This window comes from Schistocerca piceifrons, chromosome 7 (genome assembly GCF_021461385.2).
Source record: "Schistocerca piceifrons isolate TAMUIC-IGC-003096 chromosome 7, iqSchPice1.1, whole genome shotgun sequence".
In the NCBI taxonomy this organism is placed as follows: domain Eukaryota; kingdom Metazoa; phylum Arthropoda; class Insecta; order Orthoptera; family Acrididae; genus Schistocerca; species Schistocerca piceifrons.
The window spans coordinates 447,443,543-447,587,721 of NC_060144.1; the positions used below are offsets into that span (position 1 = coordinate 447,443,543).

The following is a 144,179-nucleotide window of genomic DNA, read 5'->3' on the forward strand; positions in this document are numbered from 1 at the left end:
GGATTTTAAAGACTGAAATGCTGAAACTATGGAACGTGGAATGTGATGCACCATTCGTCCGTTGCCTACTCTTCGCTTGGCTGTGAAAATTCGGGTGAATGCTCAATGTGTAATTTGTAAGAAGTCGTCTTTTCGCCTTGTTCATACATTTCACCAAACCGTATCCAGTGTTGTCATATGATGAAATGCATCCTCTTTGTGTGCAGCCATTTGCAAAAAACCTCTTTTCGCTATCTTGAACCGTTTATAAAATATGACGGTTTTTACGACCACGTGATTCCCGATCTGCAGCAAAGGCACTGGACGCGCTGGTACATCCTGTCCACTTAATATAAAAATCAGTATCTCGAGCATGAAAAGAGATATCATTCTGCTCTCAGTTTGTAAGTATAATTTCGGTTTGTTGGCTCAGTTTCATACATAATTATGTGTAGCCAAGAATGAACTGTACAAAAAGTATAGAAAAAGCGTTTTTATCTCTGCAAATTCTTAAAAATTTCGTGCAGTCATTTACTTAGCTTCATGCAGCACAGTAACTTTGGTGAATAACAAAAAGAAATTAAAACCTTTAGTGAGCAAACATAAGAAGTTTTAAAATGTGGAAGAATAATTTTTTTTCACTGTGTAGTTTTCTTAAAATCGGATGATAAGTTTCCAGAATGAGATTTTCACTCTGCAGTGGAGTGTGCGCTGCTATGAAACTTCCTGGCAGATTAAACCTGTGTGGCGGACCGAGACTCGAACTAGGGACCTCTGCCTTTCGCGGGGAAGAGCTCGAGTCTCGGTTCGGCACACAGGTTTAACCTGCCAGGAAGTTTCATATCAGCGCACACACAGCTGCAGAGTGTAAATCTCATTCTGGAAACATCCCTCAGGCTGTGGCTAAGCCATGTCTCTGCAATATCCTTTCTTTCAGGAGTGCCAGTTCTGCAACGTTCGCAGGACAGCTTCTGCAAAGTTTGGAAGTAGGAGACGAGGTACTGGCAGAAGTAAAGCTGTGATGATGGGGCGCGAGTCCTGCTTGGGTAGCTCAGATGGTAGAGCACTTGCCAGCGAAAGGCAAAGGTTCCGAGTTCGAGTCTCGGACCGGCACATAGTTTTAATCTGCCAGGAAGTTTCGGATGATAAGTATTTTGTAACACACTGTGTCCGCTCCAGCACTCGAAATCAAACGACGTCAGTAGGAGGCGTACAACAGTGGCACAGACGTTGTCAGCCAAGGACATTGTTGTAGCCATAAACGCTGTTGTGTTTTTTCACCTGAGGCTATCACCTCTGTCGCTCACGTAGGATGTAGCCAAAACGGTTCGTCCATTACGAATGCTCTGAAACCTGCAGATGACAGTTTTCTCTATATCTATTCGTGAATTCACTTGCGGAAGTAAGGTACTGTTATCAGATTCCGTCCGCTGCTAGTGTTGTCGATGATGCGGCACGCGCGTATGGCGCAATAATTGCGGGCGGCGTCCGCCCTGCAGCGGCCACGCGCGACGCATTCGGACGCCGTGGCGGGGCGTGCCGGCGCCGTTTGAACGCCGGGCCGCCGCGCGTCTCGACGCTGCGCGCCGGGCCGGGACGTGCGCCCAATAACGGGCGCCGGGCGCCGCGGCGCCGGCTGCGGCTAGTGGCCGCCGTCCGGCCGTAACGCGCACCTGCCGGCGGCGCCGATATTTCCTAAGGGCCCGCCCGGGCGACTCCGGCTGCCAACTCGCCGAGCCATCGATCGCCGCCCTGCACGCTGATGTGGCCGATGATAATGACGGCGGAATTCGCGTCCGCAGCCCGCCACTTCTACTGGCCCCGTTACCTGCTGCTCAACTGGGCAGACCGTGACGAGCTTCACGAACGACTTCGACCTATTTTCATCCGCTGCGAGAGACTTGATTTTTTCGTTTTTATTTTTAATTTCATGTTGGGGCTAGGCGTGTGCGGAGCGAACACAAACAGAGTATCAAGAATGAGCTTTATATTTGGTGCAAACGGTAGGCGATTGAGAGCCTACAGTATATAGTCTGGTTCGCAGAGGAGATTTAGCCATACACCATACGTTACGGAAAAAGTTGTGCGCATTATAAAATAAACTTTTTGGAAATATCTTGTAAACTACAAATCAGATTAAGAAAAGGACTGTAATAAAAGTTCTTTATCTCGAAGGGGGACACCAGTGACACAAAACTCAACCCCCCCCCCCCCCCCCCTCTTCCTCATCCTCAGGGGTTGGGATGGGGCTCATCTTTGAACTCTTATATATGAACCCCATTTTTATTGCTGATTTGGGAAAAATATGCAACCTTCGTATTTAACAGTTTTTCGTTGCTTGATGGATGGCACTGTAATGGACAAAAAAACGAAATGGGTTAAAAATGTTTGAAAAAAGACGTTTTTCTCAAGAAGTACACAGTTATCCTAAAATCTGTAAAGGAGCAACAGTTCCTTTTATAGTAAACGAACTTGATTTTCCATAACATAATATATTATTTTGTTCACATTATTAGCGGAATTTCTTTCACAGATGCCGCTGAAATGCAATGAAATTGGAACCATTGTTTGGTTCCTTTATGACTGAATTAAAACTAATTTTAGCTTTAACTAGGAACTGTAAGAGAAATTACATAAACATCTGTCAGTCAATGAAAAAATTTTGTATGAAAGAGTTTCTAACATTCTGCGTGGTGTCTGTTTGTTCTATATCGCGTCTCCCTACCACTTTCGCGCAACGACGCTCTGAGCGTGTTTTTTAGAGAATTGACTAGTTTGAACCTGGGACCTGTTGCTGGTAAGGAGACGACAGACCTCACATGACATGTACAGTTCAGAAGAGTTCAGTGAGACTAGCGATGGTATAACCAAATACTGTAAACTGTTGTTCAAAGTAACATATTATTCATTGGTGTCATGTGAGGCCACAATTTTCTTCAAGTTGCAGAGAGACCATAATCTTATTTCCCCACAGTTTTTAGATGCCTAATGCCCAAACACGTAGGTGGAATGCAGTTATCAACCTCGAAACACAAAGACTTGGAACTAATCAATGAAACTTGAAACACGTAGATTTATCAAAACTACTACATGTTGTGCCTGAAGTGGACAGACAGCGTTATCTGAACCTTAAACCAGACAATATGCTTGATGTAAACGATGATACTGAAATACTGGGATAGGTTACTGTGCGTGCGGTACATTTAGTATGTGTTCTTTTTGTTTCGATTCTAATTTCATATTAATTATAAACTACACAACAGACAGAAAGACACTATAACCATAAACCTATATATGAAAATTTTGTTTATTACCATTAATAATTATAATCCTAAATACTATTAATGTTTCATAGCGTGAAGTGGGTACATTATCTTTAAAGAAATATAGGATGCTGAGACTTGTGTAAAAAGCAAATCAGGCCTTTGAGACTGGAGGTTTGCCTATATTTTTGATTTTCACTAAAACAAATATTTAACGATCAAATACTTTGGCAAGACCAAAAGATATACGTTCAGATGCAATGTAGAGAGTATATTATCTTATATTAACTTGGTATAGCTATAGCTGTAGTTGAGTGAGTTGGAATATAAGAAGTAATTGTGTCCGTACCCAGGACCCACGACAGTTCAGATTACGCTCCAAAGACGTTACTCCACACCACAGACGCCTCGAGGAGGAGAAGGGGCAGGGAGGTCACTACGTTTTCATATTTACATTAGGTACTCACTCTTCCGAACTTATTGATTGTTGAAAGTTTGGGGTCACATGATAAACACTTGACTTTAATTCATCGATGAAATAGTTAAACACATCTCTACTTCTCTGCGTATATGCGAACAGTTAGTATGTTGATCTTCGTAGTTCGTTAAATAAATTACGAAACTCTCCATGAAGATCCCTCCCTTTGGAAACTTCCTCCACAGCTCTCATTTGTCGCCTTATATTCCTAAGTAAAGATATTTTTATTGCCTTGCTCTCAACCTATCATAGCCCCTGGCTTATGGGCGAAGTTTTATAAAAACAGCGTCTCGGATCTAGTATCCATTTCGTTTCGTGAGTCTATCGCTTACACGCAGTACACCGGCGCAGGTCACACGTTGCTGCTGCTTGTAGCTCGAATGTCGCTAACGTAGGATCCAGCCTTAACACCTTTCAGCAAAGATATTCATTTTGTCTGTCATTGCCCGCACGTTGCAGTCATTTTGGTTTGTGATTTGGGGAGTCACTTTTTTGGAAACTAACTCAATAGATACTATGAGTGGCTCTATAAACGGATCTATTACGCACCCATAACCTGGTTCCTCGAATTCACATGCTATCATTCTCACTTACGGCCTTTGAGAGCTATACTCGTATTATGAAAGTGGCAGTACATTTAGGCGAATTGACTTTCTGTGCGAGTAGTATGTAATTTATTATTGCTGTAAATAACTTTCATTTTCAAAGAACTTAAGGGCGACGTCGTCGTCAACCACCGATATTTCGACAGAACATGCCCTGCCATTTTCAAGGCAAAACTCCAGCAAGTAAGCACTGTACAAGCGAATATAAAACTTCGATTTTCAGAGGAACTCCAGAAAGATAATATATACACACACAGACACAGATACTGTAAACACTAGCGCCATCACAAACCAACGACGTTAGGAATTATCGATAGTGAAATCAATAATCAACGGGTGAGGTAAAATAAACATCGTCCTGTTTTTTGACAAGTGAGAGAGCAGGATTCCATCTAGAATTTAAACAAAAACCACCATCTCTATTCATAAGGTTACTTGCTAATTTAGTTTCAACAGCTTCCTTAATAACACTATCCCAATAGCTGAAAGTGCATGCCAGAATCTCCGTGTTGCTATATTCCATAGAATAACCGCTCCCAAGACAGTGCTCTGCAATGGAGGATTCGCTGGGGTATTGTAAGCTTGTGTGCTGCTTATGCTCTGTACATAGGTCCTCCACAATCCAGACAGTCTGACCAATATATGACATGCCACAACTGCAATGAATACGGTAGACATCCACCTTACACAAACCAAGATCATGCTTTACCGGACCTAAAAAAACCCTGATTTTAGATGGTGATCGAAAAACACACTTAATATCATATTTCCGCAAAATGCGACCAATCCTCTTCGAAATTCTCCCTGCATAAAGCAAAAAGGCCGTAGATTTTGGTGTCACTTCGGTTTTATCATCACTCATCCGGTGAGCAGTTTGTCCATAATGCAACGCATGTCTAATCTGTCTTTCACTATAACCATTCTGACGAAAGGTGACTTCGAGCTGACAAACTCTCATGGTCCGAGATGACACGGGCCCTGCGAAGCAAACTATGAAGTACCCCTTCACGCTGAGCCTGACGGTGACAACTATCAGCCTGCAGATACAAGTCAGTGTGAGTAAGCCTCCTATAAACGATATGAGCCAACGTACCATCCACACTCCTGCTGACCAGCGTATCAAGGAAGGGAAGACAGCTACCTACATCGTAAACCGAATCTCAGGTGGATTTAATTCATGTATTCGAAAAAGTCGTCCAAATTCTCACTGGCATGAGGCCAAACAACAAAAGTGTACGTAAACAAATCGGCAATAATAGCTTACAACAAGCCTCTCATCACAGCTCTATCTGTCTCCTCGTAGTACTGGTCATTGAATAAAAAGTAAGGGGAAGTCAACACATGTCGAAATACTTTCGTTAATTCAGCACCAAACCTAACCTCAAATAAACGAATCAGACCGAAGATTACGAGTGAAGAGAGAGACCACATCGAAACTTAACTAGAATACGAGGTGCGGCTAGAAAAAAACCGGACTGATGCTGGAAAAAACATTTATTTACAATTATTTACAATTTCATGTTATCTCCTTCAATGTACTCTCCTCCTCGGTCTCTACACCGCTCCATACGAATTTTCCACTGTTCATAGCAATGCTGCAGATCATTTTCGGTAAGTCCATACATTACTTCCGTCGCTTTTTCTTTTACTGCTTCAACAGTCTCAAATCTAGTTCCTTTCAAAGCTGACTTGACTTTAAGGGAAAAGAAAAAAGTCACAGGGGGCCAAATCAGGTGAGTAGGGTGGATGATCTAAGATGGGAATGTTGTGTTTTGCCAAAAACGTCTTCACTGACAACGCACTGTGAGCTGGGGCATTGTCTTGGTGAAGGATCCATGACTTTTTTCTCCACAAATCGTTACGATTTCTCCGTACTCGCTCACGTAGGGTAGCCAGGACGCTAATGTAGTAATGCTGATTCACTGTTTGTCCCTCTGGTACCCAATCAATGTGCACAATCCCTTTGATGTCAAAAAAAACAATCATCATTGCCTTGAATTTCGATTTTGACATTCGTGCTTTTTTTTGTCGTGGAGAACCAGGAGTTTTCCAATGCATCGATTGGCGTTTAGTTTCGGGATCGTAAGTAAAAAACCACGATTCATCGCAAGTAATAACATTTTGTAAGAAGGTGGGGTCACTTTCAGTGTTTTCCAGGATGTCAGAACAAATCATTCTTCGGCGTTCCTTCTGTTCAATTGTGAGACACTTTGGAACCATTTTTGAACACACTTTGTTCATGTTGAAACTTTCATGAAGAATCTGCCTAACACTTTCCTTGTCAACTCCTGTTAACTCAGACACTGCTCTGATTGTTAAACGGCGATCTTGTCGAACAAGTTTACCGATTTTTTCAATGTTTGCATCAGTTTTTGCTGACAATGGTCTGCCAGTGCGAGTGTCATCACTGGTGTCTTCGCGGCCATCTTTAAATCGTTTAAACCACTCAAACACTTGTGTTCGCGATAAACAATCATCGCCGTACACTTGTTGTAACATTACAAACGTTTCACTTGCAGATTTTCCTAGTTTGAAACAAAATTTGATGTTAACACAAGCGTCAACTACTTAAAACAGACGCCACGGGCAGACTGAGTGCAGGAGGCAGATGAAACTCGAGCAGTAGGCGGAGCGAGAGTCACGTGACAGGCCACGCGACTTTCAGCCTTATTGCATTCGTTTTATTGTTTCACCAGTACTAGTCCGATTTTTTTCTAGCCACACCTCGTATCATAGTCATTCAAACGCGTTCCTTCCAATCGACGTAAGAAATCGCCTAGTTCTTAATGTTGTGCTCACACCGACCTGCTATTGGGCTCAACGGAGCAGCATGGTATTTTGCCACTCGATATGTCGGAGCACCAATGTTACAATAGGACGAAGAAAATACACCTCCCTGTGGACAAAAGGGGGGTCATATAACTTAGGGAGAATAGCAGAACTGAGGCTCTTGATAGCCTGCTGAGATGAGAAACTTTTCTTCATGAGGCTGTTCGTCTTTCTCTCAACAGTTTTTGTGAGCTCAGCACCGATCCTCGGATACACCGAATCAGACTGTAAACACTGAATCTTCTGAAGTAATTCTGCTTGTCCAAATAACAATAGCAATGCCCTTCTATACAGGTAAAACACCAATATTCGTATCCTCTCTAAGTGAATGTAAATCAGCACTCTCACCCTCTCACCTGCTGTGATATTATTCTTTGGTTGACGCGTTCCAGTCCCTTGAAAATGGCAGTGTATGTTCCCGTCGAAATATCAGCGGTTGTCGATAACCTCACCCTGCTGCACTTCCGTGTTATTTGGACATTTTATAAGTCGGGAAAAACTAAGTTATAACTTTAATTTATTTCAGTTTCTAGACCAGAAACTATTGCAATGCTGTAATTCCTTTTGGCAGAGCGGCGACGGGCTCCAACTGGATTGTAGTTAGTTACCTTTGTTATCGTCATGCTGAAAAAAATCTATATAGTGCCTCCACAGGTCTTAGAATCTTTTATTTGATTATTATTGTACGTCACACATTTGTAGGTAACAAAGAATGGTGACGTAGTCACTGCGAAATTCAGTATCCAGGAAAGGATTTATTTATATTTATTCCACTTATGGACCACAGCATGTACCGCCAGGTAATTAACTTCGGACTATGGCGACCATCTTCAAGACCTGATTACAAACAATTTTTTATTCGCAACGAGCAAACATGTAAATACGGCGTGGTCGCAGAGTAGCAAGCCAAACAGATTATTCCTCCATGACGGTTCTAAATTTACATATCTTGGCTCGATGTGAATGAAAAATTATTTTTCTCAGGTCTTGAAGAAGATCATTTTGAACAGATATCGATCACCTGGTGTAGGATATTGTGCTCCGTGTATGGAAGACATACCAAAAAGCAAGAACTATCAAATCTGTGAAGTTGGAAAGAGAGTATATGAAAAACAAGTGGATTTAGGAAACCATAAAACCGAACAAATGTGTCTCGTTAACTGTCAATAAAATAATAAAATGAAGTTATTTCTCAGTACATTTCAGAGCGTTTGTCCTGGATGGAAAATCAATTCTACTTTAATTTTTGTAAGTGAGCCGCTAAATACAGTTGCTTGTGTTGTTGTTATCTTCAGTCCGAATCTTGGTTTTTGATGCAACTCTCCACACCAGCGTATCCTGTGCAAGCCTTTTCATTTGTGGCTATCTACAGTAACCTACATAAGTTTGAATTTGAAATGTAAGTATTGCTTGCTGTATTGAAGTAGTCTCTCTCAAGTATTCCCCTCTCTCCACACTTCTTTCCATTACAAAATTGAAAACACCTTGATGTCTCACGGTAAGTGCTACCATTTCCTTCTTTTAATCACGCTGTGCCACAGTTTTTCCCCCGGTTCGATTCAGAACCTCCTCAGTAGTTATTCGATCAACCCATCCAATATTCATTCCTCTCCTGTTGAATTATTTCGGTCTTAGCTTCTCCCTCCCTGTACTCTTCTGGTTGATATCTGATTCTTTCACTATTATTAGTGGTTAAGACAGTTTTACAAATGTATGTGGAGCTTGCAGTTACTTTACGATAGCTTTGACTAAAATTAACAACTACGTATGAAATCAGTATTCTCCCCATACTGAATATTATACAGTACAACTAGATTTCACTACAACGTCACAAATGTTCATTACTTCAGTATAAGATTTGGTCACCACAACAATAATTCGAAAGCCAAAATTAACATGAAACACATTGCCCTTTCTGACAGCTTCGACTTGACACAAGAAGTTTCAAATCCTGCTGCGTAGAATTCTGCAATTGCTTAGTGACTGACTTTCCTTATATGTCCGACTGAGACACGCAAGGTAACACATTCAGTCATTAGGATTCAGTCTTACAGAACACTGAACACAATTAAATATAAAAATAGATATGAATTCACAAATACTGTAAGATCCAATGTAGAACTGAGTATAGTGCAGCTAATGTTTAGTTATTGTAAGTGAATTTATAGACAAGCACTTCAGTTATGTTTTATGTGACTGTTATGCATTGAGAGAGTAAGCAGAGATGCTTTGGTGATGTTAACACGTTGGAGTAGCAAAAATTAGATGGAGTGTAGTAACAAAATCTTATATATTATTTCTCAACGGTGTTTTTTGTAGATAAGTCATATCTCCCACGTTTCTTAATCAAAATTAGTGATTGAGACATCATTTTCTAGATTTCATTCACCGCTTTACAGCATTTGCAACGTTACTTTACGCTTCTCCTAACCTCAGTACCATAAATCTGCATCAAAATTCCTAAACACTACTACTGTAATTACCACCAAATTCAGTGGTGCATAAATCAATGAACAAAGTATTTCGCGGCATATCTGTTCTGTTAAATAAGAAGAGACAGGAATATTAAGTTTTCAATGCTATCGTCAGCTGTAATTTCATATTCAACTGCTATTCTGTGTCCAAAAACTGACCACTGTGCAACAGTTAGTGAATGTGTCATCTCCAATATGTTACGTGGAGAGGCAATGGCTTACCCCTGTTCTGATTCTGTCCAACTTGAAGTAAACATCGTTAAGTTATAACCCGGAGAATTTTTGAACTCCTTAAATCCACATGGTTGCCATCTAATTAGTTGTTTTAAAAACGCTCTTATTATGTTGATTTGAAATCTTTACGCTAATCTGGCATTAATTAATGTTGTAAGATTGGTGGTAATTCACTTAGGCGAGTACACCATCACTGTTAAATCCTTTGATACCGATAAAACTGGGGTCGTACGCCGCATTAACCCGACACATTCCGATTCAACCACGACTTACCAAATGAGAAGACAACAATTCCCAATAAAAATGGCTCTGAGCACTATGGGACTCAACATCTGAGGTCATCAGTCCCCTAGAACTTAGAACTACTTAAACCTAACTAACCTAAGGACATAACACACATTCATGCCCGAGGCAGGATTCGAACCTGCGACCGTAGCGGTCACGCGGTTCCAGACTGTAGCGCCTAGAACCGTTCGGCCACTCCGGCCGGCACGCTCTAAGGACAAGTTTGTATTAGCTGAACCTGTTTTTTCACACAGACAGTTACACAGGTCTTTCTCACGAGTTCGCACATTCAGTGACATTTATGTTTGTGATCAAGACACATACAGCCAAAAATTAAACGATAATCACGTTATAACTGCCAAAAGTCTTTTCAAATAAGATTTGTAAAATAAAGAAGTTAAAAATAAAATAAATCTGACAAAGACACTATCTGATTTTTATTTTACAGTATGCCGGCCGAAGTGGCCGTGCGGTTAAAGGCGCTGCAGTCTGGAACCGCAAGACCGCTACGGCCGCAGGTTCGAATCCTGCCTCGGGCATGGATGTTTGTGATGTCCTTAGGTTAGTTAGGTTTAACTAGTTCTAAGTTCTAGGGGACTACTGACCTCAGAAGTTGAGTCCCATAGTGCTCAGAGCCATTTGAACCATTTTTTACAGTTAACCTTATTCTGTATAATGGTGTTGATTTTTAAAGTGACGCTATAATTTGCTACTGCTAATCAAAATATAACATCTTTTATTAACAAATATTTGCAATTACTTATTTCTCCAATACCATCTTACCTGACGTGAATGATCGGGATAGTGTGTGAATTATTTCCGTGGGTCAACAAGTACCAATTATCGTATGGGTTAGCAGTGTGTGACGGTATGAACACTATCTAGCATTACATTAATTATAATATTGACAAACGCTAGAATGCAATGAATGTTAACAGCACTACTGTATGAAGCCCCTGTGTAATGCCACTAGCAGGTAAATGCAAGCTTCTCTTATGTTTCACAATAAACTCTAATTTTAATCTTTTACATGTGAGCAAAATTGCTATCGTATTTAATTCCATTAGCTTTTCCTTCGGAAGTATGTATGAAAATTAATGAAGTAATTAGTTACCCAGTATGTTTACACAGTTGTCATAAAATGTACGATAGCTGTTATAGCAGCGAGAGACATTGCTATTGCCGTCACTGTAATTAATAGTACTTCAAAAAAATGGCTCTTAGCACTATGGGACTTAACATCGATGGTCATCAGTCCCCTAGAACTTAGAACTACTCAAACCTAACTAACCTAAGGACAGCACACAACACCCAGCCATCATGAGGCAGAGAAAATCCCTGACCCCACCGGGAATCGAACCCGGGAACCCGGGCGTGGGAAGCGAGAACGCTACCGCACGACCACGAGATGCGAGCAATTAATAGTACTGTTGGACATTGTAGTGACACATTCCGACGCAGAGACATACAATACCTTAAAGGCTGAGCCAAAGATTAAATTGAGAGGCATGTAGATTATAATCTTTGTAATGTTCACATTGGATTCTCTTTTGTTTCACACTCCAAGAAGGAGCTAAGGGACACTTTCGATTGTTGCTTCGTGGAGGATGGACGTAAATTTTGGTGTGTGCGGAAAGGTAGCCATATTGTTAGTAATTATGGTTTGTGCGACGAGCAGAGCAAGTCTTATTGTCTTTTGAATAAAAAATAGTGAGAAGTATCGAAGTGTTACGAACATTATTTAAAGCGACGTAGCATTGTATTCCTTGGTTTCCACCGTCTTCGTGAAGTGAACCGGTGCCGACTTAGGAAGATACACACGGTCAACAAAGAGAAGAACATCGATGGCGACTAATGAATTAATATTGTGGCAGAAGGACTAATTCTACGTCTAAGGTGAGAACTCTGATTAAATCAACAATGATGTAGAATTCTAAATGTAATTAATCGGAATGGTAAATTATATTACAGGCATATTTCACGCAGCACTGAATTTGTCCGCATTCAAGCCGGTCAATATAGTCTGTAAAAAAGCCCTTCAAAAAATTCTAAAGTTACAGTTCCATGTCCGTAATTTTTCCTCTTTTCAAAAAATCAATAAATTTAATTTTTTTTATTTATTTCGCCACACTGGCGACCGCTGACAGGGACAGTGCTCGTGGAACAAAGAGTAAGTACTTGATTGTTGTACTACAAATGTACTAATTACTGTTTCTCTGTTAGATGACGCTGTATAAACGGATGGCACAATAACCAGAAGGAACAAGGACAAGGATTTACAAAACTAACGTAATTGTGGGTGACGCAGCTCAGCCGGAATTAAGGTAGGAAAGCGCAAACGCATGCAGCGGCTGCACCTTGGCTTAGCTCCACTTAAAGCAGAACCTTTTCCTTTCCATATTAAAATCCTGGTAGTGTTTGTGGCAACACACAATTACACTTTGATAATTACTTTTTTATGTTCAACAATCGCAGAATTAGAAGACTTAGTGCGCCATCTTGTAAATTTCCGACGCGCAACAAATAACAATCGCGAGATATTTTTATTAATTCAACTGCGAGAGAATTTAAAGATTTAGATTAGCAGTAAAGTACAGATAAAAATAATATCTCCACAATGGAATCGGAGAATTTTAATTTGACAAATGTTCATGGACGCGTCACCGATTCTGACAATAGCGACGTAAATGATGACGCAATTAGTTTTTCAGCACAACATAATGTAGAAGTAAATACAATTCAATTGCTCTCCACAGGGATTAGCAATAACGAACCACTTGCAAATGAAACCTGGTACACAGTCGATGAAGCATCGATTACCAGATCAGATGAAAATATTTCACGTGAAATCAGTGAACATAGCCCAGTTTCGATTCAATCAGACCGTGGTAGAGAAACAATGGCTACAAATAATGGCATAAATACAAACACACAAGCTTCGTCAGTTACGCTTGAGGCATTATATAGTCTGATGTCAAACGTGAGCGAGCAATTATCTGATTTAAAGATCAGTCACAACACAACGAACACAAAACTGGCGAATTTAGAAATCAGCCACAACGTGACAAACACAAAATTATCAAACATGGAAATTGGGTTCCAACAGCAGTTTTCAAGTGTAAACACGCAATTTGAAAATATGCACAAACATTTCGATCAACGATTAAATAAACTCACAAATGAAGTCGATCAAAAGATAGAAGACAAAGTCATCAAAACAGTCAATAGCGTATACAATGTATTGGCCAATGATTTAGAAAAGGAATTGTCAGATCTTACAAACAAACAGGAACAGGAACTGTCAGAAATCGTAGAAACACATAATCAAACACATACGGTACAAAAAGAAATACACGAAAACGTACAGGCTATTCAATTAAATTTAACTAGAGTACAGTTCGCATGTGAAGAAATACCTGACCAAGTTAATAAAGTTAACGAAGAAGTCGGTCTTCTGAAACAGGAGACTGGACGTATCAAGGCGGACATTATCAAAATAAATGAAACTTTAGAAACCGTTAATGTAAATGAATCAATAACTGACTGGGAAACAAAACTTTTTGAAAAATTAGGTAATGAAATCAAAGTAGCCGAGGACAGAATACGTAAAGGAATTGCGGGTAGACTGAATGTTTCAAATGATTTGCCTACGTCAAGCAACAGGCAGCCTGACACTTATTCGCCCGCACCAGATTACGATGTCAATAACGCAGAATATCACGCGCCCAGTCCGGCGTATGTGCACGCACCGGCGCAGGCAAACAATGGCTATTCGCCAAACGCGGTGCTGCAACAGGCAGTAGGCGTGTCGCCTTGCATCTCGACGATTCTAGTCGATGAGAGCCTGTTGGAACATAGACAGTTTCCAGTTTTCTCCACAGAATCCAGAAAAACTCATCCAGTCGTATTCGTAAGAGCATTAAAAAATGTCTTACCAAGAAACTGAACTGAGGCACAGAAGATTAGATTTGTAGTAGGCTTCACACAAGGCGACGCACTTTTGTGGGCCACAGACATGGCTGAACAGTGCGTCACCTACGAACAATTTGAACGGGCTTTCTTGGAGAAATATTGGTCAACTGCGGTCCAAGAAAGACTGCGGCGTGAGGTATTCAACACAACCGTTCAACCTAACAAACGGCGGGTTGAGAAAGTATTTCGAAAAGTATTTGAATAAGACGCGCTATTGGAACAATCCAATACCGCATGTAGATGTTCTCAAAATACTGAAAAACAGACTACCCGCGAACTTACGCGAAAAATTGGTAACCATACCGGAGAACGACCTTGAATACTTTCTTTCCGTGCTTGACTCAATTGATCTAATATATGAAGAAGAGCCGAGCACAAGTAATCGGAATAAACACGCAGTAACCAATCAAAACAACGGTAACGCTAATCATTGTAATGGCAGTGGACAAAACCAACACAGTTGGCATCCGTATGCGACAAGGCCAAATAATGGAAATGGGAATTACGGAAATCGAAGGAATTCGGCGCCACAGAGACGTGAAGACCGAAGCTATAATACAGATTACGGTCCACGCCGGCATGGGAATGATAGAAATGACGTGAATGATTGGTCAGGTCCGCGTTATGAACGGCGGCACACAAATGAAAATTACAATAGTTATAGGAATGACCGACCAAGGAGAAATAGCGACGGCCGGCCGCAAGAAAATGTTGCACGCAGCGGTCCGGAAACTAACTGGCGACGAAATAACCAGTCAGTACACATCGTAGAGGTAACGGACAGTAATGAAGCAACGCCGTTGTCTCCCCCGGTCAACAACAATCGGTCGCAATGAGCCCCCACCGGCCGACCGATTTGACAACAGGGGGCACAAACAAGCACACATTACATGTTAAACAATTAAGATATGATCAGGATGCTACCGTAGAAGATGATCTATGTGAAGAAGAGATGAAAGCACCGGACAAGGTAAGTGACCTCGTGCAGGCTGTAATAACAGCAAAGATAGGAACTATAATTACCAACGTAATTTTAGATACAGGCGCATCTACGAATATTATTTCTAATTGTTTATTTAAAGAACTTTCGAAAGAATTAAAAGTACCAGTGTTGCCAACGGAAAATTGTAAAATCTGGACAGCTGTAGGTAACAAGTCAAAAAGTATTAAGTGGCAGACGCAAATACCTGTTACCATTAGCGATGTCACGATAAACTGTACATTCTTAATCGTTGACAAATTAATCGTCAATTGTATTTTAGGTATGGAAGTTTTCCGGCAGTATAAAGTAAACATCGACATAGGCAGTGGACTATGCTATTTCCGAGTGGGCAGTCGTAGTGTGAAGGTCAAACTTGGAAAGTCAACAATAGAGCGTAATGGTCAATTACAGAAACAAGCTGAAGTAAAATTAGTTTACCCACAAGTGTTATTGATAGATATTCCTTTCCCCGGACAATTAGACACGGAAATAATTAACGAACAGGCCGCCCACGAGAAGGTAGGAAAATCCACTTGTCTTTCAGAAACTCAACAAAATGAACTAGCAGATCTTATTTATGAATACCGAGACATTTTTAGAAAACATAACTGAAATTTCAATTAACATCGAAACTAGTAACCAACTGGGGGCATATGCCAGCTAAAAAACGCATAGTTAACCACACCTAATGAAACATGTGTTACTGTGAGTCTTAACACTATAAAATAAACCGTACGGTACTTTTGTAGTCTAACTCAGTTATTTAAGAGAGAGGAACAAAGACAAATTAGCGCGAAGGTCCGAGTTTGTTCGCCTGAGACGAGCAACAAACCACACGTCAAAGTTGCAATAAAACGCTCAGCTGATGAGCACGCGGTAGCGTCATGGCAAGACGAGGTCATTGGCCGCGCTGTAGGCAGCGAGCCGGGGAGACATCTTCCCCCTTCCCTGTCCGATCAGCTGAGTGTATACGAAGCGCGAAGGCGCATGCGCGGTCGAGTCCAGACGACACGTGACTTATTACACGATGGCCGCTATCACGAATAATGTTGACCAACAATGCAGAGATTACCCCGCGCCTGCAGTCGGGCTATGGTACATAAGCGCGCAGGTGCGGAATGTTTAAAAGTTTTGAGACCACGCTTACTATGAGACACAGTGACGAGAGCCATTCAAAAACAAGAAAGAAAAGGGTACACAAGTCTTGTAAATAGTAGCTTGGAAAATTTAATTATAAGCTGGTATTACGTAATAAAAGCGAACATACAAGTACATACTGGTCATGGACGGTATTGTAATATTATATTGAGTAAAATCTTAGCTTGTACGGAAGGAGAAAGAAAATAGAACAAAAAAATAAATAAATAATGCAGATATATAACCGGAAGAAAGGCTACGTACACGAGAACAACACACAATTACATATAGGGAAAAAGCAGCAAAGAGGAAAGCAAAGAGATAACGCATTCTAGCGACTTTCAGAATGAACAACAAGGTAAACGCTTGAATTTTTGTGATTGAGGAAAAGAATGACATAAGCTTTAAAATAGGAAAATAATAAACAGATCTATGCAGCGTGAGTAATGAACCGAATCGCTCTCAAAACAAATACCTAGGATTTATAGAGAGAGAAACACATTAACGTTAGGAAACACCTAAAGCACTCAGCAAACAACTTTGTAGAATATATAAGCTATACACGAGGTTACATGTACGAAAGCTGAAGTGCAAAGGTGGAAAATATGGAATGATTGCGTATCAATGGACCGTAAGGCAGCTATGTATGTAAGAAGAAATATTTAGTTGTAAGTATTATTAGTATGAGGGGATGATGCTCAGCACACCCTGAATTATTTTGGAATATTGAGGGAATGGTGCAGGATACTGAAAAAGGGCCCCACCAGCAAAGTGTATATTATAGTGGTAGATATTTTTTGTGTGTATAAACGTATGTATGAATGTGTGAAAGGCGAAAGAAGCTCTGTACATGTACAGAACCTAAACAACATAGAAGTGTATAAGGAAAATTAAACTCTAAGACAACCTCTTATAAACAGGTATACCTAACGTCAAGAAACAACTTAATTAAAACCGTAAGACTCTACGAGTTTACGAGAAAATACGAAAAACCTGATACAAAGTGCAACATTAGCGATGCTTCACTCATGTATGTAGAAGGAAGGTATGAATTACTTTACACACTTGAAAAATGAAATGATAAATCATGTCAAAATTATATCTTTCATACATATAACGATTTACAGTCACAAAGAATGAAAATGATATCGCCGCTATACGAGAAACAGGTAAGTAGTGTGATCGACGACCTGTAAGCAAAGGAATCGTCTATAAAATAAACTAAAAAAAAAGTCATACAGATTTCATGCTGCATTGAAGCTATGAAAGTCTGATTATTCGTGTACACAGATTTTCATGACAACCGATGCATTAAAATGTCTGTATTTTTTCTCTCATGATAACACAAGACGCCTATAAGCGCACTTTAATTGAAGATGATACACGCACACAAGGGCGTGCCGCTATTATGAAACACTGTACATATTAATAGTAGCTACACCCTGAACTTCAAGATTTTATGCTTATATGTCGATGTTAATGTAGGAAATTTTATTAGAGGTAATGATTTACAAGCACACCAGAACGTGCTTAAGTACAAAACACTGTACATATTAGGGTTATGCTACATATAAATTATTATTTCAGATTTTATACGTAAAAACCGTAGCATACACGTAGTCGTTGCCATTACCCTAAGTAGAAGGCAGAAAATTCCCTTCCCAAGCTGCAGTGGAGCGGCTACAGGTGTGTTTCTCTGCATGCTGAGGCATGTCGTTGCGTATGAAGAATACGTACGGAGGTAAACCTTAACTTACACTCGAGTTCAAGAAGGAAAACAAAGGACTTGTTCCTTCTAACAGATTAGAAGCCACTATGAGAGGTCAAAAATTTTTCAAATTTCGTCGATAGTTTTTTCCTGTAATTAATGTAACCAATGTATTGTATGTGTTATATGTTATTCCATTGTATATGATGTATTTTGTATTTCATGCCAAGTCCCGTGACTTACAAATTTGTGAATACTTATGTACATTGACCAGAAGTATTGAGGGAAATGAATCTCGGTACAATAGGTAAAAGGGGTTAATGCGAAGAAATAAGTGTAGTGAAAAGAAAGTTTCGATCGCAATACTCGCGGTTAAAGTGGTGTGTGTAGAAATTAAAATTGTGCAAGGTAGTGCTACGTTGCAAGTGTCAGCGAGCCTAAACAAGTGACAACGAAAATTGAAGCTTGTATCGTCAAACGACCCATGGCGTCACAATAGGAAAGGACAATGCCAAACAAGTTTGACATGGTACGCTTCTTACCTGGAGCTGCATCGACGGGATCGTCCTCCCCCTCCCACATAATGTGGTGTGTTCTTCTGGGCACATATCCCAATGTACCTCGTCGTATCCAGTCCAAGTACTGGAAGGAACTACAAAAAGCATATGCATACTGAGGTTCGGAAGTCTCGACGGTACCCGCACGTCAGTGTATACTCAGTGCACTGGCGCGCGCATTCAACCAACGTCGCCCGCTAACGGACGAACAAACAATCAGGCGTGCGTATCACCCGCCCATAATCAACACTGGGGCTATCGAACAAAGCTCGTCGCCACAGAATAAATACAGAAAGAAATACAAGGACTTAATTTTCGCCTCTGATGAGGAAAGAAACATTTGTAAGTAACGTTGTATTCATTGTATATTTTATTGTACAAACTTTACTACATGATGTCGTTTTCTCAGTATTAACCAGAACTTTGTACATTAGGATTAAGGTTTGTAAATATTAGCATAAGTATACCAAGAAACTGACACACACTCAGTAATACCAAAAAATTCACAGTGCCATGAAAATGAGACAATAAAAATGAAGTTTGTAAATAAAAGACCCCCAAACCTATCAATTGCAAGGTCGACTACTGTATCCTGTCAACCAAATAAAATTTTCTAGTGACAGTATACAGTAGGGGGGCAGTGTAATGACACATTCCGATGCAGAGATATACAATACCTTAAAGGCTGAGCCAAAGATTAAATTGAGAGGCATGTAGATTATAATCTTTGTAATGTTCACATTGGATTCTCTTTTGTTTCACACTCCAAGAAGGAGCTAAGGGACACTTTCGATTGTTGCTTCGTGGAGGATGGACGTAAATTTTGGTGTGTGCGGAAAGGTAGCCATATTGTTAGTAATTATGGTTTGTGCGACGAGCAGAGCAAGTCTTATTGTCTTGTGAATAAAAAATAGTGAGAAGTATCGAAGTGTTACGAAAATTATTTAAAGCGACGTAGCATTGTATTCCTTGGTTTCCACCGTCTTCGTGAAGTGAACCGATGCCGACTTAGGAAGATACACACGGTCAATAAAGAGAAGAACATCGATGGCGACTAATGAATTAATATTGTAGCAGAAGGGCTAATTCTACGTCTAAGGTGAGAACTCTGATTAAATCAACTATGACGTAGAATTCAAAATGTACTTAATCGGAACGGTAAATTATATTACAGGCATATTTCACGCAGCACTGAATTTGTCCGCATTCAAGCCGGTCAATACAGTCCGTAAAAAAGCCCTTCAAAAAATTCTAAAGTTCCAGTTCCATGTCCCTAATTTTTCCTCTTTTCAAAAAATCAATAAATTTAATTTTTTTTATTTATTTCGCCACAATATTGACTTAATGAAAATGCTTTCACTGTTTATTTAAGCCAGTAGATTTTAGTGTAATATTCGGTCGGGATTTAGTTTTTGTAGGACACAGATATAAATATGGCGGCTAACAGTTGACCGCTGAATCATCGGCATTGCGTACCTCTCGATCAACTGCTGAGTGCTAGACTCTTTGCTGCCGTCCCTGGCAACCCGTTGCATCTCTGTAAGATGGCGGTATTGACCTCGTTGATTAAATAAACAAGAAGTTTAAACAAAGCTTCGAGGCCGCTCCTGCGAACCGTAATATGTATAAACACACCGTAAATAAATTTTAACTGTTTCCAAAAGGTGGAAGATGGGACAAGTTGGATGAATATACATCGCAAAAATTGGCTCTGAGCACTATGGGACTTAACTTCTGTGGTCATCAGTCCCCTGTAACTTAGAACTACTTAAACCTAACTAACCTAAGGACATCACACACATCCATGCCCGAGGCAGGATTCGAACCTGCGACTGTAGCGGTCACGCGGTTCCAAACTGAAGCGCTTAGAACCGCACGGCCACACTGGCCGGCATATACATGGCAGACCCAATCTTTACGTGACAACAATGACCTCTGCTTGACTGAACTGAAATGGTAGATCGGCCGTAATGTAGCTCAAAATAAACGATCGGAAGAGTGGCTCTTAACTCCTAAAGCACGGTTTTCAATAAAATAATTCACAGTCCGATACACAGAACACTATCGGTCGACATCCATTATTATTCCCGTAGAACGGTAATATCTCACCGTTTATTTGCTGTCGAAATAACACTACAAGAGTCCAGTTTGTTGTTCGAATAGGTCGCGGTTGATTTGCGTCCAATAACTATAACTATTGACTGTTGGACGTGTGTCGGCTTCTTCTTTGCCGTCATACTCTGCGCCATCCCCTAAGAACTTCCTGATTGTTGTTTCGTCATTTTTCACCGACATCTTCAATACCTGTGATTCCTCTTCTCCATAGCTTTCCGGAAAAAAAAATCTTTTTCCTCATGTATTAGTGATTGCTGGCAACAATGGTGCCGCAAACGTTTTCTCGAATGTTCCGATTCTTCTCTCCGAGTAAAGTAGGCGTCAAGATTTTTAAACATGGCTGAAACAGCAACTGTTGAAATTCTTCACTGTAAATGATGACAGCCAAAACAGTTGCAGGCTAAAAATCTTGAAATATGTACCTGTCCGGGTTTCAAAGGCTGTTTCGATATACACCGAGTACCGAAGCACGTCTGTGTGTTGACTTCATTGTTCAATTGAAGCAGAGATCCCCGCAGCTTGTCTTTAACACTGCCAGGTGTATTTTACTTCTGATGAAGGTATATTTAGATATACTGAAACCGTGGTCAAGAATTTTAATAAATCTTTATCCTGAAACTGTTTTAGCTGTCATCATTTACCGCGTAAAGTAAGTGTTTTAATTTCACGACACTGTCTCAGATTTCTTCCAAAATTCACCTTTCATCACTACAACAGCGGGTACTTCTTCCGCAAATTAAGTGAATTTCTCGCAAAATTACTTCGCGCTCATATCCCAACCGTCTTGATACGACCGAGTTTCTTCTCCAGCTGCGTCGCCCACTGGCTTTAACTTCTCTCTTTCACATTTTTGTTACACGGATAAAAATATTCTCTGTTGGGCCAGAGCTTTCAGAACTACACAGAAAATATACATAGGTGCATTGAATATAATACCGCAACTCAAGTAATATTATTGACATATGAATTTCTCATTACGAGTTAACACACACAAAAACCAGAAAATGTACGTTCAGGGTGGGCCAGAAATGAAGTCCCCGTACCCCTGTAAAACCTGTTTAGTATCAAATGTTGTTATGAAGGTTGGTAGCTATTTTACTTCTTATCAATTGCTGGAATTCGTGTTTACATGTTTTAGCAGTCGCTGTCGAGTTTTAATTTGTAGCCATGATAGATGTGAGTGGTCCGAGTTACACTATCGAGAAGCGCTTAGTGATAAGCGCGAGCGCGCACAGGGCAGACAATGGGACAGATCATGGGAGCATTCCAGAGAAGACTTAATAAGGCTCCACCGCGAAAGGCAACGCTTCTGGGTTGGGAAAGACGTGCGTTTTGCTTTTGGCAGTGTTAAAAACAAGCTGCGGGGATCTCTGCTTCAATTGAACAATGAAGTCAACACATAGACGTGCTTCGGTAATCGGTGTACCGAGGACAACAATGCGAGATCACATGAAGAAAGGCCTTAAGGTCAGACCTTTGCGACAGATTTTGGCAAACGAGTAATCAGGTACAGACGGGAATGTGAGCGTTTTAGCAAGCCGTGCTTTGTTAACTCAGTATCCAAACGCAGCGAACAGTGCAAAGGGTATGTTTCCAGATGAATGTGCCATTTATCGCAGCTCACTTGCTAGAAATATTGTCGTTTTGGCCAAAGAAAATCCTCATTACACGAGCGAGATAGAAAGGAACGCGCCTCACGTAATGATATGGGCAACAATGACATCACAACACCTGCTTGCTTAACACCTCAAGGAGCCTCACGGAACGCACATGGCTTCAGCCAGACGGAGCGCCTCCTCTCTACGCTCTTTCAGTGCGCGAATTCCTAAATGAATACTTTCCAAGATTGTGGATACGTAGTGATTCATCAGCAACACCAGCTCCCTTGAAATGGCCACCAAAAAGTCCTGACCTCACCACGCCTGACGACTCGTTATGGGGTGTCATTAAGGTGCATGTATCTGCACAACGTTATAGTACAAGCGAAGAACTGCGCAGCGCTGTTGAAGATGCATTTCGCACTGTAACGCTACACATGTTCAAAAATATGTCAAGAACAACATGGAGGCGTATGGAAACGTGTTAACAGCATGACGGCGAACATACCGATCCCGACTGGACACTTAATACGTAAGAAAATACTTGTGCTAAAACTAATCAAATCAATTAGCATTCGATACTAGGTGTGTACGGGCTCTTCTCTCCCACCCTGTATATACACAAGAAAGAAAATATGCATCCCTAAAAAATATTAAGTTGGTTCGGAGGTTGTTGCTTGTTCGTCAAAACAACCAAAATATGTTCTTTACAGCACCGCATTTGAAGAACTTCTTATCTGAACCACTCGTCGTTCACTTTTCACTTTCATACAGACAAGTACCCCAGAAAATACCTCCAAACACTTACATCTATATTCGAAATAAATAATGCTTTATCTTCGCCAGAACGTTTTCTTTGCCATCAACAGTGTGCATTTTCTATCTTTCTTTTTCGGCCATCATTAGTTATTCTGCTACCCAAACACCAAAATTCGTTTACTACTTTTAATGTCTCATTTCCTTATCTCATTCCGACAACAATAACTGATGAGATTCGACTAGATTCTATGATCTTTTTTTAACTTTATTGTTTTTCACCTTATAAGCTCTTTCCAAGACACTATCCATTCCGCGTATGTCGGGAAAAGGCTAACACCCTCTCTCGCTCCCTTCTCATTGTCAATTACTACTTCTCTTTCATGTCATTAAAGTGTTATAATAGTAATCCTGTTTCAGTAGAAGTTGCAGATACTTTACAGCTCCCTGTATTTTACCCCTGCTTTTACACAGCACAGAGTTTCTACATCTACATACATACGCCGCAAGCCACCATACGGTGCGTGGCGGAGGGTACCTCGTACCACAACTAGCATCTTCTCTCCCTGTTCCACTCCCAAACAGAACGAGGCAAAAATGACGGCCTATAAGCCTCTGTACGAGCCCTAATTTATCTTATCTTATCTTTGTGGTCTTTCCGCGAAATATAAGTTGGCGGCAGTAAAATTGTACTGCAGTCAGCCTCAAGTGGTTCCCTAAATTACCTCAGTAGCGATTCACGAAAAGAACGCCTCCTTTCCTCCAGAGACTCCCACCCGAGTTCCTGAAGCATCTCTGTAACACTAGCGTCATGATAAAAACTACCAGTAACAAATCTAGCAGCCCGCCTCTGAATTGCTTCTACGTCCTCCCTCAATCCAACCTGTTAGGGATCCCAAATGCTCGAGCAGTACTCAAGAATAGGTCGTATTAGTGTTTTATAAGCGGTCTCCTTTGCAGATGAACCACATCTTCCCAAAATTCTACCAATAAACCGAAGACGACCATCCGCCTTCCCCACAACTGCCTTTACATGCTTGTCCCACTTCATATCTCTCTGCAATGTTACGCCCAAATATTTAATCGACGTGACTGTGTCAAGCGCTACACTACTAATGGAGTATTCAAACATTACGGGATTCTTTTTCCTATTCATCTGCATTAATTTACATTTATCTATATTTAGAGTTAGCTGCCATTCTTAACACCAATCACAAATCCTGTCCAAGTCATCTTGTATCCTCCTGCAGTCACTCAACGACGACACCTTCCCGTACACCACAGCATCATCAGCAAAGAGCCGCACATTGCTATCCACCCTATCCAAAAGATCATTTATGTAGATAGAAAACAACAGCGGACCTACCACACTTCCCTGGTGCACTCCAGATGATACCCTCACTTCCGATGAACACTCACCATCGAGGACAACGTACTGGGTTCTATTACTTAAGAAGTCTTCGAGCCACTCACATATTTGGGAACCAATCCCATATGTTCGTACCTTAGTTAAGAGCAGTGGGGCACCGAGTAAAACACTTTCCGGAAGTCAAGGAATATGGCATCCGTCTGACACCCTTCATCTATGGTTCGCAAGATATCATGTGAAAAAAGGGCGAGTTGCGTTTCGCAGGAGCGATGCTTTCTAAAGCCGTGCTGATGCATGGACAGCAACTTCTCTGTCTCAAGGAAATTCATTATATTAGAACTGAGAATATGTAGGAGAATCCTGCAACAAACCGATGTTAAGGATATTGGTCTGTAATTTTGAGGGTCCGTCCTTCTACCCTTCTTATATACAGGCGTCACCCGCGCTTTTTTCCAGTAGCTCGGGACTTGACGTTGGGCAAGAGATTCGCGATAAATGCAAGCTAAGCAAGGAGCCAATGCAGTAGAGTACTGTCCGTAAAACCGAATTGTAATCCCATCAGGACCTGGGGATTTATTTATTTTCAACCCATTCAGCTGCTTCACAACCCCAGGGATGTCTATCACTATGTCCTCCATACGGGAATCTGTACGAGACTCAAACGGCGGTATGTTTGTACGATCCTCCTGCGTGAAAGATTTCTCAAATGCTAAATTTAAGATTTCAGCTTTTGTTTTGCTATCTTCCGTTGCCGGGCCAGACTGATCAGTGAGTGACGGGATGGAAGCCTTCGACCCGCTTACTGATTTTACGTAAGACCAGAATTTCCTTGGGTTTTCAGCAAGATCTTTTGCTAAGGTATGACGGTGGTAGTGGTTGTATGCTTCGCGCATCGCTCTTTTTACAGCAGCACGAATCTCTACTAAATTTTGCCTGTCCTAATTCTTCCACGTCCATCGTACCGGAAGTAAATGAAGTCGATTCATTTACTAAGTGGGATGCTAACAGCTGCTTATCTGCTCTTTCTAGTAAGAATACTCTCCTAGCCTTCTTGACCGACTTTTTAACTTCCGTAACCATAGGCCTAATGACAACATCATGATCACTAATCCCTGTCTCAACACTGACACCGTCGATGAGGTCTGGTCTGTTCGTGGCTACCAGATCTAAAATATTTCCACTACGCGTTGGCTGTCGATTTAGCTGCTCAAGACAGTTTTCGGATGATGTGTTCAAAATTAATTCACACGACGGGTTGTCTGTACCACCTTTAATGAATCCATTCACACCTCAGTCTATACTAGGTAGGTTGAAGTCGCCTCCGACAAATGTAGCATGATCCGGGTACTTCTGCGATACAGAGTGTAGATTCCCTTTGAATGATTCTAGAGCAGTCACGCTGGAACCTGGTGGCCGGTAATAACACCCAACAATTAACTTTATTTCTCCTTGTCCTGTTAAACGTGTCCAGATAACTTCACAATCGCTCTACTTCGACCTCAGTAGACAAAATATTTTTATCAACTGCAATGAAGACACCACCCGTTATGGTGTCTAATCTGTCTTTCCGATACACGTTCCAACCCTCACTAAATATTTCATAACTTCCTATCTCAGGGTTCAGCCAGGTCTCAGTCCCGAGAAGAATTTGCGCGCCACACGCTTCCTGGAGGCCAGTAAATTCAGGAACTTTATTCCGAACACTGAAAATTTACTGTTAATATCTTGATAGCTGAAGTGTTTTTACACTGAGCGCGTCCTGATTTCCCCGCCTGCACGTCGACTGGTGAGTGTTCATCAGGACACCTCGCACTACGGCCTAGCGTAAAAAAAAACCTATGTGCGCGCCACAAGTACTCTGCTACCCGAGTAAACGTTAACTTTGCGTAGCGCATCCCTGACCTATCTAGGGGCGTCCTACAATTCCCCAACCAATAGCGCAAGTCTAGAAATCTGCATCCAGGATCGTCACAGAGTCGACGACGTCTCTGATTGAGACCCTCCACTAGGCTCCAAACAAAAGGACGCCAATCCACTCTGGGAACGATGCTGCAAATAGAGAACTCTGCTTGCACCCCGCGTGCGAGGCCAGCAGTCTTCACCAAATCCGCCAGCCGCCTGTACGAACTGAGGATCGCCTCAGAACCCAAGCGACAGGCATCATTGGTACCGACGTGAGCAACTACTTGCAGACGACTGCACCCCGTACGCTCGACAGCCGCAGGCAAGGCCGCCTCCACATCTTGGATGAGGTCCCCCGGCAGACAAACCGAGTGCACGTTGGAATTCTTTCCAGCCCTGTTCGCTATTTCCCTAAGGGGCTCCATCACCTGCCTAACGTTGGAGCTCCCAATAACCAACAAGCCTCTGCCCCCGTGTGCCTGCTCGGGCCCTGCTGAAGGAGCGGCCACCTGCCCACTGACAGCCGGCCAGCCTCCACATTGTCCCTCCGCCTCGAGCGACGCGAACGCGTTGCAGTCCGCCACTCACCTTGGGGTGAGGGCGGCCCCATCGCGCCGGGTACACTAGAAGGTGCCTCGGCGGCTGAGTCAGCGGACGCAGCAAGCGACACCTGGGGTGTCTCAAGCGACGCGCCAGACCCTCCGGCGTCGCTGCATCTCGAGGCAGCAGCCTGAAGGCGGCTGACCGTGGCCAACAGCACGCTCAGCTGCTCGCCAACCGCGGCCAGTTCCTCCTGCGCCCGCACACGGCACGCACACACCCTATCCATCCTACTGCTAATATCTGGACGTATAGAGTTGCGACAAATAAAACAGCAACATGCGACTGCACAGTTGCGTCACCAGCGCCAGATTGAGCTGCGATATATGAACAACTACTTACGAACTAAGCAATCAAATGGCCACGACTACGCCACTATACAGATACTACAGTGCGATCCTACCCCTGTCTTAGTACAAATGACAACCGCGTACTCGATTTACACTCTACCGTTATTAAAATGTGATATTACCCCTTCCTAATTCGAAAATACGCAAAGATCCGAAAAATTTTTCCACGCAGGCACACAAACACACAAAGCAATTTGAATTAAACCTGCGGAACTAATACGAAAAACTGAATATACGACTAGTTTCTGCTACTGATTCTCGCACACGTCACTCTGCAAGCACAGATGAAACTGCACTGGCCTCTGTGTGCTGCTGACTCTACGAAATAAACAGAATGCACTGGCTGTCCAAAACAAACAACTGAATAACGACTCCGCGAATTTATACTTTACAGCTATCAATAAGCAATATAACTCCTCTCAAATACGAAAATACGCAAGGATTTTATGTAATTAAATATGCAAGCGCACAAACACTCGGAAAGGAATTAAGAATCAAACTGCAAAACAAATATCAAAGCTAAACATGAAACTCGCTACTGTACTGCTGCTGCACTGATACTTCACCAGCGGCTGCTCAAGGCTCACTTGAGGCTAGTTTGAGATCTGCTTAACCACGGTATTTCTTAATCATCTTGTGATGCTGCAGGACATACTCGTTTTCGTTCGGAAATTCGTAATAAAAAATAAATAAAAATTACATTTTGCTGTTTGCAGATGCCTTGTTGTAGATCGTGCAGCAGACTCACAGCTACCAACATAACCATTGCGTACATTCATGTAAGTTACGTAAACTAATGCATACCTCCACCTCTTTTCGAAATACGCTATAAAACCAGAACTTTAGGCATATTGTAATAAACAACATAAAGTGTATCAGCCCTGTAATACATATCTCAACTGTGAACTGTAAACAAACCATGTATGATATTTGACAACAATCACTTCATTCACAAATGTAAATATTCGTTACCAAACGTTTCCTTAAACGTTCATATGTACGAGGGTTGGAACTTTTAATAGTGGCAACAACTCGTACAAAATAGATACGTGTTTCAAAGTTTTACTGACCTTCAAAGTAGTCACCAGCATTATGTATAACCCGTTATCAGTGATGTGGAAGTCGTAGGATACTCTTAGCAGTGCCAGTTGTGTTGACAGTTCGAGCGGCGCGGTCTATTGGCTGACGATTTGTAGCAGTTCTGAAGCGAATGCCGTGACGTGTTTCCTTCAGTTTAGAAATCGATTTGAGCTCACGAGGGCTTAAGTCAAGGGACTGCAGTAGGTGGTACAGCACTTAGGAGCCCCATCAGTCAAACATATCAGTAACAGCTTGCACTGTACGTGCTTGAGCATTGACCTGCAAAATGATGGTCAGGTCCTGCAGAGAGTGTCTAGCCTTCTGTCTCTAAGCTGGTCGTAGGTTGTGTTCCAAAAATGAACAGCATAGAGACAGAAGTGATGACACTTTCTGCAGGACCTGACCGTCATGTTTCAGGACAATGCTCAAGCACGTACAGTCCAAGCTGTTACTGATTTGTTTGACTGATGGGGTTGGTGCTATACCACCTACTGCACTCCCCTGACTTAAGCCCTCGTGAGTTGAACTCGATTTCTAAACTGAAGGAAACACTTCACGGCATTCGCTTCAGAACCGCTACAAATTCGTCGGGCAATAGAGCGCGCCGCTCGAATTGTCAACACAACTGGCACTGCTAAGAGTATCCTACGACTTCCACATCGCTTTCAACGGGTTATACACAATGCTGCTGACGACTTAGAAGCTCAGTAAAACTTTGAAACACGTATCTCTCTTTTACGAGCTGTAAATAAATAGTTGCCACTATTAAAGTTCCAACCCTCGTAATAACAATTTTACAGAAAGGAAATAAAGTAACCCACTGAAGATGGCACAAAGAGTGCTGAAACAAGTCTGAGTAAAATAAAACTCCAAAGGTGCCTTGCATAAGGCGGAATTCCTCATCCTAACACAGTATTTCTGCTGTGTTCCACTTGGCAATCGCTAACAGCTGGAGCTGCTGCATCGGATTATATAGGGTGTACCACGTATAGCCAGTACGCCTCAAGACCGAGATTCAAGTAACAGTGAACTGACAAAAAAGAATAGATAACGGTATTGTTAAAAAAAACATGTAGATACTTATTTGTAAGATATGATGGGAGTGGTGGCTACGGGCATCCAGGAATCGTTGACTTCGTGTAATGGCATTACAAGCAACACGCTGTAATTCTGCAGGCGTGATGTTAATTTTTCTAGTAATGTTCCGTTTAAGATCGCCTTTTATGCGAGGGTTGTCAGCATACACTTTGCTTTTTACTGTGTCTCATAAATAAAAATAACATGATGGTAAGTCCAGGGACCTCTGTCTTCAGGGAATGCGTTGATTATGTGGGCCACACTTTGGTTGGATATGGGAACGGTTGCTCCGTACTGTTGTAATACTGCACATAGCTTCTCTGCATCTGTTAATTGGGCTTAGAAAGAGTCAAAGTATAAAAAAGTATTTTTATCAGTCAAAGGCGCCGATGACGATGTTTAAAAAAAGTTTCCAATTCTTCGTCAAGCAGCTTTGTGACAAGTCACGTCATTCCGCCTCTGTGGTACGGGCAGCAAGTATTCCATGGTTGTCCACTACACAGCATCGCGATATGCTATTGAAGATGACGGTAATAGTCGTGGGTGATTGAGCGATGAAAGAGGTCTATGGCGCTGAAGATCTTGTGCGTGCAGCCCTCTTTAACTGCTCAGTTGCCCCTCTGCTCTATCTTCTGAGACACCAGCGCATATTTTTTCTCTGCCGAAGGAAGTCGGCTGTGCCCTTTCGAAGGGAGCATCATGGCATTTACCTTAAGAGATCTAGAGAAATGACGGAGAAAATGAGAATTACCTGATGCGGATTTGGACCGTCGTCCTACCGAATGCGCGTCCCGTGTGCTAACCCCTGCATTACCTCGCTCGGTCGAACAAATAACTAACCACGTCGAGTGCAAGTGCTGCTATGTCATGAAGAATCTGGCGCGAGAGAGAAGATCGATGTGGGCCGAATCTAACAATTCGGAAGACTGATAACTCGAAAACACAATAAATAAAGAAGAAGTCTCCCGCCTTGAGACTAAGGCCACCCAATCCTTTGTTTCAGCTGGTACGTTGAAGGCTCCGCTGGTGAAGTGTGTATTGTTCGTTACCACAGTCTAACGTCTGTGTCAGTAATATCCCTCGAAAATCAGCTGCGTGGCGCTCAGAGTACAATTTCTGTTTTAGTGACGAAGTTTTTAGTGACGAAGTATCAAAAAGTGTTGTTAGTCCTATCGGAACGGACGTCTTTTAACACTTCGTGTTTGTTGTTGTTTGATGTTATTTCCTTCAGTGCCAAAGCTGTTGTTGCTTCATAGAACGTAACTTGGTCTCTGTCATATTGATAACTTGTGTTGCAGGGTTCGCAAATTCTCTTATCCTTAAGCTGATATGCGTTGTCCAATCACATTAATGTGACCACTTGTCAAATAGCTGAATAAACACTTTTCGCAGTGGGGTCCGTTGCAAGACGTGCAGGAAGAGAGGCAACGACGTTCCGAAATATGAGGCCACGCAGAGTCCAGTACCGTGGACCGCTGCGCCATGTTTCTCTGTTGAGGATCCATGGCGCGAATAGCACGATCGTAGTGCCCCACAGATTCTCGATAGAACTTAAATCCGGGGAATTTGTCGGCCAGGGGGCTGCGGTAAACTCACCCTTGTGCTCTTGGAACCACACACGTACACTGCAAGCCGTGTGACACGTTTCATTGTTCTGCTGCTAGATAGCATCGTTCCGAAGGAAAACAAACTGCATGTAGGCGTGTTCATGGTCCCCAAGGATAGATGCGCACTTGGGTTGATCCTTCAGAATGACGAGATCACCCAAGGAATGTCACGAAAACATTCTCCAGACCATAGCGCTCCCTCCTCCTGCACGGACCCTTCCGACGAGTGTTGCAGCGTGTATGTTTTCGGGCGTTTCACGTCCAGGAGTCCAATTGCGGCACTGGCGTGCACATTCCAGCCTTCGTCGCCGGTGAACAGCAGTCAGCATGGATTCATGAACCAGGCGTCTACTGCAGAGCCCCACACACAGCAACGTTCGCTGAACGATCATATAGTAGGAACTGTCGGTAGGCCCTTGGTTCATCTGGGCGAACAGTTGCTCAAAAATTGCATGTCTATTCACACGTGCACATCTCTGCAGTCGTCGTTCACCTTCGTCTATCGCCCGCAGTGCACCACAGTTACCTCGGCGCCATTTTTGAATAGCTCCCTTTTGCCACGCACGGTATACTGTAACCAAAAATGCCCGCGAACAGTTTACAAACTTTACGGTTTCGGAAATGCTTCCAACCTTCGCCTGAAAGCCAACGTGTTCATCGCTTCGTTTCCGCATTACAACGACTGCATTATTTACCGGGTCCCCTCAACATACTTTATATACCCTCCACAGATAATGCTGGCAGTTGCCGTCTGTGAGTGATTATTACACCTTGACGTCAAATTTGGTGTGGTGTGCGTACTGTAAGACCTTCGGTACACACACCATCAGATTATTTGACTTGTCGCTCTAACGAAGTAGGCGAGTGTCAGCAATATGTCTCGTGGTCTTATCGTGGCGTGTTTATCTTCTGCCGTTAGGTCAGACGATAGAAATGCCACTTGCACGCATACAGTAGCAGATTGACGGTGGCCAACTTTAAACAGTACTTGAATAATTTTCACACACATTTATTAAAATAATAAAAAGCGTAGACATCACGTAACTTGATTCTGCATGCTGTTTACAGTTGAAAATCTGAAGTTCCTTTGGTCTTCGTACGTTAATCTTATTCTCACATATCTCTGATACTTAACAGAAGTGTCTATTCATTTCTCTTCATGGCTATGTACAGGAATATGATAATCTTCTTAGGTGCAGACTGAAACTTGACTATAGACTGGTACAGACTAATGCAGACTGGTACAGACTGGTGCAGACAAATGCAGACTGACTAATCGGAGGCCTGTACACTCGTTATAATACCTCGCGCGTTCAGGTATCACTGCGCGATTGTGATCCGCGATGAGAAACTACATTAGCAGCAATCTCATTGGCTGCGTTAAATATTAATACGCAGATCGGCGGAAGCAGAATTTGGTCCGTCTCTATGGCAGCACCATCTCGTAGTGCGGAGACGGACGAGTGCTGCGCCTGCGCTGTTGTCCTTAGCGGGGCGCGCTCTAATGGGAAAGTTGTATACGCGCTGACTACGCGGAACTATGTACACAACACTTGGTCACATTACTGTGACTGAAACTTGTATTACAAGTATGTCTTATCTCTGAGCTTCAGCCAGCCTCTTTCGAACGGTTCTTGGAATGTAAATAACTCAATTCGCTGATGTCAGGGAGACACTAAAAATTAAGTTCCTCACAGAATGTATGCAAACAGTCCTGGTATCCGCCGGCCGGGGCGGCGGGGCGGTTCTAGGCGCTACAGTCTGGAACTGCGCGACCGCTACGGTCGCAGGTTCGAATCCTGCTTCGGGCATGGATGTGTGTGATGTCCTTAGGTTAGTTAGGTTTAAGTAGTTCTAAGTTCTATAGGAGTGATGACCTCAGAAATTAAGTCCCACAGTGCTCAGAGTCATTTAGTCCTGGTATCCACCAAGTTGTTGCAAGCGGCTGTAAGGACTTCAATTCTACTAGTATTTCGGTAGTATACCTTTCGGTCAGTTTCCGACAGACACGTCTGATCCTTAGTTAGTAGCGACCACCGCAGTATCAATCAAGCAAATCAGTTATTTCTTATGATCACGGAGAAAGATGTCTGGCCGTCGAGTTCTGACAGAAATCTGGCACAAATAGTTTCATCCAGGAATTATACGCGCAAAAAGTTCTCAGGCTAACGTATCGACTACAGAAGTAATCTCCACAAAAGCTTTCAGGGTGCTGTTAAAAATTAATGGTAAACAGAAATCCGCGCCCGACTCACGACTACTAAATTACATATTTATCGGTATCATACATCAGCTAAAAACCTCGCTTTATTAACCCATGGTACGATGGTATAAGGGACACAGCGTGAAACTGCAAATGTGTAATATAGAGCGTAATATAGAGCTGTGAGGGCACTCACTCGTAAAATTTTTTACGACCTGAGTACGGACTCTTGGCAGGAAATCTTTATAGCATGCAGAGCCACCAGCCGTGATACTCGGGTGACGTCATCTGCGTAGCTAGTGGAGTGAATATAATCTCACACATAAGACATGCTGCTTGGATGTCTCTTGTGATCGCGAAGTCAACGGGGTGGGTTGGACACAGTTCAACTATAAACGTTTGACACCTCTTTGGCAATGGAAGAATACCATGAAGATGGCCATTATGAACACATAAATGCAATCAGCACTTACACGGCATCTCATTCGGTACCATAGATACTGAAAGGAGTCTACTGGGGAACACTTGTATGTGGCACCCAAATATGATAACAATATTAAAGTAAACTAAAATGAATCTATGATATTATAAACGATGTGTGTCTCTGATAGGCTTTTTAAAGCGGACAGCTGACTGTTCACGACCTCAGGGCCTAAGATACTGTTACTGATCTGAGATTGTAGTGTTGCAGTAAGAGAGGGCTTGGCGCCCAGTTGTAGGCAGCTGTCCGTGAACGAAAGACCATGGAGTAGGCAGTTTTTGTGGTGTGTTCTGTGAAGTCACCAAGTGTTAGATTAATATAGGAACTACGATAACATGGAAGTAGAAGTCTTCATGCAAGCAAGGTAAAGATGTTACATAATTATTATTTCTGTTTTGGCGACGCATCAGTATAGATGAGTTGGCTGATAATTCGTAATTGTTGACTACTTCCGGAACGTACGTGTACTGATTTGGTAAAACGGATAGTTAGATATTTCACTTTCGTAATGTTTCTGAGATTTGTTAACAGAGCTACATGTAATGTGATGATTTTCATTTGTGCTGGTTAGAGAGGTTAGATAATTAGTAAAATGTAACTTCAGCTTTAAAACGTTTTTGAAATGACAAACTTAACTTGCAACATAATTTTGCCAAAAAAAAAGGTTAGTGTTAGTATTTCACCATAGTCAGTACCGCCTCCTTGTCCAGATCACATGTTTTTCAAAGAAGTTGAATTTTCTTAAATGTTTTCGTTTATCAGCCAAAAGAATTTAATGTGCATTTGAAAGTATTACTGCCAGCATTGCACACTGCTGAGGCTATAGTTGGCATATTTTATTTTTTATGAGAGATCAGAATATATTGCGTTCCACCGTTGCTTCAGCTTTAAAACGTTTTTGAAATGACAAACTTAACTTGCAACATAATTTTGCCAAAAAAAAAAAAAGGTCAGTGTTAGTATTTCACCATAATCAGTACCGCCTCCTTGTCCAGATCACATGTTTTTCAAAGAAGTTGAATTTTCTTAAATGTTTTCGTTTATCAGCCAAAAGAATTTAATGTGCATTTGAAAGTATTACTGCCAGCATTGCACACTGCTGAGGCTATAGTTGGCATATTTTATTTTTTATGAGAGATCAGAATATATTGCGTTCCACCGTTGCTGCTTTAGACGTAAGACAATTTAAATTATTTGTTATGAGCACAGGGACCAAAGTCACCATTTTTTAACAAGGCCAGAGGATTCAGTGCCTAAGGGGCTGAATGAATTTTTCAGTGGCTGTATTTCCTAATTGGTATTGGGAGTTGCATTGCCCAAACACTATGTATAAAGTTTTTGCTAACAATAACACAGAGTAAGAATACCACCTGCAGTTAGAACATGCTAAGCGTTAATGCGAGATTAGTATCCATTCTACATATCATACGTTCATTCAACATAGTCTAAAGAAGTAATTATTTTTAAACAATGTTACAATACAAATGTCATTCTGTAACACAATCTCTGAATTGCACATACAGGGTGCTTCGCAATACCAAGTACAGGCTTATATGGATTGTGCAGGGAATTTAATAGATAAAGTTTTGATAAGCAACCCATGTCTAGAAAGGCACCGTTCGTACGCAAATAAGTTTGAAGATCGGATCGCTTCACGTTACGCAGAGACAGAGATGTCTGACTTCTGTGCTCTACAGGAGCCGATGATGTGGGCAATGTTTGGAGTACTGGTCGTCGGGTTCTCTTCTACGGGACGAGGGGCGTCCTCTTGCAAGTCGAGAGTGGGGGCGTCCAAGGAGCGCCAAAATTAACCCCCGTATTTGCGAACGTATCAGTTTCTAGCAATCGCTCTTATAACTGGACAATATACACTGATAAGCCAAAACATTATGACCACTGCCCGGCGCGACGTTGGATGCCGGCTGGTAACAAATGTGTGTAAGCGGAGAGCAGACACGGACGGCAGATCACTCTAGCGAAGATATAGGCTGCAAATTAGAAAATCCATTGAGATAAGAGATTTTTACAAAAGGCAGATTACTATTGCGCAAAGCCTGGGAAAGAGTATCATGAAAACGGCCAAGGTGATCGAATGTTCATGTGCTACTGTCGTGAGCTTTTACGAAAAGAGGTAAAAGCACGGTGAAATACCACTAAGCGCTAATTTGCTGGACGTTCACGACTCTTCACAGAACGTGGGGTTCGGAGACATGTCTAGCCTGTAAAGTAGAATAGATGGTGATCCGTGCCATCTCTGCCGAAAGAGCACAATGTCGGTGCAAGTACAAGTGTTTCGGAGAACACCGTTCATCGTACATTGTTGAACATGGAGCTCCGCAGCAGACCAGATGTTGACCCAGCGATATCGTCAATTACGACTGCAGGGGCCACGGGACCATCGGAATTCGACAGTCGATCAGTGAAAATCTGTCGGCTTATAACACTGCAGCTGCACCTTTCAGCTATATCAGCTTACAATTTGTTTACCAAATGAAATATCTTGATGCAGGAAGTGTTACCCTCTGAGAGGATTTTATAAGATTTGACCATGAATTGCCTAAAGATGTTGCTTATCGAACTCGAAAATGAATTTAGCATAAAAGTACAGAAAGTCACGTATCGAAATTTTGAAGAATGTTTTAAACAATTAAGTTAATTAAGTGAATTAATACGGTCGCCAGTCTAATTAGGCATAGAAATGAAACACCTTTCATTTAATTAATCAGTAAACTGTTGTCCTACTGAAACTTAAACTATCTTCCTTTGCCACACAAATGCAATGACTCCTTACACAAGCAGACATACGGTAGAACGGATTTGCACAGTTTTACTATCAATGTAAGCTTTCACACATAAAAGGCGCTTTAGTAATCACCACTCACAAATACCTTGCCTTGTATAAGTTGTTTCATCATTACAGGCAGTGACAGTCATTGTTAAACAAATATGGGCCTGGACCTGACTTGATTTCAGCTGATTCATTTCAGTTAATATTTATAGATCAACATTCACTTGCAATTAGATGCAGAGATTCACTTATCATTAAAGAAGAAACTACCTCCATAAATAAATAACTCACAGCAACTTTAATTTCTTTAACAGCAAGAAACAAGGTGAGACCCACAAACTGTTATGACACTTTCCATTATACAAATTACACAAAATTCCAAATTTACTTCACATTTAGTCCCTATGTTCATTGATTAAGCAAGTTTGTGCATTGTTAGCATGAATGCGACACTCACAGTAAATTTTACTGTCATTAAAAAAATTATAATTGGGAGATGATGAACTGAATTTACACTGAAAACAAATTACACAAGGCTCAACAGTTATTTCAACTTCAGTTACTATATTTCTTTAGCAAATAGTAATTAGCATTTTTAGCAAACCAAATGTGGAGTACCATAATCTCAAAAAAATAGCCTGAACATAATTTTCTGTGGTAAAAAGCAGAATACAAACTTTAGACACTTTTCCACTGACCTCGTATGCTTTACAGGACATGAATGCGGCATATTTCTTCAACAGGTAGCATAAGATTTTTGCTTTCAAAACTGGTTTTAAGAGCTTTTTAATTTGTTTCAAATATTTCTTTTGTCTGTTGGTTTTCAGCACAGTTAATAAACTTTTCAAACTGATTTTAGGTAAACAAACTTTGAAATGCAAAACTTTAAGGGAAGTTAAGCAGTTACTAGAAATCATTCACAAAGCAAACTTACTTCCTCCCTTTTATCCAGAAAATTCAAGTCAATTCTAAGAAAGACTTTTTACTCAATTAAACAAACAAATGAAGGCTAATCATTTAAGCAGCACTGTTCATTAATTGTGACACTCGGAATTCTTTAGTTATGAGGAGAGGCGCGTAGAAGGTTCCATGATGAGGAACAAATCAGGGTTGTTACACATATTTAAAAGTATATTCGTATACCTTATTATTGAAATCCTTTGGCATAGTTGCTGATTCTCACTTAACAAAGAGTTAACTTCTCCCCTCTGGTGAAAACTATTGCACAATATTTTGGCGAGCAGGTAACGGCAGGTGGACGTTCCGGTAGAAGTGTATTGCTCTGTTGTGGTCTTCTTGGCGACGTACTTCTACATATATAATGTTTTCCAGTATGAGAGCAACATTTTAATATCGGTCACCCATCCGAGGCTTTCCATCCAATTACAGATAATGCAAGTTCGCTCGGCACTTGCCTCGTACTGGCTCGGTTGCTACCCTCCGAATGTTTTCCTAGCCCACATTTTTCCTCGTCCCAGCCAATACTCACTTCCGTTTAAGAGGGGAATGACTACTGGTTTTACGTTTCAAATGGTTCAAATGGCTCTGAGCACTATGGGAATTAACATCTGAGGTCATCAGTCGCCTAGAACGTAGAACTACTTAAACCTAACTAACCTAAGGACATCACACACATCCATGCCCGAGGCAGGATTCGAACCTGACTGAAGCGCCTAGAACCGCTCGACCCCAGCGGCCGGAGGTTTTAAGTTTATATAATGCAAAAGGCCCTAAGTGAGAATCATCGTACGTAAGTTTTAAACAATCGTTATTTACAAAACATTAAATATACACATATTTTTAAGTTAGCAAAATGTTGTTTAACAAAATTCTTGTTACATATAATAAGTTTCGTTTCCCTCCAAGTGAGGCAAAGTATTTAACCAAGGAAGAGAAAACATTACATACAATTGAACAAGACATCAAAGTTTTTTTCACAAAGAAAAGAGTATACACTTTTATACACTACCGAACTAACCATACATTACTTACAGAGGCTCAACGATGGAATGTTGAACAAAATAGAAAGTAAAATGAATCAGCAGAAGGTATTTAATATCTGAGTTACGGTGTTACAGGCTCTTCGGATGAACCACATTTTTGTTCCACAAACACGGCCATCGAGGTGAACGGCGGCTCGAAACGTGCACCGCGCCACGGACGCAGGCTAGTGGTAGCAGTATTATTCCTTGGGAGACATTCTCTTCCGATTGCTTGGGACCTGTTGTACTAATTGAAGGCACGCTGACTGCTGCGAACCATCTGCATCCCTTCATGCTTGATGTCTTCCCAGCCAGAGATGTCATTTTTCAGCAGCACAATTGTCCGTATCTCGCAGACAGAACAGTGCTACAGTGTTTTGAGGAGCATTGCAGTGAACTCGCGTTAATGTCTCGGCGACCAAATTCGCCTCCTGTAAATCCTATGGAACACATATGGCTCGCTATCGGATGCCATAACCCCGAGCGGTCGAAGCCGTCTTGTCATGGTCCGCGCGGCTCACCCCGTCGGAGGTTCGAGTCCTCCCTCGGACACGGGTGTGTGAGTGTCGTCTTTAGCCTAAGTTAGTTTAAGTTAGATTATGCTAGATTAAGTAGTGTGTAAGCTTAGGGACCGATGACCTCAGCAGTTTGGTCCCATAACTCCTTACCACAAATTTCTAAATTTCCGTTATTTGCTCGAATTACATGACTTGCCCGTCGATATCTAACGCCACATAGCTTCGCAAACCTTCTGAGGGGTCCACTTGTACGTGGAGCCCGATTTTGTAAGTATGGGCGCGCGGAGCGCAGTGGTATTTTCTGTTGCACTCTGTTAAAGGTAGTACATAAGATTTAAAGCTATTGGCTAGGTGTGAGAATTTAGCTGTTGGCTTATGGACGCACCATAATACAATTTTGATGGGTAGTGAAATTTTGTTTATTTCGTTTTAAGTATGCACCAACACAATGTGAATCTTGCTAATTTTACAGTACTAACTCTTGAATGTAGGAAACAAGTATTTGCCATCAGATTTAATGAATAGGTTGATTAGGTACACCTGATTTCTAATATTTTGTGTGTTTTTTAATCCTGATATGAGAAGTTAACTTTTGGAACATATGTTGCGAAACGATGCCAGACTTTTTCTCATGTAACAATCCAAGTACTTTTAATTACGATGGTAAGTGAGAATTGTACAACAGTTTAGAAGTCCATTGATTTTGAAGTTAATGTAAAATGTTTCATATTCGATTTTGTGAAGGATAAACTTTATTTTGAATACAATTTACAAACTGAAGCATTCGGTCTTAGCGTATCCCGTTATCAGTACTTCATCGTCTTCCATGTCGCGTTTGTTTAAATCCAACGAACATTTTTTAAAAGAAATGATTTTTCATTCAGAGTCAGAAAAATATTAATGTACCGGAATCAGAAAAGTATTAATGTTTGTAACAGCTTCAGTACGGGCAGCATTGCACAGCGCTGAGCCAATATCCAAAATGATCACTGAACATTTGCAAAGTTATTCATTTATCAACTAATCTACTTACATTATTTGTATGATTCGATCTTAGGCCGGCACTGCACTTCGCTGAGTGAAGGTTTAATATTTTCTATGCCCACTGTGGAAAGAACAGAATACCAAGATTACAACCGTTGCGGCTCAAGAGCTAAGGAAACTTTATTTCATTGTTTATTTGCATAGGGAATTTTATCAGTTTATTGCATAGGGCCATAGAAGTCGGTACTCACGAGACTGAGTAAATTTCAGAGGAATTTATTTCATTATAGGCATTGCATACTGGTTTCCCGGATTAAGTTGTTTAATTGTTCATTGGATTACAGAAAAACTGATTAAGCACAGCATTTGCTCAACAACACATTACACGGTAAATATCCGTAAGACAAACATTACGCATTGTATATCCATTAACAAACACAAGTAATATAATTTTTTTAATTCTAGTCTTTGATCATAATATCAATTCTTTAGACGATGACCGGTTTCAGCCCACAGTCTAAAGAAATTATATTGTGATCAAAGGCTGGAATAAAAAACATTTGACAGTATTGGATCTCTGTTTATATACGCGACCATGTCGCAGTTGATGAAACAAGTAATATAATTCAAAGAACGTTACATCCTACCAACAGACTATCCGATCCTTGATCCTATAACAATATGTTTACTTTTGTGCGTTAACATACAGCTATAATCGGCGGTGGAAATATATTTCCGGGGAAAAGCACATAATGATATAAATTGTATTTTACACAAGAAGTTAACTTTTGGAACATATGTTGCGAAACGATGCCAGACTTTTTCTCATGTAACAATCCAAGTACTTTTAATTACGATGGTAAGTGAGAATTGTACAACAGTTTAGAAGTCCGTTGATTTTGAAGTTATTGTAGTGGTTTTGGATACCTTTACTGGTCACGGCTTAATGGCTATTAAAAATATAATTGTTTTTGGATAGCTCAACGTGAATTTCCTAAGCGACCGAAGTTTATCATGCATTTACCAGTAGAATAAGGTGCGGAGAAACTATTTCGCCGTATGCAACTTCCGTCCGATTTCGAATAAACAGTTTGTGACTGTGAACCATCAAAATTTGCAGAAACATAAAAGAAAATTAAATACGATATGGTAATGAAGTAGTGAGACATAGTTTCTATACTAAATAATTAGTCCATACACAAGTTCGCGGGCCGGAGTGGCCGAGCGGTTCTAGGCTCTACAGTCTGGAACCGCGCGACCGCTACGGTCGCAGGTTCGAATCCTGCGTCGGGCAAAGGATGTGTGTGATGTCCTTAGGTTAGTTAGGTTTAAGTAGTTCTAAGTTCTAGGGGACTGGTGACCTCAGAAGTTAAGTCCCATAGTGCTCAGAGCCATTTGAACCATACACAAGTTCCATTTAACTTCGAATTTATGGCAGTCGATATATAACAAACTTACGTCTTCTAACAATTCCAGATATACGTCGCGCACTATAGCTTCTCACATGAATCTACTGCTATGCAGTATGGCACTTCCACATTAAACTAAAATAATATTTTTTAAACAATAATAATGCGGTGGCAAGACATGCGCGTCCGACACAAATTACAAGAGACAGATGAATGAGTAACTGTTCATCGAGAATATCTCGTACATCAAAAGAATGTGTAAAAATGTTATTCTTTTGTCCACCTTTCGCGCAGCGGCTTTCAAAGTCAGTTGTTCACTGTATCTCTGACGGGGCTTCCACAATAAACATGGCACGCCACAGGACGTTATTTGCTAACTGTAGCTGTTGCCGAGCGACTGCTCGGTTATTGAATGATTTAAAATGGTAGGGCAATCACATAATGTTACAATACGCAGAACCAGTAATGCATTTCGTTCCAAAGACGGACAAACAAGCTAAGTTTTGACTCTGAATGTATATATGGGGTGTCCGTCCTGAGAGTCGTCAGACACATTTTCTCTGGCGTTTCAGCAAATATTTGTAGTTTAGTTTTTGCATTGTGTAGCTGCAATCAGCCTGAACAAATCGCCCTCATCACGCGTTTCGTGCGAATTTGTAAAGCGGCATTTTGTTTACCCATTCGATAGAGCGGATCCAGATTAGTATAGTGCGATATTTGTTTCATATAAGGAACCCGATGCAAACTTGAAATATAACTTATTTCACGATACATTTTTAAGGGTATTTGAAAATTGTTTTCCCAAGAAAATAGTTAAACATAATTCCAAGAAAACATACAAAAAACCTTGGCTAACTAAAGGAATAAGAATATATTGCATTCGTAAAAGAGAACTGTATCTAACAGCAAGAGGGAGTACTGACCTCGAAATTGTTCAATATTATAAAAACTATTGTGCGGTACTAAGAAAAGTTATTAAAAAGTCCAGAAGCATGTGTATCATGTCTGAGATCAACAACTTTGATAATAAAATTAAAGCAATTTGGAATATAATTGAAAGGGAAACAGGGCAACCAAGAGTACAGGAAGACTTAAGTGCCATAAAACTGAATGACAAGTGTACTAACAAACAATCAGAAATTGAAAATATTTTCAATAATCATTTTTTAAATGTTGTGGAGAAAATAGGATTTAGATCTTCACTAGAAGAGGCAAGGCTACTAATAGAAGAGGCCATACCTGTGCAGTTTGAAACAACTGTAATTCCACCAACCTCTCCCTCTGAAATCAGTAAAATAATAAACTCACTGAAAAGTAAAAGCTCTTACGGAAATGGTGGCATTTCCAGCAAGGTACTTAAAGCTTGTTCCCCACAGATAAGTAGGATTCTCAGCCATGTATGTAATAGCTCTTTGGAGCAGGGTGTTTTCCATCATAGACTGAAATATGCCATTGTAAAACCATTGCATAAAAAGGGGGATACGTCGGATGTCAGCAACTGCCGCCCAATCTCTCTTCTGACACCTCTATCAAAAATTTTTGAGAAAGTAATATATTCAAGAGTAGCCTCCCATATTTGTAAAAATAAAGTACTAACAAAATGTCAGTTTGGTTTTCAGAAAGGCTTTTCAACAGAAGATGCTATATACGCTTTCACTGATCAAATATTAAATGCTCTGAATACCCGGACATCACCCACTGGTATTTTTTGTGATCTCTCAAAGGCCTTTGATGGTGTAAATCATGGAATTCTTTTAGATAAGCTAAATCATTATGGTTTGAATGGGGCAGTGCACAAATGGTTTAATTCATACTTAACTGGAAGAATACAGAAAGTTGAAATAAGTGGTTCATGTAATGTTAAAACAACAGCTGATTCCTCAAACTGGGGGGCTATCAAGTACGGGGTCTCACAGGGTTCGGTCTTAGGTCCTTTACTGTTCTTGATATACGTTAATGACTTACCATTCCACATTGATGAAGATGCAAAGTTACTTCTTTTTGCTGATGATACAAGTATAGTAATAACATCCAAAAACCAAGAACTAAGTGATGTAATTGCAAATGATGTTTTTCACAAAATTATTAAGTGGTTCTCAGCAAACGGACTCTCTTTAAATTTTGATAAAACACAGTATATAAAGTTCCGTACAGTAAATGGCACAACTCCAGTAATAAATATAGACTTTGAACAGAAGTCTGTAGCTAAAGTAGAATTTTCAAAATTTTTAGGTGTGTCCATTGATGAGAGGTTAAACTGGAAGCAACACATTGATGGTCTGCTGAAACGTCTGAGCTCAGCTACGTATGCTATTAGGGTTACTGCAAATTTTGGTGATAAGAATCTCAGTAAATTAGCTTACTTGCCTACTTTCATTCACTGCTTTCGTATGGTTATCATGTTCCGGGGTAATTCATCGTTGAGTAGAAAAGTATTCATTGCTCAAAAACGTGTAATCAGAATAATTGCTGGATCCCACCCACGGTCATGCTGCACACATCTATTTAAGAATCTAGGGATCCTCACAGTAACCTCACAGCATATATATTCACTTATGAAATTTGTTGTTAATAATCCAACCCAGTTCAAAAGTAATAGCAGTGTGCATAGCTATAACACAATGAGAAAGGATGATCTTCACTATGCAGGGTTAAATCTTACTTTGGCACAGAAAGGGGTAAATTATGCTGCCACAAAAGTTTTTGGTCACCTACCAAACAGCATCAAAAGCCTGACAGATAGCCAACTAACATTTAAAAATAAATTAAAAGAATTTCTAGATGACAACTCCTCCTACTCATTGGCTGAATTTTTAGATATAAATTAAGGAAAAAAAAACAAAAAAAAACAAAACAAACAAAACTTAAACATTAGTGTCATGCAATATTTTTGTGTAATGTAATATCTTGTACAGACATCTTTTATTAACCTGACACGTTCCACATCATTACGAAGTGTCGTATTCATGATCTATGGAACAAGTATTAATCTAATCTAATCTAATCATCGATATGTATTAACCGGGACAGCAATCCAACAGTGAATCAGCAACGCTGCATGCTTGGCGGTGGCAGTCAGCGAGGGCCAGGGCAGTGCTGTCGCTGATGGAGTACCCGTTATTCTTCGAGTTTCACCATCCCTGTTAGTAAGTCTCGATAAAACGAATACCTAACTAGACTAATTTGCGACCGCTGTAGCGAATGGACATTTAAAAATCTACCTTATAAATCCTACTGTTTGTAACGTGAAACAAACCGACGCTTTGTTCCTCTCCTGTGCCAATCACATCTCAGAGTAGATCATACGTTCGTCTTTCTTCGATCTGCTATCAATGTATAGTGTATGCTCATTAAGCTATTCAGTCCATTCAACAGGACCTGTAATTCCTCTTCCTCTTCACTTTCTAACAAATAATGTTATCGATATACTTCCACCATGAATTCATTCTTGAATCTTTCTTTCATTTCCGTCATTGCCTGTTCGATATACAAGCTGAAAAGTAGATGCGAAAGTCTGCATCCCTGCCCTAAAAGGTTTTTAATCCGAAAACATTGTCCGTGGTCTTAATTTCTTTGTTCCATCTTGATTCCTGCACATGTATTTTATCCGTGTTCTTCTGTAGCTTACTCCCGTTTTTTCTCAGAATTTCCAAGATATTGCACCATTTTACATCATCGAATGCTTTTTGTAGGTCTAGAAATGGAACGTCATTTAACAATTCGTCTCCTTTCTTCTGTTTATTATTCTTGTCAGCACGTTTGATATATGATTTTGTAGCAAGCTTTCTGCACACAGCTATATTTAAACCACCTTATTAAGCCCTACCGTTTTCATTGGTTGTAGCAACATTTTCATGTCCATATATACATAGTAAACGACATCGTGAGGAATACTGACGCTACGGTCGCAGGTTCGAATCCTGCCTCGGGCATGGATGTGTGTGATGTCCTTGGGTTAGTTAAGTTTAAGTAGTTCTAAGTTCTAGGGGACTTATGACCACAGATGTTAGTCCCATAGTGCACAGAGCCATTTTTTTGAGGAATACTGTAGCCCCAACTTTTTTAGTTAAGACCGTAACATCCGTATGGCGGACAGTCAACGTATGAAATGCTGGACGACGGAAATCATCTAATCCATTGCACACATATCCTGTCATCAAATGTGTTGTTCACAACATTTATTCAGAGCAAACAGCAACATTCATTCAAAAAATGGTTCAAATGGCTCTGAGCACTATGGGACTTAACTTCTGAGGTCATCAGTCCCCTATAACTTAGAGCTACCTAAACCTAACTAATCTAAGGACATCACACACATCCATGCCCGAGGCAGGATTCGAACCTGCGACCGTAGCGGTCGCGCGGTTCCAGACTGTAGCGGCTAGAACCGCTCGGCCACTCCGGCCGGCCAACATTCTTTCAGCTACACAGAAAAACAGTATGCACTTGGATAAATCAACCTTACGTATTATGCAGAAAGGCGTGCAGTATTTAGTAGGTTTCGTTACCAACAGACTTACAGCAGAACAGAGAAAAAATGAGCGATAAACGACAAGAATTTGAGAGAGGACAAGATACTCTCTCACCTATCTTTCGTATTCAGAAAATTATTAAAGATTTTGTTACAACCTGACGCACCTTGAGCGAGACTCTAGAAAGTTAACGGCCTGGGAAAACGTTGATGGAGCCTGGTAGGGCACTAAAAGCATGAGGTATTTTTATAGTTCTCAGCTCATAGAAACGGCATGTTGGAAGTTGGAAGCAATTGGCGGCGAGCCCATCCCTCAGTAAATCTTTCCAGACAGGCCTCAGCCATACAGGGCAGACAGAGCTGCCCCTCGTCACAACAGGTCTCCAGCAGAACAATGCTGAGATACCAGCAATGGCGCCAACTGAATCCTGGGCTGGGGGTGTTGGACAGAATGAATGCATCTACACAGTGGAGTCGAAAACTGAATACTGTGTGTAAAGCCACGCATAATAAAAATTTACAAGTTTTCATGTTCGCCAATACTGCAAATAGGCCTGTGACCCATTTTCATCGGCCGCCTCAGTTGTGTAAGAAACTCCAGCGTCTGAGAAACGTTTAGAGATGGAATTTTTATTACATCTCATAGGTATGACTAACGAGCTCCAAGGCAAAGGCAATTTAGATAAAGAATTTTAAGATTTTTTTCTATTCACTTGTTGCCGTGGGAAGCGATGAGACGTTGGAGAAAATCATCTTCCCCCTAGATGAAAACTTAAAAAAGCCAGTAGATGGCCATTTCATTTTTTCCCTGAGACACAGGTTTCTTAACTCTTGCCCTGGTTTGACAGTATGTTGTGCTGTCGTATGGAAGGGGAGATTTAGCGCTTCTAGAGCCCTGTGATTGGTTCAAGATGGCGTGAAGGCGGAGTTGTTCGTGCGCTTTGTGGGAAAACGGATTTTTTTTTTTTTTCTGGAGAGGTGCCAGGCACTCGGGTGCTGGACTTTTCTCTGGTAACAGACTTCTGGTCGATGCTCTGGCATGTGTCGTTGGTGCTTGGGATCTGTCCTAAGACTGACTTCACTAGCGAGTAGTTTAGACTGGGGAGCCTGTGGTGAAATTCTTACTTCAAACGTCTCGGACTACTTGTCTGCTGAGGGCACACTTACTCGTTTTTGGGATACCAGTCTTGACGTTAGGTATCCTTGTGCTCTATGTCATAAAGTGAGACAGATTTGGTCCTTGGTACAACCAGCGAACGGGTGTGTCACACACTAAAATCTACAGTGATTTCAGGGTAGGGAGTAAATAGCGATCCGTCTGCCTGATCGCTGGACCGTGAGATTTTTGCATTTCTTTCGTGGCTGCGATCGATTCACAGGTGCCGCCTCACGTCTCACCTTCGTCGCACGCTTCTCGCCTGCTGCAAGTTACATAGGCGCATGAAGCAAACAGGGTGACGCACTGCTGCTGCATGCTTGTCAGGGTGTACAGATCTCAATCGCCACTTGGTTTCAGCAGCATCTATATAGAGAAACTTCTGTAGATTCGAACAACTAAAGTCTGCTCAGCGTCAGATCAATTCAAGTTGCGTTATCCACATTTTAGGACCAGAGCCCTTGACTCACTTCTGCCACCCAGGTTCCTTGTCAATTGTGGTCTTAAACCACCTGTTAGTTGCTTACGGTATTCAGTCAATAACTTGTTTAGCATAATTCATGTCACTTTTTATTTCTTTGAAAAATAAATGTTGTTAGAACTTCAGTAAATTTTGCTTCATTCTCAATCATTTCATTGTGGTGTCCCATGCCAGGGTCTCGCATTGATGGCACCTTCTGTGACCGTCAGATCGTGTTGCCTGGTGTAGTCATTCATTTTGACTTCCCTTGCGCAGAATTTATAATTGATGGCATCTTCTGTGGCCGTCATATCGCGTTGCCTAGCGTAGTCATTCTATTTGACGTCTCTTGCGCAGAATTTTGAACTGAAGGCACCTTCTATGGCCGTCAGATTGTAGGTAATGTTGCCTAGTGAAGTTTCTGTTCCACATGAATAATGTGGTGCACTAGGTAGAGTAGATTGGCGTTGTTGGCCCCTAAACATAGTACTAATATTTAATTATTGTATGTGTGTATTTTTATGTTTTGGTTGTGACTTCTGAGCCAGTTGATTGTTCGTTTGTGAAGGCGAACGGCGTTGTGGTGATTTGTTAGGATAGACTGAGATTTTCCTTTGTGAGCATAAACAAGCATGCTGTCACTTGAATTCGTTGTCGGGAACTAGGAATCAGTAGCTCACCGGAGCGTAATTTACTGTAGAATCTGTGTGTCACAGGAATGTGTAGTTTATAAATTCGTTTGGGTCTGAATTAGAGAGCATGCTTACAAGAAGCAAGGCACGTTTGCAACAGAGTAACGGAAATAATTGTGTTTTGTTAATCAAGGCAGATTATGAGCGGTTCAAATCGTTCAGAAGGCTCTGAGCACTATGGTACTTAACATCTGTGGTCATCAGTCCCCTAGAACTTAGAACTACTTAAACCTAACTAACCTAAGGACATCACACACATCCATTCCCGGGGCAGAATTCGAACCTGCGACCGTAGCGGTCACGCGGTTCTAGACTGAAGTGCCTAGAACCGCACGGCCACACCGGCCGGCATTATGAGCGGTGACCAGGCAGATATTACACGAAATTCTCAGGTAAATACGTTTGCAAGACCCGGCAGAAATGTCGAACGTAGAACCTGTAGAGTATAATGACATGTCTCAGTCAGGTGACGGAAGTGAACGGGAAACCGCAGCAGAACGAAATGTAGGCGCTGCTGGTATGAGACGCACCATCAGTCAGACTGGCAGACCAGAATCACGAACGAGACGTCACAGAATGATGGAGTCTCGTTCATCTAGTCCTGGAGGTTTTAGCGGTGGATCTGAGTTTGAGGCTCGCATGCAATTCATGCAAGAGGCAGAAAGGAAGAGACAAGAGAGAGAGAAAAAGAGACGGGAGGAAGAGGAGGAAAGACACAAATTAGTCGTAAGAACGGTCACAGACGGAGTCAAGAAATAGGTTGCAAGAATCCGAGAGAGCTAGAGAATGTTAAGAAAACGACAGTAGAAACGCGTGAGGTCGCGGACCAGGCGAAGTGCGACGCTAAAACAGCACGATTGGTAGCTTACGTAGCACGAAAGGACGCATCATCGGCCAAAGAACAAGTTAAACTGGCAAGAACTGAGGTGTGTAAGACCAAAAAGGCACTTGCAACTCTCCCAAAGCAAGGCAAAAATTTAGTTTAACAAACGCAGGAAGAAATTAGTGAGGTGTCGAAGATAATTGAACAGATAGAAATGGCTCAAATGGCTCTGAGCACTATGGGACTTTACATCTGAGGTCATCAGTCCCCTAGAACGTAGAACTACTTAAACCTAACTAACCTAAGGACACCACACACACCCATGCCCGAGGCAGGATTCGAACCTGCGACCTTAGCGGTAGCGCGGTTTCAGACTGAAGCGTCTAGGACCGCTCGGCCACACCGGCCGGCACAAAATCAAACGGGCCAAAATCTATGAAGTTAAAGATCAGCAGGCTCGATTCGCCGAGCAACAAAACGAATTGGCTAAGGTTGTTCGGCAGGCACATGAGCGGGTCGTGCAATTGCAAACACAATCTCGTCCAGTAGAGCCCCATCCAGAGCATCACAGAATTGAAGAACATGTTTTGCGACTCTCCGAACCACTACATAAGGACACATCCCATGTATATGGGCGAATGCAACAGGAATATGGTCCTGCCGCGGCGGAACGCTTAATAGAAAATGCTCCGTCGGTACCACGCAGCATTTTATAGACCTAGCCGGAAAATAGTTGTACACGTCTACGGAGGTTGGAAACGTTATTACGTGAATCTGATAACACGAGGGTATACCATAACAGTGTACGAGGATCGTTGGGGCACGGATACATGGAGCCGCGAGGGATTAGCCGAGCGGTCTAAGGCTGGTCCCGGCGGAGGTTCGAGCCCTCCCTCGGGCATGGGTTTGTGTGTTTGTCCTTAGGATAATTTAGGTTAAGCAGTGTGTAAGCTTAGGGACTGATGACCTTAGCAGTTAAGTCCCATAAGATACCACACACATTTGAACGGTATCATGGAATCACGCGCTGTAGAGGAGAGGAAAAATTCGTACGGCGGATACGTCGAACCTTTCGACCACAAACTTTTCATGATCATCCAGAACTTTCAAGTCTATAAGGAGGCAAACAACGCATTACATCCAAAGACCTAGACTTCACAGTACGATGACGTGCTGCCAGAATCTTGACCACTGAAATACAAGCTCCTGTTTATCTGTGGTTTCTCAGGAGGGTCGATTGCAGAACATATGCGCGGAGTTGCGGAGAATTGTCAGTCCTACTAAGAATTTAAGGACTCATTCCTTAGTACATATTGGTCGCAAGACACACAGGAGAGGATAAAACAGGAGATAATGATAGGAAGGGACTTAGAAGCGTCAGGATTCCGCAGTCCTGTCAAATTCTCCGAATCCCTGGTCAAGAAGAACCTATTCTTGGATCAACCGTACAGTCTGAAGGAAGTTATAAGGCACTGCTACATTAAATTACCTTTACGTTACCAGGAAATGCTCATCGGTAGATGCAGCGATTTGATTGAAGCTTTCATGAGTGCTCTGTGCGAACTTCAGTACGTCAAGGAAACTCACAACTGGCGGGGAAGAAGTAGAAATAATGACAGTAACTTGCCAGATTCTCCATAGAGGAATGACGATGGACGAAATGGGGGAAAATATCGATCGAATCGAAAGAAAAATACAAACTTCATTGGGAATCACCAGCCATCATCGGAAAGTAGAAGAAGAGGAGGAAATTATAATGATAACAACAACAACTACTACCGACGAAACGGAAACTGGAGAGAGCAACAGAACTCGACCCAGGATCAACAGGATTCTAGGGACCAACAGCAAAGCAATAGCAGGACATACAACGGTCATTGTCAATGGAATAACCAACGTAGCGAATATGTGGAATTGAGGCCACCTAACCCCTCGCAGGGGTCACGCAGAGAAAATTCAAACAGGAATTGATACACAGCTGCTACGGACTCAGCTCAAAACAATGCCGCAGAAATTATCGGAACGAGCGATATTAACCCGTTAGAGTACGAAGATACAAGAGAACTGCTACGGGAAGATAAGGTGCTTTATGTATAGTCTCCATGGATAAATTGTTTAATGTAATTTAATGTTAGTATTCTGTTGCTTAGCGTAATTTTCCATTTGTTCTATTTTGTAGTTATTTTGTTTATTTGCCATTTCCATTAGTTTTCAGCGTGAGTCCTTGTCGAACGTAGTCAAATGAGTTGCGTATTTGGAACCTCTTCAAGCCAACATTCACTGGCAGGTGGCAGATTGAATTCAAATTCCGCTGCAAGGTGTACGTCATCACCAATTGGCACTTTTGGTGGCATACCAAACCAGGCACGTTGCAATACTGAATACTCCAAACAATTGAGTACTTCTGTTATTTCTTTGGACCTCACAATTGTTGTCCGATTTTCGCTCCCAGGAGAGCAAGGGGATCTGTAGTAAGTTGACCACAATTGAACATCCTATTCTGTCATAGCATTCTCGTAGAAGAGCCTTTTTCAGTTATCACCATGGTCAATGAAATTGTTTCTGTTTACTTTCCGTGGTTTCTTGTACACTGTCCAAGGGACAGACATACGTCACTTTATGTTTTTCGTGGTGTTAAGTTGGTAAATCGTGCCACAGAGCATGTGCGTCTCGATGTTCGGATGTATTTCGTGTGGTTCAAATGGCTCTGAGCACTGTGGGACTTAACTTCTGAGGTCATCAGTCCCCCAGAACTTAGAACTACTTAAAGCTAACTAACCTAAACACATCACACACATCCATGACCGAGGCAGGATTCGAACCTGCGACCGTAGCAGTCGCGCGGTTCCAGACTGTAGCGCCTAGAACCGCTATGCCACTCCGGTCGGCGTTTTCATATTGTGTTAGCGGTCCACGCTTTGGGCGCATGTCGACGCTGTCGCGCGATGTAGTCTGTCTCGTGGAGGAATTCTGCCAGCGCCATGTGAGCACCGTAGGTGAAATATTGTATATGGGAAATTACCACGGACAAGTGCAAGTGACGGTAGAGTGGCGAACCCCAGACCCGGAAATATGAAGCAGAAACGATATTATGGACCATGGATGAGACTTAAAGGAGAAAAATATTAATGTATATGAATAATTCATAACGCTTGTGTTTCATTTCAGCAACAACGATCCTGACAGAGAAGACCAGAGCGATCGTTGTACGAGTACTATGTAAAAAAAAATGGTTCAAATGGCTCCGAGCACTATACGACTTAACTTCTGAGGTCATCAGTGGCCTAGAACTGAGAACTAATTAAACCTAACTAACCTAAGGACATCACACACATCCATGCCGAGGCAGGATTCGAACCTGCAACCGTAGCGGTTTCTCGGTTCAAGACTGTAGAGCCTAGAGCCGCACGGCCACTCCGGCCGGCACTATGTAAAATTTCGTGTACATAATCATAAATGCCACAAAGGTTTCAGGCAAATTACCAGCACCTGACAGAGTAGACGCACTTCCTGGCCACTTCAGCTTCAGCAGACAACACCGCCAGACATCGAAAAATAAAATAGGAGTATACAAGAAATAAAATGATGAAAATTCGCTTCAGTAGTATTAGCAAAGGCATAGTGTAGTACAATAAGTTAGCATTTAGTATTGGGCGAAGTCTGCATGTTTAGTGGAGGTATAGAGGTAGCGCCAGCGTAAAATTAGTGTGCATGACAGGAGCAGAACTAACCAAAAACTGCGCGACTGCTACGGTCGCAGGTTCGAATCCTGCCTCGGGCATGGCTGTGTGTGATGTCCTTAGGTTAGTTAGGTTTAAGTAGTTCTGAGTTCTAGGGGACTGATGACCTCAGAAGTTAAGTCCCATAGTGCTCAGAGCCATTCTAACCAAAAACTAACAAAAACACGCGCACACACAAACAAAGACCCCTCACACCACATAATTTACGTCCATACAATGTTAACAGGTCCCTGCAGTCATTAAATTTATTTTTGGATTGCATCCTTAGTAATAAAATAAATAAATATATTAAGTTGAGATAAAAATTTTGTATCCATCAGTATTTTTTTCTGTAAATTGATTTTGTCAATGTAATGAGATTTGTGAGAGAATACGGCACCTGACCACACTTGAGGATTGTGCATACTCCGGAACGAACACGGTAGACTGGACGTCACGGCCCACGCCAGCCAGCGAGGGGAGCGGCAGCCATAATGAGCCAGCTGTGGCAGCCCAGGTGAGCGGGCGACCGGACCGCCTGCTTCAACAGAACCGGACCGCTGCCAGGTGACGCGCCTCCGTCACGCAGCCCAGTCGTCTACCAGTGCAGGCGGCACGTCTCAAGCCAGCGCAGACAGCGGGACGCCACCACACGCCGGCAGCCACCCCCTAGCGTCCAATAACCCGCCAGGCTGCTAATCGAGGGCCGGCCGGAGTGGCCGAGCGGTTCTAGGCGCTTCACTCTGGAACCACACTGCTACTATGGTCGCAGGTTCGAATCCTGTCTCTGGCATGGCTGTGTGTGATGTCCTTAGGTTAGTTAGGTTTAAGTAGTTCCAAGTTCTGGGGGACATGACCTCAGGTGTTAAGTCCCATAGTGCTCAGAGCCATTTGAACCATTTGCTAATCGAGGGACGAGCGAGTCACATGGCACCACAGTCGACGCGGGCACTAAGCCTGACTGACTCAGAGGGCTGCCGAGAATGACGTGTGCTGTTGACAAAAGCGAGCTACACTCCTGGAAATGGAAAAAAGAACACATTGACACCGGTGTGTCAGACCCACCATACTTGCTCCGGACACTGCGAGAGGGCTGTACAAGCAATGATCACACGCACGGCACAGCGGACACACCGGGAACCGCGGTGTTGGCCGTTGAATGGCGCTAGCTGCGCAGCATTTGTGCACCGCCGCCGTCAGTGTCAGCCAGTTTGCCGTGGCATACGGAGCTCCATCGCAGTCTTTAACACTGGTAGCATGCCGCGACAGCGTGGACGTGAACCGTATGTGCAGTTGACGGACTTTGAGCGAGGGCGTATAGTGGGCATGCGGAAGGCCGGGTGGACGTACCGCCGAATTGCTCAACACGTGGGGCGTGAGGTCTCCACAGTACATCGATGTTGTCGCCAGTGGTCGGCGGAAGGTGCACGTGCCCGTTGACCTGGGACCGGACCGCAGCGACGCACGGATGCACGCCAAGACCGTAGGATCCTACGCAGTGCCGTAGGGGACCGCACCGCCACTTGCCAGCAAATTAGGGACACTGTTGCTCCTGGGGTATTGGCGAGGACCATTCGCAACCGTCTCCATGAAGCTGGGCTACGGTCCCGCACACCGTTAGGCCGTCTTCCGCTTACGCCCCAACATCGTGCAGCCCGCCTCCAGTGGTGTCGCGACAGGCATGAATGGAGGGACGAATGGAGACGTGTCGTCTTCAGCGATGAGAGTCGCTTCTGCCTTGGTGCCAATGATGGTCGTATGCGTGTTTGGCGCCGTGCAGGTGAGCGCCACAATCAGGACTGCATACGACCGAGGCACACAGGGCCAACACCCGGCATCATGGTGTGGGGAGCGATCTCCTACACTGGCCGTACACCACTGGTGATCGTCGAGGGGACTCTGAATAGTGCACGGTACATCCAAACCGTCATCGAACCCATCGTTCTACCATTCCTAGACCGGCAAGGGAACTTGCTGTTCCAACAGGACAATGCACGTCCGCATGTATCCCATGCCACCCAACGTGCTCTAGAAGGTGTAAGTCAACTACCCTGGCCAGCAAGATCTCCGAATCTGTCCCCCATTGAGCATGTTTGGGACTGGATGAAGCGTCGTCTCACGCGGTCTGCACGTCCAGCACGAACGCTGGTCCAACTGAGGCGCCAGGTGGAAATGGCATGGCAAGCCGTTCCACAGGACTACATCCAGCATCTCTAGGATCGTCTCCATGGGAGAATAGCAGCCTGCATTGCTGCGAAAGGTGGATATACACTGTACTAGTGCCGACATTGTGCATGCTCTGTTGCCTGTGTCTATGTGCCTGTGGTTCTGTCAGTGTGATCATGTGATGTATCTGACCCCAGGAATGTGTCAATAAAGTTTCCCCTTCCTGGGACAATGAATTCACGGTGTTCTTATTTCAATTTCCAGGAGTGTAATTCCATGTGCCATGCTGGCAGGTGCACGTTCCAATACAGAGGTGAACAGGAACAGCTGGCATCCCACATCCTGCTAATGCTGAATGGATTTCTATGCCATTGGATGGGTTGCACATCAAATGCAATTCTGTCAGATGGTTCAAATGGCTCTAAGCATTATGGGACTTAACACCTGAGGTCATCAGTCCCCTAGAACTTGGAACTACTTAAACCTAACTAACCTAAGGACATCACACACACCGATGCCAGAGACAGGATTCGAACCTGCGACTATAGTAGCAGAGTGGTTCCAGAGTGAAGCGCCTAGAACCGCTCGGCCACAGCGGCCGGCGCAATGCTGTCACGCCAGTCACTGATAGGTAACTGCTGCCTGACCATGATGACGCCAAGGGTCCAGCTGCAGTCCGTAAGTTGCCAAGATGTCGGTTGGTGCCCAGACACCAGATGCTGTGAGACAAGAGGAGACTCCAAAGACCTTTGCCGCCACTTCTGCAATATCGTGCGCTAAGTGAGAGACCATTCCACTCTGGCGCAAATTGCTGTTCTTCAGTCCTACTAGTCCAGATTTGTGCGAGTGCATAAGTGGCATGTTTTCAATTCGTGTGACATTTTCAATTGTAAAATTTGCTCCCCAGGGACCCTTGTGGAGGGAGCGATAGGATACATTCTGTAACATCATTATGTAATATTTAATATTTTTTGTGTTTCTGTGTTTATCAATTGAACTGTCTTTATTGTGAGGTATATATATATATATATATTGCACATTTATTAATGCTCTGATTATGCGACTGTATTTGTTTTCGTGTTGTAGAAAATAATACACAAATTTACACAACTTAGGCAATAAGACAAACAGATTACAAATGTGACTTCCTTGTTCATTGAGAATTTGAGAATGTATGATTGAGGCCAAATGAGTGACAGGGCAGGGGTAAATCAATGAGCAGAGAACAGTTCATACTCCAGGCAACTGCAAATGATTAGGGACATTAGACATCTCTGACCTCAGGACATGGTGTGAATTGGTATGTTTCTTTGCTGCAAGGCCTTTTAATTGCATATCAAATGTTTATCGAAAGTCTGTGATGTAGCAATGACCTCTGGATCTCACTACTCACAGCAATGTTTATATGTCCTCTTGCTGGCTTGGTGCTTCATGTGAGTGAATAAACCATGGAATGAATGAGGTCAAGCTAGGATCTGCTTTAGCCATGGGCAATCCTGATTGGCAAAGTTACCTATTTCAGATATATATCAGTTATCACGATTTTTCTCTTACAATTCCCATTGATTTCCTCTGGTTCGTGTCACACTAAACAATATTGAAGTGACACATTACCTATGCAGAAATCAATGGCAGATAGAGGGCAAATAACTCTCTCACCTATTTTTCATATACGGAAAATTATTATAGATTTTCTTACATTCTGATACACCTTGAGCGAGATTCTGTAAAGTTAATGGCCTGAGCAAATGGTGATGGAGCCTGGTAGGACGCTAAAAGCATGAGGTATTTTTATGGTTCATAGCTCATAGAAATGGCATGTTGGGAGTTGGAAGCCATTGGCGGCGAGCCCATCCCTCAGTAAACCTTGCCAGACAGGCCCACAGCCACACAGGACAGACTGAGCAGCTCCTTGTTGAGACAGGTCTCCAGCAGAACAATGCCGCAATACCTGCATTGGCGCCAGTCGAAGCCTGGGCTGCGGACGACTGAATGAAGGAACGCATCTACACAGAGCAGTCATCCATCTGGCATTGGGTACAGAGCCACACATAATAAAAATTCACAAGTCGTCGTGTTTGCCAATACTGCATATAGGCCTCTGACCCACTACCATCAGCCACCTTGGATGTATAAGAAACTCCGATATCTGAGAAATGTATAGAGATAGAATCTTTATTACACCTCATAGCGAGGACTAGCAACCTCCAAGGCACAGGCCATTTAGATAAAGTTCTTTAAGACTATCTGTTCACTTGTTGCCATGGCAAGCAATGGGATTTCAGAGGCAATCATCTTCCCCCTCAACAAAAACTTTAAAAAGCCAGTAAATGGCTGTTTCCTTTGTTTTTCAGAGACGCAGGTTTCTTAACTCTTGCCCTTGTTCGACTAATCTTCGGTAACGCTGGTTACAACAATTGTAGAATGCAGGTTTATCCCATCTGTCATGTGTTGACTACAATTCCATAAACACAAACTTAATAATGTTCTCTGAACTAGAGTCGGAAGAAAACTGACCTTCTGTCTTGATGTGCTGTTCGAAGAACAGTTTCAAACTAACATTACTCAGTTTTAGTCTCTAGGCAGGCGGTCTGCCTCCATACACCATAATTCTATTCACTGTTCTGTTTCTACTGATGATTAATCACTGTATATCTAACGACCGTTTCTACTGATGATTAATCACTGTATATCTAACACCCCTGTTTCTACCTCACTCGACGACTTGAAGACGTGAAGACACGATCAACATTCTGCAGGAGCTCCTTTGCAAGACTCGGACTGATTTAAAACTTGAAACTGACAATTACTTAAGCATGCATCTCTCTTCCTGTTTGGCGTTGCCGCTTCAGAGGACTTTATTCTCGCAAGGAGTGTGATTGGTTTGCTCACAACGATGTTCCTACTATATACAGGCGTCCACGGTACTTCTGGTACCAACTGTCGTACACTTTTCTGTGTTCATTCTTTAATTCTTCTGTTTACAAATTTTCTTACCAGCATTCTGTAAACTGTATGCTGACTTGTTCCATGACCAGGTTGCTTTGATTCACATGGTCCCAAAACCTGATTAACCCACACATACGATAGTAAAAATGGATGTACGTACGTGCGTATGTTACACAACTACTCGTAAACCAATGGCCCGATTTCAATCAAACATCGTATGCGCATCCCTTGAGGTGAGGTAATAATTTCTATGGAGGTAAGAGCTACCTACCTATTATAGTTCAGGAAATATGACGTCATAGACAGTGAGATTCGTGAAGAACTACCTCATCACGCATAACGTTTTGATTCATTACTTTCGTGCTACTAACTTTAATCACAATCAATTTCGCAGACAATATCCACATATGTCGCAAAATACACCTAAAGAATTACATCATGGTACCACACACAGCTCAGGAGATATGACATAAAAAGCAAGATGCGCGAAGAACTACCGCATCGTGCTTGACGTTTAAAGTTATTGCTTCTTTGCTTCTACCCGTATTCGCAACACATTAAACAGACAGTATGCACATATGCCGCTGTATGCCACTGTATCTACCAAATTATATCGTTATATGACACAGGTGTGTGTGTGTGTGTGTGTGTGTGTGTGTGTGTGTGTGTGTGTGTGTGTGTGTGTTTCGAGTTTATCGGTGCTCAACGGCGAGGTTATCAGCGTCCTACATCAGGAGATATGACATCATAAATCCTGAGATGCGTGAAAAACTGCCGAATAGTGTATGAATTTTTAGTCTATTCATTCTTTATTACTGAGGCACTCCTACAGTCGATTCACTTAAGGAAGTCCCTAACACTTGTCAGCGCTTTTGACAACTTTCTACTGCGCAGACAGCTGTAGGCGAAAACAATAGCCGCCTATAGAGCTATGTAGAGGCATTGCCATAGAGACTTTTACAAAATCGTTTGGTTGACATTTGAAGCAGCTGCTTCCTGCTTACAACATCTTTCCGGGATAGTGCACTTACATATTTGTACTTTATACATACTTATTTGAGCGACCATTCATAATTTCAACGGTATAGTCACGGATACATGGAAGTGAAATTTCTTCGATATTTCGCTGCAAACGATTCATTTTTTTGTTTTCGTTAATAACAGAAAATTGGCACCATGAAAATTCAGGCAATGCTGGGTTTGTCAGCTAGCAAATAAATGAAACAAAGAACGATGGTGAACATAGATAAAGTTAATTCTAGGGGGTGTTCGATTCTATCCATTTTGCTAGATACTTGTACTTTTCTAACCGTCTGAATATTTTGTGATCTAACTTTTTGGTCGCTGATTTTGCATTACTTTAAACGGTTGTGGAGCTTTAGAGTCTCAATTTGAAACGAAACAACACTGGAACTTGTGATGTCCACTACTTTTGCTTCCTCTATAGAAGAATGTTACTTGTAGAACTATGTTAAACGCATTGCATCTGCTTTGTTCTTTGATGAGCTACGCAGCTTACAAAGATGTTTTGGACTCTCCTTTCTTCGCCTAACTGAGCATTTATGTTTCCTAAATGAACAATTGCGTGCTCTTTTTTATGGTGCCATGAGGGGGCTTAGCGGGGTGATGGCGTCAAGTTTTTCCAGAAACTCTCTGTCCATTGCGTACCTATTTTGTTCTCCTGATTGAGCGGCACAGGAACATCATCCATCATGTAAACTTCGGCCGTACTTCGGAAGCCCCTGTGTTAAACGTAGCCCATGACCAGCTGTCACTGTCATCGGAGCGTCACGCGACACGCAGCAACGTGTAGTCCATGCGACGCGCTGTCAATACCCTGTTCTGGATAAGCTTACCTGTCGGCGAACAAGAGCAGACCACACGATCCGGCAAACACGCCACTCTGTTGTCTACATCTGCCCTCCAGAGGTTTACCGCAACGGAGTTGACAGTCTGTTGAACATCGTTCACTGTGTAATGCAAATCCGCGACTGTATACAGCTCGAAGAGCAGACGACACGTGCAGCCCCTTAAAGCTGATCAGAGAACACGTGCGCCCCTTAACTCTCCTTTGTGTACGAGACAAAGTGAGAGCAGCACCTTCAAGAGCGAGCTACGTATCTTCTAGGGTGACACGAGAGGAACACTGCAGAGTTATCGGAGCAGTCGCCGTGATATAATGAATTGAGCATTTGTGACATCCTGTAGTATTTTTGGACATTCAAGCATACCTTACGCGCAGACATCTCTTGCTAGTGCGAATAAACATAGAAATAAGTCATCGTTGAAGTCATCAGATTGTTTCACTAAGATCAATTATGTGACGCCGGCCGCTGTGGCCGAGCGGTTCTAGGCGCTTCAGTTCGGAACCGCGCGTCTGCTACGTTCGAAGGATCGAATCCTGCCTCGGGCATGGATGTATGTGATGTCCTTAGGTTAGTTAGTTTTAAGTAGTTTCTAAGTCTAGGGGACTGATGACCTCAGATGTTAAGTCCCATAGTGCTTAGAGCCATTTGAGCCATCAATTATGTGAAAGTGTGTTTCCACTAACTGGTGATGGCGTAACAGTCGAAACGTGCTATTGGCTCTGAGCACTATGGGACTTAACATCTGAGGTCATCAGTCCCCTAGAACTTAGAACTACTTAAACCTAACTAACCTAAGGACATCAGACACATCCATACCCGAGGCAGGGTTCGAACCTGCGACCGTAACGGTCTTGCGGTTCCAGACTGAAGCGCCTAGAACCGCTCTGCCACAGCGACCGGCGAAACGTGCTATTGATGCAATAAAATAAATATAAGAACTCCTAACTGACGCCAGTATTGTATTATTTTAATTCAGACTGGCAGTCTTTTCATTCAGACAGCTGCACAACTTCAGTTTATTTAAAGAACAGCTTTATGGAAAACCACAGTTGCTTGACGGCTAGCTAGTTTTAGTCAAGCGATCAAGTCACCGATTAATGTGACATCAGTTTAAAAGAAGGTTCCTTGGCATCAAATAACATAATTATTCCGACTTGCAGTTGATCAAAACTGGTTGTCTAAACAAATGCATTTTACAGCAGCTTTAGTTCTTTCCATGACGCCGTTTTTTAATTACGGCCTGTAATGGATGAAATTGTTGTAAGCCTGATAGGTGTTCAATTAATCAGAAATTATGCTGTATACACTAACCAACCAGAAGTTATGACCACCTACCTAATAGCTGGTATGTCCATCTCTGGCAGGCATAAAAGTGGCGATACAACGTGGCATGAAAGAACTGAAGTCTTGGTTGGTCGATGGAGGGAGTTGGCACCATGTCTGCACACACAAGTCACCTAATTCCCGTAAAGTCCGGGGAGGGGGAGCGGGGGGTGGCGATGGGCTATGACGCCGCGTTCAATCACGTTTCAGATGTGTTCGATCGACTTCAGATCTGGCGCGTTCGACGGCCAGAACAACAATTGGAACTCGCCACTGTCTTCCTCGAACCACTCCACTACACTCCTGACCTCGTGACATGGCGCAATATCTTACTGAAAATTTCCGCTGCCGTCGGGAAACACGATCGTCATGAAGGAGTGCACGTGGTCTGCAATACTGTACGATACCCCTCAGCCATGATGGTGCTCTACTGGACCCATGCATGCCCACGTGAATGTTCCCCAGAGCACAGAGGAGCCGCCGCCAGCTCGTATCCGTCCAGAAGAACATGTCAAGGATCTAATCCCTTGGAAGACGACGGATTCGCGCCCTCCCATCGGCGTGATGAAGACGATATCGGTATTCATCAGATCATGCAAAGTTCTGCCACTGTACCAACACCCAGTGCCGATGGTCACGTGCCCTTTCCAGTCGTAGTTGTCGATAGTCGATATCGTGGCGTTAACATGCATGGGTCGTCGGCTGCGGATAACCATCGTTAAGAGTGTTCGGTACACTGTGTGTTCAGACACCCTTGTACTCTACCCACCATGAAAGTCTGATGTTTTACCAGTCTGCCCAGCCTGCGACGTCCGACATCTTTCATAACGGGTGGCCGGCCAACCCTACGACATCTGGATATGGTTTCACCTTGGTTTCAGCACGTGTCGGATACTCACCACAGCGTTCCTCGAACATGCGATACGTAGTTTACGAAATGCTCGTGCCGAGAGTCCCGGCCATCACAATCTGCCCTCGGTCAAACTCAGATAGATCGCGCGCCTTCCCCATTCTACACACGGACAGCAAGCTGACTGATACTACATGTACCGTGCGACTGTCTGCTAGCAGTCATTTCTCAACTGGTGAAGCTGCTATCGCCTTGACGGGTTTATATCGATAGTAGGTCCGTAGTCGTAATATTCTGGCTGATCAGTGCACATACAATAGCAGGTGTAGTGACAAAGAAGTGAAACGAGTTTACAGTTATGGATAAATGCAGAAAATTTTCTGATATTGTCAAAAAACTTAACAGTAACGAATAAGTTCATATGGTTCAAATGGCTCTAAGCACTATGGGACATAACATCTGAGGTCATCAGTCCCCTAGACTTAGAACTACTTAAAACTAACTAACCTAAGGACATCACACACACCCATGTCCGAGACAGGATTGGAACCTGCGACCGCAGCAGCAGCGCGATTCCAGACTGAAGCCGGCCGGGGCGGCCAAGCGGTTCTAGGCACTACATTCTGGAACTGCGCGACCGCTACGGTCGCAGGTTCGAATCCTGCCTCGGGCATGGATGTGTGTGATGTCCTTAGGTTAGTTAGGTTTAAGTAGTTCTAAGATCTAGGGGACTGATGACCTCAGAAGTTAAGTCCCATAGTGGTCAGAGCCATTTGAACCGTTTGAACCAGACTGAAGCTCCTAGAACCGCTCGGCCACATCGGCCGGCAACGGATAAGTTACTAATGTTTAGATGTAGTCACGACTAAACAGTACTCACACATCAACAGCGGTTAGACAAAAATATGGAAACATAGTGACATTTGCATGCTTGAACATAAATGGAAATACTAGCCATGCTTCCAAGTTTCGCTGTTGTATTTGACCACGAACGCCACCTCTGCATTGTCCCCAATGTATTACAAGGGTCAGCGTAGTAGAACAGTGTCCTGTGTAGTTGTGAGTGCATTGTTGGAGCTAAGTGAATACCAACGTGAGAACATTGTCGGTGCTCGTACGGCGATTGCATCCGTAAGCAGGCAACCGAAGTGTTTTTTGTTTCAAGAGACATCGTACCGAAGATTTATACCACACACGGGGAAAGTGGATTAACATCATCCTCTAGGGACAAAAACGTGTATTGAGTTATCGTGATACACGATTACTAAAGAGGATTGCGACGAACAACAGGAGGACGACAGTTGCAAAGGTCACTGCAGAACTAAACTTCAACACCAAAACAACACGTAGAGGGCTTCAAAGGAGTGAATTGCAGGCGAACTGGAATTCCCGTAATAGGAAGACGTGGAGCCGAAGTCATAAAACCTGGGCTATGGAACAATGGAAGGAGTCATTTGTTCGGATAAGTTTTATACCATCATTGAAACATGGCGCGGTTCTGTGATGATTTGGGCAGCCATATCGTAGCATTCCATGGTCTCCATGTTTACCCTGCAAGGTCGCGCTACTGCCAATTGGCGATTGCATTGACCGATCAGGTCCATTGCATGGTACAGTGTTTGTGGCTGTTCCTCAGTGGGTGGTAATGCTGTGTTTCACAACGACATTGTCGTTGTCTACATCTACATTTATACTCTGCTAGCCACCAGGCGGTGTGTGGCGGAGTGCAAATTCGCGCCAAAGTCATATTTCCCCCCGTCCACACCCCCCGCCCTCTGTTCCACTCGCGGATTGCGCGAGGAAAAAACGACTGTCTGAACGCCTCAGTACTAGCTTTAATTTCCCTTATCTTTGAATGGTGATCATTGCGCAATTTGAAAGTTGGTGGTAATAATATATGCTCTACATCCCCGGTGAAGATAGGATTTCGGAACTTAGTGAGCAGCCCCTGCCGTTTAGCGCGTCGTCTAGTGTGTCCCACTTCAAACTTTCTATGATATTTGAACGCTCTCGCGATGGTTAAATGCACTAGTCACGAATCTTGCCGCTCTTCTTTGGACCTTCTCAATCTCTTGAATCATCCCCAACTCGTAAGGGTCCCATACAGACGAACAATACTCTAAGACTGGACGAACTAACGTATTGTAAGCTATTTCCTTTGTTGAAGGACTGCAACGCTTCAGGATTATACCAATAAACCGCAATCTGGAGTTCGCCTTACCCGTTACTTGTGTAACCTGATCATTCCATTTGAGATCATTTCGAATAGTCACATCTAGATACTTGACGGATGTTACCGCTACCAAAGACTGGGCATTTATTTTGTACTCGTTCATTAAGGGGGATTTTCGCCTTGTTATACGCAGTGGGTGACACTTACTGATATTGAGAGATAGCTGCCAGTCATTACACCACGCATTTATTTTCTGCAAATCCTCATTGATTTGTTCACAACTTTCGTGTGATACTGCTTTCCTGTAGACTACAGCATCATCGGAAAACAGTCTTATATCGCTGTCAATACCATCAACCAGATCGTTTATGTAAATCGTAAAAAGCAGCGGACCTGTTATGATGCCCTGGGGCACACCTGAAGTTACGCTTGTTTCTGTTGAAGTCACCCCGTTCAGGACGACATACTGCTCCCTGTCTGTTCGAATACATTCTATCCAACCGCATATGTCATCGGGTAGACCGTCAGCGCGCACTTTTTTGGAGCAAGTGACAGTGCGGAACTGAGTCGAAAGCCTTTCGAAAGTAGAGAAATATGGCATCAACCAGGGAGCCGGTATCTAGAGCCTGCTGTATATCATGAACAAAGAGGGCCAGCTGTGTCTCGCATGACCGCTGTTTACTAAAACCGTGCTGGTTTCTGCAGATGAGCTTCTCAGAGTCTACAAAGGTCATTATGTCTGAACACAAAATATGCTCCATCATTCTACAATAAATCGTTGTCAGTGAAATTGGTCGGTAATTATGTGCATCCAATTTTCTACCCTTTTTATAGATTGCTATGACCTGGGCCTTCTTCCAGTCCCGTGGAACTTTCCTCTGTTCCAATTATCTGTGACAGATGATGGATAAGAATGGTGCTATATTTGTAGCATACTCAACATATAATGTTATGGGGATACCGTCTGCGCCAGATGCCTTCCTGGCGTCTAAGGATCTTAACTGTTTTACAATCCCAGATACACTAATCACTATGTCAGCCATCCTTGCGTTTGTTCGATAATTGAAAGGGGGAATGGTGCTGCATTCCTCTACCGTAAACGAATTTTTGAAAGCTAGGTTTAGAATTTCTGCCTTCTGTTCATCATTATTAGTTACATTACCCGTACTATGAGCAAGATAAGGTATTGAATTATTTGTAGCGTTCATAGATTTTACGTACTAGCATAAGTTTTTGGGGTATTTTTAGAATCTGCAGATAAAATATTGCTTTCAAATTAGTTAAAAGAATCTCTCATTCCCATTCTGACAGCTGCTTTCATTTCGCATAATTTCTGTTTGCCAGTGGGACAGTGCCTATGTTTAAAACGACTGTACAAAATTCTCTGCTTCCTGATATGCTTGTTGTATCAAGGTGGATCCTTCCCCTCCCCTACATTTTTGCTAGGCACATACTTCTCTAGCACATGGTGGATAATACCTTTAAATTCCGACCAAAGGTGCTCAATATCTTTGTGTCCCACCGTTAATGCTTGGAGAGCTGATTATGAAGATATTCATTAATGACACTTTTATTTGCTTCCCAAACAAGAAAACTCTACGCTGTTTTTTTTTTTTTTTTTTTTTTTTTTTTCTCTTGCAGCTTCCACTGACATAGAAGCCACATCGACATTATGATCGCTAATACCTTCCTCTAGTTTAACTTCCACAAAAAGATCAGGTCTGTTTGTCGCCAAGATATCTAATATGTTCCCATCTCGAGTTGGTTTTCTAACCAATTGCTCAAGGTTGTATGTTGAGAGCGCTCCTAGAATAACTTCACACGATATTTGCTTCTGCCCCCTGTGATAAACGTGTAATTTCCCCAGTCAATGGATGCCAGATTAATGTCTCCACCTATAACTAATGGATAATTTGGATATTTACTTCCTATGTACTCAAAACTTTCCCTGAAACGTTCTGCGATGTTTGTTGCGGATGCTTGTGGTCTATAAAAACATCCTAATACAATGGTCAATCCTTGTCTGATTGACAGCTTTATCCAGACTATTTCACAGTCCGATGCAGTATCGATCTCAACTGCGTTTAAACAGCTTTTAACTGCAATGAACACACCACCTCCCATAGCTTCAGTCCTATCCTTCCTAAACATTGTCCAATCCGAGTTCAAAATTTCACTGCTTTTTATGTCTGGCTTCAAGCAGTTTTCCATACCTAATACAATATTGGCACTGCTACTGTTTATTTCAGAGAGTAAATCTGGGATCTTGCTAAAGACACTTCGACAATTTACTAACATGAGATTAAGCATATTTATATCCTTTGGAATGACCTGCTTAGGCGAACTAACAATTTTTACTGTTGGCACACACACATTAGTGATATGAACTGGTAATTTTTCAGGCCAACGGTTTGTTTCCCGTGGGGAGGAACCTAATCTAAAAAAAAAACCCTTGTGCCCACCACAAGTACTGTGCTACCCATGTAGCTGCTTCCTGAGTGTATTGCACCCCCTGATCTATTAAGGGGCGTCCTACAACCTTCTACCCCACAGTGTAGGCCGAGAAATCTACAGCCCTTTTCGTCACAGAGTCGACGTAGCCTCTGGTTTAAATTCTCCACTCGACTCCAAACCAGAGGGCCCCGGTCCACCCTGGGTATGATGCTGCAGATCATCAGGTTGGCTTCCACTCCTCGAGAGATGGAGGCCCCCTGCACCAATTTAGCCAGCCGTAGAAAGGGCCCAATAATTTCCTCGGATCCCTTATGACAGGCATCGCTGGTGCCGACATGTGCAACGACCTGCAGCCCGATAGCCGCCGGAAGAGCCTCTTCCACACCCCGGACAAGCCGCCCCCCTCCCCCCCCCCCCCCACCGAGTGATCGTTGGACTTCTTCGTGGCCCTAGCCGCTACGTTCCTGAGGGGCTCCATGACCCGCCTAACATTGGAACTCCCAGTAACTAACAAACCCCTACTCCCACTTGCCTGTCCGGACCTCGCTGAAGGAGCGGCCACTATCCTGGCAGAATGTGCATTCTGATCCGGCTCAGCCTCCCCCCGGCATCAGATAGCACACTGAATCTATTAACAAAGCGCATGGGATTTGGCAGGAGCCTGCGTCCCCCATGCAGCCTTCGCCTCGAGGCTCGACACCTCGACACAGTCCGCCACCCACACTGAGGTGAGAGTGGGTCGGCCGGCTCAGTCGCACCTGAGGTCGGCTCAGTGACAGAGAGCTGTGACATCCCCCCCCCCCCCCCTTGCACATTTAGTATGGCAGAGGCTGCCCCAGGCACCACATCCCCACCGCACCTCAAGGTGGGACTCTGGAGCTTGTTGACCGTGGCCAACAAAGCTTCCAGCTGCGTTTGGACTGTGGCCAACTCCTCCTGTTCCGCACACAACAGACACAGTCCCTATCCATTTAGCTAATAACTGATTTACTATAAAAAACTTAAGGAAACCTACGGCCACACAAGGTTAACAGTTACACGCTAGTTGGCAGAAAGGACAGTTCAAATGGTTCAAATGGCTTTGAGCACTATGGGACTTAACTTCTGAGGTCATCAGTCCCCTAGAACTTAGAGCTACTTAAACCTAACTAACCTAAGGACATCACACACATCCATGCCCGAGGCAGTATTCAAACCTGCGACCGTAGCGGTCGTGCGATTCCAGATTGTAGTGCCTATAACCGCTCTGCCATCCCGGCCGGCGAAAGGACAGTCAGTAATGAAAATAAAAATTTATGGTAGAAGCTAGATCTGGTGCTTATTTTCCTGCTAGGGGTTATTTAGTGAGTACTAAATAATAAGACAGTGACCTACAGTAAACTACTAGGGGCTATCTAGTGAATATTATTAACGAATTAAACAGTGACCTACGGTAAGCTGCACCTACTGATTATCCCTCGTATTTGTAATTTAAACTACCGTTTACGTACACGCGAAAGTGACCTAATAAAACTATAAAAACTGCTGCCTTAAATGTACCGAGTCTAAATGACACTAATAATCGTAAATACTGAGTATTGCACACTGATAGATGCAATACAAAACAAAACCTTTAACTAACAATAAGAGTTCAGAATGTAAAGCCCCAATACGTACTCTATAGGAACCGATGGGCTTACAGTACACGACCACTAAATCCCACAACAAGCTAAGGAATTAAAGCAGATGGCGAGGTGAGGTTTAGCTTTCTGCTAACCAAACCGTATGTAAGAAGGGCTCAGAAGCTGTGTTGTAACACTGATTTACTCAGATATTGTACTGTAATACTAATTTACCACGTATTTTATGTTTGCTTAACTGTTAACGGTCTCAAGTTGCCCTAGTCAAACGTGTACAAGTGAGGTTAGAATTCACTCTCAGTATCACTATTCCTAATAAAACGTATTAAAACTGCTAACTTCAATGTATCGAGTCTAAATGACACTAATAATCGCAAATACTGAGTATTGTGCACTGAATTAATTGATACTCCCGCGTATTTAACGTCAGTTAAGAATGTAAACTAATGTTTGCGTACACGCGGAACTGTCCTAAACAGAAACTTCGGTTATCTTATTCAGACGCAAATAAAAATTGAAACTTTCAATTTATCACGTCTGTCTGACGCTAATGCTCGTAAATACTGTAGAACAGACAGCAAAAACGATTAATTACTAGTTTAATTACTTATCTTCTAACACAGCAAGCGAAAAGCGCTCGTAGCCGGCGTCAGGTCTGCCAACTGCTTGTGTCGCTCTAAACAGCTCACTTCGTCCTCAACTGGTTTTGATGGTTGTTTGGTTGTTTTTGGGAAGGAGACCAGACAGCGTGGTCATTGGTCTCATCGGATTAGGGAAGGATGGGGAAGGAAGTCAGCCGTGCCCTTTCAGAGGAACCATCCCGGCATTTGCCTGGAGTGGTTTAGGGAAATCACGGAAAACCTAAATCAGGATGGTCGGACGCGGGATTGAACCGTCGTTCTCCCGAATGCGAGTCCAGTGTCTAACCACTGCGCCATCTCGCTCGAACTGGTTTTGAAAGCACGAGGGTGAAGTGTTGCATTTCCCCCGGCCACCTCTTTTACCAGATCTCTATATTACTCAGTCTTTGTGGTCTACTTTGGAGAGAAGAATGCGCGATCGCTACCACCTCCATCACCGTTAGCAGAACTTGCCACCGTTTCGCTAGAAGAATAGCTTAAGATTTCCTTGAAAACTATACAGGGCCTGTATTTATGCATTCCGAGGCGACCGGAAATCGTTTTGTATGCCACTGGGTTTCGTTCATTGTGTTAAGAATGATATGAGCAGCCCCCTTAGATTGTTTGCAGATGACGCTGTAATTTACCGTCTAGTAAAATCATCAGACGATCAATTCCAATTACAAAATGATCTAGAGAGAATTTCTGTATGGTGTGAAAAGTGGCAATTAGCACTAAATGAAGAAAAGTGCGAGGTCATCCACATGGGTACTAAAAGAAATCTGGTAAGTTTTCCGTATACGATAAATCGCACAAATTAGGGGCTGTCAATTTGACTAAATACCTAGGAATTACAATTACGAGCAACTTAAATTGGAAAGACCACATAGATAATATTGTGGGGAAGGCGAAACAAAGACTGCTTTTTGTTGGCAGAACACTTACAAGATGCGACAGCCTACAGTACACTTGTCAGTCCTCTGCTGGAATATTGCTGCGCGGTATGGGATCCTTACCAGGCAGGATTGACGGAGGTCATCGAAAAAGTGCAAGGAAGGGCAGCTCGTTTCGTGTTATCGTGCAATAGGGGTGAGTGTGTCACTGATATGATACGCAAGCTGGGGTGGCAGTCATTGAAACGAAGGCGGTTTCCTTTTCGGCGAGATCTATTTACGAAATTTCAATCACCAACTTTCTCTTCCGAATGCGTAAATATTTTGTTGACACCCACCTAAGTAGGGAGAAATGATTATCATAATAAAATAAGAGAAATCAGATCTCGAACGGAAAGACTTAGGTGTTCCTTCTTCCCACGCGGCCCGCCGGGTGGCCGAGTGGTTCTAGGCGCTGCAGTCAGGAACTGCGCGACCGCCACGGTAGCAGGTTCGAATCCTGCCTCGGGCATGGATGTGTGAGATGTCCTTAGGTTAGGTTTAAGTAGTTCTACTTTCTAGGGGACTGATGACCTCAGAAGTTAAGTCCCGTACTGCTCAGAGCCATTTCAACCATTTTTTTTCCACGCACCATTCGAGAGTGGAATGGTAGAGAAATAGTATGAAAATGGTTCGATGAACCCTCTGCCAGGCACTTAAGTGTGAATTGCAGAGTAACCATGTAGATGTAGATGTTTTTGGTGTTCCACATTTTTATCCATCCGCTGTAACGCCGTTGGTGTGGAATGCAGTTATTTCTCTCAGTTATTTGCAAACATCACAGTGTATATTCCATCATACAGAGTACACATATGGCATTTTCAGCCTCTGTCCTATTAAACTATTTTAAAATGACACATGTGTATCGTGGATGGTGCAATACCCTCTGGTAACGGTCTGTGAATGCAAAGTGTCAGCCATTAAGGTATGATCTGTCACAAAAGTTTACCATCTCCCAATGGTTCGGCGCCCCTTAACGATTAATCGAAGACGACAATTGTTCATTTTAAATTTGTCTGTACTAATCTAATGTAATCTCGCTGGAGCAAGAAAAGAGTTGCGCCCCCACTTGTATTCTTCGTGAGTTTTAGAGTCGAACAGAAACCAGAACACAAGACGCAGTGGAGGAGGAGGATGTTAGTCTTTAACGTCCCGTCGACAACGAGGTCATTAGAGACGGAGCGCAAGCTCGGGTTAGGGAAGGATGGGGAAGGAAATCGGCCGTGCCCTTTCAAAGGAACCATCCCGGCATTGGCCTGAAACGATTTAGGGAAATCACGGAAAACCTAAATCAGGATGGCTGGAGACGGGATTGAACCGTCGTCCTCCCGAATGCGAGTCCAGTGTGCTAACCACTGTGCCACCTCGCTCGGTAAGATGCAGTGGTGTGCTTGTGCCCAGACCACTTTTTCATTTCATATATATTCCAGTCAGTGTTCTGCTAACTTAGATGACACTGGACGCAGCCTATGTTACGTTGGAAGACGTCAAGCCCTTGTTGACTTGTCCTCTTACATTTTTTCCATCTTTTATCAGTCACTCTAAATAGGACGATTAAAATCATGGAATAACATGTGATAGGTAGTGAGACCTTTAACTTAAGTTGCTCTGATTAAACTGGGTGCTGGCTATAGTCTCGTTTCTGTTTTTTTCTACTGAATCTGTGAGCGTGGCCGTTCTGCGAGGAGCGGTGCCCTTGAGAGAATCGCCTATGGTCGGGCCAGAGAGTTCCCGGAAGGTGGCCTTGCGGGGGTTGCGACAGAAGCGACCAGTGGGGAATGGTGGGCGGTACGCCTTTGTATCAGCCGGTTCGTAGAAGCCAGTGTCCCGGCAGAAGTTTGGAGCGACTGGCTGGCGCCTTGCAAAATAGTTTTACTGCTGAGTACGGCGTACTGGTCGCCGCCTCGGCGCCAAGCATGTGCATTGTTAAGCTTACGTTCTCAGAACTTGATTTCTGACACTGTCAGGCACCATAGGTAGATGCTGTTTTGCAGTGCTCAGGTGCAGTTTCTCGCATCCGCGCACGGAAAGAAGGAGCGAGATGACTGGAGGACTGCAGGTGGTTCGTGCTGAGCTGAATCGTTGAGACCACAATTAACGCTGACAGGTATTGTGAGACTCTGAAAAAACTCAAACGAGCAATTCAGAACCGGAGAAGAGGAATGTTGAGCAAGGGCGTACACATTCTCCATGGCAACGCTCGCCGACACATTGTTCGGCAAACCGTTGCTCTCCTGCAACAGTTTCAGTGGAACCTAACAACCCACCCACCCTACAGTCCTGACTTGGCGCCCAGTGACTATTACCTGTTCCCTAGGTTAAAAGAACATTTGGCCGGAAAGCGATTCAGCTCCGACAACGAGGGGAAAGAAGAAGTTCATAACTTTCTGAACAGCATGGCGGCAAGCTGGTATGACATGGGCATACAAAAACTGCCACAGCGTCTAAAAAAATGTATCGACAGAAATGGTGATTTTGTCGAAAAATAGTTAAATGTTCAAGCTGCAAACTGATGTAAACCATTGTAGAAATAAACAGGTCTTTGCACTTATAAAAAAATATGAGACCCTACTTTTGGGAGTACCCTCGTAGCAGTATGACTTTGCATCCACCACCCAAAAATTGTATTGTAAGTCCAAGTTCCTACATCTGATGACCAAGCCAAATAAATTCGGAAAGTTTAACATCCATTGATATTTACGCTGATGTTCAATAAGAGAGGAACCCATTAGTAGGAAGGTGTCAGTTAGTAGATATGCAGATAGTTGTGAGCAGCATGTAGGTGTTTCTACGGTTAATGGCGCGCCCTGCGATCAACTACTGTGATAGCAGTTAGTGTTTATACTCCCTGACTTACGTGGTGACTCGTTATCTCGCACTTTCTTTGTCTTTTCTGACGCAGCTAAAACCACTAATGTTTAATTTAAAATTTGTTTTCGAAAGTCGCTCCTGAAACATACAATGATCACGCACGTAATATACGTTTGATTAGGCTGCTTCACAAAGCACTTTTTTGTTCTACATGCAAACAATAAGATTCAAGAGCATAATACATATACATCCTTGACATTCCTTTACTGGGGTCCACATTCCCTCTGTTCCTGCTGTTACGAATTCTTTCGGTGTGGACAGAATTATCGCTGCCAAAAATTTTAATCATTCTGGAGCAAATTTCCATCTGACGATCGTCGCAAACCTTGCGAAAAGTATATTCAAACAACACACAGACAGTCACAGACCTTATGATTCCTTGGACACATGTACCTTTACGTTACGTGACGTGATAGAAAACTGCTCTTCCACAACCAGCACCGTGCCTATCGTTACTGGCATACAAGAGCTCGGCGCCTTCCCACGTCCGACAACAAAAGCTCAGCGCTATGTGGCTACCGGTAACAAATGCTCAGTACATCCTGCTACTGGCATTAAACACCAGTGGTAACACGCAAGGCCTTCTTATCAGGCAAGTAAATCCAAATGCGCATCCAGTGCACTCATTACTGCGATCCTTTCAATACTGCCTGAGCGGCTTAAACCTCGCCGGAAAGCCGTCCACATCATTATTCTTGTCTTCAGCCATGGCTATAAGCATGCTTATTTATTGACCAATCTCTTGAGGTGCGAACTGTGTCTTCTACCGGTAGACTTTCGACTTCTGATGGTCTCCATTTCCACAACGCTATCGAGGATAATTTTTCTCGGTATGGCCCACTGTATACATAAAAAACGTAGCTGGTAAATCTACTTTTTCGTGATCTCCTCCCTGTTTTCAGTAAGACTTCGTCGTTCAAAAACTGTCTCCAGCTCATCGCTCTCTGCGGTTATCTTGTGGCGGCTCATTACCTCTAAAACTATGTGTTTTCTCTACGTACCCGCATGTCTTCCTACCAATGACTCACAACTTGCGTCCTCTTTTAAAACGCTTCCAGTGTACGATATACCTTCGCATTTATGGTGCCTTATCATATCAAACAAATCTTTATTTTCTGCATTTATGTACATGTTCACACTCTACTTACTACAGTACTCACGACTTCTTCTATTGCACATACAGTGCTCAGAATACTTTCTGTCTTCTCCTGTCTTACTTCCAGTGCATACAAAATACTTCCCCCTTACATAATTTCTAAACTTATGTTAACTACATCTTTTTAATTTACAAAGAAAATTCCTGCGATTGCAATTCGTCTTACGACACAGTCGAATACTCGTTCGTCGGGCACTACAATTACATGCTGATTTTCAGAAGCGATCGGTATTGTAGTTGTAAATTGTCGTAGCTGTGTTGGAAAAGAACCAGAGCTCCAAGCCCTAATAGAAAGCACTGAAGCTCAATTAGTTATAGGTACCGAAATCTGACTAACGCCGGAAATAAGTAGAGCTGAAACTTTTTCAAACGACCTAACAGTGTTCTAAAATCATAGATTAAATACAGTTGGTGGAGGAGTATTTATTGCTGACAGAAGTAATTTACTGTAGCGAAACTGAAGTAGATAGTTCTTGCGAAATGGTATGGGTAGAGGTTATACTTGACAATTTGAATTGCCCCCTCTGTTTATTGATTGTATAGCCACTGAATTGCTATTTATTTATTTAATGGGATAATAATAATTATTAAAAGGTGGAAATTTTATTTAAGCATTGATTTTACTCTTTCGATTGTTGTTAGTCAGCGATAGTGCAGTGTTGCTCGCTTTGGAAAATACACATTTTATCAGAATTATTTGGCCCAGGAGACACTTTTGCGATCACGGTTGCGATTTAGACGGTATTTGGGTAATTGTACTGATTAAAAGTCATCGTTTCCGAAAGACGCAGGTTCGATTAAAGCTGTGTGCACTTTCGCGCGTATAATGAAAATATTCATAACACGTCGCGTAACAAAAAGAAACATGCGAATCACAACCGTGATCAAACGAAGAAAATATATGATAACATAAATGTTCTTCGCTGTTATTCAGGACAGGCTCATATTAGACCTTGCAATTTTTAGTTATAGGAAATCACAAGGCGTTACACCTTCGAGATATTTGTTTTGAATAAATTGTATTTACCTTCTCTCTCTCTCCATTTTACAGCCTTTATACCTTCACGTCGATTAAGGAACTTTTCCTTCTCTACCGACCAGTACGAGAACAAAATTCAGACTCAACAAAATGTCTTACATCGAATTATTACATGCTTAACCCTTAACAATCATATATAGTTTCGTAGTACAAACAATGCTAATTTATTCCGTGCACTGGAAAGTCTTTGATACACTGAGCACAAAAATGAAAATAATGAAATTATAATTACATTTTTAATATCATGAATACTTCTTTAAATCATGAAAATAAGGTTTGACATCGTCGTAATATTAATTTTCATCGTTGTAGCACTACAAATTGGACTAAATCGTTTTACTGAACCCCCGATCCAGAAGATATAGTTGCTGAACATTTCAAATAAATCTTGAGTCTCATTTCAAATAGGTACTCCAATCACATAATTATAGTCGGTGGTAACTTCAATCTACGTTTAAAGCAGGCGGCAGACATAAAACGTCAACCGAAACTGCAATGAATGCTTACGCAGACAATTATTTTGAACAATTAGTATATGGGCCCACTCGAAGCGTAAATGCTTGCGAAAGCATACTTGAGCTCTTAGCAACAAATAATCCCGGACAAATAGGGAGTATCATGACGGTTATAGGGATTAGCGACCACAAGGCAGTTGCTGCCAGACTGAATACCGAAACACCTACAACCATCAAAAAGAAACGCAAAGTACATACGTATAAAGAAGCTGATACAAATGCTCTTAACGCCTTTTTAAGAGACAGTCTCCACTCGTTCCGTTCTGATCATGTGAGCGTAGAAAAGATGTGGAATGATTTCAAAGAGATAATATCGACGGCAATTGAGAGATATATACCAGATAAATTAATAAGTGATCCTGCATGGTACACAAAACGGGTCAGACCACTGTTGCAGAAGCAACGAAAAAAGCGTGCTAAATTTAAAAGAACGCAAAATCCCCAATATTGGCAAAGTTTTGCAGAAGTTCGAAAGATAGCGCGTACTTCAATGCGAGATGCTTATACTGATTTCGACAACGAAACTCTGTCTCACAATGTGGCGGAAAACCCAAGGAGATTCTGGTCATACATAAAGCACATCAGTGGCAAGACGCAATCAGTACCTTCAAAGCGCGATAACAACGGTGAAGTCACTGATGACAGTGCCACTAAATCAGAGTTATTAAACACGGTTTTCCGAAACTCCGTCACCAAAGAAGACGAAGTAATAATTCCTGAATTCCAATCAATAACAACTGCCAAGATGACAAACATAGAAGTAGATATTCTCGGTGTAGCAAAGCAGCTTAAATCGCTAAATAAAGGCAAGGCCTCCGGTCCAGATTGTATACCAGTCAGGTTCCTTCAGAGTATGCTGATACAATAGCTCCATATTTAGCAATGATACACAACCGCTCACTCACAGAAAGATCCGCACCTAAAGACTGGAAAATTGCTCAGATCACTCCAATACCCCAAAAGGGAAATAGGAGTATTACGTTGATATACAGATCCATATCACTAACGTCGATTGGCTGAAGGATTTTGGAACGTATGCCGTATTCGAACATTATGAAGTACCTCGAAGAAAACGATTTATTGACACATAGTCAGCACGGATTCAGAAAATATCGTTCTTGCGAAACACAAATAGCTCTTTATACTCACGAAGTAATGAGTGCTAACGACAGAGGATGTCAAATTGATTCCATATTTTTCAGTTTCCCAGAAGGCTTTCGGCACCGTTCCTCACAAGCGTCTTGCAACCAAACTGCGTACCTATGGACTATCGCCTCAGTTGTGCGACTGGATTCGTGATTCCTGTCAGAAAGGTCACAGTTCGTAGTAGTAGACGGAATGTCATAAAGTAAAACAGAAGTAATAACCGGCATTCCCAAAGGAAGTGTTATAGGCCCTCTATTGTCCCTGATCTATATTAAGGACAAAAGAGACAACGTGAGTAGCCGTCTTAGATTGTTTGCAGATGATGCTGTCATTTACCGTCTTGTAACGTCATCAGATGACCAAATCGAATTGAAAAATGATTTAGATACGATATTTGTATGGTGCGAAAAGTGGAAATTGACCCTGAATAAAGAAAAGTGTGAAGTTATTCACATGAGTACTAAAAGAAATCAGCTAAATTTCGATTACGCCGTAAGTCACACAAATCTGAAGGCTGTAAACTCAACTAAATACTTAAGGATTACAATCACAAATAACCTAAACTGGAACGATCACATAGATAATGTTGTGGGTAGTGCCAACCAAAGACTGTGATTCATTGGCAGAACACTTGGAAGTTGCAACAGGCCTACTAAAGAGACTGCTTACACCACGCTTGTCTGCCCTATTCTTAAGTACTGCTGTGCGGTGTGCGATCCGCATCAGGTGGGACTGAGGGATAACACCGAAAAAGTACAAAGAAGGGCAGCTCGTTTTGTATTATTGCGAAATAGGGGAGATAGTGCCACAGAAATGAAACGTGAATTGGAGTGCCACGGAAATGATACGTGAACTGGAGTGGCAGTTATTAAAACAAAGGCGTTTTTCGTTGCAAAGGGATCTTCTCATGAAATTTCAATCACCAGCTTTCTCCTCCGATTGCGAAAACATTCTGTTGGCACCTACCTACATAGGGAGAAATGATCATAACGATAAAATAGGAGAAATCAGGGCTCGCACAGAAAAATTTAACTGCTCGTTTTTCTTGCGCGCCGTTCGAGAGTGGAACGGTAGAGAGACAGCTTGAAGGTGGTTCACTGAACCCTCTGCCAGGAACTTTGTTGTGAGTAGCAGAGTAATCACGTAGATGTAGATGAAGAGACGAGCAACGTTCTCCGAGTAAGAACATCCATTTTAAGCCTAATTTTATTTTAATCGTAGCCTACTGCATTTCAATGGCTGAGTTTGCGACTTGAAACAAGTACGGACGTGGAAAAACTTCTCAGTAAATCGCCAACCTTTCTCTACACCAAAACACTACTGTTCATCGTAGTTTCATTACCAAACAATTCGCTCTCACTTCGACAATCTCGTCATATTTTAGCTAACCTCTCGCGGCCAACCCCCAATTTGTTGTGAGATTTGCATGGAACACCAATACTGACTCTAACCGTTGTATAGTCACTAAAGGTCCCAGAGCTCTGTCTGGTAACTGAATTAAATTCCAACGGGCTCAAACTCAACCATTTTGTTAACTTTCCCTCCCTCACTGGTATCTCGACCCTGTCTTAAGACAACCAGCCGACTCAAATCTGCAACAGATAGAATCCCGTCTACTTCATTAACTATTTCTCTATAATTAATCTCCTGATCCGCTTCTAACAGAGTAATACTTCTTAAATATGATTCATCATTAATTACTTTTAGATGAATTACGTTTTCTGACGCATACAGGGTGTCCAGAAAAGGACTCCCTGATTTCAAAATTAAAGATTCCGAAAACAAAGATCGATAGAAGAATGCAGTAAACGGTATGTTTATTGTGAAAGCTGTAAGAAGTTTATACAGCAGTTTGAAATAATAGTTACAAAAGCTGCTAACAGATAGCGCTGTAATCGCCATACGTAATGCCTAGTATAAATAGTGATCCGAAGCCCAGAGCGATCAGTTCCACTATTGAAACGTGAAAGGAGGTTAGCGTACCAAAGGAAGAGATTAAAACCATGTACTCCATTGAACAACGCGTTTTTCTGGTGCTAGAGTACCACAGGTTAGAAGAGAGCCCTACGGCAACAAGGCGAAGTTTTAAAGCACGATTTAATGTTCTAAAAGGACCCGATGCGAAAACCGTTCGTACGCTCTTCGCAAAATTTCAACGAACAGGCAGCGTAACTGTTGATCTAGTGGGGCATGTTGGCCGCAAGCAAACCGCAGTTATGCCAGAAAATATCACCACAGTTTCTGGAATTATTCAGCGAAATCCAATGTCATCCGTCCGTAGAATTGCATCTGAGACTGATTTGAAGCGTTCCAGCACGCAGAAAATACTGAGAAATAGCCTACACATGTTTCCATTCAAAATTGAAACGCACCAGGCCATACCCGTACGAGCTGTGCAACAAAGGGTTGCCTTTGCTAATCATATGCTCACAATGATTGATAGTGAAGAATTTGATGTTGGCTGCATCTGGTTTACAGATGAAGCACACCTCCACCTGAATGGATACGTGAATAAGCAGAACTGCCGATTTTGGGGTTCCGAAAAGCCATATTGGTGTGAAGCGAAACCCCTGTATTCTCCTAAAGTTACTGTGTGGGCTGCAGTATGCAGCAGAGGCATTATTGACCCTTTTTTCATTCGAGAAACGGTCACTGGTGCACGTTACGTTCTAATTTCGGAACAATTTGTCGCCACACAGCAAGCGTTACAGGATCGACCGGGTACTGAATGGTTTATGCAAGATGGAGCCCGACCACATCGGACCGAACAAGTGTTTCGCTTTCTTGAGGAATACTTCGGGAATCGAGTCATTGCTTTGGAATATCCCAAATTTACTGGTGCAGGCATGGATTGGCCTCCATATTCGCCGGATTTGACTCCCTGTGACTTTTTTTTTGTGAGGCACAGTGAAAGACATGGTCTACCCGAACCATCCCACCACGCTGGACAAGCTTGAATCGGCGATCTCTGTGGCACGTGAATCCATTTTGGTTTAGACACTACGAAATTTGATTTCGAATTTCATTCTTCGTTTGCGCCACTCTGTAGTGCCAATGGTGAACATTTTGAAAACAATGTGATGTGATTGTTTGCAAAGATTGTTTCCATACGATTATTTCACTTATGTATGCTGATATGAGCTGTACAGCGTACAGCGCCATCTGTTAGCAGCTTTTGTAACTAATATTTCAAACTGCTTTATAAACTTCTTACAGCTTTCACAATAAACATACCGTTTACTGCATTCCTCTATCGATCTTTGTTTTCGGAATCTTTAATTTTGAAATCAGGGAGCCCTTTTCTGGACACCCTGTAGCTAATCTGCACTGAAGGTACAGAAACAATGTCGTCACGAACTCCGTAACCACCTTCACTTCAATGTGCTCCGTAATTTCAGTTTTAATTTTGTTTACAGCTTGCTGAATAATCGTGGTCTTACCTTCTTATTCGATTTGTTTTCTTTTATTGTGATTATCTTCCTGTTCCTTCGCTTCGTCTGAACTCGTTTCCAGCAATTCTGATTCAACGATTGCATCTTTAACTTCTTGCCTTGCTGTGCCTGATTTATTTTCGCCATTAATGATGTGATCATGAATGATTAATTTCGTTTGTTCTTCAGATTTCTTAACTTCTTCTCCGATATTTTGGCTCTTTTTTCATCCGTTCATCACACGATTGTGTATGACCGGTGAATTGTTCTTGTAATCTCTTAACATGATCACTGTGTTCTGTAAGTTGATCTGCAGTATTCTTGAAACGGGTCTCAATTTTCTCGTCTGCTTTGTTAAAACATTCGTCAACCTTTTCATCGACCCTTTTAAAATATTCTTCCGCTCTATCGTACTGTCTTTTGTTGTCTCACGCAGTCTCGATTAAGAATGGCCGTACATCAGAAGGTGGCAGTGAAGATAAATTTGGAGCGCGATCGGCAACACTTTCTTTTACGTCCTCGCGGCCAGCGGCCACGAAATCTTCCGTTGACTGTGACGTTGCCACGTACTTTTCACTTAAGCCCTCTGTTTGTGCTTGTTCTACATCTGTAAGTTATCTGACTCGCGGTTTGTCCGCAATCACGCTTTCATATTACTATCCGCAATCCCGACTGTGACAACTGCCTTGTTCGACGACCACGTAAAGTTCGCTATTCACAGAAGCCTTATCTACCGTACGCATACTTTCTGGGAATTACCAAATACTGACACTGAAATCACGCACTTCCCACCAAATAACCAAAATTTTGCCGTACGCTCCACGAAACACAACGAAATTCCTAACCTCACGCATAAATATATAAAATACTTCCCCCAAAATTTCAACGACCAGAACTCAGGACACATCAAGAACCATTTATTAAAAAAACTCTCTAATTCTCTCTAAAAGAGATCATCCACTGTTGTGTTTTGAGTGTTAAATATTAGTGGGCGGCGGAAGTCAACACCTAAAGCGGTTAATCTTTGTTTGAGTATTTGAAGTTTATATAGTTGAAAAGTGGCTGTGGAAATCAGTTTTTTTTATTTTTTTTTATTATTACATTTCCGCTTAGTGGGGTTTTGAATAGAGAACCAGCACTCGTAAAGTGAAACGCTGACTTGTAACTACAAACGAATTAATAGCAGGAAATAAAGAATTAACTTTTTTAATCAGTCAGTGCCCGACTTGTCCTTCATCCCTAAACTATTACAAGAAAAATATTCAAAAGTTTGTTTCAATGTGGATTAATATCTCGAACGTATCTTTTCGTATCAACGTAAAGCAAAGGCCAGTGAAGTAAAAGACCGGCATGTGAATAAAAGCAAAGTTCAAAGAAATTAAAACCCTAAATAGAAGAAATAGTGTTTTTCAGTTAATAACTTGCAACCAAAACAAGGTAATTAATATTTATTTGGACAGGGAAATAAAGTTTACGTTCTACTGAAAAGTGGTTAATTATAAATGAAAAGTTATTTCATATAACACTCAAAGGTTGAGATTGACGAAATAGTTTATTACGATAAAATTTCTATAGGGTCAAGGATATTGTTGTAGCAAGGCGTTACTTAAAGACGTTATCGCTGATTGACAACGAAAGATAGTGTTAAATTATGTCTTTGTCTTGTACGCTCCAATTTACGTAAAAATCTATAACGTTCACACTGATTGCTTGTATATATATGTTGAAGCTTTAAAAGAGCAGCAACTACAAGAGACAACGGATCTATATGATGTATTCATAAGCTACAGTGTATAAGGAAGCTGTCACTTCTGGTACTTACGTTGTTGAGAAAGTCTTTAGTTATGTCGTCAAGGAACACAGAGTAAACTTCGCTATAGGTTTCTTTTATTGGTAAAGTACATATATCATTCCTGCTCCCCGTAGACTCTCGCATTTAGTATTTTTATGTTGACTGATACTAGCTTTGGTGGTAGTTTATCATTCGAACCTAGTGAGCCCTGATAGATGCGTTGTTGTAATTAATATCCAGACTGCTACCACTGACGCCAATATACCACGAAAAGTGTTATTGTGTCCATCCTATCGTACATAATGATGTCGTAGGGCATTGTAGTGTGATTTATAGCATGATAAGCTGAATATGAAATCTTACATAACGTCGCTGTTTTAGTACAGACGATTATTCAAGTCACGCAGATTACGTCTTTGAGAGTAGGCAAGGTCCTCTCAGTACAACTTATTGTAGTATTACGAGAGTGAGTTACGTAGTCCTACGTTACTTTTCACCTGAGTATTGCAGTGCTGTTAGGGCCTGTTCATACAGTATATCTCCTACGAGTTAGTGCTTTCTAAAGAGTGGCTCAGTACATACTTCATCAAGGGAATTTGCATATCAACCTCTGAAATGTGTTAGTGCACAGTTTCAGCAAAAACTGAATTCTTTACAGTAGCCGCAAATGGACTCTTCGGTTCCTCAGTGACATTTAATTGTTGGTTTGAACCATTTCCATGGAGAAAGTTGCTTCTAATTACACTGCAAAGGTACCGAGATGTACATGGTGTGAGGCCATTGTGGCGATTATCATCATACAACGGAAGTTGATGGTGAGCTCCCACCTGCAGTATTAATTCTTAGTCGGGGAGGAAGTGAATTAACCTGTTTTGGGGCGATTCAGTGTTGACAGATCGAGTAGGAATTCGGCTGCCACAACGCTTAGTTTTTGAATTATTTAAATTTTCTAAATGAAGTACCAATGGTACCTTGAGTTTGTCTTCGGTGTTTCTAGTAATAGTACCTACGCTCTGTCTGCTGGGCATCGCCATACATTAGGCTGCTTTAGTGCTTAATCCTTTGAGCTGGCACTTGCTTTATTTTGTAAATTTGTTTGCTTTTTTAAATGGTAAAAGGAAAAGGGGCAGAACTGTTACTTTGCCTTAGATTATACATATTTATGTAAGAAACTGTTTTATGCATGTTAACGTTTTTGTTTTTCTGTTTCAGAGCTATAAAACCTAATTGGACTGTACCCACGTAAAACTGGTGGGACGGCCTCTGGCTGATGATGCTGAATGAAAATGACGGCTTCTGATGACATTTTCAGACCAAGCCTTAACGTTCCTCGTCGGTAAACCCTGGTTTGTAATCTATTTTGCATTACTGATGTTTTTAAAATAAATTGGTAAGTGGTCTAATTTGTTTTGGAGCGGATTTAAATAATTCTTGGTATTGTTATTTATTGTTGCCTCTGAAACAATTCTGCATTACGAATGTTTTTAAAATAACTGCTGATAAGTGGTCTGAGCTGCCTTTGGGCACATTTAAGTAATACCTTCATACCGTTGCTTATCGGCGCCTTTGTAATATTATGATATTAGGTGAGTTACAGAGCAGTAATGGCATTACTTCAATAAACGTGCTCAGTTTGCCAGTGTGTGCTTGATGTAAATTTATCGGTACTGAAATAAAATAGTTTAATTTTTCTGCGGAGTCTGAGCTCATTAGTTTACCACTCCGGCATCCCGGGATCCTTATTCAATTCAAACGTATATGGCCGTGGAATATGAGATTTGTAGACATTCTGCGACAGTTATAAATGAAACAGTTACTGTGTAAAAGACCTATTTATTTACGCACTACACGTTTCGATGTTTGACACCATCATCTTCATGCGGAGGATTGTGTAAGCACAGGTGCCTTTTCACAGCAGTGAACCAAGTCCAAGGCAATTTATATTTCGTATTTTGCTGATGATGAAACTGGTTTTCCAGAAAAGGCACTGTCAAAGTTAAAACCATGAATTTGAAAAAGTGAAGTGTGGGTACAAGGGAAGTAAAGATGGCGCATGCTGTTATTTGTTCCGTGTGCTCTTCACTGTACATTACGATTACAACGTCACTTCACAGAAATACGTTATAAATGCGAGACATATGCTTGCTTACAAGGAGTGCTAATCGATGCTAAATTCAGACTTATTGCTAATTGTCAATGTACCACGTATATGAAAAAAGAACTAAACAACTAAAAATATACCGTCGCAGATGCCTGACTTTGATTGTTTACATTGTTGTAGTAACAAAAATATTTTCTAGTATATTAAATGTTTATATTTCTTAAGTTCTTTCCTGTCTTACGAAGTTGGATTAAAACAGATCATGTGTATATACTGTAAGTGGATTAAAACAGATCATTTGTATGTAATGTAAGTGTAACTTTTTGGGATACAAGTAGAAGAGCTTCAATAAATTGTTGTGCACTGAAATTCGTTCTACGTTATTAAAAGCGTTCAAATACAGAACGTGGCAAATAAAAGGGGCCTGGAGAACAATGCTCCAGGATACGAAGAAACACAGCAGATGAAAGGAAATAGTGTACTTACCTGACTATAGCAGATGTTGAAACTAGCCACCACTCATCTCTTAGCACTTTTGGGCACTGATCAGGAAGCTGCTGAAGGCGCATCGAAGCTGGACTACTGGAATTGCTGCAAACTCACTCGAAATGTTCTGCTGCGGTTCTTGAAGACTATGAGGGTTGTTGCGATACATCTTAGACTTGATGGCTCCCCACACAAAATAATAGCGCACTGACCTACTTGCTAACCTAGGTGGCCAGCTAGAGCCGCGACCAGATTGAATACTAACAACACTCTCAGGGGTGAAGATTGTGCAAATGTTGTCCAAGGTTCAGCAGGCTGTATGGGCAGTTGCTCCATCCTGTTGGAAGTAACTGTAGGTCTTTTCCTCCTCCGTTAATGCTGCCACAAATGGTTTCAAAATGTTTGCAATGTAAAGCGCTGAAGTCAGCTTTTGGTGATAGTAGATGGGACCAATAATGCGGCGCGCGACACTACACAGCAAACCCCATCCTTCTGAGCATGGAACTGTGTTTCGTGGAAGTTATGCGGATTCTCCGCTGCCCAGAACTTGTGATTCTGTGAGTTGACGTAACCACTCAGGTGAAACCATGTTTCATTAGACATAAGGAACAGAACCATAGCCAAGCCATTCACTGTTATTTCAGTGAACAGTCACTCACAAAACTAAAGGCGCTGAGGAGCATATGCTGGTTAATGCATAAACAACAAGCACTCGGTAGGAATGCACGTGCAGGTCCAGGTGGAATACTGTATTCGTACGCATGATCGACGTGATATGCCGGTCTTTTGTGACTGGCTTCGGGTTGATTTGATAGTACTCTGAAGCATTTTCTGGTTAACTGCAGCCGCATTTCCTGGTGTGCGGACCCGTGTCAGAATGTTTTTTGACTTCTTTGCTTTCGTGTTGGACGTTTGTGTTCCAAACCTGGTTCCTACATGTCGCAGAACTGCTTCTACCTGTCTGCCACGTTCACTGATCTTTCTCATGTCTTCCATTTTCCTCTGTCACAATTCCCAAGTACTTCATAGTTTCTACCTTTTTCAGTTGTTCACTTCAAATCCTTATTCTGCTAGTTGGTTTGCGTTTCTTTCTAGTTGTAACCAGGAACTCACAGTTATTTACATTAAATTTCATTCCATGCTGTCTGATAGTGCCTCTCCAAGCGTTCGTTCTTGAATCTCCTCTTCTCTGTTCCCGCAGATCATCAAGTTATACTGCGAACACCACTGCTTACGTCTTACCTTCTCCTGTTTTTTTCTGCCACCTTAGTGATTATCCTATCCAAGACCACAATGAAGAGGGGAGGTGACAATGCACTGCAATGTGCTATACCACTTGTTTTCTGGAATCACTCCATCCTTTTCTTCCCCACTATAACATAACTCAGACATTCGCAGTACATATCCTCCACTCTTCTTCAGGTCTCTCACTCCACTCATTTCTTTTCTAGTGAGACCCAGACGGTCCTTCTACAGACGCTGTCAAATGATCTCTATCGAGAAAGACCGTCACAAGATCTTCCCGAAATTCATAGAGGTGTGCAGCAACTGCCTCACTACAAAATGTGGTCAACAGTTGACCTTCCATGTCTGAAGCCATACTGTTCTTCTCTCAATATGTTCTCGACACTTGTTAGGATTCTGCTATCCACGATGTACCCTGTCACAGTGTTGTATCTGTGTGACTCCGCTGTAGTTTCTACAATACTTTTATTCCTTTTCTTGGATATATATTTGTTTACCTACTTGGTGTAAAAAACCGAGCGCGACAGCGCAGTGGTAATCACGTAGAAGTTACTACACTCCTGGAAATTGAAAAAAGAACACATTGACACCGGTGTGTCAGACCCACCATACTTGCTCCGGACACTGCGAGAGGGCTGTACAAGCAATGATCACACGCACGGCACAGCGGACATACCAGGAACCGCGGTGTTGGCCGTCGAATGGCGCTAGCTGCGCAGCATTTGTGCACCGCTGCCGTCAGTGTCAGCCAGTTTGCCGTGGCATACGGAGCTCCATCGCAGTCTTTAACACTGGTAGCATGCCGCGACAGCGTGGACGTGAACCGTATGTGCAGTTGACGGACTTTGAGCGAGGGCGTATAGTGGGCATGCGGGAGGCCGGGTGGACGTACCGCCGAATTGCTCAACACGTGGGGCGTGAGGTCTCCACAGTACATCGATGTTGTCGCCAGTGGTCGGCGGAAGGTGCACGTGCCCGTCGACCTGGGACCGGACCGCAGCGACGCACGGATGCACGCCAAGACCGTAGGATCCTACGCAGTGCCGTAGGGGACCGCACCGCCACTTCCCAGCAAATTAGGGACACTGTTGCTCCTGGGGTATCGGCGAGGACCATTCGCAACCGTCTCCATGAAGCTGGGCTACGGTCCCGCACACCATTAGGCCGTCTTCCGCTCACGCCCCAACATCGTGCGGCCCGCCTCCAGTGGTGTGGCGACAGGCGTGAATGGAGGGACGAATGGAGACGTGTCGTCTTCAGCGATGAGAGTCGCTTCTGCCTTGGTGCCAATGATGGTCGTATGCGTGTTTGGCGCCGTGCAGGTGAGCGCCACAATCAGGACTGCATACGACCGAGGCACACAGGGCCAACACCCGGCATCATGGTGTGGGGAGCGATCTCCTACACTGGCCGTACACCACTGGTGATCGTCGAGGGGACACTGAATAGTGCACGGTACATCCAAACCGTCATCGAACCCATCGTTCTACCATTCCTAGACCGGCAAGGGAACTTGCTGTTCCAACAGGACAATGCACGTCCGCATGTATCCCGTGCCACCCAACGTGCTCTAGAAGGTGTAAGTCAACTACCCTGGCCAGCAAGATCTCCGGATCTGTCCCCCATTGAGCATGTTTGGGACTGGATGAAGCGTCGTCTCACGCGGTCTGCACGTCCAGCACGAACGCTGGTCCAACTGAGGCGCCAGGTGGAAATGGCATGGCAAGCCGTTCCACAGGACTACATCCAGCATCTCTACGATCGTCTCCATGGGAGAATAGCAGCCTGCATTGCTGCGAAAGGTGGATATACACTGTACTAGTGCCGACATTGTGCATGCTTTGTTGCCTGTGTCTATGTGCCTGTGGTTCTGTCAGTGTGATCATGTGATGTATCTGACCCCAGGAATGTGTCAATAAAGTTTCCCCTTCCTGGGACAATGAATTCACGGTGTTCTTATTTCAATTTCCAGGAGTGTATATCCAAATACTGACCGATGCATGTGAAGCATGTGCAATAACTAAAAGTGATATAAGCAGAATACAGGCATAAGAAATGAAGTTCTTCAGAAGTAGGATAGGAGTAACAAGAAGAAAGAGGATGAGGAATGACAAGGTAAGGGAAATAGTAAAAGAGGAACCGTTAAGGAACAGGATAGAAAGATTAAGAGAACGGAAGACAAGAGGATTTCCAAGAGGATACACGAGTTGGAGATGCGAAGGAAACGACCAAGAGTAAGTCCCAGGTAAACGTGGCTTGTAAATGTGGAGAGGTGTGTTGAAAGGGGCGAGGAGTGGACCATAATGAACACAGAAAGATGGTGGGAATACAAGACTAGGTGGTGAGGCTGGGGCTGTAAACTGTTCAAGATGGAGGAGAACTAAACACATAACCCCTTACCTTAACATCTTAGTCACATTTAGAAACTGTCCTTTTGTTTTTGACATTTACCGAAAACCGTCAACAACTTATGATGATGACGAGGGTGATATTTGGTTTGTGGGACGCTCAACTGCGTGGTTATCAGCGCCCGTACAAATTTCCAATCCTTTCACAGTCTAGTCACGTCACTTTTCTGGAAAAATGATAAAATGATAAGGACAACAGAAACACCCAGTCCCCGGGAGGAAAATATCTCCGACCTGGCCGGTAATCGAACCCGGGTCCTCGTGACGCAGAGGCAGCAACGCAAGCCACTAGCCCAAGAGGTACGGACCGCTAACAACTAACACCGTACAGAAATTATTGCACTTGCTAATGGTTAGGATAAAAATCTTGTTCGCAATATTCATAAAAAATTGTTGTTGAAGACAATTTCTTCCATTAATCACTCCATGTTTTCTTCCACTTTATCACCAGTTATACAGGATATAATAACAGCAGGAACTACCACCGCCTTCCTTACTACGACCCCTTTTCAGAGTGAATCGGTAAAAATTTGAAAAAGAATAACCTAACTACAGCGTTTCTTTTTTTTTTTTTTTATCACGCAGACAGTACGTGCCAAATACAGACACAGGGAACAGCCACTCAGCAACCCATCAACCCATATGAGAACAAAGGGATTTATTCAATTTCCTTTAATAACTGTTCTCACAAGTACTTTGGACAAGCTAGTGGAAGTTTCGAAATTAGCTTTAAAGGACATCTCAATGTGAGGAGATCGAAGGTCTCAGTAACATCTCACGTACGTGATAATCAACGTTCTGTTTCAGATCTCCTTAATAAGTTGGAGATACTACATAGAGAGAGCGAGTGCGTTGTCTTAAATGTGCTTCAGGAGATATATATTACGATGTCCATAAGACAGTCCTCTGATCATTCAACAACGAAACGGAATTATGACACCGAGCTTTATTGGCCAACTTTGTCTATTTGAATTTTTTGTGAACAACTAGTTGGTTAGCTTATTACAGTCATTGTTAATATTCATGTTTACTCCCACTGTCCATTCACATGTAGGTCATCTAATCCATTTTATATGAACACTGTTTTGGCGTTACAGAAATAAGTAGTAATTTTTTTCACCTTAGTAACATTATTGTATTTGTATCACTCACGTCCTATTCCTACGTAATACGGATAGCCGAGTCCAACAGATCACGTGGTCACCGCAATACTTCAACAGAGTACTAGCAGCGTGCTTCTCTTATCTTCCGTGTTATCCACGTTAGTTCGATTTACTTAGCAGTCTCGGGACCCAGACGGCAGCCACAGCACATGCTTCGGAAACACACTATGGACACCTCGTAGCTTCTGTTGTCAGCCGGTAAGATTGCTATTATGTTGGTGACAAAAAAACGTAAGCATGTCTGCTTCCGTAAAGTTTTACCTACAGCATAGTCTTACTCCTTTGGACCAGTAGTGACTCCCAGGACATGATAGAAGTAAATTTTTCAGTGGAGTTCTATATTTTAATTTTATTAATCTTAAACATTTATTACTCTTCAATCAGTTCAGCACCCAGTATTTTCCTGGATAACATTTATGAGGGACATCGTCCGTTACTGGACGTACGTCCACGGGAAGGTACTTTAATTGGTAAAGAGATGGCAGTGATTTTAACACAGATTACTTCTGTTTTTGGAATTTGCTCCTGGACACATGGGGACCGTCCCTATCTCTTTTCCTTTTAGTTACTGCTTCACTGCTTTTTAGTCAAGGATCAGATTCTGATGCCTAATTCCATTCCTTTGCTTTTATAAACTGGGCACTCATTTTTGATGACGGTTCTTACTAAATGAAGTCTGAGAACTTAACCTAACCACGCCAACTGATACTCTGCGGCATTCTGTAATAGCTCCCTATACCATATGACATAGCATTGTGCGAGTAAGTAACCATCTTTTAGAGCGAAATTACAAATCTTATTTGTTTTAAACGAAAAGGGCCGTTATTTGTTGGACGTATGTGACCTGAGCTGACAAGACTTTATTCAGAAATTGAAAATGCTTGTTACGTTCTCCATAACTGCTTCTCAGAATATAAGAAAATGTGTTTGATTATTCAATTGTAGCACTGTCTGTTGATATTCTGTAATGTGCTCAGCTACCCTAGTCTCTCTCTTGCTTTATAGTCTACGAATTACTGTTGTGGCCACCCGCGATACAACATGATCCACACTTAGTTTCCTAACTAGAAGCATAATACACTGGTATCCAAAATTAAAGCGACAAAAAGTTACTTCCCATTCCTGAGCCTGATTGACGATATAATCATACAAATCATCAACAGATGTCCGTACGATTATGTTCTCCACGGACGATGGCATTCTGGTCAATGGACAACCATACCAACGAAAAAGTCAGGGCACCTATCAAATGGGATAGTGTTTGCTGGTTAGTCCCACATCCATAATCGCTGCGCACATAGTCACAGACGGCGCAGTATGGCACAGATAAGACGCGTTGGAGGGTCATAGGAACACTGGAAGCAGGACAGTCGGAAACTGATATGGCCCGATGGCTTAACGTGAATCCTTCTGGTGTTTCTCGGCTGTGGCGACTATTTATAGAGACCGACACTGTATCCCGAAGACCAGGACAGAGCCGACAACGTGTGACATCAGAAAGATACTACCATTATTTGGCTGTAAGGGCACGACCGTACCGCCTTATTTCTGCACAGTAACTGGCATCTGACCTCGTGGATGAGTCCCTACTTGATGTGGAGACTGATTCTCGACGGATTCGCATCTAGAAGGAACGTGGAACACGATTTCTGGACTCAAACATTGCGGAAAGAGACCGCTATTAAGAAGCATCCCTAACGGTGCAGTAATGGATTATGTTGATGACTCGACCATCTCTTCATGAAATTGAACGGGTGAATCGTTAAGGCTTAACTGCTGCAGGTATCGTGACGATATCTTGGGACCTCGGGTGCTGTTGTTGCGAGGTGCCATGGGCCCGGACTTCTTACTGATGGACGATAATGCTCGACCTCATAGAGCACGGGTGGTTGATGTTTTGTTGGAAGCCTGCTCTCGCTCTTCCAATTTGGCTCGCACAGAGCATGTCTGGAATGCTCTAGGGAGACGGGTTGCACCACGTTAGCATTTACCAACCACTCTCCAAGACTTGCGAGCAGCTCTGTAGGAAGAATGGGCGTTATTGCCTGAACATGAAATTGACGAAATCATTCACAGCATGGCCCATCGTTAACAGGCCAGTACTGCTGCCAGAGATGGTCACACCCCATATTGAGCACATTAACCAGTTGCCACAATGTGTGTGTAAATCCGTTAAGTTGGAAAAAACTAAGACCATTTTTGGCTGCAATTATGCAAGTTGCAATTATTTACGTTCTGTACTCTTTACATTGTTTCTTCTTTACTATCACCTGCTTATGTTGTTTTGTGGCAAAACAAAAGCAACCTTGGAATATTTCCGTTTGCTGCTTTAATTTTGGACACCAGTGTATTTTCTTCCTCGTTCAAGTCTATTCGATTTGTATTTTAAGCTGTATCAGACAAATTCATTTCCTCATTATCAAAGTATTAATGTACAAAATTTTCTGTACATTATATACACCAGAAGATGCAACATAAAAGTTGCGAAATCAACTTCAATAAAAACAGCTACTCCGTCCAAATTGGAGTTTTATGTTTTAATGCTTTTACCACCTGTGCAAATGCGAGGGGTGTTTGAAGAGTCCGTGCAAAGTCCGAGAGATGACACCACCGGCGCGTGTCGAGGTCATGTTTAGTTGGTAGCATCTTTGGAAAGAACGAACACCAAGTTTCAGCCTTATTTCTCTATTTCTTCGTGTTTGGCATTCGTGTAAATCAAGGAAGCCGAGTGATTGTCAAAAAATGGACGAAAAAGAATTTCGTGTGGTGATTAAACATTACTTTATGAAAGGCAAAACGCCTCAGGAGACTAAAGAGAAGCTTGATAAACACTACAGTGACTCTGCACCTTGGATTAGAACAGTTTATAAGTGGTTTTAAAATTTTCGGAGTGGCCGTATGGGCACAAGTGTTGCTGAATGTTCTGGACGCCCGGCGGAGGTTACGGCTCCAGAAATCATTGATAAAATCCATGATATGGTGATGGATGACAGAAGAGTTAAGGTGCATGGGATTGCTAGTGCTGTGGGCATCTCAGATGAATGGGTACATAATATTTTGAATAAACATTTGGACATGAGAAAGCTATCCGCAAGATGGGTTCCGCGATTGCTTCACCAAAAACGGAATCGTGTGGAGTGTTGCAAGGATGGTTTGCAGCTGTTGAGGAAGGAATCCGCAGGACTTTAAGCGTCGTTTCGTCACTGTGGATGAAACATGGATACATTACTATACTCCTGAGACCAAAGAACAATTTAAACAACGGGTTACCAAGGGAGAATCTGCACCAAAAAAGGCGAAGACCATTCCTTCGGCCGGAAAGGTTATGGCGACTGTCTTTTGGGATTCGCAATGGATAATCCTCATCGACTATCTGGAAAAGGGTAAAACTATTACAGGTGCATATTATTCATCGTTATTGGACCGTTTGAAAACAAAGATGCAAGAAAAACGCCGGCAATTGGACCCCAAAAATGTCCTTTTCCATCACGACAGTGCACCAGCACCCACTTCAGCAGCTCCGGTCCCAAAATTAATGGAAACAGGATTCCAACTCGTGTCACATCCCCCCTATTCTCCAGACTTGGCTCCCTCAGACTACTATTTGTTCCTCAGTTCGAAAAAATGGCTGGCAGGACGAAGATTTTATTCAAACGAGGAGGTGATTGCAGCAACAAATAGCTATTTTTCAGACTTGGACAATCCCTATTATTCGAAAGGGATTAACAAATTAGAACAGCGTTGGACGAAGTGTGTAAGTCGAAATGGAGACTATGTCGAAAAATGAAAAAGGTTTACCCCAAACAAATAAGTAGTTTTTATTTTTGCACGGACGCCCCTTGTACACATGATGTACTGTATGAATTGGTCAGTCAAGTATGTAAAACTACTTCAGCTATGGCTCCCCTAGTTTTAAAATTACCCGCAAAATAATTCCAAACAGTGATGCGCTGGGATGAGAGCTGCGAATTTTAGCTGAAGAGAGCGCAGGTGTTTTGAGCACGAGCGCGCTGGCATGTACGGTACCGCTTGTCCCACCCCCGGGTGGCACTGGCGGCAGTAGACTGGCGCGCTTATCGCGGCTGGCGTGAGGCAGCTTCGCCTTGTCGGCCGTTCAGCGAGGCTTACCGGGGCGCCCCAGGAGTGCAGCCGGCGGCGCGCCGCGGAGCGTCGATATTGCGAATCCGCGGAGCTCTCCAAATCCACGCGACGAGCGCGGCCGCATTTGCATCCTCCATAAACACCGGCGAACATGACGCCGGCACCGAGGAAGGCCCGCCACCTGCTCCGCGCTGCTCGCAGCCCAGCTGTCAGGCGGCGACGGCGTCGACCCCGTGCTGACGGAGGAGGCCGACATCCGAAAATGACGACAATCTATACTCTCCAAAACACAGTAGTCAAACTTCCGAAAAATAAGTGGTGAGTCAAAAACGACTTTACAACTTTGGAAGGATATAGAAATTTATTGAGATAATTTACAGAATCGGTAGGTGTGTCACTTTGTAGCAAACAACCTCAAGTTTCACATAAAAGCGTCTTTTGACAATCTCGCTTCCAAAAGGTATCAAATCTATAAAATCTAATTTTAGAGGAGAGAGAGAGAAAAAAAAGTTTTACAACCACAGCAGCATCAGACTGTCTTGTAGCATCGTTGTTACATTCAGGCAGATATTGAGACACATTTGGATTCCGTAGAAATATTGGAACACGTGAGGCAATACTGACCTTACGACTTATCTTAGAAGATTAAGGAAAGTCAAACCTACGTTTCTAGCATTTGTAGACTTAGAGAAACCTTTTGACAATGTTGACTGGAATACTCTCTTTCAAATTCTGAAGGTTGCAGGGGTAAAATACAGGGAGCGAAAGGCTATTATAAATTGTACAGAAACCAGATGGCAGTTATAAGAGTCGAGGGGCATGAAAGGGAAGCAGCGGTTGGGAAGGGAGTGAGACAGGGTTGTAGTCTGTCCCCGATGTTATTCAATCTGTATATTGAGCAAGCAGTAAAGGAAACAAAAGAAAAATTTGGAGTAGGAATTAAAATCCATGGAGAAGAAATTAAAACTTTGAGGTTCGCCGATGACAGTGTAATTTTGTCAGAGACAGTAAAGGACTTGGAAGAGCAGCTGAACGGAATGGACAGTGTCTTGAAAGGAGGATATAAGATGAACATCAACAAAAGCATAACGAGGATAATGGAATGTAGTCGAATTAAGTCGGGTGATGCTGAGGGAATTAGATTAGGAAATGAGACACTTAAAGTAGTAAAGGAGTTTTGCTATTTGGGTAGCAAAATAACTGATGATGGTCGAACTAAAGAGGATATAAAATGTAGACTGGCAATGGCAAGGAAAGCGTTTCTGAAGAAGAGAAATTGTGTCAGGAAGTCGTTTCTGAAAGTATTTGTTTGGAGTGTAGCCATATATGGACGTGAAACGTGGACGATAAATAGTTTGGACAAGAAGAGAATAGAAGCTTTCTAAATCGAAATGTGGTGCTACGGGAGAATGCTGAAGATTAGATGGGTAGATCACATAACTAATGAGGAGGTATTGAATAGAATTGGGGAGAAGAGAAGTTTGTGGCGCAACTTGACTAGATGAAGGGATCGGTTGGTAGGACATGTTCTGAAGCATCAAGAGAGATCACCAATTTAGTACTGGAGGGCAGCGTGGAGTGTAAAAATCGTAGAGGGAGACCAAGAGATGAATACACTAAGCAGATTCAGAAGGATGTAGGTTGCAGTAGGTACTGGGAGATGAGGAAGCTTGCACAGGATAGAGTAGCATGGAGAGCTGCATCAAACCAGTCTCAGGACTGGAGACCACAACAACAACAACATTGAGACACATTATGCCAAGTATCTCTGTTAAATGTTTATTTTTTAAATTGTTACTGTATAAATAAAAACGGATTTGGTACCTTTCGGCGGAAAATTGTGTTAAGTTTTGTAACATTGCTCTGGAGTTTCTGTTGGTGAAATACAGTATTCATCTGATACGTCATACTCCACAATTTAATCAAAAACTTCAGATGGACATAAAAAAAACCAGAAACGTCCTTACAATGTGCAGTGTCATGTATACAAATCTCGGTCATGTTGTGTGTGACATCATTACCGAGACGAGCAACGATTGGCTACCGGGATGTGGTACTTCTTGGAAACGAAATAAGACTGGATTAGGTACTCTTCGCCATGAACAGCAACTCGTGAGGAGAGTTATATAATAGATGTGGTACGTTTTGGCATACGTAACAGTTCTTATTACATACGTCATGGTTCCAAGCAGTGCTTCTACTTGTCAACTAATTTTTCAATTTTTCGGATTTGGTACCTTTCGGAAATAAGCTTCTCATTTTGGTTAGATGTAACTACCATTTGTGATGCGACAAACTTCCCACGGATAGTCAGTTCCTTCCCACATTCGTTGCAGAGATAGGCAGAGATAGGCAGAGATAGTGCAACGGCAGCGTGATTCGATTTTTCAGGTCGGCTAAATTGTTTGGCAAGGCAGGAACATACACACGGTTTTTCATGAAGTCCCAGAGAAAGAATCTAGTGGTGTCAAGTGTGGGGACCGAGGGAGCCAACCGATGCCCCTTCATATCGAATCTACAGACCTATGAAGCGATTATCGAGGAAATACATAACTTACGTGAAGAAATAAGGTGGTGCACCATCTTGCTGGTAGTAAACAATCCCATCTCGATCATCTTCATCGATCTATGCAATTAAGAAGTTTTCAAGAATGTCCAGATACACTATACGAGAGACAGCTTTCCCGATGAAGAAGGAAGGGCCGAATACTTTCAATTTGCTAAGGGCACACAACACATTAACTCTGAGGCTGTCATGAACATGTTACAGGGTTGCATGTGGATTGTCGCTGCCCCATATTCTGCAGTTGTGGGTTTTCACCGTGCCGCTGATATGAAATGTTGACTCATCGCCGGACATTATTGTGTTCAAGAATGTCTCGTTGTTGTCTATCTGTTTCAAAATTTCCGCACAAAATTCCCCACAAGCAACCTCATTTGCACCACTGATGTGTTGTGCCATTGTGAATCCCAACGGTTTCAAGTGTAAACGTCTAAGCAGTACACGCCAAACAGTGTTTTGTGAAATGCCAGTCTCGCGAGACGCACGAGCGTTGATTTTTGGGACTGCGGAGAAAGCTTTCCCTAACGTGTTAGACATAATCAACACACGGGAGACCTGATCTATCATGTCACAGTGAACAATCCTTCTCAACGAAGTTCTTGTGCCAAGATTAAATTGCAGGCTTGCTCTGAGGTTCTTTAGCTTATTCGGTGCGAAATTTACATCGAACAGTTGTTGCAGAGTTCGTTTCATGAAATCAAAACACACAGCGAGCGCGCCCCGCACCACTGAAAGTAGCCAGTTTAATTCTGCACTACACTGGCGCTCCTGGTGGCGGAACACGGTACTAGTGCACTATGTGAATCAATGTTGAGATTGTTTGCACAAAATCTACCGATTCTGTACGTTATCTCAACAAATTTCTATATCATTCCAAAGTTGTCAAGTCCTTTTTGACTCAACCTGTGTAACAGCCACTGCTGGCCACTAAAATTACATCAGCTTGAAGGCGGCACACTGCAAATTTGAAATTGTCTGGAATGCTCTTGTGCATGACTCCGTACACAACGATAAGGAGAGGCGGGCTTTACAGTGGTGCAGCAACTGTTGTCGTAGGACAGTTGGACAGGAGCAGAAACGATCAGGACACAAGATATTACGATAAACAAAAGGTTTACTTAACTTGTATTTCTCCAAGCGTATGGCTACAAATAATGCAGCAAAAAATGTCACAAGGAGAGGCCCCCAACGGTGGGATTGACTTTCTGAAACCCTCTATACGGTGATGTAGGTTAAGATACAGGGTATGACACCCCGCAACCTTTGACCCTGGTGCACCCTCGTTTGCAAGTAGTTGGGAATTTCATGTGGTATTCTACAGCTTTAAAAATGGGTGCGTTAATCAGTTTGTTGCAATAGAATAACAATTATTGTGCGATCCTCACTTGCAAGAAGTTATCGGTTCGAATCTCGTCAGATGTTTTTTTATTTTTATCGAAATGACTGGTCGTTATTTTTACTCGATTAACTGGTGTAAATGTAACATTTTTAAATTTTTATTCCTTTGTCGCGTCAGTTTGGTCGGTGTATTAAGTGCTCCAGTTGCGTTCATCTCTTCCTCCTATCATTCTTTTTCCATTTGGAATATCTGTGCATGTGAATTTCATTATTTTTATTTATCTATTGTATTGTTTAACATATGAAAAAACCGATTTATCGGTTAAAAACAAAAGACGAAATAATCTGTTCATGTTGAGTGTGCAGTGGTGTCAAAAATGTATTTTTCGTTAAAAGATGTACAGGTTTTTGGATGGAAATCGTCATATAAACATCTAATACATAGTTTCTGATTGTATTATGCACAAGATAATACAGATGAATATTTAAACGAAAAAAGGGTTTATAATTAAAAAGAAATTCCAGCAAAATGAGGGAAAAAAATAATGAATGCAGTAACATGGATGAAAATGTAAGATATACGGTCGCAGGTTCGAATCCTGCCTCGGGCATGGATGTGTGTAATGTTCTTAGGTTAGTTAGGTTTAAGTAGTTCTAAGTTCTAGGGGATTGATGACCTCAGAAGTTAAATCCCATAGTGATCAGATCCATTTGAACCAAAATGTAAGATAATAAAAGGAAAGAACATGGTTCAAATGGTTCTGAGTACTATGGGACTTAACATCTGAGGTCATCAGTCCCCTAGACTTAGAACTACTGAAATCTAACTAGCCTAAGGACATCACACACATCCATGCTCGAGGCAGGATTCGAACCTGCGACAGTAGCAGCTGCGTGGTTCTGGACTGAGCGCCTAGAACCGTTCGGTCACCTCGGTGGGCAAAAGGAAAGAAATTAAATCGAAATTAGTAAATAACAATAATTAATTTCACATGCACAAAGGTTCCAAGTGGACAAAGAATGACAGGAAGAAAATATAAGAAAAACTGAAACCGTCTGTACACTATTTAAAATGAAATAACAAAGGGACATAAAAAATTACATTTAAACCAGTATACGGAATAAGATTAACGATCAAAGTAATTTAGATAAAGATTAAAAAGTGTAAAAGCACATGACGATATCTGAATCCACACCTTCTTGCATGTGTGGACAATATTATAACTCATGTAAATTATAATTATCCGGGCTGTTATGCTGTGTTCGGTTGATGAATTCTGTGCCAATTCGCAACGTTTCGTCCCCGTCTGCGGAGGAGTCAGTAGCGAGCCAGTGGGTGTGTTGGACCTTCCATCGAGCTACAGACCCCCTCGAAGATGTCTTCCGTAGACGAGGACGAAACGTTGGGAATTGACACAGAATTCATCAACCGACCACGGCATAACAGCCCGGATAATTATAATGGACATGACATTTCGGGCCTTGAAAGTCTACATTTTAGTATCAATATGATAACTGTCATGCTACAGCAACTGTCTGACTATTATTACTCTGTTTAAAGCTGTAGAGCATCACGAAATTTCAAAACATTTTTTCGTCACTTACTCGCATATGAGGGCCAACCAGGGTGAGTGGTTGTAGGGTGTGATATCTTGTACCTTAATCTACATCACCATATAAAAGATTTCAAAAAGTGAATCCCACTGTTGTGGACCTCTCTGTGTAAGCACTAATGATGGTGTTGGAACTGCGGCTAGGCAGTGTCTGCATAGTAACACGTAGCGAAGTGGTTCTGAGTGCGAGTGGGATGTCTGACTGCGAAGGTAAAAGGCGCCCGTAGTCCGGAGCTGCTGGAGGTGTGGCATCACTGGGTCCACCGCATACTGCACGACCCCTGTCGGCGTCTGACAGAAACTTGCCGTTGCCAACTTTGACACCCGTGCAGTGATATCAATACGTGATACCACAGCTCTACATGTTCGGATACACAAATGTTTAACATTTCAGCGCCACAACACAAAGTGGGTTGGAGTAATGCCATCTACATTCTGTATGCAAGCAAAGATTACATAGCAAGTTTGCCATTCAGAAATCGCAAATGAATGACGTCTGTTTGTGAGAAGACTACGTTCCTCGTGGAAGAGGGACTAAAGTCTATCAGTACATGCTGGATCTGACGATGAAAGGATTGTAGCCTATCCGGAGCTTGACAGCTACAGTGTTCAGAAGAATTATGGGAACACGAGAATCAACGTCTGGTAAGCTAAATCTATTTTGATACTGTGCACTGCATGGCTTGAAATCTTCACTTTCAATATTACAGTGTCAGGTGATTCTAAGAACGACTGACATGTCCCAGTATTTTCTAGTGACGTACACAGACGGCAGTTGTCATTTGTAGATGATGTATTCAACCAAGCACGTGCAATTCTGTGACAGTTATAGTAAGTGGAAGGGCTAGGATGAAGTGGGTATGATATTCGTTTAAGACGACCTCCATTTATTACAGTAGGAAAATCCAACAAACATTGCGTTTAGATAATTTTAAAAAATACTCGCTCACAATTTCTATATCAGAATTTTAAACTCTCAACATTTCCAGCAAGTTTATTGTAATGATCTCTCACAAAATAACAATAACAAGGATAATAATAGTAATGGATATGACAATACTTCAGATAATTTCTCTCACAATAATAAAATCAAGGCAGTGTTTCAGAATGCTTAATTAAAAACAGTTTCTCATACAATTATAACAAGGCAGAATTTCAAACATTTACTTCCAACCGAAAGCAACCATGATATAAATTTGTGACTTAGGTTTGCAAGCTAGCACAAATAAGATAAATGATTTTGAGAATGCATCCCTTTTATAACAGAAAAGTTTTACTTGAATAGTATATAGCCATACGCTCAATTTATGAAGAACGCCCCTGGATAACGATTCTGCAAGGCATGCAGGTGACACTACCTGTCTAATTTACCAAGCGAGAAAACATTAAAACTCAAAACCGTTGGCAGTTATGAAAAGGTGTTCTTCCACGGTAACTTCTACCATCTACAACCTAATCAACATCGACTCCTGTCTACGTGCCATCCCTGGCAGACCGGCGGCACAGAGAAATCAGCCACGCCCAACAAGTTTAAACCTCAGTAACAAGCGTTCTTCACCACGGGCACCTACTAGTACACAAATTACTAGTGTGATGGGGACCGCCACTGTCACCGATGCCGAGCAACATGTCAACTTCCGTCGATGTAGCGAACGGCGTGCTGCAGGAAGAGCGAGGCAAAGTTGACGCTATCAGGTTGCAGACTCCATCCAGACAGCAGCTCCTGCGATGTTGGGTAGTGGCATAGATAAAACGTCGATATATAGAGTTATCGGTATTCCTTACACTTCTTCCGCCGATACATCGACACTGAAGTGGCGAAATCGAGAGCCGACATTTTATTTTATGTTATATTTTTTTCAGAATTTTCGATGAATATTTGAAGTTGTTCTTTAGAGATTGTGGTAGAACATAATTTTATTTTCACAAGCTGCGACATCGTCGCGAAAGAACACAGTGACCCGTATATGCAATAAGTTTCCTTTAATTTACGTCTATCGTCACAATCTTTTTTGTTTAACAGATTACCGGTTTCGGTCTTTAATAACTATCATCAGATCTGTTAGGACTTTGTTTTTATGAAACAGATCTGATGATGGTTATTAAAGACTGAAACCGGTAACCTGTTAAACAAAAAAGATTGTGACCATAGACATAAATTAAAGGAAACTTATAATTTTATTTTCACTGTGTGAAGGGTTCTTACTAATTTTTGAGCTTTCATGAGGTCGAGTCTTTCTGTTTGACGGTGTGAAACACTTATAGATGGCACAGAGATGAAGTCTGATTGCTTTGGGGGCTGGTGCTGTGAATGGAATAACAAGACCTCCGATGTGAAGAAATAGGACACCAGTTGAGTTAGAACAAATTTTAACACAACTAGTGTGCTGTTTCTTCGCATCGGCATTCTTCCAAATCAGTTACTGAAATTGATGAACAAAAACCTAAATGTCAAGATTGGTCGTTGCATGTGAGGCAAAATGCTGTTTCAGTTGCCGCTAGGTGCTATCAACAGAAATTGCAACATTTAAGTTCACCTAGCAATTTTGACATTACAACTTCTGTGTCGTCGCCTTGTCACTGTAGGCTTGTTACCATGGTAAGCAAGAAGAGGATGTTGTTTGGTGGCCAGTACCCTCTTTCTATAACACAACTGCAAGCATGTATTAACTGGGACCGAGCGAGGTGTCGCAGTGGTTAGCACACTGGACTCGCATTTGGTAGGACGATGGTTCAATCCCGCGTCCGGCCATCCTGATTTAGGCTTTCCGTGATTTCCCTAAATCGCTCCAGGCTAATGCCGAGATGGTTCCTTTGAAAGGGCAAGGCCAACTTCCTTCTCCGTCCTTCCCTAATCCGATGAGATCGATGATCTCGCTATTTGGTGTCTTCCCCCAAACAACCCAACCCTCTTAACAGGGTTCTTGAAGGTCAAGTGTTGTGGTACAAGCTCCTCCGTAGTAGTCTACGTTAGCCTCACTGCTGGTGAAGCAGAAGTCCGCTATGCACACTGCCCTGGTAGCTAGTTTCTGACTAAGACTGAGACTCTGTCTGTGACTGCAAGTGACTGGGCTGCAACTCAAGACTCGATGCAGTGATTCCCTGGATTACTGACTGGGCTCTCCGGTCGGCGGCTGGGATCTAAATACTGGCGGTCGAGAGGGCGTTGGAGGCGCGTTTCTTGCGAGTTTGTCTTGGGCTTCCTTCGTGATAGGCTAGCTTGCTCCAGTGCGTACTATCGATCTTCTCGCAGCCCCTTTGCCATTCGGAGTGCTGGCGACAGCTTACGCCAGCACATCCCTCCACCCCGAAATGCTGCACTGCTACCATGTAGTCAGGCTGCCAACCACAATGGGGAGGGAGGCAGCACGCTGGATGTAGAGATGAGCTGGGAGCCATAGCTATGGAGGACAGCATACTCCTGACTGTATCGTGCCATCTGGCTTATGAGGCAAGAGGAACATTCTCTGGAAATCTGCTGCCAGAGCACACGTCTAGGGCTGAGGGCGTGTCCTGGAGCGATGACAGCGACGGCGACGGAGATGGCGGGTCCAGGTCCATGGGGTCGTCGAGAGCGGACGGCGGGGGCGAGGGCGCATCGTCCATCTGCTCCACCTGGGGTGCCCTGGTGGCACCAGCGGGCGGTTGTGAAGGCCGCGCGGTTCCATGAAGCCGTGAATCTGGGGGATGAAAAGCATCAGGATCACGGGGAAAATGACATGCGCCAACCTGGTTCTGGTGGCGGCGCTGAAAACCATCGGGACCTGCAATCATATACATAGAAGAGCCAACGAATTTCTTTTCCAGCGCCCACGGTTGCCGTAAACCCTGAAAATAACGAGATCGTGCGGCGCAAAGCGATACTTGCTGGTCCCGCGTTCTGTCTGGGACATTGAATGTTATTGCACCTATAATCATTAAATCACTGTAAAGGTTGCCACAACTACACTTAAATTTACACTTCCTAGTCATGCCCCTTGGTTCTGTGTACCACTGATGGTACGTTTGTTCCAGCTTTCTCTGCAAGCGAAAGAACTGATACCTGGCTGCAGCTACTTGGATATGCTGGTCATAATACTTAGTTAATGCAGTGATTACTTCGTCATAACCGAGTTCGTTGGGAAACGCAGTTGGGAATAGTTTTTGTATTACCTGAACACATGGGACCCCGCAATCGAAAGAAACTATTGTAGCTTAACAGTACCTTGAAATCTATGAACTTAACAATGTGCTTGGAACTGTGTCAGGTATTCGAGCCATTCCTCTTCGGTGTCGTTTAATTGCCGGGACGTTGGTATGCTAGTCGGCGGGAATTGTTGGGCTGGTCGGTCGGTCGGTTGTCGTGCGGCAGACGCAGCTTGTGCAACCAGTAGTTGTTGTACCGTCGTCAGCAAGGTAGCAATTTGTTTGTTCTGAAACTGAAAAATTTGTCTTAGATCCATCACATTGGCATGTGTTGCTGAGGCGTGAGGCCGCGGGCTGGAGGGAGTAGGGTAGCCATGGTTTACATAAGTACGTTATAGAAAAAAGCAAGCAAAGCCTCTGAAAAGAGAAATTTGATTAGTTCTGCGGCTACCCTCCCGGAATAGGTGCAAGAACACAACAACACATCAGCAAATAGAAATGAGCACCCCTATAAGCTGCAACACAAGAGAAGAAAGCAAAATCTACACTGAATTATGATCGTCGCCAGTTTTGTGTCGTGTCGTTCTCATCGTGGGCTTGTACTACTGGAAGCAAGGAGAGGATGTTGTTTGGTGGCCTGTATCCTCTGTCTATAACACAACTGCACGCATGTATTACCAGGGTTCTTTATTCACTTAAACAAAAAGCTACTTAAGGTAGTCCAGATGTTGTGGTACAAGCTCTTCCGTAGTAGTATACGTTAGTCTTACTGGTGGTGAAATACAAGTCCGCTATGCACACTACTCTGGTCGCTATGTGCTGTCTGAGACTTACGACTGCAAGTGAATGGGCTGCGACTGAATATTTGACTCGGTGACTCCCTGGATGACTGACGGGCCCCTCCGATTGGCGGCGGCGATCTAAATACTGGCGGTCGAGAGGGCGTTGGTGGTAAGTTTCTTGCGAGTTTGTCTTTGGTCTCTGTCCCGATAGGCTCGCTTGCTCTGGTACCTACTATCGATCTTTATGCAGCCTCTTTATCTATCGGAGTGCTAGCATCAGCTTACGCCAACGCAGAAACTGCTGGGTCTCTGGCGTTTGCAGAAATGGAATAACAGGGAAGTCGACATGAAGTGTTCCAGACAAATCCGACGTGTGACGAAATTGAACGACGGACCCATGGGACACCTTTTGTTTTGCCACTTACTTGCAGTTACCAAAATGAGTACTTAAATATACAACGCTAAACCTTCAGTATATTTACAATGTGCAGCCGATATTTTCTTTGGGTGATATATCGATACTTTTTCCGTCGATTTATCGATGTATCGATAATATTGCCCGACATGCCGTAGGCTGATAATCATATTTTTTTTTAAATATCGGAACATCGGATTCCCGATATTTTTTAAAATATCAACAGTCCTAGTGTCCGGTAAGCCGCTGCTGTAACAAGGCGGCGCCACACTCAGCGCTGCTAGCGGCCCCGCACTACCGTGAGTTCAGGAGAGGCGGGCGCGGGAATTCAAGTCGCCGAAATCTGTGGCGAACACAGCTAGCACAAACGCGCCATCTTAACGCAGTGCAAGTTGCAAGGACAGTGAGTTTAATCCAAAATGGATGTACCTTTGGTCCTGTTCCTGTAGTTGCCAGTGCCTCTACATGAGTCATCCATATGTTATGGGCACACAACAGGGAAACAGGTCAGTACAAAAGACGAGTTGGACAAGATCGCCGACGCTGTACAACCCCACGTGGAGACCGACATTTGACCATCTCTACGTTGCGGCGTCTTACGGATCTCGCCAGAGCACCGATCATACCGTAATGAACAGATTGCGAGGAAGGATGTTACGACCCAGACGTCCTGTTCGAGTACCCAGCATGAAACGACATCTTGCAGCTCGCCTTCAGTTAGCCGTCCCCATATCTAGTGGCTACTTCGTCAGTGGCGAAGGTGCGACGTGGTGGCCGTGATCGTGTGTGAAGACCCGTGATGAGCGATACTTGCCAGATGTTGTCCAGTAAATCGACACATTTCCAAGGTTCGGTGATGTTTTGAGAAATCTTCAGTGTGGACAGCCATACGGATCTCGTTGTCCACGGATGCCTCACTGCCAGGCAGTACATCGAACAGATCCTGATGGACCGTGTGTTGGCTGCTGCACACAATGGTGGCCGTGAATTCCTTCTAATGCTATGGTCTGTGTGGCGTGCATAAGGAGAGACGTCTGGACATCGAAGTAATGGAATGTCCGACGCTGAGTCACGACCTAAACCCCAGTCTGCGTATGTGAGACATGTTTTAAAACGGTATTCGTGGTCGTTCTATTCCGCCATATACTCTCCAAGAACTCTGATGGGCTCTCATTGCAGAATGGGAACAGATCCACAGTGTGGACTCTGTAGACTTGTACCGAGATTGCCATGTATGTGTCAGGCAGCGATAAACGCTCACGTAGGGCATATACGTTATTGAAGCTGTCAAAGGCCAACGTAAACGAACAAGGCGGGGCAGTTAATTATAGTTTCCACTTTGTTTTCGACATTTATCGGACGTTTCATTTCTTTTTATGTCAAGGACCTAGGATGTAGTATTTTCTTGTTTTCTCAGGTTTTGAAAGCTAAGGTATAATTTGGTAATTATTGCTCAATGTAGTATGGCAGACGCCCTACAAATTAATTTGAGCAGCGTTGTTCCGCAATATTACTGCTCTCGTTGGCCGCTTTGGGGGACCAGTACACTCCGTTCACGTTTATTTTTATATATGTATTCTTTTTTCTTTTTCACACGCTCACAAGCTGTTGTGCCACACTCATAAGATCTGATATTGATACGTCGGCATTCTCTCTTTTCTTTCGTGATTACTGCGTGATTCGCGCACGCCAAGCGATATGAAGCGAGTCCTGTGACGCCTTGTGTTAGGAAAGATGATAACTGCGACTGGAGGCTGACAAATACCAGTATTCCAGATACCTGTATTCCAAATCGGTGTAACAAATGCGATAAATAGAAAAAATAACCACAAGACAAAGACATTTTTTGTGGGCGTGAATCCATGAAAAAAAGACAGTTAGAAATAATGTCAGCCGACTCTTTGCTGATTGTTAATCTAGAAGAGATGAAGTAATGTTTAACGTAAAAATGTTTGGCTTGTCTGCTCCTCTGTCTTGTGTAATGTTATGAAAGGAGGTGTATTAATATTCTGTTTCTGCCTTAAAATATAAACAGGCAGAGAACAGTACTGTTTATAAATCAAACATAATCCTCATTTGTAATGTTGATTATGGTATGTTATTGCTGTAGGAATACGTGAGATGTATTCGCAGTTGCGAATGCGAACAACCATCGCTTGTGTAAGGGAGTGGCGACAACGTAAATTTGTTTACAGATATTCGGTTTCATAACTTCTTAAAATTTCATAATTACTTTAAAAATTAGTAAATTTTGTTACATACATTTATTACAAAGATGGATAATAGCAGTTCTCACTTTATTCCGGACATTGCTTCAAGTATTTTGCCGACAAAATGAAAATAAGCGATAAAGCGTAACACAACTGCATTATATCTTAATTAACACAGAATACGACAATTTATGATGTTCCTACCAATTGACTGTGTAAAAGGTCCATGATTAAAGAATTTGTTGCTAGCGCACTCGAGCAGATGAAATTTCGATGGATTGCTCACGTGCTGCCTGCGATATGTAAGCTATAAGAGAATCTTAGACCAGAGAGCAGTGTTGTCAGCAGTAGGAACTGTGTAGCAGTAGGAGTAAGTAGTAGCTAGCAGCTGTGTGTATGGAGTTGGCTGGGCCGGTCGTGGGGAGCGATGGCGGAGCCTGAGCGTTTAGTATAAGGTAAAAGCAGCCTCGCGCATATGTAGTATTGTTATGTCAAGTCCCATGTAAATGTTTTAAAAAAATCTCTTAATAATAATCTTTCTCATAAAAAGTAACTTTTGACAATTATTCATTTCAATTTAAAGAATTTACCAACTTCTCCAATCTTTGGTCATCCCGATTATTGAAAAGAAAAATCAGTTGTTTCTTTTTATACATGACAAATCTATCGGCCAGCGTTGCACTCGGATGTGCCAGAAAAATTTCTTATAGGAGCAGATATATATGCGTTATCCGTGGACCTTATTGAGGTAAGAATATTCAATTTATTCAGAATGATCTTTCAGGGTCATGACGCAGCACTGCTGACGTCCAAAATTTACGTTTAAATTCACAGTCAATTATTGAAAAGTTATACGTGAGCCACAATTTTTTATTGAGAGATTAGTTACATTTTATTATTGATAGGTTACGCAATTTATTTTTTGGGAGGTTACGCTAAATGTCAATGTTATAGTTATATTTTTTTACTGTTGGGAGGTTTCGGAACTTTTACTGTTGGGAGGTTACACTAAATGTGAATATTATTGATAATATTTTATTGTGGGGAGGTTACAACTGAACTTCGTAGATTTGATATGTTGGTATTTCATAGTCATTTACGTATTACATCATTCGCACGGGAGAGATTACTTTTTGTGACATTACAATCATCTTGTTAATTGCGGTCTGGGCTATGTTTTACCCTTAAAGAACTGAGAGTTGTGGTATCGATCTGTTCTATATGCTTTCCGAAGCAGTCTGTTGCGTTTCATTGAGGAGAGCACAGGCAACATGCGGTCTTGCGTTATCTTGTTGAAACATGTCACAAAAACCTAGAAGCTACGTCACAGCAACTTGGCTGAACGCATCGAAAATGGAACGGCTGCCGTCCAAATTACCAGCTGTGGGAGCAGGAGATTATCTTGTTGTACACCTAGTGCCAACCCATAACATTATATCGGGTGCCGCGCCTGAGAGAAGATGATGAACGCAGTCTGGCAATTTTCTTTCTCCTCGCAGCCTCCACAGACGGATACACTTTCTTAATGCTGGCCACAGAGCAGGTATGCGTCTGAAAAGACGACTAGGTGTCACACCTACGTCCATTGACGTAGATGGGCTCGTAACTGTCAGCGACCTCTCTCTTGCGCCACTTCATGGGACACCGCATGTGCGGTCGCCGTGCTGACAGTCCGTGTTGCTCCAGAGGCCATCGCTCTGTCCGTGCGCATTTTTCTCGATCGTAATATTACTGTACCTGGGGGCGAGGGCGCTTTGATTGGCTTATCGTGAGTTTTTATCGTGATAGTTGACGAGGACACGCTGAACCACTTGATAGGCTCTGCACAGAGAACTTCAAGGCGCTGATACTCCGATACGTTTTCCTTAGTCACCACTGTACTTGTGTCGCCATAACAGACGCCAAGGCCTTGTTGGTTTGTCGTCTTCCATTTTTTTTCCATTTTTCTCGCTCTAAATTTCATCGGTGGGAATGGTCCGAATAAGGTCACAGAACAACCTGTGATCGAATACTGAGAGCTGTAACCTCATCTTCTCTGATTAAATTGGGTGTTGGCTCTGCTCTCATTTCTATATTTTTCTACTGAATTTCTGAGCATGGCTGCTTTGCGAGGAGAGCTTCACTTGGGAGAATCGTGTGTGGTCGGGCCAAAGAGTTCCCAGAAAGTTGCGGTACGCCTATACATCAGCCGGAACGTAGAAGCCAGTGGCTTGGCAGAAATTTGGAGCGACTGGCTGGAGTCAGGCAAAATACTTTCACTGCTGATTAATCGTACTGGTCGCCATCTTGGCACCAGGCATGTGCATTGTGAGGCTAGCGTACTGGGTACGTGACCTTTTGACACTGTGGGCGCCCGAGAGACAGGGGCCACACGTAGATGCTATTTTGCAGTGCTCGAATGCAGTTTCTCACGCCTCTGTCCTCCCGCGCGCGGCAAAAAAGGAATGAAATGTTTGGCGGGCTGGAGATGCTTCATGCTGACATCACATAGCGCCGCTCAAACTTGGCAACAATCCTCCCCAACGGAAACACATTTTGCGTAGTGGTTTTGAGGGGTTGTGCGCGCCGTACGATACGAAATTGACTGGTGTACAATCTCGAGCAGAGCCAAGAGTGGAAGTATTGGAGCGTGGGGGAGGGGGGGGGGCAGAGGCGCGCGTATTTTCCAGAGCTGGTGCGCTGAGGAGAGTTTCCGAGGAGTCTTACCGTGGTCTCCAGAGAGAGGTCGTGGCGACTCTCCTGAATCGCCAGAGAGAGAGTGTGTGTGTTTCATCATGGAGTTGAAGACCAAATTCTTGGTCGACAGATTACTGTCACGGGAGCCCGGAATATGGTATCTTCCAAGTCCGTGACTTATCGGGAAAATATCCGCTGTCGCAGCATGTAAATGAGGTCGACGACCTTGTCTGCAGCCTACAGAGCATCCCAGTGTTGATAGCTGCAAACAAACATGTTTCCTATGTCGAGGTAAAGCCTGGTGAGCAATGTCCGGTCCTTATGGGCGCTAATCGCACGGATCCTGCATGGCGTTGAGAAGGGCCGTCTTGGACCCATGGATTCCATATTCACATGGCATTCATGGGGTCCGTCAGAATACTCGCAAATGGCAGTGCCGATTTAGTATACCAAAATTGCTCATCTCTTTGAAAACTGTTTGATAACCCTGTCAAACCAGAGTCTCCACTTCCATATTTGTTGCTTGGCTCCAAGCCACAGAGTCATATTTTGTAACAATTCAGTAAAAACCAAAATAAATTCCTTAATTACTTTTTTGATGTACTGCTTTTAATTAACTGCATGAAATGGAAAGTTTTGCTACTGACATAATTTTACTGCAGTTAAATATTCTTTTTACCAATGTGAAAGAAAGCCTGACTGTTTAAATACCTCTTTTCCTCTTCTTATCTTCTCTATATGTGCAATTTAAGTCGCGTTTTCGCGTCCGTCTATATGTCCAGGCTAATCTTTGGAACTGCTCTAGAGATTTTGATATGGTTTTCACTAATAGATACACTGTGAACGTCTCTCTATAAATAATTCATAAATATTTCATACAAATTATATGAATTATGATGAATTAAAGTGTTGTTGGTAGAACGCCGCCGTTGCCACATAGCATACAGCCACCATAACTCGACGGTGTAGCAATGTTTCGAGAACTAAGCAAGCATAATCTACTTTGATCTACTTTGCATCTGGTTTTGTAGTCTAACGGTCACGGTTCGAGTTTTTCTGTTGAAAATATTTCAGCTCCTCTGCCCCGAAGCCTCGTTTACCCAGCGAGAGGATGTCTGCAAGTCCTATCACGTCCCCACTCCTTCTTTATCTCCGGCGTTACACCTAACAGCTTACTTTCAGTTTTACTTGTTTACGGATGCACGTAGTTTTATTGCCTCCACACCTTGTTAACTAAGACTTTCATACGCTTTGTTAAAAAAAAATGAAGAAGGAGGAGAAGTGCTAGCTGCCGACGTCTTGCCACTAGTAGACTTTACTGTAGTGCGCTGTATTTATGCTTGTAAAAATAAGGATGTTTTGCCTATTTTCACTCTGCCTTTTAACGTAGCATTCACCTCTTAATGACGTGGAGATACGCATTTCGAAATATAGTGATAGTTTCAGAGTGCCAATTTCTGATTCCCTCAGATTAGCGATCGAAATTCGCACTCTTAATTCACTGCAATCTCTTCGAACAAAGGCAGTGAGACACTCAACTTTGAATTACCGTAATAAATATGAACAACAACTAAAAGATAAACATATGATCATCAGGCTGTGATGTGTGACGTATAATTTGAATGTTCAAATTTTTTAACCAGTAGTTTCCCAACAATTGTCTGTGAACAACTGTACAGCGAAAAAACATACGAATCCAAAAATATATTGTTTTATTTTTTATCGTATAAGTAAAACATTTTCCTAAAATCTACTTCAGCAAGTTTACTTCGTTTACATACACTAAACTGGTTCAGCAGCGTAACAGATGACTTACCGTTTTGTTTTCCTTGACAGAACATAGATGTGGAGGCGATTCTTTGCAGGGCGAAGAAGTGTGCCATAAAGAGTCTACGTTCAATAATTGCGATAATGAGTCTGAACAATGCATCGTACTTCACAAGCTAAACATTACATCATGCTAGGGGTTAATTTGTGATGAACGCCACTTTTACACGATGAAAAAATTCAGCTCTGCCACAATGTAATTTTTTGTCGTGTCTGATTTAAATTTACCTGTAGAAAGAGTGCCTATTCATTCCTTTAAATTATATCTGCTAGAAAACTGCAGAATGTAAATTCCACAAGCGTATTCCCACTTGCGATATTGCAGTTCCTGTATTGCTAAGAAGGGCGATACAATGTTCCTTCAGACATGCATGCAAGTCCGAAGGAACAGACACTGTGGCGACTACAGCCGTTTTCTGGAACAGTATCACCGTTGCTTATTTCTCGAGGCGACGCGGGATCTGATACTGGCTGGTCCATCCACTTTTCAGCTTCAAGGCCGTCCATTCGCTTCCACTGTTTATTGACAAGTGCTTCCTGTTCTTGCTCCAAGGTATTCTCGAATTCAGCCTTTTCTTGTCTACGCTGTTCCAAATTGTTTGTTTTTCAAGAGTCTCTGCTTCTAATATTTTCTATTTCTCTCATAAGCTTATCGACCAAACATTCCTGTTCTTGTTCCAGCGTACATTCCAGTCGGCATTTCTCTTGCCGAAACTGGTTGAGCTTCCTTGATAGGCTGTTCGTAAGATATTTTTCTTCTTGTTCACAGTGCTACGGCGGGGTCTCTTTCTCCTTCTTCAGGGCCTGAGTATTTCTCAAATGGATGTTTCTAATGAATTCTTCCACTTGTTCTGCTTTATCTTGGAGTATCACAGATGCTTGCATAGTCATCTGTTCTCTTCTTGCAATGCCTTCACCCTTAATTTATAGTTCCCCTATTCCACTTTAAGCACTCAGTTCTGCCACTGCAAGGACTCTGTTCTTTTTTGTAATTGTTGGCGAGTTATGAGGGCTGTTGGCATCATTGTAGGACCTACATCGATGGTAGTTGAGTCACTCTCACCATCACTATCTGCCATGTTTGCTTAAGCCCAACGTCGGCCTCGATATAACTTACATGGCCCAGAGTCCGATGTTTCTCTTACCTTCAGCCTTTGGCAATCCGTGCACGACTCGCGGCTAGACCCCTACTTCCATAAGTCGTCGTTCTTGTGTCAAAACATGTACTCGCACGCTCATTATGTATTTCCCGTACAAGTGAAGATATTTTAATTGAAAGTCGTTGCCTGGTATCGGAGGATAAATACGATATTGCAGTGCCTGTTTTGTTAAGAAGAACGTTATAGTGTTCCTTCGGATCGTTTCTGTGTCAAAGATAGAATTATTGTTAATACTGGGCAAAAGACGTCATCAAATGTATGCCGAAAAGATGGTAGGAAGAAAGTGCTTCATTTTGTTATTGTTTAAGTAAAGAAGTAGTTAGGATTATTGTTCGTTCTGCTTATTTCATGTACATTCAAGTGATAGCATTGTTTTCTAAGATGATAAAATCCGGACGAGACGTGAACCTGACACTTCACCTGCAGATGGCAAGTAAGAAACTTGCTGAAACGTTGCTGGAGAACGACGCATTGACTTGGCTGTTAACCCAAGAAGAATCTATCATCGAGATTCGCCGAGGAAGTATGGATTCTCACATAATTAATATAACATTGTTTTTTGGCTGATGTCTATGCTTGAAACGAATAACAACGATTGTAACGTTCCTGATGTATGTCAGATTAACTTCATGTGATATTTTTAATTGTAATATCCTAAAACTTATAATATCAAGAACCAAATAATTGTACAATGGCGTGAGTTGTTTCTCTGTTGATCTGACATTCGTGGTGGACCACGTGTGTTGTTCTGAGTGCGATGGGCGTTCAAGAAGTAATGCGACACATTTTGCTCTCTGCCAGTTTCGGCTGAAAAATTGTAGAATATTCCCGTTTCAGCTCCTATAGCCTTCAAAATGGCGTCTGTAATAGAGGTGCGTTCCGCGGAGAAAGCTGTCACTGATTTTCTTCTGGCAGAAAATCTGACATCGCAGATATTCATAGGCACTTGCAGAATGTCTGTGGAGAACTGGCAGTAAACAGAAGCATGGTGAGTCGTTGGGCGAGGCGTTTGTCATCATCATAAGTTCGCGTTAACCTGTCGGATCTGCCTGCAAGCCAGCTGCACACATCTGCGACTCCTACAATGTTGCAACGTGCGAACATTCTCATTCGAGGTGATCGACTGATCACTATTAAACACCTCGCTGCTCAATCGGAGGTCTCTGTTTGTAGCAGGAAAACGTTGGCTCCGAAGTCGACCAGCGGAGTGATACCATGAGGCATACAGGCCCCCCCCAGTAAGTTTGTCGCATTGAACGGAGATTCTGTTGAAAAATAAGGTTTTGTAACCAAGAGAGTGGGAAATGATATGGTGTATCGAAATCCTGAATAAAATCAACCTGCTGTCGGGAAAAGATGTGTTGTTTTACTTATTGAACGCCTCTCGTGGTAAAATGTAGTAAAACGTCGGTATATCTTTTACTTAATTCACTTAGCACGCAGGATGAATATACATTCAAATCCTGTTCTTGTGAAGGATTCCAAGATATCGAATGAGAAGAAGTTAAATACCTGAGTTACACCACCCATCTGAACTGTTTATATTTCGTTGAATCTAAGTTGTAACAAGCTTGTATCATTTTAACTATCAAGAAATAAAATACAATTACTTGAAGACGCTACGTCTCCTCACCTACCTAAATATGGGTGGTATTAGACTACTGCGCTGGCCAGTAAGTTCTACTGAATTCTCACCCACTAAAAATATCTGATTATGGGTTGCCGAAAGACAGGCGCGTCACCAGTTGCTAGTCACCACCTTCTATGAACTTTGGCACAGAGCTACAGCAGAGTAAATTAAGTACCTGTATCCGTCACCCAGGCTCAGTTTGACTCAGTTCCCAGCCGTGTTGGTACGTTATTACTGCCAGAAGTGGCAACTCTTTGCATTAAATTTTGCATTTTGACTATCTATAAATTTAGCCATTTACTCTCCCTACTGTACTGTACATGCACAACAAGTAAAATTTCAACAGTCTGAGGTGTAGGAGGTAATTATGTCTGCACGGCTGTGTGGGTCTCCCCATGACAATATCTGTCCGAATGAAAGAAATGACAAAGTTAGAGTACATTTGCTATTTTTCAGTTAATCATGTCATATCATTATTAGTTAGTTACTTGTTTCACAGATCATTAGGCCAACTTTTAGCGAAATGATGTGAACCGATGAAGTTTACAGGCTTTGTGCATGTGGGGTGCTTACACAACACTAAAGCTTCACTTTCACAAAAAGTGACGTATTAATCACTAATCATATAACAAACGGGACACGGATTTAACAATGAAATACTTATATTTTACTACAATTCTACTCATACTATGTACAATATGAGGAGCCGTCTTAGGTTGTTTGCAGATGATACTGTCGTTTGTCGTTTAGTAAAGTCATAAGAAGATCAAAACAAATTACAAAAAAATTTAAAAAAGATATCTGTATAATACGATAATTGACAATTGACGCTAAATATTGAAAAGCGTGAGGTCATCCACATAAGTGCTAAAAGTAATCCGTTAAACTTCGATTACACGATAAATCAATCAAATCTAATGGCCGTAAATTCAAGCAAATGCCTAGAAATTAAATTACGAACAACTTAAATTGGAAAGATTACATAGAAAATATTGTTGGAAAAGCGAAACAAAGACTGCGATTTATTGGCAGAACACTTAGAAGGTGCAACATATCTTCTAAAGAGACTTCCTGTTTTGGAGCGCTGTTGCACAGTGTAGGGTCCTTAGAAGATAGCATTAACGAAGTTGCGAGGTGCCGGGGCTAGCAGTGTATTTAACACTAAATTCTAGAATCTACATATGTAAATGATGCTCTAAACCCCCCCCCCCCCCTATTCTAACTCCGACTTTTGCTGTTGCACAAGGATTAAAAAATATACGCGAACTGACTGTAATCTACCCTGCAAGTGGAGTAGAAAAGAGTTTGGCACCTGCAATAATTTAATTTGATAAATAAGTTAAATAAACGAAGGTTTCATTAACATAGTGAGGAATGATATGTTTGCTCTACCGATTAACAGAATCAAAGTTCTGTCCAAAATAACAATATGATTTATTAAGACTAAACACAAAATACTAAACCAAAACACATGAAACATTTACAATACATCAAATTGGCTCAAATTGGATACTCATACAAACACTGTAATGGTGAAGTTGTCCCAAAACTAGATTGTGAGGTTTAAAACGAAGTGGTATGTGGAGCCAATTCCTTGCTACTCAAATCATAAGAGAGACACACAACTAACCCAACATTAATTGCTGGTACTCAAGACAGAACAAAGTTAGAAAAAGACGAACAGGCGCGCTCTGCTGAGCTCTGATTATCACCTAGGAAAATCCCTATCTGCCGGTGCTGCAGACATACATTACCAAACTGTCTTCTTAACTGCCAGAACACAATCTGGCGTACCGTAGGCGATGGCTGGTTGCTTCGACGTCCTCGACCGAAAGGCGAGAGCCGACCACTCACAAGAGCACCCGTACAGGCCGAACACAGAACATTCCCGCCCCCACGACAGTGGCTGTTGTTAAACGTTCCAATCAGCAACTCGAAAACCGGCGGAAAATTCTACCCCATTGCCGGAACACCAGCATTCCACCAATGGAGATTCTTGGCGCCAATTTCTGCGCTGATTTTGCTACAGTTGCTATTTTGCAGAAAGCGCGGGAATTTTTCCGCCACAACTGCCTGGGTACACAAGTCATTCCCACGCCTCGCTGGTAGCCCGCCAGAAAGTGTTTTCGCTAAGTTTCTGCGAAGTAACGGAACCTCTAGCCCAGCCGCTACTTCAGGCCCCGGCGGGCGTGTCTCTTGACAATGTCGGCATCTGGAAAGCATTCACTCGACTGCCTCACACACGTCGGCTTAACCCTCTCGAGATCAGTGGATCCCGCCTGTCACCGGTCCACCTGGATGACGAGAGACGCTGCGTGGGAAGTCCGCGTGTGAAGGAATAGCAACTTTCCACCGCATGCAATTAGAGAGGAGAATCGTAAGATAGAAATATGAGAGGGGGCTCATGCCACCTCTCAAAGTACATCGACAAAGTTCAAAGAAGAGCAACACATTCTGTATTATCGAGAAATAGGGGAGAGAATGTCAATGACATGATACAGGATTTCGCGTGGACATCATTAAAATAAAGGCTTTTCTCGTTTGGCGGGTCTTCGCGTGAAATTCCAATCACCAACTTTCTCCTACGAATGAGAACATATTTTTTTGACGCTGACCTACATAGCGAGAAAGAGAGAAACGATCATCGTAATAAAATAAGGGAAATCAGAGCTCGCACACTTTTAGAGAGTGGAATAATAGAGAATTATGTGAAGGTGGTTCGATTAACCCTCTGCCAGGCCCTTAAGTGTAATTTTCAGAGTATCCATCTAGGAGTAGATGTAGACGTAAAAGATATGGTGAAAATCTGCTTAAAAGTGGTCCAGAAATGTCAGCACTGCTTTCAATAAACATCGCTACCTTCATTACATTATTGTATGTTTGGCGTCATAAAAGTTTTTGGAATATCTTAGAGTAAACTTATATAAACCCTCTCCAGAATGCACCGAGGAGTACGTCTAAGATTTACTTGGGCCACCATTCAAACCACTATGTCTCGAACGTAAAGGAAAGGTGGCTGAAGAAGAAAATAATGTTGTAGCACTAGGAATAATGATTAAGTAACAAAATTTACCATGATTGCCAGCAGAACACAGAACTTTAAAGTGGCAGGGAAGTCAATCTGATACTTCCATATGTCAGGGATCAGAACAGAATGAAGTGCGAAAATCAACATTAGGAATAATTCTCTATGTAACAGGGCACGGATGTTATTAGGTCTACCAATCGATTTATTTAATTTTAAATAGACTAATAAGCACCATTTGGATGTTGTAGTTACTCCGAAGCGTAGGGAGCAAATCGTCAGTGACAAAGTGAAATAATTTTCGAAGATTCTCTGATAGGAGAGCGCAATACATGAAAGTGGACGTAACACTGCCGATAGATATTCATTGGCCATTTACTCGGAGAAAAAAGAGGATTGAAAAATACAATGTAACAGTATAAATAAAGAACTTTAGAAAGAAGAGTTGTAGATAAAACTGAACTGAACGATCTACATGCGACAAAGACTCTTCAATGTACATGAAAGGTATAACAAGGTATCTGAGGCCAAAGGGAGAAAAATCTTAACAAAAATTCTGGGCCCCTTCAAAGAAAACAGCATTTACAGAAGGCATCACAATCACGAACCTTAAAAACTAATGGAGAAACCAAGTGACACGATTCGGAAAAGAAGGATTGCTTTTTATGGTCATGGTGCACGAGTGAGCCCATAAGGTTTTCTAGAAGGGTATTAACCAACTTCCAGGATCATAAAACCAAAGGGACATGGTTCACAGAAGTCGGAAAAGATGTACGAGAACTGGAAATTTCTCCTAAAGACATCAAGGAGCGTGATCCGCTTACGGAAAAATTACGAATGCACAAAGCTTTCCAGTAAAACCCGAAGCTGAAGACAGGGAGCCGCTAAAGAAAAAACAACAGCGGAAACGAATGTAGGAGCACTGGACGACAGCCAAATCTCGGAAAGAGAAACAGTTGGATTGACATGGTATCTAATTGGCCGTAACTAAGAGTAAAGAAAGAAGAACTGTACGCATAGCAATATCAGCTGTGACACATTCGTTTCCTCTCTTTGTTCGTTTCATTTCACAGATGTGTCTATTTACTTAATGCACTATAAAACAAATTATCCACATTAGCAGAGTGGTGTAACAGAAAAGAAAAGAAAATAACGACAGAGAACTACACGTAACGTTGCGTGAAATTGACACAATGTATTGTGCACAAAGACCTCCATTAGCCTGGAAACTTCAAATGAACAAAGCAAATCAAAAATTCTCCGTGACAGTATGTCAACGTTTTGTCAAATCTAATAACGTGAGTCAGATTTTTGTTTTACAGTGAAATACTTTGTTCAAAGAGCATGGCCGCCCGCTGTGGCCGAGCGGTTCTAGTTCTAGGCGCTTCAGTCGGGAACCGCGCTGCTGCGACGGTCGTAGGTTCGAATCCTGCCTCCGGCATGGATGTGTGTGATATCCTTACGTTAGTTAGGTTCAAGTAGTTCTAAGTCTAGGGGACTGATGACCACCGATGTTAAGTCCCATAGTGCTTAGAGCCATTTCAAAGAGCATGCATGAAACTATAGTAATATGTTATTTCAGTTGTGCGCAATACACATTGCTATAGTTCGACTAACGTATTTACCATTAGCGAGAAATACGTATTTGTCTGTAAACCATTAATCGCCATGCAGCACGTGGCACAGTACACATAATGTAACATTGCCATAAGTGTTTTCGAAGGTTTACTCGAGCCATACCTGGAAGACATCGAATTTATCTGAGTTTGCCATTCTAATCATTACGCGCCACACACTAGGGAAATACACAAAACGGTCGAATTTAGAAGATTTCTTCAAACAGAGTGCAAGTAATATCACACAGATAAGGAACTGAGGAAGAAATTTCCTTATTAGTATGTTTAGAGCAAGCATGTTTGGAAGTGGAACTTGACTTTGAAAAATCCAAGCAGAATATCTTTTAAATGTAGTGCCACAGGAAGATATTAAAGATTAATTGCAAGTACGAAGTGAAGTGGTTCTGGAGAGAAGTCAGAGGAAAATCGACACTAGAGGAAAATGTGTAAGTAGCCTGTTTAGGTTTCTATACTGGTAACGCCACATAGCACTCTGTATGAAAATCACTGACTGTGCTGTGTGCGCTCTGTGGCTGGTTGGCATTGTTGGAATATTCGCTGTTGTAGTGTTGGGCAGTTGGATGTGAACAGCGCGTAGCGTTGCGCAGTTGGAGGTGAGCCGCCAGCAGCGGTGGACGTGGAGTGAGAGATGCCAGAGTTTTGAGAGGTTACTATAAGCGGACGATCTGGACGTGTGTTCGCCAGAAAAAGGAAATTTGTCAAGATGGAGGTCATGAATTTATATGTCTTTTGAACATTATTAAGGTAAATAAATGGTTTGTTCTCTATGAAAATCTTTCATTTGCTAACTATGCCTATCAGTAGTTACTGCCTTCAGTAGTTAGGATCTTTTATTTATCTGGCAGTATTGGCGCTCGCTGTATTGCAGTAGTTCGAGTAACGAAGGTTTTTGTGAGGTAAGTGATTCTTGGAAGGTATAGGTTATTGTTAGTCAGGGCCATTCTTTTGTAGGGATTATTGAAAGTCAGATTGCGTTGCGCTAAAAATATTGTGTGTCAGTTTAGTGATGATCAGAATAAGTAAAGAGAGAACTGTCTGAGTACATTCAGTTTTACTCAGCTGCCTCTGTATCAAATAACGTAGAAGTTTACCAGCACAGTAATTCATAATTTTCCAAAGGGGGCGTTACAAACGCAGTTTACCGCAAGATGTTCTTTTTCAAAATGCACTCTCTGAGCAAAAGCGTGGCCTACAATCAACCGTCACCGACAAAACTACGCAATGTTTTATAAATTTTCAGCACAACGGAAAGAAAAAAATGCAGTTTCACTGAGCTAAATGCAGGCCTGAATCACGTTACGCGCGCAGAGTGGAGTGTGACCACTCGTATTTCGAAGTCAGTTTTTTTTCCTCATTTTCTGGTGTAACAAAACGAGTGTGGTGCTCGTGACTTCAGCCCTTTGTACGGCATAAATCTTTTCAATCAAATCCAAAAGAGCTGTTTTTCAGTGCTGGAGGTTCTCAGTTGGCATTTGACTCGGTCATAAACGGGAGGTCTGAATTGTATTAATTTTGTGGTCTAATAACACTTTCCCAGTCAGAAATACGTCAACCTAGAGTGTAACCGTATAGCTCTGTGTGAGTGAGTGTGTGTGTGTGTGTGTGTGTGTGTGTGTGTGTGTGTGTGTGTGTGTGGGTGCCGATTGTTTAAGTTCTGCAATTCTTCACTCTCAGTTGATATCGATGTCATCAGCGAATCCTATCATCATTATCACCTCACCCAGAATTTTTAGCCAGTGAGGATCACAAGTCATTTCTCGTCTTTTAATCGTGGTAGACTCGGTAGTGGCGTGAGTCAATACTTTATTAAAGCGTATCAAAAGTCGTTCTAGTATTTAGAAAATATGTTAATGTTGTACAGATCAAATTAACAAAGGTGGTAAATTTAGTTTCCCCTTAAAAGAAGAATCATTTTAAAAATGACGGATATTAGCCTAGGATTCAGTATAAACCAGAACTGAGTGAAAGAAATTTCTGCTCAACGGCGAAGAAATTTAATAGTGAAATTATTTGTTAAGATTTTGATTCAGTTGAAATGACAACAAAAAAGAGGTGCAGATTAGACAGGTAGAAACTAATGAAGCGGCAGTGAATCGAATTCAGAAGTGGAGAAATTTATGGCACAGCTTGGTTCGGTTGGTAAGACACATCCTCAGTTATTAAATAATCATGAATTTGGTAATGGAGAATTGTGTGTGGCGTAAAAATTGTTAAGGGTGACCAAGGCCTGACTAATGTAAGCTTATTCAAATGGATGCAAGTTGCATGGCACAGTTGGTAAGGCACATACTCAGGCATTGGTAATCATGAATTTCGTAATGGAAAATTGCGCGTGGCGTAAAAATTGTAAATGGTGACCAAGACCTGACTACTGCAAGCTTATTCAAATGGATCGATGTTGCAGTAGTTATGCAGAGCACAGCGTAAACTAATGTGGAAAGATATATCAAACCCATCTTCGGACTGTAGACCATCACCACAACAATAAGAAGATTGTTGTTTTTACTGTAACAAATCCTTAGTTAGAACAGATGGCAAGGACCTAAATTTGTTTCTGCGACAACACATCCCGGCCAAAAATAAGAAGGCAAAGAGTGCATTTATGTAAGTGTTCGTCTCTCTAACAGAAATAAGTCGATGACTTCCTCCACGTGTGCAGTCTGACGGAGTAACGATGTGACGACGATCGAAGCAGCAGAAAGAGCTTGTTGGCTACATCCGTTGCTGCAAGACTAACATTTGCAGCAGATCCAAGACTAGCATCCGCGACGTCGTGTACTTTGATAAAAAATGCAACTCTTGCAGAGTTTAAGCGAAGACGACCCATACGTGCGACTGGAGTAATGCAGATAGACTAAGAAACGCCGGCCGGCGTGGCCGTGCGGTTCTAGGCGCGTCAGTCTGGAACCGTGAGACCGCTACGGTCGCAGGTTCGAATCCTGCCTTGGGCATGGATGTGTGTGATGTCCTTAGGTTAGTTAGGTTTAAGTAGTTCTAAGTTCTAGGGGACTGATGACCTCAGCTGGTAAGTCCCATAGTGCTCAGAGCCATTTGAACCATTTGACTAAGAAACACTCGGGGAAATATCAGACGTTCTGTTAGAAAAAATATGCCCACTGATGTGAACCATCTGAATATCAAAAGAACGCCAGTAGATGGTTCCTTAAATAAATCGAACAAGTTGTTGTTTAACGGTATAGTGTGATGATGGAGAGACAGATGACATGATCAGTTGTCATATTCTTCGATGAAATAAACAGTGATCACAAGAACAAATTCCTATTGGTTGAACAAACAAACGGCCCTCGCTCAACTGTTTGACAAGTGTTTTGACTCTTTACTAAAAATTATTTTTGAGTTATCAGTCCTCTGACTGGTTTGAAGCTGGTCGCCAACATTCCTCTTTTGTGTAAACTCTTCATTCAGAATATCGCTTCCATCGTACGTCCTCAGTTATTTGCTCTGATTGTTATGGCTTCTTTTTTGCATCATCCGTCATTTGTTGTTTGGCTTCCAAATTAGCAGAATTCCTTCACTGCTTGTACTTCGTAGTCAGAAATTTTGATCTTAAGTTCGTCGCTACTATCGTTTTTGCTACTTCACATTACTCTTCCTTCGGTTTACTCTCAGACCACACTTAACACTCTTTAAACTGTTCATTCCATTTAACGGCACCTGTAATTCTTCACTCTCATTGTCTACAGCAATGTCATCAACGAATCTTTATCGTTTCACCTTGAATCTCTATCCAATCCTTGAATATTTTTTTTATATTTTGGTCATCACTTCTTCAATTTACACATTAAATAGTAGAGGCGAAATACTGCGTCATTATCTTAAATTAAGCAGAGCACTTTGTTCTTGCTCTTCCACTCTTATTGTTCCTTCTAGGCTCCTGTAGAAGTGTATTATCCGTCTTTTCCTATAACTTATTGCTATATGAATCAAAACTTCGGACATCGTACACCATTTTACATTGTCGATCGCATATGCTGTGTTGACAAATACACTTAATGAGTCTTGATTTATCTGGAGTTTCGGTTCCATTATCGAGAGCAACGTCAGAACTTCGTTTCTGATGCCTTTGTCGTACCGACAGCCAAACTAATAGTCTTCTAAAAGCACCTCCAATTTCTTTCTCATTCTTCTGTATATTATTCTCTTCAACAACTTGGATGTATGAGACGTTAAGGTGATTGTGCGACAGTTCTTGCACTTCTCTTTCCTTGCTACTTTAGTGTTAGGGGTCACACTTCATACTAATGAGGACATCATTTTCGTATGGAATGATAGCTTAATCACTCAGTACACATTACATGACGAACGTCCTCACAAAGTTTGACAAATGCTGGGATGATGCTTTGTGGTGTAACGCTTTCTACGTGTGTCAGTGTATATTGGATGCCGTGTACTAGAGGGTCCTCAGTCTGTTTGCATGTAGCCAACCTTTCCTTTTTTTGTTTACTAATTTGAGTGGTAACCCCAGATTTATCGCAGCTAACGTAATTATCTTTGGGAAAATATTGTGGCGGTTGTGGTGGGAGAGGTGTGGGGTGGACGGCGGAAAGAGCTCAGCGGATTTATCGACCTAGAAATTAAAAGGATTTGATAGGTCCTGTTACCTGGATGAAAATGTGTACGTATACACGTCAGTACCACTCAGATATAAAATTAACGATCCATATCTGAAATAGGAACTCATAAATACCCGGGGGTTAACAATACGCAGGGATTTAGATGGAACCATCGCATAAATTCATTCTCACGTAAAACTGATACAGATATCCGCTCACTGGCAGGAAGCTGGGAAATTGTGCTGCACCAATGAAATACGTTGCTCTCCAAACGCTGGTACTTATCTAAATGGACAAAGTGAAGTAGCACACTGTCATTAAAGCACTCGACTAACAATTTGGAAGACCTGGGCTCTAATACCCGCCTCACTATGCTGACTTACTTTTCCATCGTTTCCCTAAAATCGTTAAGGTGAATGGGGAGACGGTTCACTTCAAATGTAAACATTAGGTCCCGCTCTTCTTCCTTTTTGCCCATTTTTTAAGCTGAAATTCAAGGATCCTGGATCCGAGTAATCTTGAAGTGGAAACGTATTTCGAACTGAAAGACTGGGTCACAGTCACACAGGTTTATACTCTGTGCAGTTTCAGTTGCCAAATAATTGAAGAAAAAGGTCGCGATGCGAGTAGGAAATTTCAAAAACCAGTTGTAAGTAAGAAATCTTCAGTTCACTCTCTCTCTCTCCTTGTTATTCGCACAGTGTTCGTTAATCATAGCACATACAAAGTGCGAGCAACAGTTCTCTTCAAGTGCCAGTCTGCAAAGGAAATTAAAATAAATTCAATTTACATGACATATCAGACAGACTTAGGAGTAGAAGACGTAGGTAAAACATTTTCCTTCAACACTTCATAATGAACAGCATTTGAACATGTGGCCACTCGAATTAGTAAAAAATGGCTCTGAGCACTATGGGACTTAACATCTGTGGTCATCAGTCCCCTAGAACTTAGAACTACTTAAACCTAACTAACCTAAGGACATCACACACATCCATGCCCGAGGCAGGATTCGAACCTGCGACCGTAGCAGTCGCGCGGGTCCGGACTGAGCGCCTAGAACCGCTAGACCACCGCGGCCGGCTCGAATTAGTACGCAAAGTAATAGATGAAATACGAAATAAATATTAGCCCCATGAAGGAGTAATTATTAGTTTTTGAAATAGTTCGCTTCCACTTCACACGAAGACAATTGTCACAACAGTGACGATAGTCACAGGTATTTGTATTTCTGTGTCTTTGGATGGATACAGATTCCATTCATTTGTGTACTCCATGCAGCTACTACAGGAATTTTCACCTACATTACTGTCTACTTATTTCAGTCCCTTGCGACACCCAGATCATCTCAGTAGCCTCTAGATGCTAAGCGTAAAGTCTACCATGCCTCGCTTACTCTCTGATTTATTTCACGTCGTTTGAAACTTGGTATTTAGAAAGCAAGACCATGACAATTGCTAGCTTTTCTTCTTCCTTTTTCTTCCTTGTTTTCTTGTATTTCCAAAATGTGATGTCTTGCTCCAGTATCTATAGAATTTATGTTCGCAGTTGTAAACAAGTCTGCAAGATATAGCAGGTCAACGTTGGTTAACTGATAGGAGGCATCAGTCTTTTCAGTGACCCTGCGAACAATTGACTTTGCTTGCGTGAGGGTTTTACTTCAAAATTTCCTTGTGCTATTTAAACAGATTCACGAGTAGCGACACATGTGCAATACGGTTTCACAGTGATCCAGGAAATAATTGTGTTTTTATAAAGCCAGTTATGGATCAAAAAAGTATATAAATCAGGTAATTAATTTCGGTCAGCTGTGACCATCTTCAAACCTAAGTGAATTCAGTAAGTATCCCATCTAAAGATGTTAATTGACCGTACCATCTATATACGCCATGACGCAGATTATGTAATGTATTGGATTCATTCAGGCCTGAAGATGGTCGTAGCTGACCGAAATTAATTGCTTCGTTAACACATTTTTGTGCTCAATTACTGGATTTACAACAAAACACATTTGAAAATGGTTCAAATGGCTCTAAGCACCATGTGACTTAACATCTGTGGTCATCAGTCCCCTAGACTTAGAACTACATAAAGCTAACTAACATAAGGACATCACACACATCCATCCCCGAGTCAGGATTCGAACCTGAGACCGTAGCAGCCGCGTGGTTCCGGACTGAAGCACCCAGAACTGCTCTGCAACAACGAGCGGCCAAAACACATTTAAACTGAACTTAACAATTATTACAAAATCTTGTACATGGTTGCACGTTCAGAGACCGTCAATAGTTACAATTGAAAGAAAATCAGCCCTTGGTCATTATTTTTGACAAATTAACCTGGTTTCGACACTGCTAGGAGTGTTTTCCTCAGAATTTAAAAAAAAGAATGGTCTATATTCTATAACATGGTCACAGAATTATGACTAAAAATGTATGATAGAGTATAAGTACGGAATAGTCGTGAAAGACTGGCAGTACTTGCATGTCATTTATAAAATAATAAATATGCCAAAAGGGCATTAGTCACAGAGATATTTAAGATAAAGAAAACTGTGATGGCGAGCCACTAAGGGCTGCTCGTTACTTGCGTGGTGCAGGTTGCGAAACGGACAGTTATTCATGGAAGATCATCGATTTCTGAAACAGCTCATGTAACGATGTTTCTGATGTTATTCAACAGACTGATGATGCTAAATGATTGGGGTTTGGGAGAATTTCTGCTGTCGTCGCACCGATTGATGTTCTGCATTAATTAAGATGTTAGACGTGTATGTTATTTCCGTCATCCAAACCGTTGAGGAATCTTAAAGCTTTTTATAAAGACAGTACGACCTCTGTTGAAGTCCTATCGACTAGACGCTGAATACCAATAAGAGAAGGGGGAATGACTTTCATTTGTATGTACAAGACATGAACTAATGTGAATGTTGGTGTACATGTAAGAAATTACGAGCAAAATGGATTCAAGAACTGGGAAAACGTAACGAATTGTAGGTACGTACCCCTAAGAATGTTCAATGCTGAATAGGCATAGTTGATCTGCCCTTTTTTTTATCAGTCTTCTGACTGGTTTCATGTAGCCCGCCACGAATTCCTCTCCTGTGCCTGCCTCTTCATATCAGAATAACACTTGTAACCTACGCCCTCAATTATTTGCTGGATGTATTCCAGCCTCCGTCTTCCTCTGCACTTTTTGCCCTGTACAGCTCCTCCTAGTATATAGAAGTCATTCCCTAATGTCTTAACAGGTATCCTATCATCTTGTCCCTTCTCCTTGTCGTTGTTTTCCATATATTCCTTTCCCCTCGGATTCTGGGCAGAACCTCCTTATTCATTACTTTACAGTCTACCTAATTTTTAACATTCGTCTGTAGTACCACATCTCAAACGCTCCGATTCTGTTCACTTCTGGTTTTCCCACAGTCCATGTGTCACTACCATATAATGCGGTGCTCCAAACGTACATTCTCACAAATTTCATCCTCAAGCTAAGGCCTGTGTTTGATACTAGTAGACTTCTCTCGGCTACGAATTCCCCTTTTGGCCAGTGCTAGTCTGCTTTTGATGTCGTCCTTGCTCCATTCGTCATTGGCTGTTTTGCTGCCTAGGTAATGAAATTCCTTAACTACACCTACTTCGTGACCATCAGTACTGATGTTAAGTTTCGAGCTTTTCTCATTTCTGCTACTTCTCATTGCTTTAGTCTTTATTCGATTTATTCTCAGTCCGTATTCTGTACTAATTAGAGTGTTCATTCCTTTCAGCAGATGATGTATTTCTTCTTCACTTTCACTGAGGACAGATATATCATCAGCGAATCGAATCACTGATATGCTTTCACCTTGAATTTTAGTTCCACTCTTAGACCTTTCTTTTATTTTCATCAGTGCTTCTTCAATGTACAGATTAAACATTAAGGGCGAAAGACTACATTTTTTGTTTTGCACCCTTTTTAACCCGAGCATTTCGTTCTTGGTCGTCCACTCTTATTATTTCCACTAGGTTCTTTTACGTATTGTATATTACCCTTATGGCTTGGCCCCATTTTTCTCAGAATTTCGAACATCTTCCATCACTTTACACTGTCGAAGGCTTTTTTCAGGTCGACAAGTTCTATGAACTTGTTTGACTTTTTTTAGTCTTGCTTCCATTTTCAACCACAACGTCAGAACTGCCTCTCTGGTGCGTTTACATTTCCTAAAGCCAAACCGACCGTCATTTAACACAGTCTCAATTTTCTTTTCCATTCTTTTGTATATTATTCTTGTCAGCAACGTGGATGAATGATCTGTTAAGCTAATAATTCTTGCACTTGTCATCTCTTGCAATCTTCGAAGTTGTGTGGATGATATTTTTCCAAAAGTCAGATGGTGTGTCGCCAGACTCGCACTTTCTACACACCAACGTGAACAGTCGTTTTGCTGCCACTTCCTGCAATGATTTTAGATTCTGGTGGAGTGTTATCTATCCCTTCTGCCTTATTTAACTATAAGTCCTCTAAAGTTCTCTTAAATTCTGATTCAAATAGTGGATCCCCTATCTCTTCTAAATCGCCTCCTGTTTCTTCCTCTGTCACATCAGACAAATCATCCCCCTCATAGAGGCTTTCAATGTATTCTTTCCACCTATCCGCTCTCTCCACTGCATTTACCAGTGGAATTCCCGTTGTACTCTTAATGTTACCGCCCTTGATTTTGAAATCACCGAAGATTATTTTGATTTACCTTCACATTTTTCATGCAACCATTTCGTCTTAGCATTCCTGCACCTTCTATTTGTTTCATTCCTCAGCGACTTGTATTTCTATATTCCTGCATTTCCCTCAACGTTTTTGTGCTTCCTTCTTTCATCAATCAGCTGAAGTATTTCTTCTGTTACCCGTGGTTTCTTCGCAGTTATCCTACCCCCATGAACCATGGACCTTGCCGTTGGTGGGGAGCGATACAGATAGTCGTACCGTAGGTGCAACCACAACGAAGGGGTATCTGTTGAGACGCCAGACAAACGTGTGGTTCCTGAAGAGGGGCAGCAGCCTTTTCAGTAGTTGCAGGGGCAATAGTCTGGATGATTGACTGGTCTGGCCTTGTAACACTAACCAAAACGGCCTTGCTGTGCTGGTACTGCGAGCGGCTGAAAGCAAGGGGAAACTACAGCCGTAATTTTTCCCGAGGGCATGCAGCTTTACTGTATGGTTAAATGACGATGGCGTCCTCTTGGGTTAAACATTCCGGAGGTAAAATAGTCCCCCATTCGGATATCCGGGCGGGGACTACTCGAGAGGATGTCGTTATCAGGAGAAAGGAAACTGGCGTTCTGCGGATCGTAGCGTGGAATGTCAGATCCCTTAATCGGGCAGGTAGGTTAGAAAATTTAAAAAGGGAAATGGATAGGTTAAAGGAAGATATAGTGGGAATCAGTGAAGTTCGGTGGCAGGAGGGACAAGACTTCTGGTCAGGTGATTAAAGGGTTATAAACATAAAATCAAATAGGGGTAATGCAGGAGTAGGTTTGATAATGAATAGGAAAATAGGAATGCGGGTAAGCTACTACAAACAGCATAGTGAACACATTATAGTGGCCAAGATAGATACGCTGCCCACGCCTACCACAGTAGTACAAGTTTATATGCCAACTAGCTCTGCAGATGACGAAGAAACGGAAGAAATGTATGATGAAATATCAGATTGTGAAGGGAGATGAAAATTTAATAGTCATGGGTGACTGGAATTCGTCAGTAGGAAAAATGAGAGAATGAAACGTAGTAAGTGAATATGGATTGGGGGTAAGAAACGAAAGAGGAAGCTGCCTGGTAGAATTTTGCACAGAGCACAACTTAATCATAGCTAACACTTTGTTCAAGAAACATAAAAGAAGGTTGTATACATGGAAGAAGCCGGGAGATACTGACAGGTTTCAGATAGATCATATAATGGTAAGACAGAGATTTAGGAACCAGGTTTTAAATTATAAGACATTTCCAGGGGTAGACGTGGACTCTGACCACAATCTATTGATTATGAACTGTAGATTAAAACTGAAGAAACTGCAAAAGGTGGGAATTTAAGGAGATGGGACCTGGATAAACTGAAAGAACCAGAGGTTGTACAGAGTTTCAGGGAGAGCATAAGGGAGCAATTGACAGGAATGGGGGAAATAAATACAGTAGAAGAAGAATGGGTAGCTTTGAGGGATGAGGTGGTGAAGGCAGCAGAGGATCTAGTAGGTAAAAAGACGAGGGCTAGTAGAAATCCTTGGGTAACAGAGGAAATATTGAATTTAATTGACGAAAAAAATGCAGTAAATGAAGCAGGCAAAAAGAAATACAAACGTCTCAAAAAAGAGATCGACAGGAAATGCAAAATGGCTAAGCAGAGATGGCTAGGGGACAAATGTAAGGATGTAGAGGCTTATCTCACTAGAGGTAAGATAGATGCTGCCTACAGGAAAATTAAAGAGACCTTTGGAGAAAAATGAGAGCCACTTGTATGAATATCAAGAGCTCAGATGGAAACCCAGTTCTAAGCAAAGAAGGGAAAGCAGAAAGGTGGAAGGAGTATATAGAGGGTCTATACAAGGGCGATGTTCTTGAGGACAATATTATGGAAATTGAAGAGAATGTAGATGAAGATGAAATGGGAGATATGATACTGCGTGAAGAGTTTGACAGAGCACTGAAAGACCTGAGTCGCAACAAAGCTCCGGGAGTAGACAACATTCCACTAAAACTACTGACAGCCTTGGGAGAGCCAGTCCTGACAAAACTCTACCATCTGGTGAGCAAGATGTATGAGACAGGCGAAGTACCCTCAGACTTCAAGAAGAATGTAATAATTCCAATCCCAAAGAAAGCAGGTGTTGACAGATGTGAAAATTACCGAACTATCAGTTTAATAAGTCACAGCTGCAAAATACTAACACGAATTCTTTACAGACGAATGGAAAAACTAGTAGAAGTCGATCTCGGGGAAGATCAGTTTGGATTCCGTAGAAATATTGGAACACGTGAGGCAATACTGACCCTACGACTTATCTTAGAAGCTATATTAAGCAAAGGTAAACCTACGTTCCTAGCATTTGTAGACTTAGAGAAAGCTTTTGACAATGTTGACTGGAATGCTCTCTTTCAAATTCTGAAGGTGACAGAGGTAAAATACAGGGAGCGAAAGGCTATTTGCAATTTGTACAGAAACCACATGGCGGTTATAAGAGTCGAGGGGTATGAAAGGGAAGCAGTTGTTGGGAAGGGAGTGAGACAGGGATGTAGCCTATCCCCGATGTTTTCAATCTGTATATTGAAGAAGCAGTAAAGGAAACAAAAGAAAAACTCAGAGTAGGTATTAAAATACATGGAGAAGAAATAAAAACTTTGAGGTTCCCCGATGACATTGTAATTCTGTCAGAGACAGCAAAGGACTTACAAGAGCAGTTGAACGGAATGGATAGTGTCCTGAAAGGAGGGTATAAGATGAACATCAACAAAAGCTAAACAAGGATAATGGAATGTAGTCGAATTAAGTCGGGTGATGCTGAGGGAATTAGATTAGGAAATGAGACACTGAAAATAGTAAAGGAGTTTTGCTGTTTGGGGAACAAAATAACTGATGATGGTCGAAGTAGAGAGGATATAAAATGTAGACTGGCAATGGAAAGGAAAGCATTTCAGAAGAAGAGAAATTTGTTAACATCGAGTATAGACTTAAGTGTCAGGAAGTCGTTTCTGAAAGTATTTGTATGGAGTATAGCCATGTATAGAAGTGAAACATGGACGATATATGGTTTTGACAAGAAGAGAATAGAAGCTTTCGAAATGTGGTGCTACAGAAGAATGCTGAAGATTAGATGGGTATATCACATAACTAATGAGGAAGTATTGAATGGGTTTGGGGAGAAGTTTGTGGCACAACTTGATTAGAGGAAGGGATCGGTTGGTAGGACATGTTCTGAGGCATCAAGGGATCACCAGTTTAGTATTGGAGGGCAGCGTGGAGGGTAAAAATCGTCGAGGGAGACCAAGAGATGAATACACTAAGCAGATTCAGAAGGATGTAGATTGCAGTAGGTACTGGGAGATGAAGAAGCTTGCACAGGATAGAGTAGCATGGAGAGCTGCATCAAACCAGTCTCAGGACTGAAGACCACAACAACAACATCTTCTTTGTACTAATGTTTGGTTTCCTGCTTCTGTGACTGCGCTTTTTAAAGATGTCCCTTCATCATTGCTACATTGTGATCTGAGTTTCTATTTGCTCCTGGGTACGTCCTAAAAATCCATTATCTGATTTCGGAATCTCTGTCTGAACATGATGTAATCTGACCGACATCTTTCAATATCACCCGGCCTTTTCCAAGTACACCTCCTCCTCTTATGATTCTTGAACAGGGTATTCACTACTACTAGATAAAATTTATTACAGAACTCAATTACTCTTTCTCCTCTATTATTCCTTGTCTCAAGCCCATGATCTCCTGTAACATTTTCTTCTACTCTTTCCCCTACATGTGCATTACAGTCCCCCATAACTATTAGATTTTCATCTCCTTTACATACTATATTACTCTTTCAATATTCTCAAATATTTTCTCTGCCTCTTCCTCTTCAACCTGCGACGTCGGCATGTATAACTGCACTATCGTTTTCGGTTGGTTTGCTGTCGATTCTGATAAGAACAAACCTATAACTGAACTGTTCAGCGTAACATACACTCTGACCTACCTTGCAATTCGTAATGAACTCTGTTCCCATTATACCATTTTCTGCTGCCGTTGATATTACCCTACACTCAACTGACTGTAAATCCATGCCTTCTTTCCATTTCACTTCAATGATCCCTACGTTATCTAGATCGAGCCTTTGCATTTCCCTTTTCATATTTTCTAGCTTCCCTACTATGTTCAAGCTTCTGAATTTCCACACCCTGACTAATAGAAGGTTAATCTTTTTCTCATGATCACCTCCCCCTTGGCAGTCACTTCCCGCAAATCCGAATCTTTTGTCAATGGAGAGATCATCATGACACTTTAACAGTTACAGACCACATTTCTTGAGGATACACACTATATGTCTTTAATGCAGTGGTTTCCATTGCCTTCTGCCTCATCGTGCCGTTGATCATAGCCGATTCTTCCGCCTTTAGGAATAGTTTCCCACCCCAGGGACAAGAGAATCCCCTGAACCTCTGTCCGCTTCTTCGCCCTCTTTGACAAGGCCATTGAGGGTGACCTCTTGTGCCGGAAGTCTTCGGTCGTCAATTCTCATTATTAATACGTAATCTGTACATAGTGCAAATACCAGAGAAGTGGGGATACCGTATCAGGAATGAGACATCACCCAAGTCACTCTTTAATTACTGAACATATCAAGACCTCCAGATAATAAGTTAACATTACAGAATTTTACATAATCAGTGGTGGAATATGTTTTCCTTTGGGTAGCGATGCGAAAACAAGTATTCTAATCTTATTAAGAAGAAAGTCACGTGGCATAAATAATGAAATACTGAATCAGTAAGCGGTATTAACAAAGTATTCAGTTTTTTCATAACATTGTATTTCCTATTGCAAGCGAATTTACATGCTTCAGTATTTGTTGAAATGTACTAGCATGTCTTAATAACAAATTATAATAGACATCACGTTAAAAGTAAACTAAAAGGCAAATCCTTCCAAAACATTTCTGTCTATTGCTACGAAGCAAATAATTTAGAAACTCGACTTCGCAATACGCTCATAGAAAATCTATACCGATCACATCTGCACTGTTTGATAATTCTCTTGGACATCATTTGACAGGAGCAACAAGTAATCACATTTTCTTTTTTAAAAAGCTACCCAGATTCTTAAAGGAAATAGTCTGACCAAAACTAGGAAAAATTTCCTATTAAAATATGTCTGGAAACAAATGTTGAAACAAGATCCATTCTATCCAACGAGATTTATATCTCTTACGGAATGTGCAGTGTGGTTACCACTCATTCTTACAAGCCCTTCAGCCTCCTTTTCGAGGAAACGCGGCTCCCCTAGGATTTAGTCACATGTATAGGACACGCCCTATGGTAACGTGTAGAAGTTATTTGTGGTTGTGAAATACACAAGCTACTTTAAAGGTCCGCATGGATAGCAATCTAGAGTATTAAGCTAAAATGGAGGGATAAGGCCAAGCTACAAACGACCTCAACAAAAACCAGCTCCACTAAATGTTTGTGTTAGGTACTGTAGTACCAAGGACCTGACTGTATAGCGAAACGCGCTGCGCACTATCTTGCGGGACAGGAAGCGAGCCAGACCCGGAATGGAAACCACGTGGCGGATCAACGAACGTGGCCTGACGAGGGCACCGCGCCTACTCGTCATCATCGGTGTCGTCCAAGTTTATGGTATAGTAGTTGAGTACCTGGCATTGCCCGGGTATGTATTAATTTCAGTCTTCTATTAGTCCATCTCCACCTTCCCAGTCTTTCTGTTCATATCCTCCAACACTCTCTCTGTCCACCTTCTCGACTATGGCCTCCCCCTCCCACTCTCTGTTTATCTCCTCCTGTCCTTCTCTCTATCCGTACGCTCTTGCCCCTCTGTTGGTCTGCTCCTTTCCCTTCTCTCCATCTCCTCCTCCCTCTCCTAATTCCATTTCCTCGTTCCCCTCTCTTTTTCCATCTATTCCTCCACCTCACTACCCATCTCCTCCCCGTCTCTCGATTATCTTCTCCGTCTTACCCTTATCTGCTTATCCCACCCCCCCCCCCTTTCCCATCTTTCCCCGTCTCATCCTTCCCCTGTATCTGTCCATCTCATCCTCCATCTTCTCTCCTTCTCCCTCACCATCTCCTCTCCCCTTATCTGTGTACATCTCCTCCTCCTCCCCCCCCCCCCACACTATCTGCCCATCTCCTCCTCCTCTGTTCTCTCACCAAGCTATCACGTTCACCCCTAGAGCGCTGGTGGTTTTTGCCCCCACAGTATTTCTTTCCAGGTCGAAACTTATATGTGTACCAAATTTGGTTGAAATCTTTCCAAGGACTTAGGATGAAATTTTTACCCATGGTTTTGCCGGTATACGCACGTGACCAATATATTTCACATATGTTTAACATGTTTCACATGTATTTGTACACACAGGTCACCTGTATCTCTTGCTAATTTCTGTCTGCAGTTTAATTTTCACCGAGCTCAATGTTTACGTCGTCATATCTCCTGAACTATGGGTCGTAAAACGATATATGTTTCTACGTACATCTCAGCGGCAAGTGTGGATACTGTCTGCGAAAAGTGTTGCTAATAGAGTTAGTAGCAACGAAATAATAAATTTAAACGTCTTGCATGATGCAGCAATTTTTCACGCAGCTCATTGTTTATCACGGCATATCTCCTGTACTATGAGTGGTTGAAAGATACGGGTTTGCTGGTACATTCAGTGGTGTATGTGAATACTGCCTGAAAACTGCGTCGCGAATACAGTTGGAAATAAAAAAAGTATCAAATTAAAACTCTGTGCTTCATGCAGCAGTTTTACTACGTGAATAGTGAACATATTCTTAGCAATAAAGTTTTTTTCCTCTCATTATTTCATGGGGACCCTCAGCAAGAAGAAGTTTCCTAAATTTATAAAATTGTGTGTAAAGTTTGTTGCAAGTCACTAAGTCTTGTTTCAGGTCACTAAGTGTTCTCATTCTCAGATACTGGATGACTAAAGCGTGGATATTCGCGCGTCATAGACTACACTGGTGCCAGAGAAAATACGAGCTTACGGAGTATCGGAGCAGACCTGCGACTGGATTCAACACTTTCTTGCACTTAGGACTCAGCCCGTCTCTCATAACGGAACTAAATCTACAGATGTAAAGGTAATATCCGGAGTACCATAGGGAAGTGTGGTACGAGCTTTTCTGTTCACAATAGATATTAATGATCTAGCAGAAGGCGTCGGATGCTCTTTAAGGCTATTCGCAGATGGCGCAGTTGTTTGTAGCAAAGTAGCAACGCTAGAAGGAAGTAAGAATTTGCAGAACGACCTGTAGAGAATTAGTGCATGGTGGAAACTCTGGCAGTTGACGCTGAACGTAAATCAATGTAACAAATTGCGCATACATAGGAAAAGAAATCCACTACTGTACAACTACGCTATTGATCACAAACAGCTGGAGACGGCGTCTGCCGTAAAATATCTAGGCGTAACTATCCAGAGCGACCTTAAGTGGAATGACTATATAAAATAGATGGTGGGAAAAGCAGACACCAGACTCAGATTCATCGGAGAAATCTTAAGAAAATGCAACTCATCCACGAAATAAGTGGCTTATAAGGCGCTTGTTCGCCCGATTCTTGAGGATTGTTCATGTATCTGGGATCCCTATTAGGTAGGACTGATGGAGGAGATAGAGAAGATCCAATGAAGAGTGGCGCGTCTCGTCACGGTATCGTTTAGCTGGGGAGAGGGCGTTACGGAGATGCTCAACAAACTCCACTGGCAGACGTTACAAGAGGGACGTTGTGCATCACAGATAGGTTTACTATTGAAATTTCGGGACAGCACTTTTCAGGAGGAGTCAGACAACGTATTACTTCCCCCCTCATACATCTCGCGTATTGACCACGAGGAGAAAATTCGGGCTGGTCCCGGCGGAGGTTCGAGTCCTCCCTCGGGCATGGGTGTGTGTGTTTGTCCTTAGGATAATTTTGGTTAAGTAGTGTGTAAGCTAAGGGATTGATGACCTTAGCAGTTAAGTCCCATAAGATTTCACACACATTTGAACTTTTTTTTGGTTGAGAAAATTCGAGAAATTAGAGCCAATACAGAGGCTTACCGACAATCATTCTTCCCGCCCACTATTCGCGGGTGGAACAGGATCGGAGGGATCAGACAGTGGTACCGAAAGTACTCTCCGCCACACACCATTAGGTGGCTTACGGAGAATGATGTAGATAGATAGAAGTAAAATTTTAACTGACTTCTCGCCCAGCCCCTTTCTCTTATTTAAGATAACTTCGTTTCCATTCCAAGTTAGTACCTTGATTACAGTGTTCCCAATGGAGTCGAAGTGAACTAGAGGAAGGAAAGAAAAATTTACACTGCGGCTGCCTATAAACTCGTTGCGACCTGCCATATTGAAAGTGAAAAACTTTTAACAATATATTCCCCTGAGTACTGACGTCCTCGACCCGCGTAAAACAATCGGCCGTTGTGGCCTAGCGGTTCTAGGCGCTTCAGCCTGGGACCGCGCGACCGCTACGGTCGCAGGTTCGAATCCTGCCTCGGGCATGGATGTGTGTGATGTCCTTAGGTTCATTAGGTTTAAGTAGTTCTAAGTTCTATGGGACTGATGACCTCAGATGTTAAGTCCCGTAGACCTCAGAGCCATTTAGCCACGCGTAAGACACGTCAACATTTATTGACCTCTCGACTTTTGTTTACAGGCTGTTTTCTAGTTTTAACCAGTACCACCTCCTGTAAAAATATGGGATGCTTTTTAAGTACCGTGTATAGATCTAAAAATGCTCATCACAGCAAAAGGGAATCTAAAATTTAAGATTACCTACAGGTGTTCTTCTAGCGCACCGTTCTCATTTCAGACAGAAATGCGGTAGGGGAAAATTACACGGGGGTTACTCATTAAATTTTAATAACCACCTGGAAAAATATATCTAAATATTTAATTTTTGTTTGTTTGCTATCACATGTCTGGCGTGCTGCGGGCCTCTGTACCGTACTACACCGCTAGACGAGACAAAATAAAACGGCCCAGGCCAATGTGTGCTGTTTCATCCATTAATTTGTTTTCAGAATTTGAAGGGGGATAGCTTTGCAACCATTCATGCTGAGTTTGTAGAAGAGTGCGATGACAGTGCATCATCATATGACAAAGTGTTTACGTGACGTAAACACTTCCATTGTGGTCAAACAAGCCTAAATAGCAAAGAACAAAGTGACAGGCTACCTCTCTGTGAAGAATTGTAATTGAAATAAAAATCGCCCTGGTGTTGGAGAATCAGTGTATCACATTCGATGTAGTAGTGGAATAAGTGAAGGATCAGTTTTCTACGTCTACGTCTGAAACATGACAACGGTCTCCACCCACTGAGTTCTGCGATTGAACATGCCTAACCAAAACACCTGCCGAACAGCGCAGCACCACAAATGTTCCAGCAGTGTCAAGATAAACCAGATGACGTCTTTAGATGAAATGTGCTCGCAATTGCGAATATGATCGGACTCCAGCTGCACAACGAATTGGTGACAATGGAAATTTGTGCCGGACTGGGACTCGAAGCTGATTTCCCGCTTTTCGCGAGCGGTCGCGTTAACTGCCTCGCCATACGACCACGTCTCCAGGATCGACCCAAACTTTCATAAGTTGCTGTGCATCTGCATTCTCTACTCGCACAATTGCTGTGAAACATATGGTTATTGACATGTCGTCAAATGCTGTATAACAGTGCCTGTGTTTTTACGCCAGTCGAGGTGGCCGAGCGGTTCTAGGCGCTACAGTATTGATCCGCGCGACCGCTACGGTCGCAGGATCGAATCCTGCCTCGGGCATGGACGTATGTGATGTCCTTAGGGTAGTTAGGTTTAAGTAGTTCTAAGTTCTAGGGGACTGATGACCTAAGAAGTTAGGTCCCATACTTCTCAGAGCCATTTCAACCATTTTGTGTTTTTACGATGCACCTCGCGCTGCTGTTACGGTTACAGGTTCGAATCCTGCCTCGGGCATGGATGTGTGTGATGTCCTTAGGTTAGTTAGGTTTAAGTAGTTCTAAGTTCTAGGGGCTGATGACCTCAGATGTTAAGTCCCATAGTGCTTAGAGCAATTTGAACCATTTTTTAGCCCTTGTCCTAGCGACCATTCTTATAGCTATCGGAAGAACGGGCAGTGTAACTTGTAACGTTCTTTATAAAAATGTAACGTTATTTAAAAATTTTATGTGTTCGTTTGCCAATGAATACGAAACGCGTAATGTTTGTGTTATGCAAATTTACTGTGTGATGGGCTGTTGAGAAAATGGTGTGCTTTATCAGTTTTACTGTAATCCAAAAAAGTTAAACAACTTAATCTGCAAAACCAATTCGCAATGCCTATAATGCAATCAATCCCTCTGAAATTTACCCAGTCTCGTGAGCGCCGAGTTCCAAGGCCCTGGCCGGCCGAAGTGGCCGTGCGGTTAAAGGCGCTGCAGTCTGGAACCGCAGGACCGCTACGGTCGCAGGTTCGAATCCTGCCTCGGGCATGGATGTTTGTGATGTCCTTCGGTTAGTTAGGTTTAACTAGTTCTAAGTTCTAGGGGACTAATGACCTCAGCAGTTGAGTCCCATAGTGCTCAGAGCCATTTGAACCATTTTTTTCCAAGGCCCTGAACAATAAACTGACAAAATTCCTTCTGCAAATAAGCTATGAAATAGATTTTCCTTAACTCTGAATTAGCAACGGATGTAATCTTGGTATTCCGTTCTCTCCACAGTAGGCATAGAAAATATTCAGTCTTGGCACAGCGTAGAGCATTTGCCGGTCATAAAATACCTTCACTCAAGGTATCAGTAGATTGGCTGATAAATGAATAATCTTGCAAATGTTCAATGAAAATACTGAAATTGGTTCAGCACTGTGCAATACTGCCCGCAATGAAACTGTTAGAAACATTAATACTTTCCTGATTCTGATTCAAAAATGATTTCTTCTAGAAAAGTATTCATTGGATTTAAATAAACTCGACATGGAAGAGGATAAGGTACTGATAAAGGGATATGCTAAGACTGAATGCTTCAGTTTGAAAACTGTATTCAAAATAAAGTTTGACCTTCACAAAATCTGATGTGAAACATTTTATGTTAACTCCAAAATTAGTGAATTTCTCAACTGTTCTACATTTCTCTCTTACTGTCGGAATTAAAAACACTTGGATTGTTACATGAGAAAAAGTAGGACATTTTTTGACAAAATAGATTCCAAAATTTATCTTCTCTGTATCAGGATTACACAACACAAAATATTACAAATCGGATATACCTAATCAACCTATGCATTAAATCTGATGGAAAATACTTAGTTCAAATGGTTCAAATGGCTCTGAGCACTATGGGACTTAACTACTGTGGTCATCAGTCCTCTAGAACTTAGAACTACTTAAACCTAACTAACCTAAGGACATCACACACATCCATGCCCGAGGCAGGATTCGAACCTGCGACCGTAGCAGTCGCGCGGTTCCGGACTGCGCGCCTAGAACCGCTAGACCACCGCGGCCGGCGGAAAATACTTAGTTCCTATAGTCAAAGGTCAGTATTGTAAAACTCAGCCAAATCCACGTATGGCATTGCTGCATACTTAAAACTAAATATACAAAATATCATTACCTTATAGATTTGTTCCAGTTGCTTTCCCGTTGAGTTACAGTATAAATTCATTACTCTTCTATAATTGGCATGTTCAATGGTCAATATCTGTTAACGATCAGTATCACTTCAATTCTTCATAATCTTACCGCTTCACAAATTAATAATGCACACTTCGCACTGTTATAGAAATAACTACGACCTAACGTTTACTGGCTCTGTGTGAGCATAAGCAACATCATTCATCACTTCATTTCATAAAAACTGTATTACGCTGCGTCCGTAGACCGGCAACCAAACTATCCCAGCTAGCCATTATCTTTAAGCCTTACGTCCTACCTACGACAGAGTCCAACGGCAACTGCCACTGCGCTCCGCGCGCTCCTACTTACAATCGATTCTGCCACTCAGGCAACATCTTTGGTTCTGTGCTGTCAACGATACGATCTCTGCAACAAATGACAACCGTTTAGGTCAAACATCTTTGGTTCTGTGCTGTCAATGATACGATCTCTTCAACAAATGACAACCGTTTAGGTCAAACATCTTTGGTTCTGTGCTGTCAATGATACGATCTCTTCAACAAATGACAACCGTTTAGGTCATTTTTCATGAATTATATTACAAAATCGGGCTCCACGTACAGGCGGACCTTTCACAAGCTCTCCTATCGTACCGAGTCAAAATTTAAGCATTACACACTTCCTTCAGCAAGGTGATACAGCTTGTTTTTGGAGGACTACCATGGTTTCCTCCAGAGAGATTATGTTGGTAAAGAGGAAACTCTCAAGGAGAATGCTACCGACATCTTCTGACGGATCTATGGGACGCTGTGAAGACGAAGTGTCGCAGCAAGCTGTCCCAGGTGGTGTTCTTGCTCCACGACTACACTCCAACTCATTCTGCGTAGGACACACGCTGCTCGTTCAGCCTATCAAATTTCCCTTCGCCGTGTTCCTTGGGTTTGAGACCCCGCGACTTCTTCTTCTTACAGAACAAGAAACAGTAGCACGGCAGGTATATCCAGAGAGACAATGAGGTCAATTTTGAGGTGCAACGGTTCCTGAATAGCCAAAATGCAAACATTTACAAAGAAAAGTCTAATCGAAATATCCATCATTGTGAAAAAATATTGTATTGGAGGGTTATTGTCCTACCAGAAGAAAATACGCTCTTCGGTACAATGGTGGTTACTGTACTTACCGAGTGGACACTACAGCACATAAAATATTAGTTCATTTTATTATAATACAGAGAAGAATAATTGCTTACCTTTATACAGTCAGTATCTATAGCAATATCATGAGTAGTTAGTGTCTCAGAACATTAACGCATCACTTGGTACAGCTAAAATACAAGTCTCTCAGTGGTAGCAAATTTAACGATAACTTTCACATAGAGTTCTGCCTAATACATTCTACATCTGCATCTAAATCTACATGGATACTCTGTAAAGCACACTTAAGTTCCTGGCAGAGGATTCATCGAACAACATTTACAATAATTCTCTGGCCGGCCGCTTAGGTCCCATAGTGCTTAGAGCCATTTAAACCATTTCTTAAGGATCCCAAAAGAGCACAGACAAGTGTAGTTCAGGCAGTCTCTTTAGTAGGTCTATGACATTTTCTAAGTATTCAGCCAATAAAACACAGTCTTTGGTTTGTCTTCCCCACAACCTTTTATGTGTGCTTTTTCGAATTTAAATTGTTCGTAATTAGAATTCCCAAGTATTTAATTTAATTTACAGTCTGTCGATTAGACTGATTTATCGTGTAACCGAAGTTTAACGGATTCCTTTTAGCACTCATGTGGATGACCCCTCACACTTTTCGTTATTTAGATTTATCAATGCTAATTTTCGCATCATGCAGATATCTTATCTAAATCGTTTTGCCATTTGTTTTGGTCGTCTGATGAGTTTACTAGACGACAAACATCAGCATCGTCTGCAAACAACCTAGGACGGCTGCTCAGGTTGTCTCCTAAATTGTTTGTATAGATAAGGAACAGTAGATTACCTATAACACTACCTTGAGGAACGCCAGAAATCACTTATGTTTTACTCGATGACTTTCCGTCAGTTACTACGAACTGTGACCTCTCTGACAGGAAATCACGACTCCAGTCACATAACTGAGGCGATATTACGTAAGCAAGCAATTTCACATCAAGCCGCTCTTGTGGTACAGTGTCAAAAGCCTTTTGGAAATCTATAAATAGAGAATCAATTTGAAATCGCTTGTCCAAGGCACTCAGCACTTCATGTGTGTAAAGAGCCACACATGTTCCACAAGAACGATGTTTTCTGAATGTGTGGACTGTGTGTCAATAAACTATTGTCTACGAAGCAATGGTTAATGTTCGAACTCAATATACAGGGTGGTCAATTGATAGTGATCGGGCCAAATATCTCACGAAATAAGCATCAAACGAAAAAACTACAAAGAACTAAACTTGTCTCGCTTGAAGGGGAAAACCAGATTGCGCTACGTTTGGACCGCTAGATGGCGCTGCCATAGGTCCAACGGATACCAACTGCGTTTTTTTAAAAATAGGAACCCCCATTTTTAATTACATATTTGTGTAGTACGTAAAGAAATTTGAATATTTTAATTGGACTACTTTTTTCGCTTTGTGATAGAAGGCGCTGTAATAGCCACAAACGTATAAGTACGTGGTATCACGTACCATTCCGCCAGTGCGGACGGTATTTTCTTCGTGATACATTACCCGTGTTAAAATGGACCGTTTACCAACTGCGGGAAAGGTCGATATCGTGTTAATGTGTGGCTGTTGTGATCATAATGCCCAACGGGCGTGTGATATGTGTGCTGCTCGGTATCCTCGACGACATCATCCAAGTGTCCGGACCGTTCGCCGGATAGTTACGATATTTCAGAAAACAGGAAGTGTACAACCGCATGTGAAACGTCAACCACGACCTGCAACAAACGAGGATGCCCAAGTAGGTGTTTTAGCTGCTGTCGCGGCTAATCCGCACATCAGTAGCAGACAAATTGCGCGAGAATCGGGAATCTCAAAAAAGTCGGTGTTGAGAATGCTACATCAACATCGATTGCACCCGTGCCATATTTCTATGCACCAGGAATTGCATGGCGACGACTCTGAACGTGGTGTACAGTTCTGCCACTGGGTACAAGAGAAATTAGCGACATCAGCGACCTTGGCGGGTTAATGTATGGTGCGGCATTATGGGAGGAAGAATAATTGGCCCCCATTTTATCGATGGCAATCTAAATGGTGCAATGTATGCTGATTTCTTACGTAATGTTCTACCGACGTTACTACAAGATGTTTCACTGCATGACAGAATGGCGATGTACTTCCAACATGATAGATGTCCGGCACATAGCTCGCGTGCGGTTGAAGCGGTATTGAATAGCATATTTCATGACACGTGGATTGGTCGTCGAAGCACCCTACCATGGCCCGCACGTTCACCGGATCTGACGTCCCCGGATTTCTTTCTGTGGGAAAAGTGGAAGGATATTTGCTATCGTGATCCACCGACAACGCCTGACAACATGCGTCAACGCATTGTCAATGCAAGTGCGAACATTACGGAAGGCGAACTACTCGCTGTTGAGAGGAATATCGTTACACGTATTGCCAAATGCATTGAGGTTGACGGACATCATTTTGAGCATTTATTGCATTAATGTGGTATTTGCAGGTAATCACGCTGTAACAGCATGCGTTCTCAGAAATGATAAGTTCACAAAGGTACACGTATCACATTGGAACAACCGAAATAAAATGTTCAAACGTACCTACGTTCTGTATTTTAATTTAAGAAACCTACCTGTTACCAACTGTTCGTCTAAAATTTTGAGCCATATATTTGTGACTATTACAGCACCATGTATCACAAAGCGAAAAAAGTTGTCCAACTAAAACATTCATATTTCTTTATGTACTGCACGTAAATGTAACAAAAATGGCGGTTCCTTTAAAAAAAAACGCAGTTGGTATGCGTTTGACCTATGGCAGCGCCATCTAGCGGGCCAACCATAGCGCTATTTGGTTTCCCCCTTCAAGCTAGACAAGTTTCGTCCTTCGTAGTTTTTTCGTTTGACGCTTATTTCTTGAGATATTTGGCCCGGTCACGATCAATGGCCCCCCCCTCTATATGTTCCAAAATCCTGCTGCATATCAACGTTAATGATGTGGACCTGCAATTTAGTGGATTACTCCTACTACCTTTCTTGAATATTGGTGTAACCTGTGCAACTTTCCAGTATTTGGGTACGGATCTTTCATGGACCGAGCGGGTGTATATGATTGTTAAGTACGGAGCTATTGCGTCAGCATACTCTGACAGGAACCTCCTTGGTATACAGTCTGGAATATTTACTTCGTCCTCTTTGGGAAGGAATTTCGAAAGGCTGTTTTTAGTAATTCTGCTTCAGCAGCGCTGGCGTTGATAGTATTTCCATTGCTATATCGTAGAGACTGTGTCTTGCAGCTATCATACATGACATATGACCAGAATCTCTTTGGATTTTCTGCCAGGTTTCAGGATAATGTTTCGTTGTGGAAACTGTTATAAGCATTTCGCATTGGTGCCTGCGCTAAATTTCGGGTTCACCTGGTCCGCTAGAAGACAATGTTGTCGTCTTAGTCACTGATCACGGAGTGGAGCTGATCCATTCTGTGCTCGGCTGTAAGAAGAAGAGCAGATTAGGAGAACTTACCGAAAAGTTTCTCGCCGTGACTTCACCGACGTCGCTCCTGCATCAGTGTGGCTTTGCAGCGGCTATCTTCTCTTGTGGTCACGTTGCGAGGCACCAACTTTCCTTTGCCATCTCGCTCTTCGGGCGATACCACAGTTATAATTTGATGGCAGTTTTTTTAGATACATAATCCTTGTGTTCACTATGCAGCACTTTCACAAAATTAAGATTGTTCGAGCAATTTTGTATTCAGTATTATCTTGCACCCTTGGTACTGTGTCCAAGTACAGTTAATTATATCATTCTTGATTCACATAATTCGACGTCACTCACCATGCCTCCACGCTGCCCATGTCCACATCTATCGCATCGTTCTGTCCGTTTCTGTCTCCATCTACATGGCATCACCTCCAGAAGTATAATGCGGTTTTTCGGCTGGCCCCCTACGACATTTGCGCCTCTTGCCACTTATTATAAGTCTACGAATTATGTAACTGTAAATGCAGTACTCTTTCCACAGTTCAGTGTTCTAAATG

General features: G+C 42.3%; 1 pseudogene; it reads right to left on the reverse strand.

Moving 5' to 3' along the window:
* Nucleotides 1-1,369: 1,369 nt before the first annotated feature.
* LOC124709002 lies at nt 1,370-111,679 on the reverse strand (annotated as a pseudogene).
* Between the last annotated feature and the right edge of the window lie 32,500 nt (nt 111,680-144,179).